The sequence below is a fragment of the Solea senegalensis genome, linkage group LG7, assembly GCF_019176455.1.
Source record: "Solea senegalensis isolate Sse05_10M linkage group LG7, IFAPA_SoseM_1, whole genome shotgun sequence".
NCBI lineage: Eukaryota > Metazoa > Chordata > Actinopteri > Pleuronectiformes > Soleidae > Solea > Solea senegalensis.
Genome location: NC_058027.1, coordinates 15,408,632 through 15,524,213, shown reverse-complemented (window position 1 = coordinate 15,524,213; position 115,582 = coordinate 15,408,632). Strand labels below are relative to the sequence as shown.

The 115,582-nt window shown below is 39.3% G+C and overlaps 2 protein-coding genes and 1 long non-coding RNA gene across 5 annotated transcripts; all 3 read right to left on the bottom strand.

Annotated features, from left to right (window-relative positions):
• Positions 1–205: 205 nt before the first annotated feature.
• Positions 206–10,237, bottom strand: skor1a (SKI family transcriptional corepressor 1a). 2 transcript variants are annotated; one of them, XM_044030154.1, is made up of 8 exons: positions 9,946–10,237; positions 7,025–8,864; positions 6,416–6,491; positions 6,219–6,308; positions 5,989–6,051; positions 5,067–5,141; positions 4,534–4,608; positions 206–1,236 (listed from the first exon to the last, which is right to left on the bottom strand). In XM_044030154.1, exons 2-8 carry the CDS (start codon positions 8,852–8,854, stop codon positions 1,139–1,141), a joined length of 2,307 nt encoding a protein of 768 aa, XP_043886089.1. In that variant the 5' UTR covers positions 8,855–8,864; positions 9,946–10,237; the 3' UTR covers positions 206–1,138. The 2 variants fall into 2 exon arrangements, with proteins under 2 accessions (XP_043886089.1, XP_043886090.1); XM_044030155.1 differs by having other exon boundaries at positions 206–1,233.
• A 9,601-nt stretch (positions 10,238–19,838) lies between these two features.
• Positions 19,839–83,201, bottom strand: map2k5 (mitogen-activated protein kinase kinase 5). 2 transcript variants are annotated; one of them, XR_006360757.1, is made up of 23 exons: positions 82,773–83,201; positions 81,866–81,914; positions 81,421–81,488; positions 75,605–75,674; positions 74,759–74,799; positions 73,360–73,427; positions 73,205–73,253; positions 70,624–70,688; positions 61,183–61,222; positions 61,002–61,070; positions 60,188–60,269; positions 59,150–59,211; positions 56,830–56,878; positions 56,645–56,718; positions 55,274–55,324; positions 55,074–55,145; positions 53,010–53,039; positions 48,443–48,469; positions 48,030–48,062; positions 41,956–42,017; positions 40,178–40,223; positions 24,850–25,031; positions 19,839–24,025 (listed from the first exon to the last, which is right to left on the bottom strand). XR_006360757.1 is itself a non-coding variant. In XM_044030156.1 (22 exons), the coding sequence occupies exons 1-22, from the start codon at positions 82,902–82,904 to the stop codon at positions 24,921–24,923; spliced, it is 1,350 nt and encodes a 449-aa protein (XP_043886091.1). In that variant the 5' UTR covers positions 82,905–83,201; the 3' UTR covers positions 24,557–24,920. The 2 variants fall into 2 exon arrangements, 1 of the variants encoding a protein (XP_043886091.1); XM_044030156.1 differs by lacking the exon at positions 19,839–24,025 and having other exon boundaries at positions 24,557–25,031.
• A 4,064-nt stretch (positions 83,202–87,265) lies between these two features.
• On the bottom strand, positions 87,266–104,446 carry LOC122772710. The gene is made up of 3 exons (XR_006360806.1): positions 104,402–104,446; positions 96,174–96,315; positions 87,266–87,935 (listed from the first exon to the last, which is right to left on the bottom strand). It is a non-coding gene; the product is annotated as an uncharacterized LOC122772710 (long non-coding RNA).
• Positions 104,447–115,582: the final 11,136 nt, after the last annotated feature.

Sequence of the window (115,582 nt, the reverse complement as noted above, 5' to 3'; positions counted from 1 at the left end):
CAGACTGGAAATAACAATAATAAGAAAAATGATTAAGGATATAAAGCAGAGAAAAGTAGATTCACGTTTTATTAATATTGACATGGGTACATACATACAAATGAAAGGATGTGTAGACTGTGTCAGAAACCAGATTATTGTTGTTGTTTTTTTATTTAAGTACTCTTTGTTTTTGTTTTTGTTTAAATTACAAACCAAACCAGAGGAGGGGGGGAAAAAATGCAGCAGTGTGAACGTTAGTTTACATGTATTTTATACAGAAGTCAAAAAAGACCATCAGATGATAAGAAAAAGTTTTGGTTTCTTGTTTTTAAGTTTTTAGTTTCAGAAGCACGCGATGGTAGAAAAAACCCTGAAACGGAGAAAGTCATGGGGATGGGATCTGAACTCAAACGCTGTAAACTGTACACGATAACTACAAATGTCTCACTTTTCTTTTTCTTTCTTTTTTAAACCGTCAACTCACTTTAAAATGTTCCGCAAAACCTGAACGGGCGCTAAGTGCTCACAATCGTGTGGATCCGAGAGTTTGGTGTTAGGACGACGACGACGACGACGACGGCCATTGGTCAAAAAAAAAATGTTGCCCATTTAAAGTGCAGTGTTTACAAATAACCTTAAACCATAATAATTCCTCGGACACAGACACAGTGTAAAAACACAAGGTCAGAAAATAAAAGAGAAAGGTAAATAATGAGATACATTTTTTTTCTTTCTTTTTTTAAATGATACAAGCCATTGCACATTGTCACGTGAGATATATATATATCTATATATATCTATGTATATGTATATAGTGATGTTTTTCTTCTTCCATTCAGAGACTCCTTGGTTTGCAGCGTTTGCAGCGTCAGATCATGACATGAACTGTTTTTAGGGGAAATCCCAGGTCTTTCACTCAAGAGTTCAGGAATCTTCTCTCCCGAGCTTTTTCAGTGCTAAGAAAACCTCGAGTGTGTGTGTCTGTACAGCAGGTTTCGGTTGGTGAGAGGTGAGAGGTGAACACATGAGAGTTCTCAAAGGTGGGGGACCTGTGTGTGTTTGTGTTTTCAGTGTGTGTACGTGTTTCTCTGGGAGGGGTCAGGTCAGGTCAGGTCAGGACAGGTGAGGTCAGGAGCAGCAGACGCGTGCCGGGACGCTACGGCGGCAGCAGCGGCGGTTTGAAGGTGCAGCCTCCGGTGCACTGGCGCGGCGTGAGCATCTTGCAGGAGAAATGGTGAAGGGCGTCGTGAGCTTCTGGGGAGGAACGAGTCCACCAGTGAGGACATGCAGGCATGAATTTAGACCACACTTTGACACAAATGATGGTTGAATGAATCTGTCTCTTAAATGGAGACAAAACAGCCGACATGTGCACACTTCATGTGTCTGTTTGACTGTTTCTATGGCGGGACTAAAGCTGCAGTGAGTAACTTTTCATGGATTTGTTGTTGTTGTTGATGGTGTTATTCTGCGTCTGAGTAGAAACAATGGGACATTATTTGTTTGCTGCGTCCTTTATCTGAAGACAGTCTCTGTCAAGCAAAACTATCAGACCTGAGTGAAGGAACCAGGGATCTGAATTCCCATATATACCTCCAGATTTGTGATTTGACTCGTGCCGCGTTGAGGTTTTACAGAAACGGAGGTTCACTGTCGTCTGCAATGACGTTTTTTTCACAACACGGTTTGGTAAGTTTTCCATGACTATAGCACCTCCTCAAAGTAGGCAGAGTCAGCATAGCGCGGCTGCATGAAACCTTTTACACGCGACACAAAAGCACACAACCTCGTGACTTGTAAAGCAGTTGTTTTTGGTGTAACTGAATCATTAGAATCAGTTGATTAAAAAGGTTAGTTCAGTTCTTCCTGCATGACCGGAGCACAGACTGTCACTAAACACACTAGACTCCTCTGTTAAATATTGAGATTTTAGACATTTACTTTGCTAAATGTTGGAGATGAACGCATGTTTTCAGGATTTTTAAAGTTTTTTTAACTGATCTACAGTTCGGTTTGATTCCTCGCGCTCATGACTCTTACCCAGCACTCCGCCCACATTAAGGAGGTACTATAGTAATGGAAAACCAAACCAAACCAGAAAATATATATGTCCACATCTGCTGTGACATGAGTATGAATAAATGACGTTAATTTCACTACAGAAGAGACTCTAAATGAGCTCAACAAAGGGAAATACTACATAAACACATATTGGAAACTGGGAGCAGCTATAATTGTGCAGAAGTCATGAAATAGATTGTTTTTTTAGTTCATAAAACGAGCCAAGGAAAAGAAAAGCAGCTTCTGAAACTTTTAGTGGACTTTTAGTTTCTTTTCTTTTTTCACTAACGTCGCTTTCGCCTGCGTCTGCCTTGACATAAAACGAGTCACTTCCTGTGTGCAGCGCAGGGAATGTCACCGGGCGACACGAGAACGAAACACGAAGAGAGAGAGAGAGAGAGAGAGAGAGAGAGACGTGTGAAGCTGATGAATCATCTTTGAGTGAATGTGTCATGTGACAATGTTTTTTTTTTTTACGGTCACATTCAAGAGTTACAGACTACAGCTTTAATGTAGTTGAAGAAGAAACTGTTTTACTGAAGTCTACGATACTCAAGCATGATGAACGTCAGTTACCTGATCGAGTTGATGAACAGTTAGTCATTTCGTAAGTGACAACAGCAATTTACATTTTTTTGCTTTAGTTTCTTTTACAGCAAATCCAACATGTTTGCGTTCAGAGTGTCATCTCGAGCCTTTTCTTTTATATATTATTACTTATGACATAATAATATTCATTTGCCATTGTTGTTTATCATCTATGATTAAATAAAATGGACTTGCCTGTAAAAAGAACCAGGGCCACAAAATGGTGGATGAATGACTGGTTACATAGTTTTGACAAATTAAATGAGTGTATACACTTTGCTCAGTTTGTCGGTCCAGCGACTGCAGCTCTGACTCTTCCTCAGTCCAAACAGTGTCACATGACTTCAATGTAAATGGAGTGGAACAAAGTCCAACACTTATTCTAATGAAATATGATTTAACTCAACTGATTTTCCATCCACAACATTTTCAAATTTGGCAAATCCAGATAAAGAACCCCCTGCAGACTGCAGAGGTGACGTCAGTGAAGCCTCAGCCACATGCTCCTTGTACATCTTGATTCATTTGCCATTTATTTCCTTGATATCTTTAATTTAACTTTAACTTCAGCAAGTTTGAAAATGCTGATCATGTTGTGATGTGGGAACAAGGACATTTTGTTAAATCTTTATTTTTTTTTCCCCTATAGAATATATTTAATTCCCTCCCTGTCGTGGTCTCTTTAAAGTAAACGTGAACCGTGATGCGGGAGAAACGAATAAACGATTACTAATCGATTACTAAATGAATCATCAACTATTTAGACAGACGATTCGTGAAGATGATTTGTAAAGGATTTTCAACCAGTTTCTCTAATTTCTCAGCTTCTTTAATGTGAATATTTTCCGAAAACATTCAAACTGAATCATTCTCAGGTTTGAGAATTTTGTTTTTTGACATTTTATGGACTAAACGATTAATCGAATAATCGAGGAAATACAGAATAACTGTTTGCAGCAGCTCGAGTGAACCTGAAAATGTTGCTTTTGCTTACGTGGACCCACCCTTTAATGGAGTCTTTACTGGAATTAGTCACATGATATGTAAAATCATGTGTATATATATATATACATAAAAACATGTATATATACACACACACATATATATATATAAAAAAAGTAAGTAGCACTTGCATATTTCGATTTTTCTAAGGCATGTATGCATGTTTCCTTTTTGGACCATGATCAGATAAAATGACCTTTCAGCTTCTCTCTCTTGGTCCAACTCGCTGCACAAAGTGTCTATCAAAAAATAAAAAATATATAAATAAAAATAAATTAAAAAAGGAATAAAGAAAGAGGTGAGCTGCTTGTTTCTGTAGCATGTGAAGCGAGGGAGTGTAATGTATGCCGTTTGCCCCCTATGGTATTTAGAGTGACCCCTGTGTGTACTTGAACCCTGTATTTAAACAAGTGTAACATTAAACCAATCCTTTAACGGGTGGCATTAGTTGCTGTCTACTGCATGTAACTGATACAGCACTAACATAATGGTCCGTCTATTCAATTTTCCAGAGCATGATTTAGAAGAAAATAACCTTTGCATACAAAACAATGTGGTTTCAGTTTCACCTTTTGAAATGTAATAATTGAAAATTTTTGCTCAACTGCACGAGGAAGAATAAAAAAGGAGAAAGGGGAGGGGGGGGAGTTTACAGGAAAAAGGCCCGGACAGAAAATTATCAATATTTCAATATGCAAGTGTCACTTTTCCTTTCACTTTGCCTTTAAAAAGCATGTTCTGCTCACATTGATTTAGAAAGCCTGTGGTTGGGTTTGTTTGTTTTTTGTTTCTTCCTTTTTTTTTGTTTTTGTTCACTTAAACTTAAAAGAGCATTGATTTTTTTCTTTCTGTTCTTTTTTAACTACAGTCAAAATCTACAGAGTTTAGAGCGACACCAACCTCGGACAATCTGCAGCTGCTGGACCATTTCCTCTCTGTAGGACAGCTCACGCTTCATTTGATCCTGGAAATTATCTGAAATAAATAAATAAATAAATAAAAAACACATTAGAGGCAAACTCACCCACATTTAAACACATGGCAGTGGATTTTAAAGGACAAAAATAGCGACTGTGTGTGTGATTTTTGACTCTCAAAAACCCCCAAATGTACTATTTTATTGTGTTTTCTCGTTATCTGTTGTTATTCCCATTTCAATGGGGTTATTCCACAATTATCTAGTGTGTCTGTAATCTGACAACATGACAAATTATTATTATTAATCTATGAGTTATTTGGTTTCATAAAATGTCCACAAAGCAAAATGATTCTTTATTTGTTATATGGAGCAAAGACGGAAGAAAATATTCACATCCAAGAAGCTGAAAAATCACATTAGCTGATGATCAAAAATGGGTGGAGACTAATTTTTGGTAATGAACTGATGAATCAGTGCAGCCCTCTCATTTCATTAGTGTTCCATTCAATCTTACCTTTTAAATGCTGAAATTCCCTCTCCAGCTTTTTCCTCAGCTCCACTTGCTCCACAAGCTGCTTCTGTAATTCCTCTGCAAAGCAAAACAAATATACAAATAAATGATATTATTCATCCTGAAACACTAACACGCATCATCATCATCACCAAGGAGCAGCAGCAAAAAACACCAACGAAATAATACATTTAATTCCATTTATGATGTGTTTTGATTTTCTGTATGTAAAGCCACTTCAGGTACACGCACACACACACACACACACACATATATATATATATATACATAAACACAGACACACACACACACTATATAGTCATATATATATATATATATATATATATATATATATATATATATATATATATATATATAATCTCGATACACAACCGTTCCACTGCTCTCCTTTTGCGCGCTGCCACAGTATAATTGCCATGCACTGCCTGGAGCTGGAGACGATAATAATGGAGTCCCGGGGTTTTTCCAAGCGTTGTAAAATAATTAGCTGCCGTGCCTCGGGGTTATGGCTCTGTTCCTTAAAATATTAATAGCCTCTAAACGATTTCCTCTTACAATAATAAGTCAAAACCCCCACGTCTCGTGATTAAGTGGTTTAACAACTATGGAAAACACTTCCGGGCCCATGCACAAAAAAATGTAAATTCACGTTTTTGGGGGGTGCAAATCGTCCAAAAATGTGTGTATTTAAAATGAATATAATGCAGTAAAATTCGAGGTTTGTACATTTTTAAAATGAATTTATATTTAATTAAATTATATGGATATCGGTCTCATTTCAGCCCAACATTAATGAATTAATGACAACGAAAAAAGGGGGAATAACCTCTTCAGATAAGTATATATTTTTGCCATCATTTTCTCTCCTTTATTACTCTTTTGATGTTGAGGAACAGCCTCTTACCTTTAGCCATGTTTTCCAGGTCTCTTTCATGCACACTGATGTCGATGCGTAAAGCTCCATCCGCTGCGCACACACACAAATGACAATAATTACACCCACAATTAAGGCGAGTGTGTGTGTGTGTCTCTCTCTCTCTGTCATACATGAAGGAGGCTACAGGAGGCAGAGAGGCTAGATTTTAAATTAATGACACAAAACAACATCAAAAAAAAGAGTAATTAATTAAAGACCTTGTCTGTCCTTATTCTGCTCCTGATAAACTGCTGCTGCTGATGATGATGATGACGATGATGAGCGTTGACTCTGCATCTCATGACCACCTGATCACATATATACATATATATATATACAAAAATCTTCTGTTAAGAACAACAACATCAAAGCTCCTTTTTTAACAAAAACAATAATAATAAAGCGTAATAATTACCGTTGGATCTGCTGGGGCTGCTCGAGCGCGTGGAGCCGAAGGGCGAAGGCTCCTTGTCCCTTTCATGCGCGTACACCTGCGAAATGAGTCACACAATCGCGTTTAATAACAATAACGCGCACCAATTATGTGTCATTTAACCCGCGGATCTTCACATAATATATAATTGGGGGGCCTGGGACGTTTCAGGGGAGTCTGAGACTCAATGGAAACCACTAATGTGGCGAATGAATAAATAAATAAATCAGGATAAAGCAGAGAGAGGCTTAATTGAAAAAAGTGCAGATACATTAGTACAAATGAGAGTGGACTCCAGTGATTTTTTATTTTTATTTGATCTCAGTCTTGCCCAATAGCACTTCAGCAGGATAGTTAAATAACACCGTCTTTAACACGATAGGTCATTCCGATTAAGACAAATAAAATATGTCCATTTATTATATCTTTATAATTATATATATATATTTTTTTTAATAGTTATTATTCCTCTTCGCTTGTTCTTGATTACATTGTCATGTAAAAACTCTTGATCATATTCTCTCTCCACCACTGCGACAATCAAACTTCTCCCCACGGGGATCATTTCACTTTCATTTAATCTAATCTTACTTCATGAAGAGGGGAGCCATTACGCATCTGTCTGTCCTCGTCTGATGACCCGGAGTGCGCGCTGTGCTCCGGTGATGCTGCTGCTGATGCTGCTGCTGATGCTGCTGCTGATGCTGCTGATGCTGCGGGGCTGGAGGCACCAGGCTCCTGCTGCTTCTCCTCAGCACCTGCACAGACCCGGTCCGGCACAGGAGAGTCACGGTGCTCCACTCCAGGTGAGATCCGGATGGGCTCGTCATCGTCGTCCTGCCCTCGGTTGGATTCCACGTCCACGTCCGGGTCGTCGTCTTCGTCCACTACGCTGTCCCTGTCCGGTGATATGGATCTGTAACTGGAGCTCTCGCTGATAAAATCCGGGGACAGATAACCAGGGCGCACGCTGTAAGTGTCCCGGCTGCCGTAGAGTTTGGCGATGGACTCTGCGTCTTTGACCACTGGCCTGAAGGCTGAAATGTAGCTGATTTTCCTCGGGGAGGTCTCGTCCCCGGATTTGTCCTCGTCGTTCCTGGTGGAGGAGGACTGGGAGCTGGAGCAGCGCTCCCCGCTGTCCTGCTGCTGAAGGTGCGGGTGGTGGTGGTGGTGGTTATGCGGGTGGTGCGGGGTGTCTTTGGGTGTGTTTGCGCCCCGGTCGCTTTGGTCTGACAGGTCGAGCTCGCCCTGGCGGACGCCCGGCAGCTCGGCGGGAGGTTTAGGTGGAGAGCCCGGATAGGGCGGCGTGGGGAGGCCCGCGGGCGTGGGCCAGAACATGGGGAACGCGGGGTAGAGGGCGTCTTTAGCGCCGGGCCAGAACATCCCTGACACGGTGGTTTTGTTGGCATCCGGGACACCGTCGCTCTTTTTCTGACACAGTCCATAGCTGGGGAAGCCAAACGGGTGATGGGGAAACAGAGGCGGGGGGATTTTCTGGAGCATGCCAAAGCTCTTACTGGGCACCGGGATGACCGGGTAGCTGCGCGCGCTGCTCGCCAAAGTCAGATTGTTATTCCCTTGATCCTCGTCGCAGCGTAAAGTTTTGCGGGGAATCTCAGGGGACGAGGTTCGCGCCAGACTGGACTGTGCGGCCTGTGATTTCATCGACGAGGACATTCCTGAGCCGCTCATGGGCAGAGTCCTCTTTCTGCTCCCCCCGTTGAACATGGCCTTTACATCCTCCCACGCGTGGATAATGTCATCAGACGGCGTTTTCTCCGTCAGTCTCAAGTGGCGTCTCCACGAGTTAAAGTTGGCCGCGTCCGGCTGCAGGTACTTGGACTCCGGGGTGCGGTGCGAGTGGAAAATGAACTTATTTGGGGAGAAGTACATGCTGCAGAAGGTGCACTTGATGCACTTGGCTCTGGAGCTGTTGTAGCGCGCGGGTATGAAGCTGCCTCGGCTGCCCCACGCGCACTCATGAGACACGTCAAATGCGAAATTCTCGGGCAGCTTTGGAGGGACGTGCGCGCCCAGGAAGGACTTGCAGAGTCTCTCGGCCTCGCGTTTGGTGATCATGCCGCAGCGCCTGGAGGAGATGGGCATGGCCCCAGCGCGCCGCAGCAGCTCCAGCTGGACGGGGGTGCACTGCACGCAGGTGATGCCCAGAGCCACGCGCCGATTGTGGATCTCGTTGTAGCTGTAGTTTTTCAGCAGGGTGTTGGAAATCTGCGCCAGGCAGAGTCTCTCCTTCCCGTCTATGACCAGAGACACGATGGGGACCCCGTACAAGGACGTCTCGCCCACTTGGTTCGGCTTGAGGGAGCGTGGATCTGGGAAGCTCTGCGCGTCCTGCTTTGAACTCGGGGAAGAGCTGACGTCTCGTCCCGCGTCTCGAAGCTGTCCGGGCATCGACTCCATCCCTGGAAGCCTGTGAGCAAAATAAATCAAGGCCCACAGAAACTGTGAATTATTTAATTAAGAAAAATTAAAAGTGACACTACATTTTTTCATATATTAAAATGCAAGTAAATAAATCGATATTTAACAAACTGTGATGCTTAAAAATAGGCAGATTGAGAAAACATTCGTTTCATAAATCCTGGTAAATATGAAAAATACAAAATACTCGCACATTGCTATTATAATATTATTACTATTATATACTGTATAATAAATGTTATAAATAAGTAATTAATTTTCGTTCATCATTTACATAGAAAATTATGTTAAATGTCCCCAGAGGGTTCTCAGTTACATATATAATAGTATATCTTTTTAAATAATAATAATAACAATAAAAATATTAATGTTTGTGAAAACTAATTAAATGTAACTAACTTTTGCAGCAGGTTTTCTTTTACTCAGAAGTTAAAACGAGTCCGTGTTAATTATTCCTCGTTTATGCTTTAATCCCTCGGCCTCTCCAGTAGTTTATTCCCTGAGTTACTTCTCTCTTCTTCTCTTCTTCTCTGCTCCTCCTCCTCCTCCTCCTTCTCCCCTTATCTCTACAATCAGCTCAGCATTTACGGCTGGAAGACTCCTTAAGAGTCGGAATAAGATCCTTACACGCGGATAAGGACAGAGTGGAAACGCAGCCCAATGCGCTTAGCAGAGAGGAAAAGAACAACATAAGCTGCTTTCCTGATAATTACACAGATCCAGGCGCGCGCGCGTCTTCTCTTCGCGTTGTTAATAAAAGACTAGCCCTATATATAATTAAAGCTTCTGCGGCAGATTAGCCTCAGCCAGTCGCGGGGAATGAGGTTGAAGCAGGTCGATGTCACATTCACCTGCACCTGTTTACTTTTTTTTTTTTTTGCCTTCAGGGCCGCTGACATGCACATTAAACAGCCCGCGGCCCTTAATTTACCCTCCTACATCACTAATACCAGCAATTTTAGTGCGATGGTGAGACATTTTGTGACAGTTTGAAAGAGTTAAAAAAAAATAAAAATAAAAGGGTGAAATAAAGTGATTAATACAGATAAAAAAGAGCAGCAGGAACATACCTTCTCTTGGGGGAAAAACAGACGACACACTCAGTCCAGTGGGATTTCTGTGGTGCGGAAAATAATGAATAATGTGGATATAAAGCGCTGGATGTGGATGTGGATTCAGGGCCCGGTGAGTCCAGCAGAGATGAGCAAAGACGAGGAGGTGTTGAAAAACTCTGACCTGCTGCCGCTGCTGCTGCTACTGATGATGCTGCTGATGCTGGAGTCTTTATCTCAGTTTATTTCAGAGCAGGAGGCGGCAGCAGCGCGCAGGACCTCCATCCTGTCAGAGCCCGAGGAGGTGAGTGGCGTGTAGACACCGAGCACATGGTACAACTCTCTCTCTCTCTCCCTCTCTCTTTCTCCCCCTCTCCCTCTCCCTCTCTCTCTTTCACACACACTAACACATGCACACACACAGCTAGTCTTCTCAGGACAATTGCACAGCCCAAACAAAGCCTGATGACTAACCTCAACCAAATCCTCAATTCAAATTTTAAGTCTCAACCAATTCATTTAAAAATGAGCTTCTGCCTCAGTAGAACCAGGTTTTGGTCTAGACGAGGTCTTCTGGTCCTGACAAGGTCAGTATTTATGCCCCAGAAAAGGTTATAAAAAGGAAACAAATACAAGGACACGGTGCCAGATGTAAAAAATAAAGATAAATAAAATCTAAATATAATAAAATAAAAATGGTTAGACTTTTATTGCTAGCACATTTTGACTAAATCACATGAGAAAATGAAGTATGTACGCAAAAACACACACAGTGTAAATGTACTTTTACGCATCCTTTACGCACAAACACGCGTAAATGACTCATCACCAGAGATGACCGCAGACATTAGTGAAGTCATAACAGACAGGACACTAACTGTGACCCTGTCAGTGACGACGGACCATACAGGAGACAACCCCCAGTCCTGATGACCCCATACACACACTGGGGTCCACGCGCTCTCCATATCCCATCACGCGCAGACCAGAATGTGTGTGTGTGTGTGTGTATATTAAGGAGCGGATATAGTGACAAACAGAGGCAACAAGACTGAGACTGACAAAAGGCCCGAGCTCATTTATCAAGTTACATGACCATCTGTTATGGGCTCTCTCTCACACACACACACACACACACACACACACAGTCACACGCGCACACGCACACACACAGAGTCACACGCGCACACGCACACAAATCAATCCGAGGTCGCTGCTGCAGCGAGAACACGAGTTATCAGAGGGGAAGAAAGACATGCAGGAGAAAAACAATAACAACAACAATAACAATAATAAATAAAAAAAAGACGCTTTTTGATTGTGAGTGAAATAAATCCGAAGCGTTTGTTATTAGTTGTATTGGTCTTTTTTCTCTCTGTCTGCTCAGGCGCTTTGTGATGATTCAAATGTAGTGAATATGGGATGAGCTGATGGTGATGCCTCAGGCCACACACACACACACGCACGCGCGCACACTCTGTCACACTGTGTTTTTGTCTGTAGCTGTTACAGCACTTTAAAACTTAATTTAATTTAACTCGGTTTGATTTGAATTATGTGCAATTGATTAACATTATTATTATTGTTGTTCAATACTGTACATTGATTAAGTCAATGAAGACAGTTGGCTGCCTTAAATACATTTATTTATGACTGATAATCTAAATAGTTTAATCCAGTTATGAATAAAATAAACCTGCAGTGGGTGTTTTTTATTCAAATGTTTGTATTTATGGTGGAAATGTTGATTAAAACTAAATTGTTGGTAATGATTTCAGAATGTTTATGAAATAAAACAGAAGATTTCTTCACTCCTCATGGCCGGATTAACATCATAGAGGGTCATGGGTTTCCTGTGGGCCCCCACCAACTGACTCTACAGTTTGGAATTATTTTTGACATGGCAGAAATGAAAAATAAAATGTTTTCCATGAGCCAAAGAACAAGACTTTTATATCATGTTTTTACAGTAGCCCACAATAGACAAACTTAACATATTTTCCATCTCACTGTTAGTTGAGACTAAAAGTAAAAATAAAAATGTATCTGTTTTATAGTATTATAATTTCTAAAAATACTAATAATTCCCTGTACTTATGTGCAATAATGACACACTGCTGCTAAACACCCCAGTATAATTTACCAGGTACTAGTGAGATTGTAGTGAATGAGTGAAAGTGTGTGTTTTATTATTTATCAGTTTTTAGATTCAGGCACAGCACGGCAACTGTTGCTGTATTTTATGTACAATGACAATAAAGCCTTTCTATTCTATTCTGTTATATTTACGCAAAATCTGCTCATCATTGTCATCACAATGCCACCTAGTGGTCGACAAAATTATGACGGGGAAGAGGTCACCTTGTAAAAATTGGGTTTTATTTTACAGCAGCGGTTGTTAACATTTATTCCTAGTAAATCATTTTCAATATCGATTAAATTTAACTGGGACGTTTCTCCAAAGACAGACAGACAGACAGACAGACAGATAGCTTGCCACTTTATTAGATACACCAGTTCAACTGCTTATCTACTCACAAGACATGATCTAAATGGCCTGCTGATGTCCAAAGTGAGCGGAAGTGACTTTCAGTGGGACAAAGTAGTTAGTGTCAGACAGGCTGGTTTGATTATTTCAGAAACTGCTTTTTACATACATCATCTCAAGAGTTTTACAGAGAATGGTCTGAAAAAGAGAAACTATCCACGAAGGGTTATAGCTTTGAAAAGCCTGAGGTCAGATGACAATGACCTGACAAGTTAAAAAAAAAAGAAAAGAAAAAGAGGCTAGAGGACACAGAGGCAAGTGTAACTCAAATCAACACATGTTAGAACAAGTGTGTGCAGCAGCAGAAGAAGAAGAAGAAGAAGAAGAAGAAGAAGAAGAAGAAGAAGAAGGGCTTCTGGTGCCTCTCCTGTCACTTCATGAGGTGTCATGTGTACCTAATAAAGTGACTGGTGAATGTATCTATACTGTATAAAAACAGAGAGTTATGCTCCAAACAGACTGATCTACCTGTGTTGTACTGTTTCACACAGTTTGTCCTGAGTAAAGTGACAGATAAACGGACACATGACGTGAGTGTGTATTTAAGAGTGTGTAGGAAGCGTGTGAGCTGATGTGTGTATACAGATTGTGTGACGTGTGTTACATAAAGTGTGCATCTAAGTGTGTGAGCTGAATGTGAGACGATGAGTGTGTGTATATGTTTGTGTGTGTAGCAGTGTGTTTGGGTAGTGTGTGAAGCTGTGTGTTTGTGTATGAAGCAGTATATATATGTGTGTGTGTGTGTGTTTGTGTATGAAGCAGCATATATATGTGTGTGTGTGTGTGCCTCCTGAGCTCATCAGTGTTTTTTTGTTTTTCTTTTTGTTTAGTTTTTTTCTTTTTAAACACTGTGTAATATTGATGCTGAACCTGATCCTCGGCTCATCCTCTCTTCTTTCACCATAAACAGTTCTCCCCCGCAGCTCCCGCCAATAATTACAATTTTATACTGTAATTATTCGTCTCTTTTTAATTATTTAGACCGCCGACCTGAATGCAGCCATTGTCGCTCCTTATTCCGGGGGAAACGTGAGCTGACGTTGTGCGCATCAGCAGCGACGAGGTTTTTAATTAGACGTTTCAGCGGTAATTTTAGGCGAGCTCTTTATTATTACTGTTGGAGACAAATTACCCGCGGCCTCATTGATATGCGCGCGATTGTTTAAACAAACCTTTAAACTGAAATATTCATGCGCTGCAGGTTTAAAACTTTAGGAGTCCCAGCTCTGCAGTTGAACCAGGACCTGCTGGATTATTTAGCAGCGGTGGACAAGAGAGGTTAACGTTTAATAAGCGTTTGATTTACATTTCATATTTTTACCGTAAATGACTGGAGATTGTTGCGCACAAAAACATTTGATTATATAGCAAATAAATCAGCTCACAAAACACACTCTATTCTTAATCTCCTCCTCTTTTTCCCCCCATATTTCTTATTTTTTTTAAATCCAAACTGCAGTCTCTGTGGATACTTCGGCACGTGTTTAATTGACCTTGTATGGATTTTCCTCAGAATTACTTTAAAAATAAATGTCTGAAATGTGATTTAGGGAGAAGAATATGCGATTGATTACATAATGTTATATTAAAGTCGTCAAAAATATCAGAAACCATGTTAGACCAGCCCTGCATACACTCACCTGCCACTTTATTAGGTACACCTGTTCAACTATTTGTTTAAGCAGGCATCTATAGTCACCACACATATTAGTAAAGTTGTTTTTATTAGGTTTATTCTACATTTTATCTTTTATTTGTTCATTTTTAACTGCTTAATATGCTGTATAGGTCCAAGTTGGTTTGTATGATTGCCTTTACAAACAACAACTACATTGTTGTTGTTGTTGTTTCATAAACACGTGTGCTTGTTATTTTCCATAAATGCTGTAGAGTGAAAAAAAGAGACCGGAACAGGTTTAATAACAGCAGCAACGGAGGCCAAATGTTTTATAATTAACAGTTGTATCAGCACCACATAAAACCATGACCCTTATAAATCCCATTTTAGAGACCAATCAATCCTCCTCTTGGACTAAAGCGCTTATTGATCCCTCCCTCTCTCTCTCTCTCTTTAACGCTTTCTCAGTATCTTTCTTTTTTCACGTGTAAAGAGCATTTTGATTGCACTTTTTTATTGGAAGAAAAATTCCGCCGAGAGGAAAAGCGATGGCTGGAAAATTAAACGGTGACATTTTAATTACAGGACAGTGATAAGAGGACAGTGGACAGGGCTGGACACTCATTGTGTGCGTGTCCCGCCTCCTGATGCGCTAATCAAGTCGGGACAACAACAAAAAACAAAGGGTCATGGGCCGATACAAAAGAGGAGACGCTGCAGCTCAGCGCGGAGTTTGGCTGCGTGTGCGTGGATCGTGTCCCCGCGCGCGCGCGCGCTGCCAGAAATGAAGACGCATCTCCAAACAATGCGCGGTCAATATCCGGGAGGGAGGCCCGCCAGATGAGATCATGGAGCTGCACAATTCTCATTCCAGACATATTATCGCTATAGGTCACACCGAGCACCGCCATACATCATCTGACGCTGCCGTTTACATGTCACGGTAAACGTTTGTGGCACCGCAACAGCACCTGTGCTGCAAGGGCAGGGGCGTTTCAGTGCGTTTTAGGGCCCTAGACATTGAAACAAGGCTACATTCACATGTATCTGTTTTTGTCAGACTCCAACTGAAACACACTGAACACCTATGTTTCAACTCAAATACACAGGTGATGTTAGGGTTAGGGCAAAAAAGGATAGGGTTGGAACGAGGGTGTTTCTGCATGGATTTTGCATGTTATCCCCGTGTGTGTGGGTTTCCTCCGGGTTCTCCGGGTTCCTCCCACTGTCCAAAAACCTGCAATATGGGGATTAGGTAAATTGGTCACTCTAAATTGACCGTAGGTGTGAATGTGACAGTGAATGGCTGAATGGTTGTTTGTTTCTATATGTGTCCCTGCCATGGACTGGCCAACTGTCCAGGGCGTACCAAAGTTCAATCCACTTCACACCACTTGCATCTGTGTAGTAGTTGCTTCCCATGGATGTAAAGGTAACCGAGGCTAACTGTGTCCGACTAAGACAAAAAATACAGAACTAAACGTCAGGTTCGCGTTTGGTTTGGACAGAAAAAAGCGTCCCAAGCCCAAACTCTAGTTCTTTTTACATGAGAAGTCAAAATGATGGGAATGATCTCACCTCCGAGAATAAAACCACAAACTCAAACATATCTGCTGCAAACGCTCCGCCTCTAATCAACTACACAAATGCAGAATTACAAGCATGAGCTGCATTTTGACTCCGAGTGATTGTTGTATAATATATCGGTGGCGTGGGGTGAAGGTAACGCTCACTCAAAAGATCATTGAGCTTGAGCCATCGTTCACTTACGATCAGAGGGGAATTAATAATCATAAAATATCCAAGTGTGGACAAGCTTTGGAGTCACACTTGTTCTTGTTAGGCGTGTTTGAGACGCCTTTAAAAACGGTGGATAATTCACACTCATAGACAAACTACTGTGCTTTTATGCCAGTGTCAGGGTCTTCCAATGACTTTATGCTGGATACAATTTCTGAAATAATGGGGCCGTCAATAGATGTATAGCTGGCATTCCAACAGAATCCTGTATAAATAACATCAGCGAGGTTTTTGACTGCGGAACAAGGTCGGAGCGACACAATAAAGCTGTGAAGGCTTCACATCTGCATAGAGAGAGGACATGGGTAAATATTAATTTGTTTAATGTCATTTAAATTCAATGGCTCAGGGTGAATGCAGTGTCCCTCCATCTTTTGGACACTTTAATTTAATGTTATACAATAACCTTTTTTCCCTTTTGTCCCTCATTCACAGTCGTTCCTTTATATCGCACAGCTAACTTCTGTTCTGAGGTGGGAATATTACAAACATCTCTTAATTGAACTTAACTTTATAAACATCTCTGTTAACATTTACATCTTTTATGGGAGGAGATGAAAAGATCAATATTGCCATTATTCAGCATTGAGCTAAAGTCAGTGCTGTCTTTGTGATGAGGTACAATTTCAGGAGGGATTCATACGCCAGGTCAAAGTTAAGGCCAATCTGTGAATGCTTCTTTCCTCTAATAGATATTTTTTTCATTCCCGTGGCAATAAAGCTCTGATAGCTGAACCAGGGTAACGCCCCCCTGGCAGCATGTATACTACACTGTTCACCTGACCACAGAGCAGTGGTCCTCAAACCTTTTATACCAACCTGAGAAAACACTTTAAATTACAGAAAATTACAGAAATCATCCTTCTCTTCCTCACATATACTTCACACACTGGTGCAGTGAAATTTGATTAAGATGGAGCCAGAGATAAGGTGATAAGGTGATTATTATTTAATTAGGGCCTGAGCATGATGCCAGGGGTGGAAACTTTGAATTTGAATTTTGGTGATTTGTACACTTTGTAAATGCACAAACTCCTGGCCGTGGCCACGGTAACCATCGGACGGTTGGTGAATTCCAACCATTCGAAACTAAAAACTAGGCACAATTTTTTTGGGAAACCATGAAGCACCTGTATCAACAATATGATACATAGACCGTATACTGTTTAAGAAAAGGACTCAAGTTATAAAGTGAAGCAGAGGAAGTATGATTGAAGTCGCAGTTAGCCACCAGGGTGCGACTCCACTGGCTTCTTTTGAAAGGAAGTCTAAAGAAAAAGGAAACTTGCAAATATTTTCGCTAACCCAATGGAATATGTTGTCGATTTTGTAAAAAATTTTAACTCTGTGCTTACAAAACTGCCACTGCACCGGTCAGACCTCAAAGCCTCTTGAGAAAATCTCGAAAGACCCTCGAGAAACAAGACTTTGTTTTCCATTTCTTACACATGGTCTACGGTCAAATATCTTTCTAAATTACGTTTATTTTTGCAAATCTCTGAACACAAATAGTCAATCGTTTAAAACACTCTGTGTTCACACAGAAACACTTACCTTCAAAATGATGTGACACCAGTTAGCCTCACGGATGTTGGCACATGTGGACACCTAGTTGGAAAAAACACACTTAAATCATTAGTCAGAGGCCTGAAGTGACGTGTGTGTAGTATTTCTGTTTTTGTGTCTATGGATGAAGTACTTGTCCACACCTGTTAATAGAGCAGAGATTATAGTGCTGTGTTGGTGCAATAGTCAGGCGTCCCGATACCTGTGTCCATACAGTTATATATATACACACACATGTAGTGTTGTAGGACAGTAAATGTCATTTTGGGACACAAGAACAAGAGAACCTATATCCACACGTGTCTAAATGTTTGGGTAGAACTGTCGTATATAAGGTCTTGTTCTTCTTCAGAAGCTGCTGCAGAGAGGGATTTTGTGCACATTTTATTTTTTAAATAACTGCAAGTTGCCGTTAGCTTTGAGCTTACAACGGTGTTAAGATGTCAGTGTTTTACACTAGCACCTCTAGTAAACTCAACTTGACTTAAGAATGCACTTATCGATTAGGAAGTAACTCAGTGTAAGGGGCTGGGAAGCGTTCCAAAATGTGCAGGCTTATTTAGGCTCGCTGCTATTAGAGTATAGAGTATAGAGTATACAGAGAACCTGTGGAGAAAAGAAAACGTACGTCCTTGATGCTGTAAGAGAGGAAAAAAGAAAAAGCAACACGGTTTTCTTACTGGACTGTGTTTGTGTACTTTAAATTACTCTCCAAAAGCTAAGGCACAAATCATTAACTACGAACAAGGCTGACGTTAATCAAAGGTTGACTGAGATTAATTATGAAATGCAAATTATCGGTGACCTAATGACAGCAAGGTGTTTACAGGTTTGAGTCATTCTACAGCGACGCATACAAATGTTTAGCTATTAATAAAAAGGCGCTACGAGCCGTGGTCATGCATAGACGCTGACCCCAGTCTTATTATTATACTTTTAATGAAAACATCAAGCTGCTCATTCAGAGGAGAAAAAGCTAAAACTAATGCAGACGAACACAAAACAGACCGTCATGAAAGGTTATAATGAAAACTGTTTTATAGAGGTGTTGATTTAACAGTACAGTGGTTTTAGAGGCTGCAGTTAGTGATGATGTTGATACTGATACTGGGCGTGGTTTGAATGAATGAGAGGGTGTAGGACCTGCAAAACTGCAGCTGGACTCTTCTGCCTTTAAAGACCACCTTTTAGCCCCCCCTGCAAGAAAATGTCAAAAAGAGTGAAGATGCAGTATGGATAGAGTAGTTATTGCAAAAGACACATGGATCAGATATTGAAATGAAGCACAAATACTGTGCTGGACATTACATTGACGCAAACTTACCAAGAAGTCAGCGGTCTTTAGTCGCTCAGTTCACAACAGGAATCCATCCACTCGCTTTGGGAAATTTGCAGATTTAAATGAACAGAGTTCCGACACCTAGGATGACATCAAATTCAAAGGATTTTCCAGGACCAGTTTCCTCCAATACCTTGTCCTTGGGATCTTGGTCAAAGTCAGTCTTTGTCATTTTCTTTGGCGAGACAGAGATCTTGGGATTATCATTTCCCTGGCATCACGTCGTCATTTGCTCTCTCTTGCTTCACTTGACTCGCTCATAGTTCTGCAAAGAATCTCACGTCAACGGCGGAGAGAGAGGGACAGTGGACAGTGTCCACAACACCGCTAGTAATTATGACTCGACATCAAGCAATGCAGGGCGCTTGGAACAGTAGGTGGCGTCGTAACAAACATGAGAGACTTTTACCTAAATATCAACTTCCATCTAGCTCAGAATGTCTATTTAGCGTGATTTTCTTGAAGTTTTTCTTTTAAATTCAGACTTTCAGTATTTCAAAGACCCGTGGTGGGAACCCTGAATTAAGAATGAGTCACACTTTCTAATGTATCATACTCATAATGAATTAATAACATGCTGATGTGTCTTTGATACAGTCACAAGGTCCCAATTTGATTCAGTTCTATTGTATAGATAGTTATGAAGGAGATTTTGACAAAACTAATAACACAGTGTTACTCTACAATACAATATCAGTGATAGATCAAACTCAAGTGTTGAAAAAAAAAAACTATTTTTTTTTTAATAAACAAACAAAATCTCAAAAGTACCCAAATGACTTTTAAATGCATTTTATTTTATTTTATTTGTGTGGGTTGGAGTAAGTGCCAACACAGACAATTACAGTAAAGGCCATAATGAGCCAGTATCATCACAGCACTAATATTTCTGCTGAGACTAAATGCTTTGGAGGGTTATGCAGGAACAAACAGGAACAGTGAGAGAGAGAGAGAGAGAGAGAGAGAGAGAGAGAGAGCTGTCAGAAATAAAAAAAAAATGATAAAAATAATAAAAAAAAGATTTTGTACAGTAACAGCTGTTCAGAAACATGAAATACTCTTTTAATTGTGGTTTAATTTTACATTTTAGCAAGTGGCCACATGGCACACACACACGTTATTCTACACGTTTAATTGCTTTAACTTGACTGCATTTGCATTAGTTACATTTACGACCAATTTCATATCAGGCAGCTGTCTCAGATGCACTAACAGTATGATAGAATATTACTTACCCACTGTGAGAATTAGAGGAGTATAATTAAAATATAAAATACAGAGTATATACAGTATGTATATATATATATTGTGCATCTATTGGAAAAACCACACTGATATTTTTTCACAAATGCAGGAATCTTCAAATTTGGAAGATTATTAATGATCAGCGTTATATTAAAGGACCAGTGTGGAGGATTTTGAGTAAATGTCAGAGGCAAAAACAGAGCAGATGAAGACATTGTTTCACCAGTTTCTAATGACAATCAGAGCAGAAGCTGATAAATACCCAGGAATGAATGCAGATTAACACACTCCCACTGGTGAAAAACCCGTTTTAACTCAGGATTAAATTACTTTTTGTCCAGTAGGAATGTGATACAAGTAAAAGAAGTGTGATTTTTTTTATAGATCACGACTATTATGATTCAATTTCAAAGTTTGATAAATTCATGTCTTAATCTTAACCTAAGATTATGCACATTATTTCAGAAAAGCATGCTTATTTGGTGACTGTGAAACCCAACTGTGAGTCCTGACACAGTCTCTGTGAATGACTGATATAACGCTTCTGTATTTTCAGGTAATTATTAGGTAAGTATTCAATTTCTACACACTGGGCCCTGACATCTTGCTTCCTAAAACTTCATACAAAAAACCCTATGCCTCATAAACCCCAACAAGTGTAAACCTCACAAACTGAAACACGACAGCTGTGACATAAGAGCCAAATGTCACGCATGTGGAAAAGTATTCAATTAAAAAAAAAAGAACTAATGAGGTGGTCTGATGTAGACGAGGACAAAATGAGAGGCACACAACATTGTAACCTGATAAACTCCTCTGACCCGTGCGGACAGAAACCGCCGGATCAATGTGTTCACACTGCTGATAAACAAGCAAAACAAGACGGGTGACACAGGCTGTGCTAACTTAAAAATGCTTTATCAACTAGTCAATATTATATAACATTTTGGTTTGACATTTACTAGCTTCTATCAAAACCTTCAAATGCATCTTGTGATGTAATTGTTTCTATTGTTTTGTTTTAAAGACATTTATGGAACCAACATTTTCCCCACACAACCCACTGTTGCACAAAAATATCCTTCATCTACTGTGACTGCATACGATCAGCGGGTTAAAAAACATCCCGAAACTGCCACAGGACAGATGGCGTAAGATGAGGAGACAGTCTCCAATGTGTCCTGTGGATGGACTAAACTCATGCAGCTGGGAAATGTGTCCACGTGTGCTCAAATCACCTCTGAATGAAGCTACTGTAATCCATGTGCTCGATCTTTTTTCCTGCTCAGTTTGTGGCTGTTTGTTTCAACAAGACGTCAAGCTTTGTATGAAAATAGACTGCATGCGTTGAGGAAACACTGGCGACAAATGTGGCTCCACCCCTGCCCTTACTGTACATTTTTACTCTGGTTATTTTAATATTATTGCTAATGGAAAGGCAGATAAATATGTACCATACTGTACAAAACTGAACCGTTCCACTCGATGGAAACACAGCTTTTATGTCTTTCATAAAGTCCCCATTTCAAAGTGAAGCAAAAGAACAATATTGGATCATTACCGAATGGTGCAAATTATAACGACAGACTGGAAAACTGACTTAAATGGTGACGGTGGTGTCCATTAGCACTGCAGGCACAAGCCAGGTTTGTTGGTTTTTCCACTGTGGGAAGGAGATTTAAGTTTTGTGAGTGGGTACATACATTGTATGCAAGTGTAGAGCTGCAATTAACGATTATTTTCATCATCTGTCAATTACTTTTCCGATTAATCAAGTGTTTGTTTGGTCCATAAAATGTCCAAAAAGGGTGAAAAATGTTGGTTGGTGTTTCACAAACCAGAAAATGTCTTGTTTTGTCCACAAACCATGATTTCTTTGTTATATGGAACAAAGAAAACAGAAAATATTCACATTTAAGAAGCTGAAAAATCAGAAAACTTGTTCAATTTATTAAAAAAATAACATTAAAGTATCACAATAACATTAAAATAGTTGACAACTAATCATCGATTAATAATCGATGAATTTAATAATGGTTGCAGCCCTAAAGAAGTGTGCAACTCCATGATAGTCAGAGATTCAGAACACTAGAATCAAGCCTCTCCTGCCTTCACCCTGGAAATAAGCTATTAAACTATTAAATGTTCCAAAAATAATGATGACCTGTTAGCTTAGGACATGTACAATGAACAGAAACCTCAACAGGTTATTAATGACTTAATGGAGCGGATGTTTGAGTGATTTACAGTTAAAGCCCAGAAATGGAACTCTGTTTTCACAACAACATATGATACAACCACATCGGACCAGGTAATAAAATAAAATAGTGCTGCTGCTGAGGCTAATGCACCGCCGTTACACTCGCTTTCAGCACTGCTCACAATGAACACGGCTCCACTGTAGGCTTTGTTTACTGTGCCTTTGTGGAAGTAATGGGATTTAATTGCACTTAAGCACAACACATTTCACCAGCTGCACGTAAACACCAGGTCAGATCAATTCATTTTATTCACTTCAACCATTATGTTTCCCTCAGTCGTGACAAATCCATATAATTCACCATTTGGCCTGTCACTGATCTTTGGTGTTATTTGCACTGCATTTGTTTTACCTCAGCAGTGATCTCACTGAGAGCAATCCAATAATATAAAACGGCTCTGCATTGTACAGAGAGTAAAGGATTATCTGGGGACGATGTGGATAAAACAGTAATTTAAACTGAGAAAAATGGTGTTTCATAAAGAGAGGGAGAGTTATGGTTCCTGTTATGATTCCATCTGTCTGTAGTTTCTCTTATTCTTAATGGATAAAAAAACAAACAGCTGCTGAACAAAAGTGGAGAACTGCTTCAGCAGATTTCCTCTCCAACAGTTCAGCCAGCTGCGTTCAATGTCAGGCATGAGTGTGCAAATGGAAATAAAAGTTCAAAAATAAAGAAACCCTGCTTCCTCCAGATGAGTGTTGACAACACATAATAAAGTGTTGATGTTTCAGTAATGTTGCAGTGCTGCTTAAAGGTACAGTGTGGAAAATCCTGCAACATTTAGTGGTAAAGATGCAAGCGGAAAATCCCTCACCCTTCCCCTTCAAGTGTGTTTGAGAACCTATGTAGACTTTAATTACCATGACAACTCAAAAGAAATTTAGTAGTTTAGTCCATTGTGGGCTACTGTAAAACATTACGGTCCAAAATGGCTGTCTCTGTAGAGCCGACCCTGCTTCTGATATAAATATAAAAGGCTCATTCTTGGGTTAATGAAAAACAACAATTCATACAATCAGATAACGGCACTCTTTCTACCAAATTCATATAATTTAACCTGAATTTTATACACTGGACCTTTAACAGGATGAAAAGGCTTTGGAATAAACACATTGTCTTTAGCCTCAAAAATCTATTCAAATGTGGTGCTTGTTTTAAATTCACCAAACTAAAACTTACAAATCAGTGTCCACTCCCAACACCAAGAAAGTGGAGCACATACCTTCGGCCCTTAAATCACCGTTTGGCCCTTCTGTGAGTCAAACGATAAGACTGTAAAAACCCACTACTCGTCTATAAAACACTAAATGGTCTTGGGCTTAAACACAGCTCTGATGTATTTGTAAGATACGGTGCATCCGGACGCTTCGGGTCATCGGAGAACAGCTTTTACTCCCTGAATCAAAACTAAGCAAAGCGAAGCAGCTTTTAGCATCCATGCTCTGCAGCTTCTTGAAAAACTAAAAATCACCTAAAACTGGTTCAATAAAGGCTTGATGGTAAAGTATCCAGATTTTCTTTTGGGTGTTATTGATCATTAATTCCACAATAACCTTTCAGGATACTGTAAATGAAATGATCTGAGAGAGAAAGACATTTCAGCTCTGGTTACAGTCTCACAGCTTCATCTTCGTCTATTCCCATCACACCTGCTCTTCATACAACTGCATTTTGGCAACAACACCTTCCTTCAGGGCAAAGAAACCTAGAAAAGGAATCTGTCAAAAAGACAATTGGTCAATAAAGTAAATTAAATTGGTGTCAATCAGAACGTTTACATGCACAGTTTAATTGAGCTAAGGCCATAGTCCGACTAAGACAGGCAATCGGACAACTCCATAGGTGAAGCTGTATTACACTAGTGTGCATTGTTTCCTGTTGACCTTTACGTCACAGTGAATGATGATCCAAATTAGATCGACTCTTGTGGTTGTCATGTTGATGATGCAACTGCCGTATGGTTTTCGGCAACAATACTGAAGTTTATACGTCGTCTCCTATTGTTTTATTTTGAATGTTGTCTTAATTATAATGTCTCTTTAAAGCACTTTTTGAGTTAAAGGCGGGGTCCAAAAGTACAGGCACAACATAGTTTTGCTTACATCAGTGGAAAACCACGCACACAGGGGCATTTACTCACAGGCAAAAAACTTAACAATCACTCGAGGGCTGTCAACAGTAAAGCACAAGACGGTGATGAGAGGCGCCATCCTTAAAAAGCAGAACACAACTGTGCCAGTGTATCGCGGTGCTTTTAAGTCATTTATTGTCACTGGTCCAGTAAAGGAGGACAGTTTGTCTCCATTCGTCAGACTGTGATGCTCCCAAAACACACACGGATAAAGCTGCAGCTGGCGACATGAAGAGAGCTCAGATCTCTGTGCACTCATCAGACACAGAGACTCACATTCACTTCATTTTCAGGGCACACGAGTGCCTTTAAATACAGACTTACTCGCGTAAAAGTAACACATTTTACAGATGTTTGTTTCGTTTTGTCCATGTACATGAAGCCACACTTGTACAGTGCATATGGACGTACTTGATCCTGAAGACTTTGATTAGTGTCCAAGGCTTAGGATCGAAAGTCCAGGTCCATCGTGGGGACTCCCGTCAGACGCGCCCTTGAGCCTGCTGAGACCGTCTGTCCTCCAAGCAGCGACAAACCCACATCGACACGACCTCCGTGTTGCCATCGTTGTACTGCGTGATGAAGGGATGATCCTGAAAGAGAGAAAAGTGACACTTGAATCATTCTTGTTTAGAAAACACGACGGTGAGTCAGTCTGACATCAAAGTAATACAGTACATACCTTTGCAGCTAAATCAGTCCTTACAGATTTCATTTGAAGCGCAAACTTGTTCCTCACTGTTCCTCACACATAAGTATCAGTTAACACATCATTTTACAGGAAATTACTAGCTACACTTTTAATTAATCTTTTAAAAAAAGCTATTTGGTTGATTTAAAAAAAGAAATTGCACAAATGATGTGCAAATGTAAATGATGTATTATATGAGGTAAAACAGCATGAAGTGAGAGTAATAGGGCTGTTTAACAAACAATTACTGCAAACTAAGACCAAAATATCACTGTGTTAGTCAAAGGAGTCAAATTACGGGACATTGTCAATAATGGAATGATAATTTCCCTCATTTTGAATCTTCTTCCTCGTCTCCTAATTTGTTTTAATAACACTAATGAATATAATAACCAAAGTGCATGAAAAGCTGGAAATTGACTGTTTAACATTAAGCTAAGGGCTCCAAAAGTGTACACTTCCTCCCCATTTGACACAGAATATCGTTGTTGTTATAATTGCTTTTCAGTTTTAATTTTTACCTAATATTTTTCTTTTTGTTTTTAGTTGAAATAGAACATTTAAATTTTAAATTCACTGCTATCATAGAATATTTTTCAACCAGACAGAGTGAAACCAAGGCTATCATACAAGTAATAATTAATCATTTTCTACACAACACAATCACACCATTGTACCTGTGTATCAGGAACTTCATCTAACTAACCGAAAACAAATGAGACTGCTTCTGTGATTTAACAATTTTTTCCCTAACCAAAATTAAAAAAATTTCTTACTAAAATAAGAAATCGATTTCAAAATTCATCATATCCTCAATGAAAACTACATTTTGAATGAAATTAACTTCATGGCAAATCACAATTTACATTTATTTAATCTGATTTTTGTTCCGCAGTTGTGTGATGTTGAGATTTTGTATTAAAACTGCACATTCTGGAACAAACACATAACCGAACGTCATACATGACCTTCAGAATAACTGTCATCTTTTGAAAACAACAAAAAGAACGGAAATCGCCGTAAAACACAAGTAATGAGCCTCCTCGTAAAAAAAAAACAGAGAAAAGTATATTTTAACAGCTATCACACATTTTTTATTCTTATTCTGCAATATTATTTTATTATCAAACAGATTGACGCGCCAAACGTTATCACACTGCGATGAGGAGTATGCTGTTGAGTTTCTACTTGTATAATTATTCTGAAGAAATAATAATAAAATACAAATAACCCTAAGTGGAACAGTCTTAAATATTAATGGCCGACAGATTTTGTTTTAAATGCAAAACGTTTAACTAATGGCTTGTCAGGGCATTTAAGATAAATAACGTTGGAATTTAACGATCTAAATGAGTCATAACAGGTTGTAAAACAAGCTTTGCGATAAAAGGAAACAGTGGCACCAACAAACTGTCTCTGTCACTCATTTTAAAGTGACGAGAAAAATGTGGTTTCGTATACAGCAAAAACTGTCTTAATCTTGACTGGTTTTTCGTGAATGTTGTCTGGCTCGGGTCGGACCCGGTTTGGTGCGACGGCGGTAAACGACGACATCGTGGCTGTTTGTCGCAACGCGACGCCAAGCTTTGTGAGCTGGGTAGCGTGCCAAAAATGGAACGGTTGGGGCCAGTTAATTTAATACTGAACTGTCCCACTTGGTGGAAACACGGCCGTAGTTTCTTCCTCCTGGATGTAACGATAACTTCTGTTGATTAAAGACGACAACCACCATGACAATCAGAGTTTGCTTCAGCTTACTTTAACTCTACCGGGTCTAGTTTGGTCAATATTCTCTCAGGTTAGAACAGAAGAATGTGGCCCGATCCATACCCCAGTGTCTGAGCAGTTACACACTAGTCACTGCGGCTTTATATCACAGTAGTATGCAATGTTATTGGTGAGGGCTGCGATGAAATAAAGAAAACAAGTGTATTTCCAGCCGACTGATCGTCAAAGTAGTTAAATTAAAATCAGTGGAGCTATGGTAGGAGGCAGTACTCGTAGACATAGTACAGCGCCAGCCTAAGAGGAAGTGACACTATTTGATGTCGCAGCACGTCACTGCTGCTCTTAAAGGGCCACAGCATATGTTTATCCACCACTGCAGTGGTCACTGTTTTCTGTCTGTTTGAGGTGACGTCTTGTACGATAGCGTGGTAGCTTGTCTTGTCGTGGTCCCGTTCATTTCAATTTATCATGACAAAATGCACTGTGTCATTGAGAGTTATTTGTAGAAACGCCTAAAAGAAATCCTCAACAGAAGTAACATCATAGTTGTCATATTTTCCACATGTCCTCTAACATATATCGTATGTGAAGAGGAGAATCTCTTTAAAATGCTGGCCGTGTTCACTTGTTAACTGCGGCGCAGCTTAAACAGAGATGTCACATGTGATGTCTCAATGACAGCGGCTCCAATCACCAGCTTCATCTGATCGGCTTTTACAGAGCAGAGCCTGGGGTCACAGAGGTCACAGAAGGGGAGGCAGAGGTGAGAGGGGAGGAAGCGCTAAAGCAGGCAAGTCCACGGAGTCCGACCACGATTTTTATTTGTCCTGTCGAGGTGTCCAATTAGACAAACAAGCCTGCAGCTGGCCGGTTTAAATGAAGTTGTCAACACTGATTTCAACTAAATCAGTCCTTAACAACAAGCGACTGTCACTGTTGTACACCGTTAACAGGAGCTCACTTCTAAGTAAAAACATCAGTCACAACGGAGGGATCTGTGGACAAAGACACTTCCTCTGTGATTCAAGGTCACAAGTTTAACTTGACCAATAAATTGTGTGGGCTGAAACAGAATAAAGGCCAGTGTCAGTCGATGTATCAAAAGTGTTTTAAATGTACTATATGTTATATAGAGGTAAATAACCAGCATCAGATGAATACTATTTAATGAATCTTTAAATACAGGGAAAATATTTATCTATTTACTTATTTAAGTCAACATGTTTGTTCTCTGAAACTAAAAGTGACATTTTTCCATTAATGACCTACTTCTACCTAATGTATTTATTACTTACCTTAGCATATCTTTTATTTCAATTGTTGTTTTTATTTGTCTGTGCAGCAACTTGGTCAACTGAGGTTGTTTTTAAATGTGCTATAGAAATACAATGTACGTAGAGATCGGAATCGACCCTAGAAAAACTCTTGTATGCATCAGTCAATAAGCAACCTACAGTTTAAATAGACAGGGACATTTCAGCTTTGCTAGGTTGCTCAGACAGTCAGGCCACTAACTTTGGTTCAGACTGAAAAAAAATCTTACATCAGATTTGTAGAAAATGTGGTTCTCCACTTAAAAAAATAAAGTCTGTTTGTTATGACTGAATATGGAACTAATGATTTCATGTTCACATCCATGTTATGGAGCGACCAAGAAACACACAGAAAACAGCCCAGTTCAGCATTTTTGCCTTATTTAATCACATTTTTGTTGTAGAGAAGGACAATGTGTGTGTGCAGGTTAAAGAAACTCCTAAACAATGAATCCAACTGGGAGAAGCTGATCTCCATCTTCTGTTATTGTTCTGATTGAGTGTAGCACCAAATGGGCAAAAATGTTTGTTCCAACATGACACAAACATATTTTCTTATGACTTTGCTGTGCTTTGCAAGGCTGTAGTGTGTGTGTGTGTGTCTTATGGGTATGAAAACACCATCTCACTACAACATTAGCAAGTCTGTAGTTTGAATCGTGTTTGACGCAGAAAGTGACTCCAAGGTGAGCAGTACTGTTGTCAGCTGTTTCTCCTGGGGTCAGACAATGTTAAATACCCGGCAGCAACACCCAAACTGGTGCAGACAATGTAAGATTAGCAGCAAAGTAGGACAGACTTGGTACTGACGGTCCACTTTTCTCCCCCCGAGACTCTTCCTGCCTATTTGTAGTTTGCACAGGAAAATATCTTAAAGTGAAGATGAAATAATATAATATAATAAATAAATATTAATCTTTAAGCTTTTGTAGAACCCCAGTTTGGTTAGTTGGGTAAAGAGCACATGACAGGAAGTTGTTTTGTACTTATTGAGTCTCTTTGCTTGTTGATGTTACTGCTGATCATAAACACGGAGTCACCACAATTGTGTAGTTTGTATGTATTTTAAAAGGGGAAAATGGTAACACTTTGCTCTAATCCTGCACAAACTGTAGAGACAGTGAAGGACTGGGGGGGAGTCCCATCAATCCTGTTGTCCTTCTAATGGGCAGCTGGGGTTAACACAGTCTGAGGTTAATTACTCTCATATCAGTGCAGGCGTGTGTGTGTGTGTGTGTATGTGTAGTGTGTCAGTATGCGATGGGTGGAGTGGACGCTCCTGGGCACCCCTACGTGCTGAACACCCATCTCATCAATCATTCTCGCTTGCCTCAGTAGAGAGGGAGTGATACAGAATTAAAGGAGGAAGTCCTGAGTGATGTTTTTAAAATTCAGCTCTCCACCTCTGCTCCAGAAATTAACCCCGACAGGCCGGACACATCTGCGGGAATTTGACCTGGATGAAGGTGTCTTGGTGTGTCTCGTCATAACACACTCAAACACACACACACACACAGCAGATAGACAAACATAAAGGCCCTAAAACACTGTGTTAGTATGAAGCAGTGTCCCATTTGCTGGATATAATTTACAACTTCATGACAGAATACATTCCCAAACTTTTGATATGTAGACCCACTTTTTAAAGAGCAAGTCTGGTCGCTTTTTCTCTACATAGCTCCCCCTACAGTTTACATGTACATCTTTTCTACGACTCCAGCGTAAACATCCATCGTCGACCACTTCATCCTCACTGTTTTTAAAAACTCCCCGCCAACCGTCCCCCTCCCTGTGTTTTTCAATTCTCGCCATTTGGAAAAAAAAAGCTGGTCCGGTGTTTACGCATGCGTGTCTCCTCGCTCGTTTCCCATTTCTCGCTTTTTCCGCTGGATCACTACATTGTTTACCATATGTTTGTTTACAGGTACAGCACATGAAAAACACATCGACCTTTCTATTTAGCCTCTAACATACAGGAAAAACCAGATCTGTGTCTGCAATTATGATTGTGAAACAGTTTGAAAGGTGGAAAGCGATTCATCTAAATCTATAAGCCAACACGGATTTAAAAAATGAGTCAAATTTAGTTCATACAGTGATCAGAAAAGCAGCATTTAAGCATCTATGACTCAGTGACTATTGGGTAAACTTCATTTGTCAGTCCAATGAATATATTTTTCACAAAGTCCAAGTGAAAAATAAAAACTTAAAAAAATTAATCTCTTTTCAGGGATTCGGTTGGAAAAAAAGATATATTTAAACCCTTTGACCTGTAGTGTATGAGAGCTGAGCATTTGTCTAACATATAAAAGCTAACTTCACAAATATAAACACACATTTATTTTGTGTCACAGTCGCAGAGTTTTTCTTGCTTTTCTAAATTGTTATGTTTCCCATTAACCTTTGAGTTTCATCTTCCAAAGAAATGGATTCATTAATTCACTGACAAACACAATCACAGAATAATTAATTTCCCCACAAATTAAATGAAGTGTGAAACATGTAAGTGAGGAGTAATAACTACCGAGCGTGTAACTACTTGTTGGGTCACTTTAGGTGTTCTGACTTTCTGCTGCAGTGGTGTGTTTATGTGCGCGTGTGCGGATGAAGGTGTGACGGGGGACGGACCCATTTAAAAGTTACATTAATCACCGTCTGGCCACATCAAAATGGGATAATCACCTGCAACGGCTTTGCTCGAACAGAATCAGCCTGAACCCTGGGGAAATTCCTACCTAACTCTGTAATTGTTGGAAGCCTTTGAAGGCTCTGTTTAATCTAAGATTAATTTATGCAATTTTAAATAACACTATGTATGATTAATACCCTCAGAAGAAATTAAAAGCAGTTTGAAGCAATTATAACGTGAGACTGGTCATCACCTCATTAGAATGATGTCGGAGGGAAACACGGTGTGTGTGTCAAAGTGTGTGTGAGAGAAAGAGACAGAGAAAAGGGTGAAGAGGTAGATAGAATAACTAGGGCTTTACAGATTTGCATGCTAATCACTGGCTCCCACTGGAAACACCGACTGCTGCAGTGTTTCCGAGTGGATACTTGAGTTGATATTAGGGCTGCAACTAATGATTATAGATTAATCTGTTGATTATTTTCTCTATTAATGAATGAGTTGTATGGTCCCTGTCAAAAAATGTGTGTTATTCGTGTTTCCCCGAACCAACGTCCAGAGAGGAAACTACTGTTTTTAGCTCACAGGGACACAGGAACTGCTGGGTCTACTGCTGTCTTGTTTTAATAAGTTTGAATCACATAAATAAATCCAAAAGAAGAATTGCAATCACCAACGTCATATAATAACAAAACTGAACTTACAAAAAGAAGCAGAAGTGACACAGAGCTAACAGTGTGGCATTAACTCACTCAACCACACTTGAACCACAAAAAAGAACTTTAGGGAAACCAAGGCTGTCTCACACAGTGTGTTTTAAGAACTTTAAGTGCTTATTGTTCCTGGTCATCATCACTATTACTAAGTCTTTTTTTTACTAAAGACTACTAAGCAATTCTGTCTTCTGCTATCATTCAAATGTATGTGAGTGAACAGGGATGCTGCAGTACAGTATGCAGTCTCACACAGTGTGAATGGGGGACATGTCAAGAGAGACCCATGGGTGCAATGCTAAAACATTTGGCAGCAGAAGTGTTGACAGAAAAGTTTAGACAACAGGAAGCCAAAAAAAAAGCTGCAAGCACATCACAACACAACACAAAGTAGTACAACAAGTGTACTGACCTGTCACAATGCTCATGTGACTTAACTGATGTGGTGTCACATGACGATTTACATGCATGCAATTGATCTGCATTTCCTGAACCTCTAGTGCTGTAAAGGCTGTGAAAATCTGTCCCAGGTAAAATACGCCGTCAAAACCATTTGACAACTGGTCGTGACATCAATCATGAGAATCTGAACATCCCATTTGTAGCCTCACGGCAAGTGATTTGACTGGCACCATGCTGAGGGTTTGCAACAACAAAGTCAGATGTCTCCTGCAACCAGGCACCTATTGGACAATACCAGCTGTCAATCACACTGGTGTCCACTCATACGTGCAAGTGCTTTATCATCTATTTTCCCCAAAATGTGAACATAATTTACAAATCGTGTTCTAAGAGCTGAGTCACTGAGTCACGAGAGATAAGAGCAACCCAATAAACAGTGTAATTGGAGGGTGAGTGGTTACTATGATGACAAGGTTCATTATTAACCAGTCAACAAACATCCACTTACTGGAGGTTTGGTGCTATACATGGTCAAATCTGTGTGTGCGTGTGTGTCGGACCTTTGTCTGGCATAAACACTGACCAGTAGTCCTCATGGAGCCCACAACCTGGTCCTAATGAGGCAGAACTTAATTTCTGAGGAACTGGTTAAGTTAAGGGCGAAGATTTGAATTAAGGTTGGGAACACTTGCTGTCTTATTTAAGTCAGTGCAGTGTCCTTAGAAGACTAGCTACACAAGCCCCTGTCTGTGTGTGTATGAAAAAGTGAAAGATTTTAGGGAGAGCCACAGACAGGAGGGGTTCTTTTGTGAAAGACCGAGGGACTCATCTGGTGTCTCCAGGGTTGGGGTGGGGGTGGGGGGGGTTTGTGCTGTCTGTGTGTGTGTGTATGAATAGAAAGGCAGAATAGAAGGCCTGCATTGACAAGGGTGCTAAAAGGCTGTTTGAAGGCTGCTGGCTGGGGAGCGAGGGATGATGAGGGAGAAGAGGGGGGAGAAATGAAACGTCCATCAAATCACAATCAAAGACTATAAGGCTGTGGAGGGTCATCATGCTTGTTCTTCTCCCACACGCTCAAATTAACACATGAAACCAGGAGCTGAATTTGGTCCGCTAATGAACAAATATGAGGCTCAAAGTAACAACATTTTCTGTCCTTTTTTAAAAAAACCTGCTACATAATAAAGATAGTGCACACAGAGCAGGTTTTGTATTGATGGAAAAGAGAGAAGAGTAAGACAGCCTGGTTAGAACCAAAAACAAGAAACCTCAGACAGGATGGGTCATCACCAAATACCTGCAGCCTTCGTCCTGGGAGCAGGCCAATGGAAAGTCTCCTCAACTGACCAACGTCATTAGCTTATGATGACAGGATAGGGTGTCCCCAATGAAAGATGCATTAGTATAAGGAGAGAAAAAACACACACTCACTTTCCTCTCTGATGGCTCATCATGCCACCCTTTACAAAAAGAAGGCACTTAAGAAGAAATGGGAGGAAAGGCTCTCTTTACCGAGACGCTTTGCGACTGAAACAGATGGAGCTCGGTTAGAGATTCCTTCTTGATTAATTAGTGTCCAACAAACTGACAAACGGATTATGAGTCACGGTGTAAACCATCCGCGCTCAGATCAACTCTGCGCTTCCACTGGTGCTGAGGCTTTTTGGTGACGTGTCACATTTCAAGCCTCTGATATACTTGTCACATTCTGCACACTGCAATAAACCCACAGCTTGAGCAACTGGCAAGTATTTAAAGGTCCAGTGTGTTTTTTTTCCATTAGGGAGAAATAACAATTTCTTTTTAGTTCACAATTTCCTGAGAATGAGCCCCTTATGTTTACATCTTCTCTATGTCGAGGCTGCCATGCTGGCTCACCATGTTTTTCATGAGCAAACTATAACCTTTTGATATTTGATAACTGACAGCTAACACAACTAATTTTAGCCTTAAGTTATTAACTCCTACACAGCTGGAAAGGCAGGGTGGGCAGTGTGAGATGAAGGATATTCAGCTTTAACATGCAATGCATGGATGTTGCCAAATCCCACACACAAACTTGATATTGGAAAAATAATCGGATTTTTATCTCAGAAATTCATCGACATGGCCAGTGTTTTTGCACCAGGGAGGTTGTTCTTATCAAGTTTTGTGCTTGTCCTTTCTGTGATGAATAAGGGGATCGACCAAGTACGCCCCCATTCAATTTTGGTAAGAATCTACACACTGATGATGTCACAAACATTTATCAAATTTTCAAGAAATCCTATCTCTTATAATGGACAAAATGGCAATTTAAATTTAACATGGAGAGTTTCATTTACCAAGTTCAGATACATATGGGTTAGGGTTAGGGATCTCAGCAACTCTCTTAAGAGATCAGGATAAATGTTGTCATGCTTAAGTAAAATGGGATTAGCTACAAGCAGGTTAAGTGCTATACAGCTCCAGACAATCTTCTAAAATCCATGTACTGGTATGTAAAAACACAGGCGACACACCAGCTCTTCAGTAGAGATCACGACCATAGTTGTACTATGGGACCTTATTTTCACCATTACTTTTTGGATAGACACTTTACTGCAGTTATTTTCTCAATATTGCACTGTTTCTTATAAAACAAAATGTGCCACTGATGGAAGTGAAATAGTTGACTGCAAAGACTGTTAACAATGCGCCTTCTGAAATATAGAAAATGGCCTTACCAAAATTATGTACACAGTTACACTTTAAAATTCTCCTGAGTGTGATCGTAGGCTCTTTAACAACACTGCCTTTATGGTGGTTAATTTGGGTTTAATTAATTAGCGTGTTTTATTGAGCAACTTAAAAGTTTTCCAGTGGCAACAAATTCAGGCCATCCTGCCACCGGACAGCAACCAAGCTATATTCAGCAGAGGCTGGCAAAATCAATCAATTAATAATCGACTATTGAAATGATAGCCAACTATGTTCCCCAGTTCTTGAGTCTCAGTTTATGTTTTTTTTCCCTCTTTTCCTCAATATCTTTTGTTTGTAGGCACCAAACAACTAAATACTTGCTCCAGAAAATGGTAGACAGATGAACCAAAAGTGACAGCAATCATTAGAACACAATAAAACATCAAAATACATTTTCTCTCTCCTTTTATTCATGCTGTTTAAAAGTAGGTAAAAACAATGAGTGCCAACTTTTGATAAATAATCAAAGCAGGTACAAATATTAGTAACTTATTATTATTATTACTACTTATCAGTAATATTGCAGTTAGTCTTTGTTGTGTGTAAAATGTCCTTGTTCTTTTTTAATCACACTCACTCAGCTTTTTCAGGGTTTTAGCTTCAACAATTTGGCACCGTCTCATCTTAATAGAAAAATGAATAAACTTACTTTGTCTAGGTTTAAAATGTTGCTTTTTAAATAACACTTGTTGCACTTAATCTGATGGAAAAAAAAACAGGTAAATATGAGTCGATTACTCCACTTAACTCTGCGCTATCGTGAAAGTGGAACTACTGCGTAAAAAAAAAAACAAAGTAATACAGTATGTCTCCTCTTTTTTTAGACCAGAACAACGCTTCTGCAAGCTGACATCAGCACATTTTCGTCAGCGCCTCGTCTCTTAGTCATGGGGAAAAAAAGGTAGTTAAGGAGCATATTTACTCAAGAGTTTTTGTGAACGAAATAAACACTAGTTGTTACAGACTGCGTCAAGCTTCAGGGACAGAGCCCATCAAGAGCAGGCGTGCAATCAAACAACAGCCTTTTAAAGAACATCTAATAGGCTAAAATCCCAATGACAATAACAACTTCAATAAAAGCTACACCAGTGATTAGAGAAACCACATGCTGAAACCCGATGAGCATGCTAGAGCTACGAGCTGAGTTTGTATGGTCATAAAACAACATTATTTGCTCAGTGTGTACACTCGTGTGTGATTTCTCGCATTACCTAGCAGGAGAAATGAGTTGCACAAATAAAAACTGAGAGCAAATGGTGGCACTTTCTGTACAGCTGAAGAGGAGGAAAGGGGAGCTGTGCCTAGGTGCATTAACATACAGATAGAATAGGTAAAGAGTTTTAATGTACTCAGGAGGCTGGGGGAATGGGGGGGAGAGGGGAATAAGGAGGAGGAGAGAGAAAGACAATCAGCAGGCTGGTGCCACAGAGGCAGGCATCCATGACCTTATATTTCAGTTCATTGGGGGCAGAGGGAGAAATGGAAGGCCTACAGGAGGACAAAAATATAGGCAAGACATAGAGGAGAAGACATAGAACTGTTAAAATATGACAAAGAGCACAGAGATCACAATAAATATGAAAAAAAAGAAATTGGGACAAAGTAGGAATAAGGAATATCGAAGACAGTGCTGAATATGTCACCACGAGAGTTACGATGACCTGCAGCATTTAAATGTAGATGGAATGAGCAGCAGTGACTGGTTAAAAGAAAGGACGCTGTGTGAAAAAAAAAAAAAAGATATGACAAACTTCAATCAATAAAAGAGAAATTTCTAAAGAGAAAAAAAATTATTTGACAGCGTAAAAAAAGTGCCTTTTCATTGTAAATGATGGGTTGTAATGTAGATATAGTATACAAGCATACGTGAAGACAGTCGTTCAGCTGTGTAATGCTCTGTAAAAAGCCCCTCTATAGTTTCCATATCGCTATGTCTGCTCATAATTTAAACACACCTGTGGTGAGGTTCTGCGTGGGAGTGGCGTACCACGCTTTCATACCTAATGCCACATTCATCTCCATTCCAATTTATTTTCCTAATATACGTAGTTGACACATAAATCTGCACAATGGAAAATATACCGGCTCCAACTAGATAACCGCTTAACATCACACACACAGGTGTATGCCAATATTTAGGTCATGGAAAGTATGAAATGGCCTTAAAATGTGGAGACAACAGACGCTGGAGCTCATTCTTGAGGCTTCCATTTTCTAAATACTGTCTGATTAAATGTGGTAGCTGTTTGGTGTAACCCTTGTTTTAGCATTATTTTAATTCTGAAATAAGCATTTTTTTTGAGAACTCACAAGATCACACAGCAAAAAAGAGCTTGTGGTTCAAGCTCATCAAGTGTTATTATATTCTTATTTACAGTACGAGTGCAAAAGTAGTCAAGACAATGTGAAAGTGGAATATAATGTATTTATATGTTCTGCGTTCAGCCAAACTAATGGTTTGTACACACAGGAGGGCATGACAAATTCTCCTGCATCTACTTGCATTTAAACTATTCATGTTGCCAGTGGGATTAAGGTCTTCCTGATGAGGTTTAAGCTGCAGGAATCCTACTGACCCAGAGCAGTGTGTGCCTGGCTGTATAGTACATACTTATTTATGCTAATATTACATTTGGTGGATATACTGTATGTTTAACTGTTGAAAGTGTATTTTGTGTTTTATCCTGCTTCTTTTGTCACACCAATGACGTTTTGACAAGTTTTATTGACTGAAGCATTGCTTCTCTATGGATGAAATAATGTTTCCTATCCAGTATATGTCTGAAGCTAGTTTTTGTTTAAACCTCAAGATGATGATGTTTTCAAATGTCATGTTTTGGCCACAAAATTATTAATGTTAATGATTTATTTGTTACAAGACGCAGAACATACTCACATTTAAAAAGTGAGATAAATTGTCTTAATTATTTTAGGAAAACACAAATGTAGTCATGGACAAATCATTGATTATCTGATTATCTAACACCTGCAGTGTGTACAGACTTTAAGATAAGGAAGAAAGACTAACACATACACAGATATTAATGGTTGGAGTCAAAAGTGCTGTTCAGTGCAAACAATGGGGAGTTGTGTTCAAATAAAGGTGAAAAAGTCACATTAAACACAACCATCTGAACTGATAGTCCTGAGGCCATGCCCTTAAGGGAATTACTTCTGTCTGGGGGCGAGAATTCACAATGAATGGCTCGACAACATTTCCTCCTTTCTGGTGTGAGACTGAGAACATACAATGTGTTAGCAGCTCTGCATTTACACCCTCCAGCCCTCCATCCCCACGACACAAACCTTCACCCGTCCCCCTCTTTCTCTCTGCGGACCCAACTGTCGCTGTCCTTGGTGCTGACACGGAAACCAAAGCATGTCACAACTCTTAAAAGGCAGTTTGTGCAAACTGCTGTGACCCCACTGTGCTAATGCTAGAACAATAAAAACTGCAAAAATCATCAAATCCACATGGGAAAATCTGGGTAGTCCTGACAGGAAGAGCTGGAAGTTCAACAAAAAAAACCTCAACTGTACTGCGAGAATAACTGATTTTGCGACATTACAATCATGGTCAAAAAGAAGAACAAAAAGTCACTTAATACTGTTGTGGACCTGTAATCTGTTCCAGAACTTTTTGTTAGCTGCAGGGAAGTGAGACCCATGCCTGCCCATCATCCTCTGTGCTAAATATGCTGCCTCTACAGATACAGTTTAGTGAAAAGCTCTGAAAAGAGAAGAAGATTTTGAAAGGAAGCTAAAAAACACTATTGTCAGCTTCTTCTCAGTGACAAAAGCTTAACGTCTTTGTAAAGTGATACAAATATCCCTTCTTGTCGGTGAAGATTCTCAGTCATCCAGGTCATAATCTTCTTCAGTAGTTAGCTGTGGGCGACTAAAGAACTAAAGAAGCCTCTTGGATGAGAGGTGAAATGCATTCAACTCAACACAAGCAAGTCCAGTCGCCCACAGCCTACTACTGAAGAAAAATATCACTTCTGACTTTTGTCACCCACAGGATAATGGTGTTAGTAACCAAATTACTAAATTTGGGTGATTAAATAAAACATTAAATGTTTAAAAATTATGTTGTACCGCCGTTGCTGGGATAAGAGTCCATGAACGTTGTGGTCGGTCAGTGTTTTTACAAAGGGACTTCACCAACTACACAGAGCTATATTACTATTATAATTGTTATCACAAGATAATAACAAATATTTTACTGTGAAAACCATCACAATATTGCAATAAATGTCATGTTGTGGAGTTGTTACCCTCTCCCTATAAAAACAAATCCCTCGCCTTTGTTCATTTCATGAGCCACATAAACCCGTCACAGTACCAAACACACTCCTTGACCCAGTGTTAAATTAACATATCATGTATGTAATTTGATCCTCTTACATTAAGTAATACATATACTGAGAATGGCTTGTTCTGTTTGTTTTTGGCCTTAAACTGAAAGCTATGTTCAACATTTGTAGAGTTCAAAGCCACTGTTTTATATAAATTGCTTTGGCATTTTGAATGGGATACTGTTCGGGATGAATTGGTTGAAAAAAGTGGTACATTTCTTACAGAAAAAAACAAATGAACTACTTGAATGCTTCAAGGGCCTGCTACTATTTAAGAAAGAAATGAAAACATATGTCCTTCCGACACTTTGGGAATTTATGTCTTCCTTATCCTCGTATCTGTAGAGGGAACTTAAAAGCTCTTAAAAGAACTTAATAGCCCCTTACCTAAAACCAGGTCTTAACCACCCACCCCTTCCCCCACAAAAAGCCCTTTAAAGATGTAAGGACCAGCTAAAATTTCCTCACTTTGCCAAAATGTCCTCACTCCGTATGGTTTGTACACACACACACACACACACACACACACACACACACACACACACACACACACACACGTTTGCACCATATTGAGTTCCATTCATCTGAGCAGTGTAAACACAGCATTATTCCCACAGTTCAAATCTTAGCCCTAAACTATGATCAGATTTTTAGTCTCCATAAAGACTACTGGTCCTGAAAAAGTCAGTGTTCATACCTGAAAAGATCTTAAAGATGCAAGAAAAACAAGCACACGCACACAAACTCTCTTACCTTTTGTCCTAGTCAAAATTTCATTATGTTATAAAATTAGAATCATTTGATCCTTGTGCAACAGTGAGGCCTGGTTCATTTTGTTTGGCTCAAATGTGGTGAATAAAAATAATTAATGCTGAAGTAGGTCTTAATTCTACCTCAAGGTTTCTGGATGACCTCACTCCGACATCTTTGATTGGTAGCAAGAAGTTCATGCTGATGTTTTTCACACATCAGTATAAACTTTGAGGGTCCTTGACTTACAATACCTCAATAATTGCTAAAGAAAAAAAAACCCACAACTGTATATTTCAAAAGTGAAAGAGATTATAAAACTATGCTTAATTGAATTTCTGTCAGAATGCAAGGATATGATCACCTCCAGTACACAGTAATTCAAAAGTTTGTTATCCGTGGAATAGTTTAGAGGAGGGTTTGGTTTAACTTACCATGAGGTTATTAGGGGCAGGCCTCTCTTTGGGTTGCCGCCGCATACTGAAAATAAAAATGAGACATGTAGTTTGAATCCAGCCACTATTCAGATTCAGAAAAGACGTCTATGTTCTTTCATTTGAACAGCTTTAATACTTGGAAAACCTGAAACAAATGATTAGTTCCACACAAATAGAAAGTGGCTTCAAAACAATACAGTGCATTCATTTATGAATGAAAAAAGAGGACAAGATGGAGGCAGATGATGCTGAAAGAAGACTTTCTATTTGTAAGTTCGTACTGAAACTTAGAGAGTTTGCACATTGGTACAGTGGATTTATAATGTGTGTTTTTGTGAGTGTCCTCTGCTGTGTGCATGTTTATACAAGAGACAGGCATTTAGTAAATAGTGTAATTTCTTCAGCCAAACATATTTTTAAGTACATTAGACGTGGTAGGAATTCTCCACTGCACATCTCCAGCAATTGACAGCCAGTGTGAGTAATGCTCGTTTTACAGTGATTTGAGCCAAGAAGACAACTGACAAGATGCATTCAAAGACCCTTGTAAATGTAACCACTGCGGGGTCCACAGCATGTTGAGCTTAGAGAAGCAGATTTAAGATGCAACAAGAAACCTCTTCAATTTAATCCCAACTGCAAACAGTCAAAGTCAAAATGCTTGCTACTGCTGCCATCTAAGTTGTTGTATTAACTGATCTTCAATAATCAAATTTTCATGCCAGTCCCTGGTGTACACTCAATTATTTAAATAAGTGACTTTGGCGACTTTGAGAATTTGTCTGCTGTTAGTCATCTAACTGCTAACGTATTTCAAATTATAAGTCATGGCTATGGGAAAACACACAGTAGTGCTTAGTACCAAAACCGGACAGGGCACCTGCACCTCAGTCTGTTTTGAGAAATAGGTGTCCTGTTTAAGTAAATAAAGCACGCACACGCACGCAGTGTAACTGTAAAGGTTGTGGGAGGCTAATGAATCAGAGGCAAATCCAGGGTAAACATTGTTTTTGTCTTGTTGCATTAGATAAAATCAATCATTCCCAGTGTTTATTCAATATCAACAGCACTGCATGTCGGGGCAGAAACCCTCCACCCACAATACAGTACCACAAACAGGCAAATGCACTTTGCAATCCCATTGTAAACCTTTAGACCTTTGATTCAGCTACAATAATTTGGCTCACAGATTAATGTGAAATGCAGCTTGTGGCCTTTGTAATTGCTCAGTGTGGCTCAGATGGTTGACTGTGGCAAACATATTAAGCTAGTACAAAGTACAATTGCAGACAAATGCACCATACAACCAGTAACCACTAAACCCAGATAAAACTCCATTTAAAACTAGGAGGCTTTAATTAAAATAATATAGGCATCTGTTGTTTCAAAGTCAGAGCTAATTAGACGGTGACCGGGGCTGTCACTCCAAAAATCAAGTTTGAACAAATTTATAATATATCTATAACCTGTAATTTGTTTGAATAAACACCCCCCTCATGCGCAGCTATTGCCACTCCCCTAAAACAACATAGAGCACTCAGTAAAGTATGATGAAATAAACCAAAGCAGGGCGTTGCTTGCTATCTGCAGAGAGAGGAGTCTCCCTAATATACTGTGGGCTTGCATCTCCAAGATGCTGTCGCTGCTGCTAAGAGGGTACTACTTAAATATGAGCAGGGTACATTTCAAGCAGGTACTTACAGTTCATTACATCCTGCATTCGATACACAATGAATTTAAAATAGAACGTGACAGCCCTGAAACACTTGACTCACCACTGAGTGATGAAGTGAACAAACTTTTCACTGAACTGGTCCACAGGCAGAACTGGAGGATCCTGTAAAGAGGAATAAAACAAATTCAATAATTACAATTTAAATGTCAAATGATATTAACCTGGTTTATTGTCATGTATGTCTATTGGCGGGAATTACAAAACAAATGTATTTACAGCTGCAACAATTAATCAATTACTAAATTAGTCACGATTTTGATAATTTACTAATCAATCTGAGTGTTGTTTTTTATTATTAAAGCAAACACTAATTTTTCAACTCCATAAATTTAAATATCTTCCAGTTTTCTTTGTTTGATATAAGAGAGAAAACAGAAAAACTGAATAATTTTGGGTTAAAATAATGAACTAATTATGAAAATAATCATTTGTTACAGCCATGAATGTATAATATCCCCAACAGGTTCAGTGAACAACACACATATCTGCTTAGTGTTGCATTTACTTGCATGTCTGGTTGTTCATTGTAATCTAAAATTAATTAATTACATACATTTATGCACATAAACAGGCTTTATGCCTGAGTGCAAGAGACATTTGTGGCTGGAGGCACTTTTCTGCTTTCAATTCCTCAGTGAAAAGGTCAAAGATCAAGGTCACTGAGACCTCCCAATACACACTGTGAGCTGCAAGTAAAGAAATCACATGCTGATGAAAAAGGTCACACAAAATGTCTAACAAAATAAAATTTAATAAATTGATAAAATTCTATATCAATCAAAATACTTTTCTGGACACAGTTCAACACCATAGTTATAATAAGCTATAATTACCAATGACGAAACATTGAGTCAAATATTTGGGACTGAGGTTGACGTTCAACAGTTAAAATCAACCAGGTTTTGTGTGTGTGTGTGTGTGTGTGTGCGTATGTATGTGTGCGTCAGGCTCACTACATCTCGCCAATTGAGCGTCTATGAACCATGTCATGTAGAACAGCTGTGCCAGACTAACCCTCACCTCATCGCTCCACCCATTTCCCTACTCCCTCCCACTACTGCTTTCCCTGCCTTTCACTGATATTACAACAAGTGCCAACATTAAACACTTTTAGTTTTATTATCTGTCTTTGTTTCAGTGTCGACAAACAACGCTGCGGCAAATTGGAAATGGAAATAAATAAATTCAATGAACACATTTCTCTAAAGAGAGACACTTTTAACTCAATACATTAATACCATAATACCATAGCTTCCACTGGTGGTACTTGGAGGAACATCAGAAATAATGTTCTACAGAGTATGTGATTGGAGTGGAGCTGAAAAATTTTGACCAGCCAGCTTGGAAAACTACAAAAATTATAATAAATAAAATAATAATTACTATTGTCACCTTATCTCTTGCTCCATCTTAATCTAATTTTACTATATGATGAGAGAGCAAATCATCCCATTGGGAATAAATCTGCCTCCTGTGAAAAGTCAGTAGTCGACATTGCTTGGCCTATTTACCACTGTGCTTCAAAGTTGGCGATAATGGTATTACTTCAAGAGCTCAATATTTTCTCAGCTGAAAAACGCTAGAGAAACTCTGCCCTAAACTATAGGCTCATTCTTTAATAATGAGAAAAACTAGTGTTAAGTAAAACAACAACTTTTGGATTACATGCGTCAATTCCTGTTCTGTGCCAACAGAGAATGGTTTCAGATTTCTGGCGGTGCGTTCATTGCTGATCCGCGTCAGTCTAGGATTCCACACTTGGGGAAATTGATCCCACATTTTAGTTCACAAGGATTTCGCCCCAATTGTATGTTCTTGTATTCTTCCGTGACAGGCAGCTTGACGTCTTGAAAGCAAGGCACCAAGCAACACGCCTGTGAGTGAACCATAGTGGATTAGAAGATTGAGTCTTGTGAGACAGAACCACTGGCAGCCAATGGTGTGTCCATGGTGTGACAGTAATAATAATAATAAGTTCCTTTTCCCAGAATGGATTTTTTTGAGATGGCCAAGATGTTTTCACTCCTCTCCCGACTGGCTTTAGCAACTGTGATAGATGGTGACAGACAGATGGTTCATCCAATCACCTGCCAAGTAGTTTTCGAAAGCGCCTGCCCTTTCCCAAACACTTTCCAAACAAAGCCTTCACAGATGGTTCGGTGTAACAAACCATCTGGTGCGTCAGGTCACATTTTCCCACATATAACACTGATCGCTGCAATGTAAAGTGCTGCATTATGACAAAACGGCATGTGCACAAGACCTAGATGTTTACATCAGATACAAGAGGTGCAATGTGAAAAGGTCAGAGGTGGACCGGTAGTCTGGCAGCTGGTGCAGATTTTAAAACATGCACATCATTGACATCCAATTACACAAATGTATGTACAGTATATAAAACAATGATATTAAAAAAAAAGAAACTACTCAAAACTACTCAGACATGAAGAAAAACCATAAAACCCGAGTCCACAACCAAGCATTTATTCAAATTCAGGGAATTAAACCTCTTTACATCTGAAACCCCGCTGTGCCATTAAAAACACCTCTGGGCAGTGTTCGCCATTCCTTAATGCTCTGATCGGCAGGCTCCCGCAAAGCATGATGCATGAACCCATTTAAATTAACAAAGGAATGGGTTCCTTCTAATCTCACCACCCTGCATAGTGCTGCGGTCGCTTGGATGAGCAATATATCAGAGCACATGTACATACACGAGCACGCGTGCACAAACAAATGCCCTGGAGCACTGCACACCACCACCACAAGCCTGAGTACACACTTTGTTTAGACGGAGAGTGCCACATAATCTGCAACTGCTGTGCTATGATGTTTACACACACACAGTTGTGAAGATCACGCAAAATGTCCTCAAAATGATGGTTTTTGAACCAAAATGTACAGACGTAACCATATGAAGATATGTGCAGGTTCACGCAGCTGTCCTTTAAAGGACTCTCCATTCATTTGGACAGCATAAACAAAGCATTGTCCCTAATGTTTAAGCCTCACCTTCACCTAACCACAATTAAAATCTTAACCCTAAACATAACCAGTTCTTTAGAAATGAGGTAACACACATATACACGTACAGTTTGTGCAAAGTCTTGATGACACAGCTAATTTGTGATGTGCAGGCTAAATCTGATGCACAATCTCTCACTGCACTTTTCAACACATATTTGTGTGCACACGCAGCGTTCTGCAGACACAAACACACACATTTATGCATGTATTCATGTCTCCAGCTGAGAGGAACACCGCTGCAGCTTTGATGTGGCAGCAGGCGACGGCACAAAAGACAAGCAGGCTGATGAAAGTGGCTCGTCCAGGTGAATTATTCCGCCGGTTGTCAACTTGCTCCTCTATGATACCAAAGACCCACTACGAGGGTACAAGGGTACGGGTAAATATACATGTCATTGCCATGAAGCAATTATTAGGCAAAATTAGATCAGTAATTACAGGCTTGAAAATAAAGTGGGAGATCTTTATTAGTGGAGCCACTTGCTATTCAACAAATAGAGGAGAGAGGCACATTAATGAGTGTGGAGAGCAGACAGACGGTAGAAACAGCTGCAGAGAACTTCTCGTTCAAAACGTGTATCTCTCACTCTCACACACACTGTCTGTAAATATTTAATGTATACACTGTTTTTACAGCCTTGTCAGTCAACATGTGATAATTCCCTGCCGTACACTTGTTGCTTACACACAAAATAAATGAACCTAATAGGCTCCATGTTTGTAAAGGTAAAACAGACAGTGTGACAGAACTGTCGCACAAATTATACTTTATGTGTGTGTGTGGATATGCACGTGAGCACATTGCAACACTGAGTGGCTCCTTGTGTTCGTGCTTCAGAAGCTTCCTGTCAACCAACGCTGCCCTATGTTATAAAATGAGCAGTACTTTTGGTGCTTTTTTACCATTTGGGGATATGGCAACTTACAAAAGCCTACAAAGCTGACTCAAGATGCTTCTCCCTAGCATCACCAAGGTCTCCAGGTTTTGTTCCCCTGAAACCAGATTCGGCATGATTCTGAGCTGTCCTTGTATAAAAGCAGTGTCTATGACTGCAACTTTAGAAATCCAAAACAACCAGAGAAGGCTACGTTTTCCAGTCTCCCACTGCCGGGTGTTGGTGAACCAGTGTCCACTGCAGCCTCAGATCTCCGTAACAGGCTCAAAGGAGTGAAACATGATGTGGCCTTCTACTGTTATAGCTCATCCCACTCAAGGTCTAATGTGTTGTTCATTCTGAGATGCTTCTCGGTTCACGGTTAAGTTGTAAAGAAATCTTTCATCTGGGACATTTTATTAAAAGAGAACTTGGACTCCTCTAAACCTCCACCATTCAGCGGAGGTTCACTCAGTTCTGTGTGAATATTTTGTGCAATTTTTTGAAATATTCAAACCAGCCCAGCTGACATGCACAAAAAGTCACTAAGATCCCATTGCGATGTTTGATGTGAACATTAACTGAAGCTGCTGACCTTCATCTGTAGGATTTTATGCTTTGCACTCTTGCCACATGGTTGCACGGTAAGCAGTAGTACAGGTATTTCAAATAAAGTGCTCGACGAGTATATAGGCTATGGCTCAGTCCTCAACCTTTCCATTCGCTCTGAGCACTTCATCCTCCCACCTCGCACTCATCCTCTTGTCTTACTCGGAAGCGTCACATTAGCTCAGACAGTGAGGTGGTGCTGGCTTGTCGGGGACAAAAGAGTGTTCCCTTGCCTCAAGGGGAGACGGCAAAGGGCGCAGGAAAAATAGTTTGAGTGATGCCTCTGTCTGGCTGACTAATGAACAGTTCAGTCCAGGTCAATCCATTACAACCAAAAGCATTTAATTATTAATTACGGCCAATCTGTGGGCAGTTGACAAGTGACATTGTATGTTTAATGTGAGATATGGCCACTGATGGGGCAGCTGGTTCAGACTAGAAACGTGTTGTTGCATTTTTTTTTGCTCTTAGTTTATGTCAGCAAATAGCTGATGCAAAAAGGGAGGGAGGGGGAGCAGAGGAATGGTGTGATTTATGTCAATGTGAAAGTACACATACAGATAATAATAACAATAATAATAATGATAATGAAAAAATGCATCCAAATATAAGGAAATAGAAAACCGTGAGACTCTGGATGGGTGAAATTGCAAAGTTGTTTTCAAATGTTAAACTGGGTGTTTTGAGATCAGATGTTACTTATGCAAAGAACAGAAGACAGGAAAAAGTAAGCAGGGAGACGGCTCCATAATGAAAACTATAGAAATGCTTTGAATGTACCGAGTTGGACTTACTTAAAGACTTTAAACTCACTATTTGCATTCATTACAACTGTGGTCATTTGTGGCCTATGTGTTGATTTGTATGCTTCCGTCTATTTGTGTTGTATGTATTAATTTGTACTATTTTATTGACTAATTCTGAAAGGGAAATTGCCCTTTCGAGACAATAAAGTTTTATCTGACCTTACACTTCCCCGCCAATGTGACTGATCAGTGTCACTACATTATGACTCGTATTTCGCAGAACTGTGGCCGATGACAAACTTAAATTAAATGGCCAACAAACGTGTTGACAGTAGGATAATAGTGAGCTGTGGTAAAAAGACATAACCGTGCACTAAACACTTAAAAGGGCATTTTGTATTCTTTAGCTCGACAGATATTGTGATGTACTATAATACGGTAATCTCGCAATATATTGATTATCACAAAATCAATGTTTTACAACATTAACGTTAATGGTGGCAATGCATGGTGAGTTACTGTGTGATCGCCGCTGCTCTGCGTATGAAAGACATGCACCGGGTACCGCCATTGTGGTAGTCCCTGCTGAACCAAATTTGCCTGCTTCGGTGCTGGCTTTGTAATGTAGACTTTCACGGCGGTGCTTTGTGTGTGTGGGTCTCCCATGACAGGTCCAACCTCTACAGTAATGTGTGTGTGCATATGTGTATTGCCGGAGGCAGTTGCATAGGGTGAAGGGTTGAGTGAATGGGGAGCAAAGCCGCCTGACTGGTTTGCTTCATTAGGAAACAAAATATAAGCTTTCCGGGCCATTAGGACTGACTTTAGATGCAAAAGCACATAAGATGACGACTCACCTCATCAACGATGCATTGCAGTAACTGGAGAGGCTGGAAGAAGAGCGACAAGGGGAGATTAAAAAAGAAAAATACACACACACACACACAAAAACAAGCAGACCTACATGAAATTTCTTGGCAATGAGGAAAATCAAGAGGGATAAAAAAAAAAAAAGTATCTACTTAGATTAATCAAATGCGGTGAGCTCAGGCAAAGCCATCCTTCATCTCCTGAATGTTTTTATTATTCCATAATGGCACCTAATGTAATACCAGCAGTTTAAGCATGATCTAATATTTCATTGCTGAAATGCAATTTGAGTGTTTTTCTTTTTTTTCGTCCTTGAATGAGAGAGCCAACCATGAGTAACTGACTATAGTGTGGGAGTCCTGTATTATCTCTGCTCCCGTCTTAATGCAGTCAAACTCACCATTAAAGATCCTTGGTTTTTCTGAATCTGTAGGGCAAAACAGAGAAGGGGAAGAAGAGATGAGGCAATATGTAATTAGTGCGTCATAATCAAGACGACACACTTGGACACGTTATGATCTGAGGAGAAAATTATAGCTTTTCTGTTGACTATTTGTGAGCGTGCATTAGCATCATTTACATAATGAAAACACACAATTTTAATGGCCTTCCACCCATTTGTGGAGAATGGCGTGAAAGATCCACTAATGCTAATTTTCAGAGTGGCACTTTCCTGCCTTCCAGGTCACCAAGATGTGCGAGGATGTAGAGTCACTGTTACAGATAATGTGAGTAAGAATTGTAATGAGGACGCCTAGTGTGTCTCTTATAAACTGTAGATGCAGCAGTGACAATAGGCACGACATGGTGAGGTGCATCAACGTGATGATGATCTGGTTTAAACTATCATATGATCTGACATTCAATTCTAAAATTTAAAAAATCTAGAAATAACAACGCATATACCCATATTCACTCCTTGACTTTTTCTTTTCTGGCAGTAACTCAGCTGCATTGTTCGACTAATAAAATAAAACTTTTCACCACTGTTGCTTCCTGTTTATTGTTAATAGAAAAAAACAACTACAACGGAGGGAATTAGCCTCCTGCTGACACCTTCACGCACATGGCTAGTGCACTTGAATGTCACATGACAAACATTCTCAGGTGTATTAGTATGGACGCTGATGCAGCGTTGAAATGCTGCCGTCAGGACACGGATCGTTTTTTATCTGAATATGTTGTTCTCAAATGAAAATGTAGTAGAAGCCTTCATTTTTGCAGGTCTGCACTCACCAAGTTACCTCCAAGTGTAACTTCATCATATGCACTAAATGATACAAGGCCTGAAACTTAAATGGCTCAGCTAAATGTCTAATAATGTTTGGTAAATAAATTGCTCATTTCTCCGCGTCTTTTGACAGTGCATTAGAGCACTTATTGATTCACTCAATTAAATACAGGTTTTCACTCTCGGTAAATACCAAGAGACTCCTAAACTGCCTCTATATCCAGTTTTGCCTGATTCAGACACATTAAAGGCAACTATGGAAAACTAATTTGTTCAGAAATAATTACTAGGACAAAATTGCGTGCTGCTCCAGGGGTTGAAATTGGATAGTGGGAGACTAACTTATTCAAGCATAATTGAGCACTTATTCTTCTTGTACTAGGTAGCTTGACCACAAAAAAAGAGAAATGGTTGATAATTCCTCCTTATCTTTCCCTCTTTACAGTTTCTCATCAATGTGGGCTGATTATATGGCAGACATTTCATTATGTGTTTGTCCTGGGGGTAAACATTGTTTAATATTGCCATTAAACAAACATAAGACCTTCAAATAAGACATTACTTTTTCAGATTTTCTTCTGATACTTGACTTAAAAAGAACAAACACTTTTTTTGGATGACGCTGTGTTTAGTGCTGAGGGTTTCTTTGCATTTAGTCTGTAAAAGATGGTGTGTGAGAGAGAGAATGTGTAGTTGTGTATAATGACAATGGCCTCTGAACTAAAGAGCCTCTTTTTTGATATTTTAATATGTCAGAGTGGGCACACGATCCATTGTCAATGTAAAATAATTCAGTTTCCTCTCAAAAGAAACTCAATAAACACTTGTAAAAGATCAGTCAGATGGTTCTTTCTTTAAAGATTTAAAAGATTTGCCTTCAAGGGCAAGGAATCACAAAACTTACAAAAAAGCATTTTGATCAAAATTGCAAGTTTCAACAAGCATGTTTTTGTTCAGAGCAGGGACAGTCCCACTCTGGCACCATGATAATAAAGAGGGAAAATTGATGAGGTTCTTGTCCTTGTCCTTAGATTGTTAGGTCAATGAACAACTAGTGTAAGAAAAAGACTGCTCAAAATCATCCTGTGCCTACAGCTCTTTTTTAATCTCCCTAAAAACCGGCAGAAGATTCAATGCGGCTTTTCAATGCTGCTTTGTTAAGATTGTCTCCTATCTATATAATATATATGAAATAAACATAAAAATTATCAGGGAGAAACAGTTATTTGAATATGATCTGAAGACAATAAATAGTGACAGATGTGGTGCGACGATATGTCTGAGAATGATGGGTCAGTGTTTTCTGGTTGACGGGAATTCTAAAAGAGTGAACCACAGAAGTAATACCATACTGTTGGGTTTCCATTTCATACAGGGGGGGAGCAATAATGATATATGATGGATGCAGCGTTGAGTAATGGAAGTTTCTCAAACATGCTCACAAAAAACTGACGTCTGTTTTCATCTAGAGATTCGCTCAAATTTGGGAAAATAGGACAAACTGGAGGGAAATAAAAATCAACCATAGAGCAACAAAAAAGGACAACAAATCAATCAGGAGCAACAGCGCTGGCGGCTGTATACACATCACATCAGGTCTGGTGTCTTCAAAGACTTTCAGAGCGCGCTGCAAAAAAAAAACTCCATTAACTCCTGACAAAGAATACAAATGAATCCCGACATGTGGTGGAGTGGAATTAAAGAGACCATCTCTAATCATGACAAACATGAGGTGGTGACTCTTCTGCGTGCACACACACACACGCACACTATGCACACACAAAACAATGAACGGGAGATGATGCATCAACTGAACATTATCTGCAAATTAAAGTCCTTGCAAGCACACGTGCTTTTCACAGAATTTAAAGGGTGAACAAAAGCATAGCATTGCTCAGGGTCTGGGTTTCTAGAATTGCAACTCATGAAAAACCCCAAAGCCAAACGCAACTTTATCATCATGAATCATCCGCTAGTCTACGGCGGAAAGTCGGAAGCCACTGATTCTCCTCCAATCTCTCTTCCAGCTTCTCCAACTTCTCCCTCAGTCTGCAGGAACATGTTCTCTGTGAAGTGTAGCAGGGGGTTTCACACAGACAGCTGTGCCAGCGTCTGCAAAAATGACAACTAAGGCCCGAGGACTTTGGCTGGCTGCGCCTGACGAGCTGGATCCGAGCACTGTCGACTCGACACACCACTCTGCTACAGCCTGCAGGTGAACTGTCTTCAGTGCCATATGGAGTTATGGGAAAATTAACAGTATGATGAGTAAAGCTGTCTAAACTAAAAACAGGGAAAACAGTTCTTCTAATATTTTGGCCATCCAATTTATATCCCATATCACATTTATGTACAATAAAGGACTGAATAAAGGCGGGAAAAAAATCCATGCCCTGGGTTGCGAACATGCCTTTATTCCACTTAAACTTTGCTCATCTTCGTAGCATAATGACTGATGATTAACACAAGGAATAATCAAAGAGCTCGATCATCTGTCTCACAGATGGCAGCTTACCATGGAAGCATGCAAACAGGCGGAGCTGACCAACTTGGGGTAAATGTCTAATATCGATTTTTCTGAGACAGAAATGCAAAAAGGCTTAGTTCAGTAGTTACTTTAAAATGTGATAGCACACATCACCATCAAATCATAACTACTCTACTACTCTCATATAAGGATGAGAACACTTAAAGATATGAACTGTTTAAAACAATAACCAGGCATTAAATCAAAGTTCTATGAGATGTGATAGAGAACCTCAATACAGTGACGTTATCAGATACAACTGAAAATAACGTCTAAAACACAAATGGCCTACGAGGGAAAAAAGGTCAGGCTCACAAACAGCCCTGCTCAACATTTTAGTAAATTGGTTCCCTATTTGCGGGAAGAATAACCGACGCACTGAAAGTTAGCCAACACTTAAGTAATTCCAGAGCACAGTGCTTACATCACACACCGCTTCTGTAATCAACCACAACAGAGATTCATTTGACAGAGGGAGCAGAGTTGAGTAAATTAACACTTGCAGACAGATTTCACAGAAAACAATCACATGTTTCAATATGCAGTTTCCTTGATCACAACATATAAACTCAGAAATGACCGCTAATGTCCACGGGTGATGTGATTAAGTAAGGATTTAAAACTATATGTTTTGTGTAATTAGGGTTTTAATTGGTAACATCGTTTACAGCATAGCATCATAGGTAGCATCATTTTTAAGAAAGATCTTTAGAACCAAATTGTCATTCAATGACGTCTTCCTCTTCACATTTCGTGAAGGCTGGTGACCAGCAGGTGACCTGAGGTAACCACATCCAGATTGAATTTGCACAGATAAGGATTGGGCAGATAAACCCATCTTAAAAGGGCTAATTAAGACTTGATAGGATTGGGAAGTCACTTCTGTGGTCAGCAATTACATTTGAGCAGGATTTGAGGTTAAGTATATGAACCCCTACCATTTATATAGTACATTTCCAGTATTTTAGCACTAAACACTTATTTAGAAACTATTACAATGTCTGAATATTTTCAACAAAATGTAAAACTTTTACAGAACCCCATCATATACAGATGCAGGGAATATAAAAGAAATAAATGAAAAAACATTGGTTCCAGTGAGCTTGTGACTGTCATGTGGAGGATAAAACAAATTTTAGTTGGAGAACATAAATGAATGAATTAATAAATAAGGCTATAATACAATACAAGAACATTAAAATAACTCACCTGTGGATAGGGGAACATGTCCAGTGCCAACTATGTGGAAGAGAAAAGCAGTGAGATTAACAATAATGTCAGTCCAGGGCATATGGAGACATTAATCTGTGCTAACAGCCATAAACTTATTATTATTATTATTAACAAATTAATGTTTAATTTAATTGATTTCCTGACAATATAATTTCAGATTTGAGTCTGGTTGAGTAAATGCTTCACAAAAGCGACATTGGAATGGAAACCAAGGTTCGGACTAAAATCCAGGTCAGGTTCGGTCACATCAACTAATATAATGTTGTATAATAAGTAAAAAGAGTGACAACAACTCGAAACTGATAAGTGATAGACCTGGCGTTTCTATTTAGATGCAAAGTTTGCTATTTACAACAACAGAAGACAACTGAATACAACACCCTGAAACACAATGGTTGGATTATGATAATAGTTATCGGCAGTTACAGTTCAATAACAGTGAATTAAGAAAAACTGACAGTCGTTAATAGTGAGTCTGAAATTTTATTACTCAAAATGCTTGTGATAACTGCTAAAATATGTGACTTGTATGTATCTGTGTAAATAAAGGCTAACAACAACCTGTGTGACAGTCACATACGCTTCAGTCTTTCTGTTGTGATTCTGTTGTGTATGACCCCGCCTTTTACCCTATGTCAGCTAGGATTGGCTAGGATTGACACAGACCCTCATGTGGAGGATAAAGTGGTAGAAGATGAGTAAGCGAGCATGTCCGGTTATTCATAAGAAATGAGACAGAAAAGAAAACCATGCCTCGCCAGCGCTTGTATTTGACTGATATAAAAACCTCACGCTGCTAAAGCCTCCGACTTGTGCAGAATTAGAGACTTTCAGTCTTTGAGGTGAGCTCAGTGCCCACCTGCTGACAACACAAGCTCATCAAACAACATCAGCTATTAGTTAATAACCCCCCCATGATTACCACCTGCAGAGAACAAAATAGAGGGATGAGGAGAAAGAGGAGGGCAGGACTGTGGGATAGATGTATGTAATATGTTCATGTTTGTTGCTTTTGGCTGGGGTAGTTGAGTGACAGCTCTCCCTGACATTTAGTAAATCACTTGGGATGGACATTTTTCACCTCGGTCAAGGGCAGCTTATTGGCAACATTAAGTTATTAAAACGTCAAAAACGCTCACAGTCTTCCCTTGAACACAAATAGACCAACTTGTAGGCTAAAGATCAATCCACATCGAGTGGAAGACATTTCATTTAGCTTAATGCACGCATTCACAGCTAGAAATAAAGGGAATGGGGCTGGGGCGTTCACTCTAATAAAACTCCATCTCTATCACACGGAGATGGTGTCAATAATTTTGACTTGGCCCCCTTTTGTGTGAAGTCATCCATTATTGTTATAATTATAATGATATAACATTATTGACAAACAAAAACGAGGCCAGAGCCCACATCATCTGTTATAGTGTGCAGGGAGCGCTGTGGACAGAAACAGATGGAGAATCAATAGTGTCAGTGGGAGGACAAGAGACCAGGGGAGTCTAATAGTGAAATTAAAATGTTATTCGAAAGCACAGGGTGTCAGTCAAGCATTCAATCAACAAGAGAAGGAGAGATGAAGAGAGATATTGACACACACACACACACCCACACACACAAATAATATGGACACACAGCCAGTCTGAGGACATACAAGCCTGATACCAAAGTGTGTAATTACAAATAATTCAAATGGACCATTTTACAAGAATTAAGCCTACATTCATATTAGAGTTGCATCTAATGAAAATACACATTTAAGAACCGAAAAAATTATACATTTTCTCACTGATTAGTCATTGTAGCCTGAGTTCAAATTACCAGCCATATTTAGCATCACCAAAATGCAGTTTTCCCACTCTGTCTCAAAAACTAGAGTTGTAGTAGTGCTCCCAAAATGCTGTTTCTGTGTGGATAAAACACTGATAAGATACAGCCTGGTAATTTCAGCCTGGTTATGTGTACGCAGCCAATAGCAACAACCAGTGTGAAGACATACACGGTGAACATTTTGGTTTCAAACTGCTACTGCTACTGTCGTACCTCCATGAAAGAGATTCCCACACTCCACACATCTGCATGGATACCATACTGTTCTCCAGATATCCTCTCTGGCTGTGGAGCAAAGGGGAAAAAAAACAAGAACAACCATCAGAAACTCTGGCAGTAGAGAAGGAATGAGTTATCACACGGGTCAAATTAAAACGGTCTGGCATGAGATTGACATTTAAGGCGTTTCTTACCGCCATATATGCGTTAGTTCCCACGTAGGTTTTGGCAATGGAATTCACCAACTGCAAATAGATTAATAGAATGAGCCAATAATTATGCCGCACATATATATAGAGATCAACTTTAAAGACTCAGTGTCGTGTGTAAGAGAATAAAAAAACGTGGGAGCTGGACCTAATTTACATTATCTAAATTTATTGACATGTCAGGTTGATATTTTGGGCTGCTCCCAACCCTCGCACAAGGGAACAGGAGTAAGACAAGGAGACATTAGTCTTTGTGTGTGTGTGTGTGTGTGTGAGAGGGAGAGTGTGTACACAATGGTACATGCCATCAATGACAGGACTGTGATAATGAGAGTCTGCTCCCTTATGGCTGCTTTTTTTCCAGCATGCCCTACAGAGTGTGCGTGAGAGAGAGAGAGAGAGAGAGAGGGAGGGAGAGTGTTTACGTGTGAAACAGAGATAAAAGAGATAAACACAAAAGCAGAGTTTAACAGCATGAGCGAGTCAGTGTTGCAAGTGTTACACATGCAGGGTGTAAAATTCACCTTGGAGCTTCTGTGGAAGTGGAGGTAAAAAATGAATAACGATGTGGGGTGGGGGACCGGGGGTTGGGGGGTGTGTGTGTGTGTTGAAAAGAAGAGAGTCCTCGAGGTTGATGTTTTTGGGGAACGCTGAAGGTCTGTCCCTGATGATTACATTACAAACACACGATCCTAACCCCCACACCCACCCACCCACACACACTGACTGAACTATTGTCTGTCATCAACGCTGTCCCCACATGCACTGAATACATATCAATGAGGCTTTAGTGTGTGTGTGTGTGTGTGTGTGTGTGTGGGTCATAATTATAACAAGTGATTTTTTTTGGAGCCTGCAGAACAATGGAGGTGGGTGGGGAGTTAATGTGATAGGAAGACCCTTGGGATGGTGCTCATGTTTGGAGTAGAGAATGAATGCAGTGATTGACAGATTGACCATATGCAGACACACACACACAAACACACACACTCTGTGTGTGTGTGTGGTTTGCGCAGGCTTATGCAGCTATTCTTCTCAGGACACCACACTTACTTCCATGTATTTGAACAACCTAAACAAAGCTTAACCAAGCCTTAATAACCATAACCACAGTCCAAATCTTAAACAAGCTCCTTCAGAAATTAGGTTCTGCCTCATTAGGACCAGGGTTTGGTTCGGTGTGAGGACTACTGGTTGTGACATGGTCAGTGTTTATGCCAGAAAAGGTCCCAAAGAGTTAACAAATACAAGTACACAGACACACCAGTCACGTGTGGAGAAGCAGCTACTGACAATTGTTTCTCTTCTTCTCCCTTTCATATTCTGCCATTTTCTCTCACAAACAAATCAGTTTACCTGTGTGCTGACACCAAAGTCACAGAGCTTGACTTGTCCTCGGGTGTTCACCAGCATATTGGAAGGCTTGACATCTGTGGAGACAAACTGCTTAAAAGAACTGCAGCATCAGCACTCTGTGTCTCAACTTTATCAACTCTGTCTTTTCTTTTTTTATTAACAAGCCTGTGCAACATCTTACTCACCTCTGTGAAGTATCTTAAGGCTCCACAGATACGTCAGGCCTTTGACTACCTGCGCACACAGGGGACAGGGAAAAAACCCCCATTAATTTTCATGGATGAATACTTAATTAACTTGGTTAATGATTGTTTGATTGTCCCCAAATTCATGTGTTTCAGCATTAGTTATGCTGCAGCTGTGAATATAAACAGCCAACTCAAATTGAACTGTCCTGAAAGAGCTACTTTGATAACTGATTCTGAGTTTTGTCTGCCTTTGGTGTTGGCACAGTTTCTAAATTCTGAGAAAAGAACACACTCACAATTTTACCAATATAGTGTACACCTGTAGGAGACAATAGGTCTGGTAACAACTCCAATACACATGTTGCTGAGGCAATTAAGCTCCTCGGGGGCAAAAGGGATAGATATGCTGACATGTTAAAAGCTTTGAATACTGCTGCACTGTCACAGTTCACGTGTCAAATTTATTGTATTGTTGTTGTGATCAGGTTGGCAGTCAGGACTGGGGCTGCGTGTTTCACACAGGAGGGCCAGTGAGTGAGTGAGTGAGTGAGTGAGTGAGTGAGTGAGTGAGTGAGTGACACCGAGGAGAAAAGATTTGGGGCTGTTTATGTGCAGCATCTAAAAATGCTGGGAAAAACATAAAGTTTTCAACCAAGGAGCACATAGGGATGTGCCTCTGTCACTTCTGTCCTCACGAAGCAACCGAATCCTTGAAACTGCAGCAGTGTCACTGAATCAATTAATGAATTAAGCTAAGACATAAAAATCAAAACAATTGATTTCCAGTGTAATTTGTCCCTCACTGCAGCTTTGCTGTTTGACACATTTGTGGACAAAAATAGGAAACAAAAATGTCTGGGTGGGAGGTTCAAAACAGCTCCTTTGGTCTGAGTATCAAAAGAAAATGTGTGGTTATTCTCATCTAGGTACAATTCTGACTGACCCAGAACCTCAACATTGATTTGGCAGAGATATTTTTTTTTATGGCGATGCCCTTCCTGTCGCAGTCCTCCCACTTATCCAGGCTTGGCACTGGCACAAGGAGTACACTCGATGTGCCCCCTCTGTGGCTGGGGTCAATTTAATGTCCAATTAACAATGAGCGAGGGAGTCTGGATACCTTGCTGAGCCCGTGACCTGGTGGGGACTCGAGCAGGTCACAAGCCAAGTTCTCTTTCCACTTGGCTATGGGCTGCTCCGTTTGTGAAAATAATGAATTTGTGAGAACAATAGACGCTGCACATGAACAGCCACTGTTTTCCTTCACTATGTGCTAAGTCACGTGCCTTAATCATAATATAAAGCCACCATATCACAACTTGTCATGAGCTAATGAGCTAATAAGTTTAAATAATAAGTTTTTTCAAAAGGGAATTGGGTTTCACCAAAAATGAAACTTGTCTGTACTTTTACTTGTATCTCGTTGCATCTCGACCATGGACTCTTCCCAAGTGTGGTGCCCTACAATTTTTAAACGCTAATTATCTCTGCACAAAGAATCCCTCGACTTTGGACATGTCCTTTTACTCAATCAAGCCAGATGAAAAACAGAACTTGCTCAAAGTAATGAAATTCAGCTATCCATTTAGAGGCGTGATAAAAGGATCCTAAAATTGACTACAGTTTAAGGCTGACGCCTCTCAGCATCTGAGATAAAATTAAGAAAGCACAAAAGCTCTGTGAAGTCTTGCTGCCTCAAAAGGTGTGAGTGCAACAACTGGCGTGTGCAGCTTCACTCACTCACCCTCTTGGGTGGTTATCCTTCGGTGATAATTAACAACTGTGACAGTGGAAAGGAGGGAAAGCTGTGAATTAAAATTAACACAAACTAAATAGCTGCCATTGCTTGATTACGGACAAAGTTAAAGGGGGGAGACAGACAAGAGAAGGTGAAGACAGGAGACGGATAATGAGTGTGGAGAAGAGGACACGTATTTATCAACTTCAAGGCCACTTCTATCAAAATGTTAGTCTTAACTGAGTAGACAAGGGCGGAGAGAGGAAGAGAGAGGAGGATAAAGGGAACACACTGACTTTGTCCGTCATTTCAGCCAACAGAGGGTAATTGAAAATTTCACACTTGAGGTTCTTTTTTCTTTTATTTCATTAATAAAATAAATGTTTTTTTTTCTCCTCAGACCCGTTTTTCTTCAGACGAGTTTTGTATCCAACAAATAAGATGACACATTGAAAACTGGACCTTCAAAATCCAATAAACAGATTTAAATAAATATTCTTATCCAGAAGACACCACTTGATTAAAAGGGTTTTTTTTAACTCAGTAATCAAACCACCTAAGTGTTTCATTAAAACTTACTGAAACTGCGATCCTTCCCAGAACATGCTCTGGTATCCTTTTGAACACGTCCAGAGAACCACCTGCAAATAACACATTGATCAATAAGACAGTGATATGGTGTGACACATTGTGCAAAGCACAATTCAGGTGCAGGTGGCAGGTGGCAAACACCACACGTCACACAACTAATGGCATGCACCACTTTGTTGCTCAAACTGGCACCACCCGCAATACTTAAAATTATGATTATTTTTTACTGCTGTGACAGATATTCACCAACGAGTCACATCACATGATCCAGTTACTGTTAGAAGAAACCAAGTATTCAACTGAAAAAATGTTTAACAAAACCCATGACCCACTTTTTAAGGTCCATTATTAGGGGTGGGAATACCAGGGTACACCCCTCTCCATTGTTTTGGTCTTGTCATCAATAATTGTAAACTTTAAACCCTCCTACCCTAAACCACTTTAAATGGTCGCTTTTGTGCACATTTTTACACAATATATCACCTATAAAGTAAAATTTAAATATGAAAACTACAGAGAAGACCTGACATTTACTTGCTATTAATATTAAAGATGGTTTTGAACATACAGATTCAAGGTATGTTTCAAAACATTCCTACAAGATTTTGTTACCAAGAAATGAGTACAATTGACAAAGTTTCATAGTCAGAATGAGCTCAGAGGTTGGCCAGACCTTGCCAACAAATGTGTGATATGTGGGAATTGCTGCGTTAACACACACTTAGACAAACACAGACACATATAAAAAAAATAAACAGTCTCCCACATCATACCAGTCTATGCACACACACACATACACATGCACTTAAGTCAAGTCAAGTCATTTATCACACCCTTGTAGCTTTTAGCACACAGGCATGCTAAGCAGCTTACAGGTATAAGACATGCTGCTGATCTGCAGAAGTGTAAATGGACACACAGCGGAGGGACAGAGGACAGTTCCCCAAAGTCTCCCATACACCGATGTGGTTAGCTAAGAAAAACGAAAACATATGATCTACTGGCTTAAGCTACAGAGGAACTTGCCGTCCATGAATTCGGTGCATATGGATATCCTGTTCTCAACGAAAAAGGCACCAAAGAAAGTGATGATGTAGGGTGAATCACACTGCAATCAAAAGAACAGACAGCGTCATAACGAAAGCACAAATAATTGGTTTATATATACAATTTCCATTCTAGGTTTGAGCAAAAAAGATTTCAGCAACAACTTTAACATCACAGCACTCAGAAAAGGTGGTACTATGAGACCCTGCACATGAGGCAGATGTATTGAAGCATTTTGGGGCAAAGGACACTCTCATCATGCATTTATAAAGGGGCTTATTACCCCAAAGTAAATGCCCTGGGGTGATGCCATGGTTCTTGCCAAGTGGCAACACTTGCATAAAAAGAAACGTCACCACGTTCAGTTTAAGTCTCCACGTAAAATGTCCATGACAGAGCTCGGGGCTTAACATCAAAGGATATTCACTGTGATTGAAGATGAATGCGATAATATCTATAGTCATGGCGAGAAAAACAAAAGAGGGTTTTCCAAGGTGCATGGTGACATTGGTCCAAAAACCAGTCTAATAACCTTCGGTAACTTGTTTTTTACTTTTGCGATTGCGATTCTTGTTTTACTGTACACAAAACCTTTGCTGTAGCCTACGATTAAACAGCAAAGTTAATGTTGTCAGGTCGATTTTAGGTATATTTTATTTTGGAATAAACTTAAAAGACTGTTAAAATCCCACGTTTTTAGGTGCAAACGGGTGCATCAAAAACCACTTGAGAAAGACATTTAGTGTGTTTAGTGTGATAATAACATTTAGAGGAGAAATTAATCAATACCAACCTTGTAGAGAATTTCTAATTCTGACATAATCTGCTTCTGTAGTTCCACAGTGATATCCAGTGGAATGACCTGAAAGTAAATATGCGAAACAGGGGGAAATGGTACAGAATGAGTAAATGCCACACAGTCACATTCTACTAATGCTCTGATGATGTATCATGAAAATGGAAGAAGCTCTCACCTTGACAGCTAAAACCCTCTTCCCATGAACATGGTACGCTCTAGAGGGGAAAATAGAGTTTCTTTATTGTATTTTATCTTTAAATCAGGATTAGTATTGTTTCAAAAAAGGAAGGCATCTGATCTGTCACTTTAATGACAATGTCACCAAACACATTTACAGTCATATACATAGAACTATCTGCAGTGACAAGAACAAGACGTCCAGCAAAAGGTTTGCTGGACGTCTCAAAAGAGATTGCCACAGATTAAATCCACACACCAACCTTGATCAAGTGTCATCAAAAAAACATGAAAAAGTTTTGATCTGATTCACACTTTTCCCTGTTCACAGTACTTTGTATGAAGATAACTGAATAAGTGAATAACTGAAACAAACTGCCCTGTAACCTATGATATCTCTGATTAGAATGATGCTACACTATACACCAGTGGTCACCAACATGGTGCCCACAGGCACCTGGCTGCCTGCAGCCAGCCAACAAGGCGCCCACAGGTCAGTTCTAAAAATAGCAATGACAAAAGTGATGTAGCTGTATGTGAACTGAGCCACAGACAGGAAACATGATGAATAAAAAAAAACAAAAAAACCAACAGTATAAAGCTGCTGTAGACCTGGCTTGTTAATGACGGGTGATTATTGAGATCGATCAATGAACATATTTTCAGTTTAGTCTCATGTGCATCGACACCAAGGTTTGCACCTCGCGGCAGCAAACACACACCTCTGTGTCTGTTGAGTGATTTTGAAATGACATTTTTTCTGAACAAATGTAAATTAATGCTGCATTATAAATTAATCGTCAACTATTTTGATAATCGACTTGAGTTGTTTTTTTTAATAATTAAAACAGGTTTTCTCATTTTTTTTCAGCTTTAATGTGAATCTTTTCTGGTTTATTTGCTCCATTTAACAAATAAATCATTAAAAGTGGTTAAATTTGGTTTGTGGGTAAAACAAGACATCATGATGAAGAGATTTGGAAAACATTTTCAGACATTTTATGGACCAAACAACTAATCGATTAATGAAAATATTATTTAGTGGCAGCCCTAATGCAAATTTCAAATAATAAACACATACACTTTTCAAATGACAAGGTCGGTTGTGTATGCCTTTCAGAACGTAAAACATAGTCTTCCAGTCTTTCAACTGGAAGGTCAAGAGTTTGATTCCCGACTGTGCTACTCTACTATAGATGCACTGCAAAAATAAAGTGTAAAGCAGCTTTGAGTGGTCATCAAGACTGAAAAAGCACAAAATACAGATCTTTTACCATTTAAAAAACATATACATCAACATAGTAGCACTGTGTATTATTCTCTATAAACTTTAAGTAGTTCTGAGGCTCAAAAACATTGGTGACCCTGGTGGATGTACACTGTCTGCATTTTTCAATACAGTGCATCAAGCTACACAGAAAATGTTTCTTGTTACAGCCACAAGATGCATAAACATGGAAGGAAAGCATTTGTTAACCAGTCAGACAAAGTAATGCAGACAAATGCAGGTACCAGCAGTGCACCACCAATCTACTGTCTCAAATTGTGGTCAAGAATGAATAACCTTAGGGCAGAAAAAACACATACAAATATCTTCCAGGAAGTACAGTATAACTTGACAAGTGTAATGCCAGAACTGGTAAAAACTGTGTAGCCACAGAAGACAACTGGGTCACAAAAACAGTAGAGTCGTCTAAATCGTCATCCCCCTGTGTCTCTTAAAAGATCAGAGGTCATTATCCAAAACCAGATCCAGTCAACCCTGGCACTAGTTGTTCCAGACAGCGTTTTGAATTGCAAGCAGCCACAGACCGTCCCCGTAATGATTTAATTATCAAACTCCTTAATGCCAAACATCGGCTTTAGTTACAGCCCGTGAAGGTTAGTTTACGGCACCAGTGACAATACCGCAGGACCTCTCAACATACAATCCTCAAGGACAAATACTGTCCAACAGCTGTCAGGTGACGGAGATGAGGTGGGAGCAGTGCACGTCACACTGGATGGGTAGCTTGCGAGCAGGCTTAGTAAACGTGATACCTGGCTACTCACCTGTCAGTGGGTCTTCCAGAGAAAATGTGTACTGTATGGTGCAAGATGTGATTAATGTGTCTTAGATTAAGACACGATTAGAGTATCATCTTGCTCTAAACCCAGACACCTCTAAACTGGCAGAGGCCTTTAATTAATGACACCTATTAGTGCCATGGCAGGTATTACCCACAGTTAGAACAAACACTGACTGTAGCTACACCTGAATACAAAATATGGAATACATGAACAACAGCTTTTTCAGAGAAAAATCGTAGGGCATTAACTTTTCAAGCTGTGCACAAAAATCCACAGTAATTATACATGTAACTATCTATTCATTTTAATTTTGTTGGAAAAGTATTAATAAATGTTTGCATAATTTCTACTAATAAACCCTCCTAAATGTTATGGATTGGACCAAAATCCTCCACAGATGTCACAGAAGTGGACACTTTGCCCCTCCTACGTTCCTTTTGTCTAAAAGTCATCTTTTCTTCTCTTATTTCTCTTTGCACTTTAAGGCTGATGGCCTTGTTTCCACTCTGATGTCTCGGTCTTCCTCTAAGCTACAATCAATATCAGTTAAGCATGACTGCTTCTTCTTAATTAAGATGATGTTAATTGCGGCAAGATCACAGGAGTAGACATGTTAAATACTGACGGGGCACGTTGGTGTGTAAGGCAGTCGAAATAAGAGATTAAACCAAGTCTTCACTACACTTAACAACTTCTAGTACATCACCAGCCTGTGGCTGAACACATCTAACTGGTATGTAATCACATTAGTAACTAGGGCTGAATGATTTGGGTAAAATATCCCAAAATAAAGAAGAAGTTCTCAGATTATTCAGCTTTTTAAGTGTGAATATTTTCTGGATTCCTAAAACTGAATCATTTTGGTTTTGTTTGAGAACGTCATTATTTCCAGGTTCAACAACATCTTCTGACATCTTACAGACCAAACAAGACCAAACTATAATTGTTAGTTGCACCCCAATATACATGTGACTTGAGTTGGGATATAAATTGTTAAGTCAAGCTTAAAATAAGAAGACACCACACAAGATCCCATTAAAATATTAATTATTTTTATAGTGCAATTATTAAATTGGCATATAACATAGAACAAAAATAGAAGGATTAAATTGCAGCTTTTGAATTTTGTAATTCATTCATTTTATCAAAATTTGGCTTTCAATGGCATTGTAGATCACCTATAATGCTCACAATGATTTTCCTTTTACCATTTCATCCATAACTCACCCATCAGTTATTTTTTTATATGATAATAATAACAATAATAACAATTGTTAAGCCAAACAAAGAGTCACAAAGTTTAAACAAACGTGTATCAAAGGGCGGTATGTTATGGAGCTGGAGACATGGTGTGACTACTGCTTGGCTAAAGCTTTATTCGCAGACTGTCCTTGACCACCTCAGGGCAGAGCATCCCTGTATGAGTTACAGTGACAGGCTTATGACAGCAGGAGACACGGGGACAAGGTTACATATCCCGACCCACCCCCCAACACACACACCACTTCCCCCCAATCTGACCCCAGTAAATGTGCCCCATTGCCTGGATCTTATTTACACTCCAGCTCGCTCTGTAATAAAAGCTTCATCATGCAGTATTCATAGGGCCTCTCTCTGTGTCTCTGAAGTTGGAGCTGTGGGTTAGACAGACTGGCCTCCTGGATCAGGGCTAACGTGGTACGTTTACAATGCCACATGGATGATGACCTGCCTCTCTCTCTCTCCCTCTCTCTCTCTCCACAAACATGACTGTATTTGGTTCCCATACCAATACGGGCAGATAAATACCTAAAAATAGACATTCGCAGACTGACATGCATGGACACTAAAAATCCATCCACATAAAAATTTAAGCGGAATAATTTTGACAACAATACAACTGCTATTCGTTTTTCTGAAGTCTTTGAAAGGGAAGATGGCAGACGGCTTTGGAATATTAATTTTACGTTAATTTAGAATTGTATCATGTTCAATTAGTTTCATTATTATTTCAATACATGCAACATGGCAACACTTCTAGTAATCTAGTGTAGACATTTCAGTGTCATCACTTAAACTTTAACTCTCAAAATCTACATTGTTGATTTCTGTTTCTAACGCATTATGTGTTTACATCAATTTAAACAAAACCGATTATTGAAGTAGAGCACAACTGTGTCACACCAACCTCCAGTGGAAACTTCACTCTAATAATAATTTCATATGAAATTAATTTCATAATCATTTGGCTTGAGGGTAGTACACCAACCACTAAATGTGTATTTTGAAGATTTTGAAAATTAACTTTTGGTTGTGGTTTCTTCAGGCTCTGAAACTACTATTATTAAGCCAAAGATATACTCAAATTAAATAACTCAAATTTACTGTGCATATAAAAGACAAACGACCTACTATTTGTCCTTTGAGGTGTTGTAATACAGGAAAAAACAGCAGCAAAAAGGAACTTAAATTTTGCATTTAGTCAGGTCGTATTCAGTGCAACTTTCCTGTATTAGGACATTATGTCACGCTTTTTTGCTGATTATGCCAAACTGTCTCTATATAGGCAGCACGGTGACAGAGAGGTTAGCACTGGTGCCTCACAGCAAGAACGTTTCCAGTTTGAACCTCAGTTTGACTGGGTTGTAAGTTCTCTGTAGGTTTTCTCAGAGTGTTATTCAGAGTGAGGTTAAGCTAACTGAATAAAACGTTTCCAAGGTCAAATTCAAGCACATCTCAGTTAGCCATATATTGGATATATTGTGAAATAATTTCTACTTCAAGCATTTCCAAGTACTTTATCCAAATTCTTTCAAACCCTGACAGACACAACATTAAAATTGTCCAAGGATTTCAAGCACCTACAAACCCTGGTATGTTGGTCCGTTGATAGGCTGGGTGACCTGTTCAAAGTGAATCCTGCCTCTCATCCAGTGTCAGCTAGAATTGGTTTCAGGTCCCCCCCATGACCCTCAAAGGATAAGCAGTACAGATAACGGATGGGTGGATGTCTCTGACTACCATTCTCTGTGATCTTTACAACCTGAACATTTACTGAAAAAAACAAGTGCATCAGTCTCTAAGGATAAGCCTGGTAATGACCTAAACATCATAACCCCCGGGAAGGCAGGATATACTGCAGCAATGTAGTATAATGCTGCATTCAAGGAGTCATCATTGAAGCCATTCATCTTTGTATGATTTATATTGACTGTTTTGATACGAGTTATGAGTTGCATTTATCCAGTTGTGCACATATTCACATAATGCTAATGCACATAAACCACTTCTCTACCCGTACATCCCAATCACACACTGACAGCACAGCCAGCAGGTGCAATTTGAGGTTCAGTGTCTTGCCCAAGGACAGGAGCGGCCCGAGGATCGAACTGCCAACCGATTAGTGGACGACCCTTTCTGCCTCCTGATCCACACATTTGCATTTAGAGTACAATTCCTCTCAAAATCAAAGCTGATTTATGTGTCTCAAACTACGACAGCAACTTAACTAAGAAGGCTGAACAAACAGAAATCAAATCAAACTGTATTTAATATGCACTGTGATGCCAGGTGCACTCTGCAATCCCATTAAGCTGTTTCTAGATACAATCTGAAAACATCTGTATTCAAGATACTAAACACCAATTAACCAAATAGGTTTGGCCCTTCAACATACAGACCAATCAATGATGTACAAAAACAGAATCAATGGAGAAAATGGGCTGAGACTACAGGAACGACAACGGGTGTCTAAGTAGATGTCACCAGTCACAGTCAGGCCAGTGTGCTTGTTTTAATTGCTCTGCTGGAACCATGAGTCACAAAAATAGCCTTTGTGTCCTTGTTATTGTATTTATAAGCCACAGTCAGTTAGATTGGTGGACAAGATGGACCTCTGAGAGAGTGTGTAATAAAAAACAAAGGCCGACAGTGATGGATGGCTAGGTCAGCATGTGGCTACGGAGAGCTGAGGTGTTGGTAACATCCAATTGAGTCTAAATGGCTCTGGGTCATAAATGGGCTAAGAGGTTAAAAGGTGGGGAGCTTTTGGTAGTGCTTTTTAAACGTGATAAGCCTAATATAAGCTGGACCAAAGGGTAGAGGCCGAGGAGGAAAGAGAATTGATTTCTAAACACACAAGAAACCTGTGTCCATGTCATTGGTGCAAAGAATAGACCAATAGTCATTTATCTAAAGAGAAAAAGGCACATTTTCAGACCAACGTAAAGCAGAATATATATAATATAATATCAAAAATACTAATTTTCTTTGGCATATATATGCATTATTCAAGGTATTATGATTTGATAATGCATCAATGATACCGAAAACTTGCATCCCACTCATTTTCCAGCCATTTTCACTCATAGTTCTTTAAGTTGCCTGAGTGACAAAATGGAGAACAAATAATCTCAATGGAAGGTGCTCAGTTTTTTGTGCAAGATGGTGACTTCAGTAACCTTGACGATGTCTTCTCTCTGCTTGGCACATTCATTGTGTGCTACAAGCATTAACTGATGCAAAAATGATGTGACACATGCCAAACAAAGCAGGTCAGTAACAGCTTCCAACCTGAATGACTATCTCACGGTTAGTGATGACTGCCCTAACGGACCTTCTGTGATGCTGCCTTGATCCAAGATCTCTGCATTTACGTTGGTGTGTGTAGATTGTAAAAGAACCAATAACTAACAAAGACCCTATGTTAGTGCACAATGTAGTGATGAGCACTGATACAAAATAAAAAATAAAACAAAACATGAAGCCAAACTGCTCTCTGTTACACCACAGTAAGGCAGCAATGTGTTTTCTTTCTCCACAGAGAACAACTTACTTTAAAATTGTAAAAGTAAGAGGTAATTACATAAGGGGTGAATATTCAGTTATTGATTTGGTAATAAAAAGTTGTTCAGTTAAGGTAACGAAACTGAACAGTATTAATGAATTATTATGAATGTTAACGATATGTGGTGTATATTTTACCAAATGATGGCAACTGCATGTGTTTGAAGAACTGATTGAAATGTATTCAATAATACATTTACCAGGGTCATTGAATGCACCCCGTTATCTTTCTACTTTCTACTCTTCCTCAAGGCTCACAGCTCCACACACTGAGAACCCCACATTTACCCTCTTACTCTGGACTTAATAGTTTTTCTGAAGTGGAGAACTTCTCTCTGACAAAGTTAAGTCTGAAGAACAAACTGTCATATGGGTTTGTCTGGGGCACTGACGTTTTTGTATGACCCTCATTAAGACCACAGTGAAGTCAGTTGAAGATAGCACATGCAGCTGTGGGACGGGGTGTGTACATGGGTGTATGTGTAACTAGCAAACAGCATTTATCTGAAATGCCAATCCCTAAATTATACTTGTAACACATTCTTTTGTGACCTTTGCTTTTGTGTCTATACAAAAATTAAACACAAAAGTCAGACTGGATAAATCTTTTGATTCATCATACCGGCACTGCCACAGTCTTTGTCCTAAAATATTTTAATTTACTTTTGGCATAATATATATTTAAAGAAAGTGTGAATAGGGGACATAAATTAACAAAAGTTGACTCCTGAAAAATCCATCTAAAGTGAATACACCACAACACAGAGGTCAGTGAGTCACCATTCTTTAACAAGCTGACTAACAACCTGTCAATAACATATCAAAGGCGATGTCAAGGGAAGAGCATCATTCAAAATGTGGAGTTTCTCCTGACTGTGACAAAATAATTAAAATGAAAGAAACAGGGAGGCAATTAACAGTTACTGATGAAAATTCCTTAGAGCTAATGTCAAGGGCACCCACACAATCAACACAAATTTTGAATACAAATTAACAATTTAAAAGTTCCTCTAGCTTTAATGACTAGTTTTGTTAAAAACAGACAGAAAGGCCTGAACACTAGATTCTATTACACCTTTTCTGATTAATGTAGTAGTTTGCAAGCAAAGGCTCCACTGCAGGTTGTGGTACTTTTTCCTGCAGTACTTCTTGTACTTTTACTGCAACCAATAATGTATTGGTTTATTATTCATATGTAGTAAATGTATATGTTTATTTATTTATTTTATTTGGGAGCTCTTTCACATTTCAAAAATGACATGTATAAGACACACACATATCAAAAGAAATAATATATTGATTCAATGTTATTTTTATTTGAAATCAATCAGGTCCTTTTCTTTAAAAATGTGCAAATTGAACATGCACATGAAAACATGTCAGCTTTTTGTCTAATAGTCCATCAATGGTCCTGTTTCAATACATGTGACCTTGTGTGGAGAACCTTCTAGGTGTTAAAACACCATCACAAAACATGCTTATAATAAAAGTGTGGTGACTGATTACCTGAACATGCAGCTTTGAATTTATACTTGCTTTTTTTCCCTTTCATAATGTTAAGTCTGAATAATATGTTTCCGAATGAAACTATCTGTAATATCAACGTACCATAAACAACCAGGTTTATTTTCTTCCCGTCTCCTTTCAACCATGAAAATTTCAGCACCAAAGCATATGGATTTTCTGTTGGGCTAAATTGACTGAGAAAATGTTGGGCTTGCAATATTGGCCTTCCCCAGTGCAGTGTAACCATTTCTAGTGCCAAACTGATCAGCAGCGTTATCCTTCAAAAACTATGAGGGATTGGCTCTTAATAAAAATATCTCAAAGTCATATAACAGAAAAAAAAAAAAATAGGTAGTTGGAACAGAAGGGATGGAAATAAAAAAGAGACAGTCTTGTGTATTTGCTGAGCAGAAAATTTACCGAGTTTGCTGGGGACAGTGTGAGTCAAACCACTGTCAACTCGAGGTTAGCCTGAGCAGTGATCAATACTTCAATCTCAATAAAAGGGCTCAATAGCTCAGGATTGATGGGACGAAGGGAAGTAAAGGTGCAGAAAAGAGAGATAAAAGGAGCAACACAAATGCCAACCTTGTCATAATGTTAGCAGGGCAGTAATGCATTTGTCTGGCCTGGGAGGATGGAGCTCCTCCACTGTGGCAGGTAATGTGCTATACCATACACCGATTAAGTCAATTGCTGTCATACTTTACAGTCCCAGATCAATATCAAATATGTTTGCAACCTTCAAAGCAGAATAAATAAATGACGGAACAGACACAAACTAGCCTTATAGATATCATGCCAAAAACACAGAGAGATAAATGGCCAGATGGCGGAGGAGAGGGAGAGAGGGAGTGAGGTGAGGAAGGGAGAACTCTTCTTAAAAAACCCTCCTGCAAAGTGATGTGTCTTATTTTGTCATAAAACCAAAGCAGAAAATTCAACTAAAATATGAGAAGTTACACTCATCGGTTTAAAACAGTACACTGAGACAGCTGCTCTTACTATCTGTTACTAGTATGCCGAGACAAACACTTACTTGTAAACTGTGCCTCCATTTCCATGGCCGAGCTGCTCTTGGTAGTGGATATCTAAGGCATTTATCTGCAGAGTGACAAACACACACATATACAATAATGTTTTTAAGATGTTATAACACGACATTTAACCAGTGGATATGTAACTACAGAGAGTGAGCGAGGGAGAGAGAGTGAAAGAGAGACTGTGGTGGTGGGGGGGGGTCTACATTGTCACAGGAGGCGATAAACAAGACAAGCATTCAGGTCACATCAAGTTCAGCAACACATGGAGAGAAAAGAGAGGGAAAGAGGGAGGAGAAGAGAAGATCAATACAACATTTGCTGTCCACTTTATAAAGGGACATCGTGCTTGGGGGAGTGGGGGGAAATGATGGATGTAGAGTTTAATGACAATTTGTTTACTGTTGCCATTCCACTCTACTTTGATAAAAAAAAATAAAAATAAAAACATGTCAGAGGAAGACGGGAAAAAATTCACCAGAGCTAACGTGGCTAAAATGAGCAAAAGTTTCCTCCTCTCGCACACTTTGATATAACCAGGAGTGGTGGAGAGGAGTAACAAGGAGAGATGAGAAGCAATTCTGTATTTAGGATATAGTGCCATGGTTCTCAAACTGTGGAACGTGTGCCACCAGTGGTACGCAAGCTTCCTCTGGTGAATCAGAAATACTGTTGTACTGTTCATACCAGGGGATGTGATCAGAGTGGAGCTGAGGACGTGCGCAGAAAATTAAACAAACACTAAATGAAACAATAATAATGATCTCTCCTGTCCATCTTAATCCAACTTCAATTTAGCAGTGTGTGAAGTATATGTGAGGAAGAGGAGGATGAAGAAAGAGCAAATGATCTTATTTGGGAATAAATCTGCCTGCAGTGAAAAGTCTGTTGCTGACTTTGCTCAGCCTATTTACACCACTGTATTTTAAGGTTGGTGAGAATGGTGTTACTCAATATTTTCTCAGGTGGTACTTGGCATAAATGGTGTGAAATCCACTGATATAGTGCACAGTTTATCATACATCAAATTCATTTGTTGCATTTCAGTCTTCAGTTACAAGACAGCAGCTGAAAAACATAATCACATAACATATTTGTTTCACATTTAAAAGAATTCCTTCCTTTAAAAAAGTGCAAATTAATTTATAAAAATGTATTCATTTATAAAAACATAATAAAAAAAGGGAGTCATTTGCAATTTAAACTACACTACTGGAAATAACTTTGTGTGAGCACAGATTTACCATTTGCTGCTATGAAATATCAGTGCGGGGTTGTGACAGTCAGACATCATAACCTGCAAATGAGCTCAACACAAATGCAGGTTCACTCCCAACCCACAGCTACTGATGTGATAACAAGGCGAGAGGATGGAGGTAAAGAGAATGAGAAGAGATAGATGAAGGAATGGAGGAGAAGGACGAGAACAGCTCTATTAGTTCACTGTGTTACAGCAGAAACCTGAGAGGCCACCGGTTTAATTGACTCCCTGACATGGTAGCCAGTGTGTGTATGTGTGCATGTGTGCGTGTGGGGAGAGAGTTATTTTATGAGAGAGAGAAAGAGAGAGATGACTGTCTCACACGTTATCCTAGCAACCCACTGACCCCCACTGAAGAGAATATAACCTGATACATGCCCACAGTTGGCATTAGAAGAGGTCAGAGATGGAGCCAAGAACCACTGAGAGTGTCAAGTCTGGTTTATACTTGCACAAGATTGCATGTGCCAGAAATCACCACAGCCTATGTGTGTGTTGTATGCAAAAGTTGGTCGCACACCTCCAAATGTTTGTAACTAAGGGTTATTTTGTACACAATGGATAAGGACTCAAACTAATAATGAATTAATATGATCAATGAACAATTCTTTTGTGGATTAATCACATATTTGTTTGGTCTCAAACCTCCAATTAATGTTGTTGTACAAGTGTCTTAATTTGTCCACAAACTAAAAAACCTTTACAATTTGTTTTGAGCAAGAATTTGAAAATTCACATTTAAAAAGCCACAAAAATCTGAGAACTTTAATTTGTATAAAGAAAAAAAAAAAAATCAATTAGCAAACAATTCATCAAGTAGGAGTGGCCATTTTTAAGCAGCTGTACAAAACCACAGAGACTGTGGTGTAATAAGCAAAGTCACAAAGGTAACCTGACAGACATTTCCCATATCTATTTTAGTAATTCAATGTTTGTATTCAATGTATTAGATGTAGGTGCGTGAAAACAAAACCTAAAATGTTATTTGTTTTTATTTTTAATGGTTAATTCATTTTTATGAAGCATCATTAAATACAATTACTTTGATTTTATCTACAGCTGCACTGTGACAGCACATTAATACTGTCCACAAATCTTGCATCAGTGGTATCTGACAGGAGAAATATGCAATATGTTACCTATAATAATGACTGTCACCTCGCAGTTTGGAGCTTAAATGCCTATGTGCCTGTGTGTGCAGCCTGTGTGTACGGTGAGTACCATCTGCAGTACAAAGAAGGCTTAATGAGTTGAGTGGAAAACTGGTGCAAAATCAGACGTTGAGAGACGGCAATTGTCAAATCAAAATATGGTCTCACCTGCCCATTGGACAAGATCCTCTTCAGCTCAGCGGATGATTTTTTTAAACTGCAGGACAGAACGTAACTTCACCGACACATATATCATATTTAAACAAACAGGTAAAGTTTATTCGAGGTAGTTTAACATACTCCTCACAGCCAAGCAAGCTCACCTGTTGTTTGTCATGGAGTCCGGGACAGTATGAGTGCAGTCATTGGCTGGGTTAGGTCTTGTATTAACCTGAAGATGTGCAAATACACAAAACACACACACCCTTATTGGTCAAGGCCAAAAGACAGATAGACAGACAGACATATGGTCAGACCCCCTGATGAACAAGAACAAAACAAAGACTCTCAGTTCAGCTGGGAGCTTAATTGGCTTTCTTATTGAGAGAAAGAATGAAGAAAGAAAGAAAGCGGTGTCCAGGTAGAGGTGGGGAAAGGATGATTTTACATGGACAGAACAGAACTGAGTCTCAACATTACTGTGATGGGCAAAACCATTTCTAAAAGGCAGGAGAAAAATAAAGAAAAGGCATTAAAACAGTCACATCTCAATGGGGATAATTTTCTTATCTTATTCATCAGCATCTATGTTTACTCTAAAGACTGTGCTCAACCTAGATAATGAACAAAAGAAGTGACAAGCCTGTAAAGGCAAAACTAAAAATAACTAATTTAATTGAGGTCAAAAGGCCGACACGTTGGGTCTACTAAAGCACAGGGATTCTCTCTTTAATTAGTGCCCAGGAAGACCTAATTTAAACAGTGCGCACGACTCTCCTTAGCCAATTACTTTTATATTAAAACAGGGGGAAAGAGGGGAAAGATTACCAAAGGACTAAAGGTTTTAAGGAAATATCACCACCTCAAAAAAGACCCATAACCTTAAAGAAAGAAAAAAAAACACTGACACAGATGAGTAGTTGTTACAAAAGCTCCTCAGAGGATACATTAAATAAAACACATTATTGGGGTTTGGGTGAGGTAATTTTATTATTGAAATGGAGATGGATATTACATGAATAATCTGAAGACGCGGAGGCGGTGTCAAGTCATTTAACCCATGGTAATTAGCAATGAGTTTCAATAGCAACATATGCCTAACATTAAACAGGGAGGTCTGTGCAAGGCCATTTGTAAATGGCAGAGGAGGCTTGTAATGACAATTTCATGGTTGAACAATGACATCTTCTTACTGCCAGACTAAGGTTTTTGCTCCAGCCTGAGCTGATGTTCTTTCCTATCATATGGAATGAGAGGATCATAATACTCTGGAGGGGAATTGGGATTTTTTTCAGCACAACACCTTGCTCTTAAATGACTGCCCCGGCATAAAAATACATGGAGGAGAGGGATGATCGCAGCAGCAGCCACAGCCAGCCGTCGACATACATAAACATGGACGAGGGGAGCAAGAGAATGAGTGAAAGAAAAGGAGAGCCTTGACTTCAATTGACATTTCAATAAGTGGAACACAGCATTACCAATCCATTTGCCTCAACTTCCCTCCCTCCCCTTCCCTTGTTCTCTGTGTAAGGCAGCTGAAACAATTATTGAGATACGTACCTTCAGGCCATGTATGTTCCGGATCCCTGGAGTCTTGCCGGCTGAAACAGTAATTGACTAGATTGTAGAACACATCACTGGACCATTTACAAATGTGCTGAAAAGGAATCAGTTCTTTATAAAGAAGAAGGGAAAGGAAAAAAAGATGAAATGAAATGAGGGTGACTCTGAAATTAGGTGTTGAAGAGAGTGATTGAGATGTTGGGCTCTTGAGACAGTAGGTGGTAGGTAAGAGAGGGAGGAAAACCAGAATCAGAGTTCAGAGGGGGAAAAAAAGGAGAGAGAAAGACAGAGAGAAGGGAAAAAGAACGGTGGATGGAAAGAGAAAGACCGAGCCAGACATTGACTAAAACAGACAACAAAATGTTTCATCACTTTGCTCTTGGGGCCTGTTAGTGATTATGTATGACTGGTGAGAAAACTATATGAATATATGAAAGACTGAAAAAATTCCCTCAGTGAAAACCATCTGAGAAAGAGGCCGCGCAATGTCAGTGACGTGTGCAAAGCCTGGGCTGAACACAGGCTTGCAGTTACAATGTCCTTGGAGCAAAAGAATTGTGGACTTTGAAATGACTGTCAACACAATACCAGACGAGCCAGTGAATTTTAATGTTGTCCAGAGGCTGCATTGTTATTTGCAGCCACCAAACGCTCCCATTTTCTAATTGTTTGAGTACAAGTGATTTACCCAAATTTCAGTGTAACAGTTTTCGCCTGGGAAAAATCTGAATAATTATTTATATTTAAATTCTGCTTGTAATTATTGTATACAAATTAATTGCAAACATGTATTAGGCCTTTCGGCATTTCCAGCCTGTGATAAAGTGTCGTGTCACTTTTTACCTCTTGGAAAAATCTGGAGAGGGTCTGGCAGCAGTCCATTCATGCGTTGTTCATTCATTGTGTTGTAGTACTAAAGGAGAAAAGACAGTTACATAATATAAAGAGTTGAGAGCATGTTGGTTTGAAGGGATTATTCCGTACGGAAACTCTTGTTTCACAAATAAAGCATCACTTAAAGCTGCAATGCATAACTTTATTCTGCCTTTGTTTGATCTTTGTGAACAGAAACGCACAGTGATATTTGTATGCCGTGTCCTTCATCTGAACACAGGCTCTGTCAAGCTGTACTATTACACCTGACTGAGGGAGTGCCTGTGTGTATACAACAGTAGTGCAGTGGCAGATGGGACAAAGAAGTGGCAGCCTCTGAATTACCAGATTTTTTGAGCAGTAAAAGTTTTTTATTTAAACAAAGAAAGAACAATCAAATATGCCTTTTTTAGGGGGTATTTTTTGGGTATGCAATGTCATCATCTTCAATGGCATACACATTATCATTTTCTTCCATGTTTTTCAGCCACTTATAATATAATTTTTATTTCTGTGTGACAGTTTAAGGTATTTTTCCTACATCCAATGTAACAAATGAGTAGCCAAACACTATTCCAGTTATTTTATAGATCTCAGTAGAACTTTCTTTTGAAACTTCTTGGGGGGCAATTCCCCATGTTTTCAATCATACTCCAACTTTTGCATTGCCAGCGCAATGTTGTGGTTGCCTCCGTCTGTAATCGTTTGGTCAATAAAATGTCACAAAAGGTCGAAAAATGTTGATCAGCGTTTACCAAACCTGGAAATGATGATGTTCTCAAATGTCTCATTTTGTCCACAAACCAAAATTATTCAGTTTTAATGATTTCTTTGTTATATGGAGCAAAGAAACCAGAAAATATTAATTAATTGAGAAATTGTCTAAGCCCTACTTAAAGTAAAACAAAATGTAACCATGCAACACAATATCTAAAAACTGCGTTTCTGCGAGAGTCATGTGGAGCTCATAGACTTAATCAACATGGTTTTAATTTTTTTTTTAAAAATCTAAATAAGTGTAAACCAAATTAAAAGCCCAAACCAAAATAACAGCAGATTGAACAAAGCTGTTGTCATGTTGCGCCGCACTTGCACACAAAAGTGTCTAATTAAATGACGTCAGAATTCCATATCCACAGCGTTCCCAAAAAATGTGGCATGCTGTGCTGAAATCTGTTGCCGATGAGGACCAATGCCCTGTGGGCTTGTTCTGAAGGAGTGTAGCATTAACCCTTTTCTCCTGCAGGTCAACAGCTCACCAAACACTCACATCCTACAGGACACACACATACACACACACACACACACACAGGAGCCTCTCAGACACTTGCCAAGGCAATGCAATAATTGATGTTTCAGTTAACCAAACCATCTGTTAAAGTGTGAGTGTGTGCATGTGTGTGTAACGTTTACCGTGTACCCTCCCCCCCCTTTTTTTTTTAAGCTTCAAACTGACAAAAAGTCAAATCTAGATGTTTCCCAAGACACACTTAAGGAGATGTATATTATGTAGTCCACATGTACATGTGTTCAAAGTGTTTCATTTACAATCAACTATGAACTACCAAGTCATCACGCAAATATGTAAATTTGCTCTATCATGGTGGGAGAAGGAGGGGAGGGAGGGAGGAAGGGAGGACGATGGGCCCAGCTTGGATGGGAATGGATCAGAATGGCTACCCAAGTGGCACAGCTGTTATTAAAAGGCCTATTTATCACTGTCAGATCCCTCCTCGCTCCTAGCCCTCTGCTTTCGCCCTCCAGCATTCTCACTAGGCCACATCTGAACAATGGGCCCAATACCAAAAAAAAAAAGAAAAAGTGTTGTGTGTGTTTGGCGGGGGGCGGGGGGGGTTTCACGTACCTTTAATTTTCCGCTCAGCTAGCTTATTGATTAAGGCTGCAATTACAACCTAATCTGTAGTAGGTGTGTTATTAAAAGACATTCTCCATTGTTGGCCAATAACTAAACAGTGTCCGATCCCAAATACCATCGCTCAGCCTAAAGGGACAAGTGGGAGAGTGAGAGCAGAGTGCGGGCCTCATCATCATTAGCAGACTGAGGGGAAATGGAAGAATGGCAGAATTAGAGGCACTACCTCCAGGAGGAGGAAGTGAGTGAGGAACAGATGAGGTCACATGTTTTTTTAGCACCTGACACTGGCCAGTCTTTAACTTTGAACAGTGGCGTCTGTCTTTCAAGGTGTCGAACAATGATTAGAGATGCCTCGAAGACCAGTGGGTCTCGCAGGAACATGTAGCAATCAATGTTCTCAGCGGCACTTTTCACGACAAATGTCCTCTGCAGACTGATGTTAATTAAGTGCTGAATTTAAGCATTAATTTTGCTCTAGCAATGAGTAGTGTGAAATTTCCAGTCGGCAATGTTAAAGCAAGGATCTTGAATATATAAAAAAAAAAAACACTGTGTGGTGACTCATTAAGTATTTAAAAGTCTGGTAATGACTAATATTTTAAGTAATTATCACAAATGCAGAAACACACTCAGACACAAACCAACAATGGGAGACTCTAATGAATTAGCCCACCTTTTTACCCAACATGGTGGCTGCCCTTAATTCCTATTCATTTCACATAATAGCTGTCTGTTCACCTGGAATTAATAACAACGAGAGAAATTCAGCAAAACTCTCCATGGAGGCCAAATGGCAAATGCAGCAAACAATTCCAAAAGAAGGGGAAAAAAAATTCCAGCGAGTACAAATGCAAATGACTGCTGAGAAGCATAACCCTTGCATAATGCATTTAAAATACTCGGTTAGTGTAAATTATACTTTAGCAAGCCCAGTATTTTCCAGGTGATCAGCAGCTTTTTGTACATGTGGCCGTCCCATGAGAAGTAGAAAAACCATTACAGGGCTCCAAGATTTGTTTACCAAAAATTCCTTGTAGAGATGGTCTCTGAAATCTGTGGACGAAGCAGTGGAGTGTTGTGTACAGACTAAATATTTGTGCTGGCTGGATTTGGCCAGGGTCAGCCATTTTAGATTATAAAGAAAATGACAGCATATGTTTTTTTGTAGTGTGGTCTGATTAATACTAGGGAAGGCATAATACCACATCAAATTTGAGTATCTGCCGATATCGATATCAGTCTGGCAGTCATCTTAGACCGTTCAAACCATGAATCCACCTGTGTAACAAATATTCTTCTCTTATAAAGCAGAGATAAAGAGCCAATAACATGACTCAGCTAAAATGCTATTGCTGATTTCTATTTACATTTATACAGTCTGTGCATAATGAATGATGCCATATATAGGATATTTGGATTGTATCTGAATTTTTATCTGTCCGGTATCCAAAACTACTGATTTTGACCAGTATTGGACCAATACTAATACTGAGTATCGTATTGGTTCCTCCCTAATTAATACACGTATATACTATATTCTAAGTATCAATTACTAAGAGCAATGCGGGCTTGACAACATGTTGAGATGCTAGCAGCTAATTAGATGCATTCAAGAAGCATAGAATGACACTTCACTTTGATTATCCATAAATTGTGGGGGGGGGGTTCGACTTAAATGTGAATATTGTATGGTTTATTATAATTGTTTGGGTTCAAATAACAAAGAAATCATTAAAATTGAATAACTTGGTTTGTGGACAAAACAAGACATCCGAGAACGCTGTTTGAGAAACACCAATCAACATTGTTCAACATTTTCAGACATTTTACGGACCAAACAGGTACACAATGAATCACTAGTTAGCCATTAGTTGCAGCCATAATAACAAGACACTGCCATAATGGTCACTTTATTTACACTAGCTTCAATTATGCAAATTATAGTACTATAGTACAATCGTAACCGTCTGTAGCAGCAAGATTCAACTTCTAACAGAAGTTTGCTAAATAAATTATGATGACATTTAAGCAAGCAATACACAAAATAGTGGTGGTCCAACCATAACACCCAGGACAGGACATTACTAATTCACAATAGTGTGATTTTTCGAGGACACACAAAATACAAAAAAAATCATAACAGACCTCGAAACCTTTGAGTGAAATTTGTGAATAATAAAACAGGGTAAGGTCAGTGCTTTCTCCATCCTTGTTTCACAACCCTCAGCAGCAAAACAGCTGTCTCTTTTGGCTTAATCACCCTGCTACCATGTGCTACTTAATGATTAAAAAGCAACCATAAGTGAATGCATGATAAAAATGGACAAAAAAAACAATGACTGTAAATTGTGCCCATGGCTCTAGAGGCATCATTGTGAGCTGATGGGGGGTAAAAGACATCCACAGATGAAAGTAGATTTTGAACAATTCTGCAGCCCAGGGGGGGCCGCTCTTTAATGAGGCAAAACTTTAAGTACTGAATAATAAATAATAAAAATTGACAGCTCATTTAGCTTTCAGTGTACCTCGTAGAGAAAACCATTACATGCCATTACTCTTACTGTCCATGGCATGAACAGTAAGTATATGAAAGTGTACTGCACGAGGTTGGGGAGCGGGGTTGATCACGGAAGCATGTGTGTTTGTGTGAGTTTTACTGAAAACTGCCCAAATAAGCTGATATTTGCCACAGGTAAAATACAACTAGGGTTGTTTTATCCAGTTCCTCAGGTCGACTGAAAACTCAGAGGACTGAAAAGCTAACCATAAACTTCAACAGTTACCTTTCAATATAACAATGAAACCAAAATTGCTGCATTGGGTCAGGAAAATGTCAGAAAAAATAGGGTGCTCATGCTCTCAAGGATGAGAGCAAATGTCTATTCAAAAGTCAAAGCAATGTCTGTCCATTCAATCTTAAGAAAAAAATTAATAAGGAATACTATAAGTGGCAGTCCAAAGGAAAGCCATCTGTAGAAAAATCTATAAATCCTTTATTGATTCATTTATATCTTTAGGGTTAAAAACCAATGCATCTGAATAGTCATAAGTGTGACCTGATGACATGTTCAACTCTCAAGACATCAATGAAAAGGGATTGTAGATTTTTCCACTTTTGAGTGCAACCTCCTTTTACAAACTGCCTCACTTCAAAATTATATTTTATTGACTTTCTTTTGAAAGGTTGAAAATGTAGTCACTATTGTGAATTGTGAATAGTATCTGTCAATTATGTTTGGTCTAATTTGTTGGTTAAAAAACGACCAGGACGCTGGCTGTTTTTGTTACTATAGAAAAAACATGCATATTTAAATTGGTTGAATAGACAACAAAGATTTTCTTTGGTTGACCACAGCCCAAAATGCAACTCAGTGTGATTTAATAGTCTCAGAATTATTTATAGGTTGCCAAGGTTCAGATCAATGTCAGTGAAGATGTGGAAAAAAAACCCTACCTTGCCATGAGAATTATATTTTTTTACATTGTTGCTCCAACCCATTACAGCAAGTGCTTTTCCTTTGTTGAAAGTTTGAGTTTTACGTGTCAAGGTTTTAAAAAGTCCAGTGAAGCAGGAGGTGAGAGAACGTTTCATTGTGTTGCACAAAGGAAAACTTTAAGCGTTCTCTACTATAGATGTTTTTTTCAGTCGAGCTGCACCAAGTATAGTGGAAAAGGGCCATATCTGAACAATAATATTATACTATTCTCCTCAAATTTTGATTTTGATTGAAACAAAACACAACTGAGTTTAAAAAAAAATGGATAACAGAGTAGGGACAGAAAGGGCAACAGTGCACCGTTGGTCCTCAATGTGAAAAATTCAAGAATAACCCCCATGAAAACTCACAGAACACAAAAATACAACTAAACGATATAGGTTTATGGCTATGGACCTACAGTATATACTCACATATGACAACATGGCCTTGAGCTCTTCATCACTTCTTACAGTGATTCTGTCTCCAACCTCATCTTCATCTAAACAAACAAACAAACAAACAAACAAATATAGCATGTTAAATTTAGGTTAGAATGCTTTTCATTAGATTGCATTACTGTACAATATTTATGGTATGACAAACAAGCACTGCCATGAAGGGGGTGTTTTGAAAAGCCTGTGTATTTTCAAAACATTTCTGTCTGTAAAATTCAAACTGAATAATTATGATTTTAGGACAAAACAAGGCATTTTACATTTTATGGATCATACAAATAATCAATTAATAGAGAAAATGCAGAAGACAGATTAGCTGATGATAAAAATAATCTTTAGTTGCAGTCCTAGTTTGTTATGAAACTGCAGAGCTGTAAAGTGTACACAGGCTTTTATCGCCATGTGTTAAACAGACACTTACATTCAAAGGCAGTGACAGTGGCTTCAGGCATGACATCTCTGATGGCGACCTGAAATGTTTGACAGAGTGAGTTCTAAGTATAACAGGGACAAAGAATGTAAAGAGTTACAAGAGATCAAAATTAACCTTGGTTGTAGTTCAGGCTACATCCAACAACAGATTTTAAATTTGAGAGTCAAAATCCTTGACTCTCAAATCCAAAATGTCTCTTTACAACTGTTATTTAAGTTTAAAAGTCTACATTTTAAACACACACAAAAATTTTTTTAACTATTCACTCCATTTGAACATCAAAACAGCATTCAGCCCACGGCTATAGCTGCACTATGCTAGCACCAGAGAACAGTGATTTATCAATATTTGTGTGAAACTAACTTTGTTTTATTGTTCCCAGGTCTGTAGTTTTACATTAACCTCAGTGGTTATAGGTAGTTCTTAATGTTATATTTGAGTCTATTCTCATACAATAATGTGTTATTTTTCTAAAATTATTTTTCAGTTTTGAGAAATTGAGGGACACTTTCTGTAAATGTGTTTTAACCTATTTAAATTAATTTAAATGACCTGGGAACCACTGAGCGTCTAGTTTGGTCAGTAGGTTAAGTAAAAAAAAAAAACTTTCTGAGAAAAATATATTGAAATAATAACAATAATATGTAAGCTTGCATTTATATAATTTCAAAATAAATGTGTTTCTTTTGATGTGGAACGATAAATAGTTCACAATATAAACGCATTTATAAAGCAAAATTAATATTTTAAGTCAAAACATACATACAGAAATAACACATTATAACGTGATATTAAAAGGTGAGCCACATGTTTAAAAACATTTTTGGGGAAAGTGAAGACTTTTGACATGAAGTTGGATACAGAGGGACAGTTAATAGCAGCTGTGCAGACTTACCAGCAAATCATTAAAGTTAAGAAGAGACGGACAGTCCACGGACGAGTCCATGTCCCCCGACGGCGTCTTTATACGGATCACTATTGCCTCGGTGTCCATTACGAAGATGTTATTCAAGTCCAATACGAGCATTAAGAGCCGATATCGAGAGACATAAAGTCACCTGTCTGTGGTCTCTGCTAGCTAAACTAGCTAATTTCCTGCAGTTTCCTAACGACAGCTGTTAGCATCCTGCTCACTCCAGACACAGAGTGAAATGACGTGAAAGTTTGAAAATGTTAACGACTCAACATAACCTCCCGAAAGGTTATGATTTAGCTGTAAAACGTTGTCCTCGTACTAACAAAGGCTACGTTTGAGTGTTATCTGGGATATTTAGCCATGTAGCTGGTTCTGAGGAAACCACAACTACAGCGTTTCCGCATCAACATCCGCTCAGAGCTTTTCAAAATAGAAGCCCGGGACACAGTTAATCTGTCAACTGAAACGATCTCCACAGATTAATACTGTGGTTTTTTTTTAATATGTTAATTGAATTAGAAACATATCTGACATATGTTGAAAGTTGTCCAGTTGTTACAACAATAATAATAATAATGATGATGATGATGATCTTTATTCATATTACAAATACAAATAAATATAAGTATCAGGACATAGGATAAATAAAAAAGTAATAAAATAATAAAAACACTGAAGACATGGCTCTCAAACTGTGGTAATGTGTACCACCAATGGTCCGCGGGCTTCATCAGATGGGACTGGTGATACTGTTCTACAGTATCTACCAGTGTGAGTGATCGTAGTGGAGCTGAGGAATTTTGACCTTAGTGCTTGGAAAATAACAAAAAATTTATATAATTTATTAAATAATAATAATTACGCTCACCTTATATCCGGCTCCATCTTAATCTAATTTCACTATACCAGTGTGTGAAGTTTATGTGAGGAAGAGGAGGATGATGAGAGAGCAAATTATCTTATTGGCAATAAATCTGCTTCCTGTGAAAAGTCCGTAGCTGACTTTGCTGGGCCTATTTACACCACTTTATTTTAAAATTGGTGATAAAGGTACCTCAAGAGCTCAACATTTTCTCACATGATACATGATATAAAAAGTCTGAGACACCGCTGCACGCATGAGCAAGACCTGCCATATAAATATTAAAAGCAAGAGTCAGGTAAAGCCAGGAAATGCAGAACAATAAAATATGTTTACATTATGATTTAAAGGTTAAAGAGAAGGCTGAGGTTGAACTATGACCACAATGTTTCCTCAAGGTATTAATAACTTACAACAACCCATACAACAATGAAGTGTTAATCTGTGTACAAAGCAGCACTTAACATTGATTGATTTTGACAGTATAGGCTTATGAACTGTGTGTAGCTGTTAGTTGTGGCTATGGATGATTTATATTGATACTGATTTATTTATTTTCAACACATACTCAATATTAAATTAACATAGAAAAGCACATGCATTTTGCCGATGAATTTTAATTTATAAATGCATTTATTTATCTATTTACCTATCTAGTTTGCTTTTTTTTTCTTCTTAACACTGGAAATGTGTTACTACTTCCAAAACTCCTGAACAGTTGCTAGAACATATTTGCATATGATTTAGTAGTTCATATATAAAGAAACCTAAATCTAGAATTTCAGTGGCAGTGTGTTCATCTGCTTCGTTTACAATATTAAAAAAATGTCTTGGTTTCACAAATTTTTCTTGATTTTGTTTCACTGTAATTTTTATTATTATTATTATTATTATTGTTGTTGTTTAATGATTACCTCTGTCAAGGTTATGTTTTCAGCTGCATTTGTTTCATCTGTCTATCGGTGAGCAGCACAACTCCAACAGTAAAGAATATATTTGGGTGAAAGTTATGCCACAGAAGAATCTAATTATTCTAAAAAATAATAAATAATTGTCTAAATATTATAAATTATAATCATTAGATCTGGCCTCGGCAGATGATTGCACTCTATAAGTGCTTTCATTAGTGATATAATGTGAATATATTGTGAGAATTGGACTGTAAATAAAGTGATTTGAAATATTTAAAATAGAAGGATTTTGTTAGTTATAATGAATGTGCTTTGAACTAATCAATGTATGATTGAAGGTTTCTGCAAATAAAGGCACATAATACATTAGATTACTGCATGAACATGCCTTTTATACTGAATTGCAATTACTTAACGTTTTACTTTAAATTGCTTTTGCTAAACATGGCATTGGTGTGAGATTAGGTTTGATAGAGTGAGAGTAAAACATTTTTCTTACAGCACACGATAGCTTTCAGAGGGAGAATAAATATTATTTGAAAACATGACCTTAAATTTGAACAGATGTGACCTCAGCGTATCTTTCTAAATGTTAAATCAAAATTTGGATGTTGTATGAGTAGTCTTCATTTACACAAAGACACAGAGCTGTGGAGATATAAACTGACAAGGCCTCTCCTCTGCAGTGGCAACCCACCAAAGGAAGAATCATTATTTTATTTTTTTTAAGTATGAAGTAAAGAGAGGCGTGCGACCATGTCCTTTTAAGCATTCAAATAAATCCCAATCATTCATTGAAATGTTTTTGGAATATAATAGAAAGTAAAACAAAAGCACATTTTAAATACTTTAAATAGTTGTTGATTACAGCCATATGATTGAGGAGGCACATCAGTATTTCTGTCCACTCACCAAAGAACTACAAGATATTGATCCTTGGGCAAAGTATAGCCTCTTTTTCTGTTCACTTAGAGACACTTGCATGCAAAGCTGGTCTACCTACCTACCTACCTATTTAGCTACCCACCTACCTACTCCTCCACCTACTTACCTAATTAGGACATACCTATGGCTAATAGGAAAGGAATTGGGCTTGTAACTGGAGGGTAGCCACTTCAAATTACGGGACGGGTCAATCGCTGGGGAGCCAAGAGGCCAAGCAAGGCACCCAATCCACGTTGCTCCCCAGGTGATGCGCCCTGCTGCTGCTCCCGCCTTGTGAGTGTTAAATCCTGAACGGCTCAGTAGGTTGACTATTTAGCCTAGCTACCGAAGCACCTACCGACTGGACAGTCTACCTAGCTATCTACAGTATGGTGGCTATATAGGTAGGTAGCTAGAAAGCTACCTAAATAGGTAGGTATGTAGCTACTGCTCTACCTACTTTCCTAGCCATATATCCACCCACCTACCTCCCTAGCTAGGACCTGCCTATGGGCTGCCCATGGCTAATAGGAAAGGAATTGTAACCAGTGGGTCGCCACTGCAATCTGCAAGAGCCGGGGTGCCCCTGGGCAAGGCACCCAATTCCCATTGCTCACCAGGTGCAAAAAGGTTCTGCTCCTTGCTGCAGCTTGTGAGTGTTAAATCCTGAACGGCTAAGTAGGTGGGCTATTTAGCCTAGCTACCTAACCACCAACCTACTGGACAGTCTACCTTGCGACCTAGCTATGGTGGCTATATTGGTAGGTAGTGATACCTAGATAGGTAGGTAGATGTAGGTATGTAGCTATCTACCTGACTGCCCACATGTCTACGCGTTTACCAACCTACCAACCTATATGCTGTATCTTGCAGAGGTTATACACTCTGTGACCAATTTATTATGTACACAGGGCTAAAGTGTCAGTCATGGCACCTGAGTGCTGTCTTCTGCTGCTGCAGCCCATCTGTTTCAAGTCTTGTGTGTTACTTATCCTGGTGGTAATGAGAGGTTGCTGAGCAGTTTGAACTTCTGATGTGATGGTTGTCTTGACCATGTCGACATGCCTAAGTGCATTGAGTTACTGCCATGTGATTGGCTAATTAGATATTTGTCTTAACAAGCAGTTGGACGGGTGTGCCTAATAAAGTGGCCGGTGAGTGTGAATTCATTCCATAGACTTGCAACTGAAGTGATCACATCATTTACATGTGTACGAGCAGCTGGGTTAAAGACTCATTGATTTCCATGTGATGCCTGGAATTATTACTTTGCCTAATTGTTACAGGAGAGTAAAGAGGGGAAACAAAGCCGGGCTATCAAATGATCTGATTAATGCTTCCAGCAGCACTGCCCTCTGATGAAATACAGGGGATCTATATGGCACTTTGTCAAACACACTCTCCCAGGACTTGACGTTAGGTCCTTCTGCTTTAGGGGCAACTAGGATGAAGCCCAGTCAGCAATCCACATTATCAGAAATCAAAGCCCTGACTTAGCTGGGAGGAGAAAGTAGAAAAGGAAGGCCAGCATTCACTGTCTGGTAATTAAAAGCCATTTTATCAGACCTCCCCTCTTGCCCTGTACCTCTTTCCTTGCTATTGACAAGCTGCTTAGCAGGGAGTGAGCTCAGTTTGACTCTAAATATATGAGGCACACTTATTTAACTTTCTAAACAAAGAGAGGAAGGCAAGTAAACAAGACAGCAACATAATAGTCTGACACGGTTGCCCAATATTTACTGTGGGTTTGTTTTTGTGTTTTATGTTCAACTGTAGAATGTTTTTGTTTTGCCTGATGATGATGATGATTATTATTTAATTAGTCTACGTCAAATATATTGCTTGGCTTGTGTTTATTGATTAATGACCCCAAAGTCACTACGTCGGCTGTCAGTGTAATGCTGATATAGAAGATCTTCAAACACTATTTGTCTGCTGGTTAGGAATTGATCACTCGTCCACATATTGACTGTTGCTTTGTAGCTTTCTATTTACAATACTCTTTAACATTAATGTGATTATTTAAAGCAAAACATGTGGAGCTTGTGGTTCGAGGCCTTATTTACCTTGATAGAACCAGCACTACGGAGGATATCACTGGCTCTGGTCTCACAAATGAGCTGGACCTGCTGTGAGTTCAGCAAAGAAAAAAGAAATCCCACCATCTGTCCAGTGCCACATCCCAACTCAGGTATCCAGATGCAAACCCTCCAGCTGAAATAGAGATGTATCTCCTCAGCCTTGAAGCCTGAAGCCGGTTGTTTATAGACGCTGCCAGAGTTGCTGCTCAGATCGATACCATCCCTCTCCGATGGGCCTTCAACATGCAGACTCCAGATTGAGGTCAGGATATTTAGAGGGTTATGGCACTTCAGCAGATACGACTTGCCGGAGAGGCTGCGATCATTCGTTACACCTTCCTTTAAAGTTCATCTCCAAGTTGACCTGTGATGAAGCACAGGGAGTTTGTGAGTCACTGGTCTGAGAGTTATGACAAAATGCACCAATATATGGACAAGCGGGTGGAAGGAAATGGATTGTGTGACTACCTCTCAGCTCTCAGAGCAGCACGCTCCCCCCTGCACTTCCTACTGTCTCAGATTCACCTCTGAGGCCCCCTTTATGGCTGCATGTTGTTTCTGTTGTTTCTAATAAAGAGGAAATATTGGTACCTCTCTGACCTGCTTATAGAGGCCATAGAAAAATTTATGGGGTGTGTCTCTTCCACAGAGGCTGTTTTGAACGGAGCCCGCCATAAATAATCCATCACCAGTTCAACACGGCTCTTTTAGCTCTTCTTTCATGCCGTGGTCAAGTGACGGTATTGAAAACAAAATATGACAACGTGTTCTTTTTTCTAACCACAGAAATGAAAGAAATGACATTAAAAAAAATGTTTTAATTCATAAATTTCACATTTGTGTTAATTTTTTTAATCATGACTGACACTATTTGTCGTCTCAGCACTCAGACAGACTTTCACAATACACGACAGATAAATGACACTGTAAAATAACACTAAAAATCCACTTGAGACGTAGATATTGGCTGTGGAATTCAAAATGTTCAAGGGCTGCAATTAAGAATTATCTTCATAATTGAATAATGTGACGATTGTTTTCTCAGTTATTAATGTATTAGTTGTTTGGTCCATAAAATGTTGAAAAATGTTGATCGGTGTTTCCCAAACCTTGAAATGATGATGTTCTTAATGTCTTGTTTTGTCCACAAACCAAACAATAACAAAAAATAATTCTGTTTTTAATGATATCTTTGTTAAATGGAGCAAAGAGAAAATATTCTCATTTGAGAGTGAGGAAAGAGTTCCTACAGACAAAACAGAGCGTCCATAACTTTGCACTTTGTGTACAGACAGATTCTGTCCACTCTCTCAGAGGACACCAGTGCAGGAGAGTATATAATACTCAAAATGAAAAGGGAGCTGCACAGAACAGCATCGTCCTGTTTTTAGATAGCTCTAGCAGTGGAGTAATGAAATGTCACGTGATGCATTCAGCAGTCGACTATTACGGACTTTGAAGATAGCATCAAGTACGCTTGCAAAGTTATGGACTCTCTGATTTGTCTGTAGGAACCCTCTCCTCACTATCATCCAAGTGAAATGTTGTTTTGAGGCTTGCAGTGGTTTTAAACTTGTTATTATCTGAAAATAGACCTACTGTAGAATGTCTGTAACTCCAGATTTCACCTTCAAATACAAAATTCACCTATCTGTACAGTACACATTTCCCCCTAACTTTCTCTGTTACTTGTTTACCAAGTAAAATCAGAAGAAGAAAAGGAGATGCTTTCTAGTCTAGAGCAACGTGGGGGTCAAGTGTCTTGCCCAAGGACACATATAGATTAGTGGAGCTGGGAATTGAACCCACAGTCTTCCAGTTGAAACACAAATCACTCTACTACTAATACTTTTTTTTAATACTTTTACTTCCAAAAACTTAAGTACATTTTATGTCAGAAATTGACATTTGATACTTAAGTACAGCACATGTCAGATATTTTAGTTTTAGAGTTTTAGTCAAGCAATATTGTAAAAAGTGACTTAAACTCCTACCAAAATCAAAGATACTTGTGCTTTTACTCAAGTATCCCTTTTATGTACCCTTCCTTGGAAAATATGAACATTCAAATTGATGTTTAAATGAATATGCAGTTATTAATTTAACAGTAAATCAATGACGTACAATCGGTGAACTGCCACCAAAACAAAGCGGTGGCGATGACAGATTCCTGGCTAATTTATGTCAATAAACATTAAGTAAAACATTTAGGGAGAGAACAACAACAACAACACTGTAACTGTATATACTGTACGTGTGAATGCATATGTGAGTGACTGCGGCTAAGATGAGTGACCCCTCTCTAACCACACATTGCTTTGGTGCCGAGTGTCAGGTGGCCTGTTTGTCAGCTGAAATATTCATCAAACAGATCAACGGAAAGTCTGGCTTGCTTTTCAACTGACAACTGCATGTCAATAATTGATAGAGAATGAGGTAATGACTGACTGGGTGTTTTGAGGAGGCGGGGGTCCTTCTCTTTCTGTAAGCGATGCCGCTGACCTTTGGTGTGTGAAAGAGCACATCATGGTCAGTGCTCACATGTCATATATAGCCCGACACAATTACCTGAACAGTGAAAGTAATAACGCAGGGGAATAATGAAAGAATAAATAAAAGACTATCTAATTGGAAAGTTGTGGTTGGTGTGAGTTCCTGCGTCAGATGAGATTCTCCAGTCTGTCAACACACTCAAATCTTTATCCGCCAGCCTGTTGTGTATGACCTTCTGTTCGCAACAACAACTAGTGGCTGAACAGCGTTTTTTTTTGTTGTTTTTTTATGCTTCCAATTCCTTCTGCAGCACCTGCAGAGTGTTTAAGTTTTACCTTCATTTTACCGGTCAAGTCATGGACTGTATTAACAACACATCTGTTGTAACATTTACTTAGAGCAGTGGTTCTCGACCGTTTTATCGCCTGAGAAAATTTCGATCTCTCGAAGTTACACTATTTTCGCCAAGGTTGAACAAAGTCAGCTATGGACTTTCACAGTCAGATTTATTCCTAATAAGATAAGTACTCCACACACTGGTATAGCAGAATTTAATTAAGACGAAGTGAGAGATAAGGTGACAATAATTATCATTATTTCATTAGTTATAATTTTTTGTTGTATTGTTTAATTTCTACACGGTAGAACAGTATTTCTGATTTTCCTCCATCAGTACCATCAGAGGAAGCTTGTGTACCACTGGTGGTACAGGTACCACAGTTTGAGAACCATGGATTTAGGGTAAATATGTGTCCAGCAACGAATATAATATCATAGTACAACTCAAATCCTAGCTGTACTTATATTATTTATTATTTATATTATTATTGTTATAATGTACAAATGAAAATTAAATCGAATTCATTGTTTTTGGAACATACACAATCATACATAGTATTTATGTAGTGATATGCTTCTGTATAAAGTATAAGTCAGTCATCATCTACCGCTTTATCCTCCACCAGAGGGTCGCGGGGGGTGCTGTGCCAATCTCAGCTACATCGGGCGATAGGCGGGGTACACCCTGGACAGTTCGCCAGTCCATCGCAGGGCCACACACACAGATAGAGACAAACAGATAGAGGTGGTGTAGTGCTAACCACTACGCCACCGTGTGACCCTTATAAAGTATAAGTAATATTGGTAATAATAATGCAAATGCCATGCTTTTGTGTATGTAATTCCAAGTCAGAAAGCATCTAACATCAAATATGAGCTATACTGAGCTTGAACTATGTGCCTGTATTTCAACATCCCATTATGACAGAAAAGGACACATTTTTCTTTTTATTAGCTCCGTAAGTGTACACTGAACATAGCTATTAAAAGCTAACACTTAATATATAAAAAAAAACACTTACAATATTACTGTCATTTCTATGTAGGAAATTCAGCTCTGCCATGACATTTCCTGGCAAAAGTATGAATAACAATGCAATTTATATTATCACGCCGCTGAAGCTGGATATCAGGTGTGGCGTTTTTCCGTGCTATGAAATCCGAGTATTGCTCATGTGGTTTGAGAAAATAATAGCTGCGCAAAACGATACACACGACGACTCCATTTGCCAATAATCTACAGTTGGAATATGTAAGGAGGCCATTTCCGAGTGTCAGTAAAGTTTCTGAAGTGACAAATCAAATTAATATAACCTTGGACAGTGTAGACGTCGTGTTCTGAGATTAGGTGTCTCACTGGAAAAATGATGACAGACCACGTAATTGGTTAATTAACAATTAGCCACAGTGTCAGTGGAGAGTGAGGTATTTCTGAAACTTTATATCTGACTGGTAAAACTGGTAAGGTGCCAATTGGCTAATTCTGAAGATACATTAAGAAGAAATCTAAAGAGAATGTATTTTATTTGGATGTGTTGCTCTATTTTTTCCCCTTCTACAGCATTTACTTTCACAACAAAAGTGAATAACTGTTTTGAGTGTCACCTCTGCAGTCACAAAATCTCAAGCAAAGTCATCCTTGCAAGAAGCAAGTCAAGTCGAGTCCACGCTTTAAATCAAGCAAGTAACAAGTCAAGTCATATGAAGATTGAAGATGAAGATTATTTCCACATTTAAATATGCTAAAAAGACTTTAGTTTAGTTCAGGGGCTACATACAGCACAATTTGATCTCAAGTGGGCCGGACCAGTAATAATAATAGCACAATAACCTATAAACAACAAGAACATTTAACGATCTTTTAACAAAACATATTATGAACAACCTGAAATTTCTTGAGAAAGATAAGTGCAAATTCAACAATACTATGCCCGAGTTTAACATTTACACACTTGCTTTACAACTTACAGATCTAGAAAGGCACAAAACATTGAGTCACAGGTATCTGGAACTGAAAATGTAGTATTTAGAATTTTATTTTTATCCGTAACAGAAACAATGTATTACTTATACAATGTACAGACTTCATGGTGCCACACAACTGAATAGTTCATTTAAAAAGTTCGCTCGGTTGCCAGGTTTGAACGCAAGGCCACAAAAGCAGACACCCAGTGTTTAGCCCTGTTTTTTTTTAACTAATTGTAACCTAATATAAATTTTCTATAAGCCAGGACATTTCGAGTTATTTTACCAGTGTTGGTCAAGCAAATCTCAAGTACTCAAATTGAATTAAGTTTATTTTTTAGGAAGAATGTTCTTTATTATCATAAAATCTCAGGAGGACAAAACCACACTGCGATCATAGAACAGCTGGACATAAGGATCATCTATCCTTCTATCCATTTGCTGCTGATACAAAACTATTCCCAAATGAAAATAGCATTATACAAATCAAAAAGAATTCAACAATTTTGAGGCATTTCAACTCATGGCAATAAGACTCAACAAGTCTGGCCTTGAGCGACACAATGGGGCGACAAAGAACTGTGAATGCCCGTTTCTTATTATTACCAAAAGTACTAAGGTTTACTTCAATGTCCAAAGTGGCATTTAGTGAGAGTTTAATAACCTCATATGTTTTCTAAGACAGTGAGTACTACAGATGATCAAGGATTTGTCCAACATTAGATTTTTACAGGGAAATACGTGTGTATTATCCGCCTCCACTTTAGCTATCATTGTCAGGTTAAAGCTCTCTGTGTATGTGTGTGTGCGTGTGTGTGTGTGTGTGTGTCCACGCTGCCTCATTGTGGGACATAACAAAGCCCTGGAAATACAACCTCCGGGGTCTTACCTGGATGTGGCAGCCCCCACTTTTTCATTAAAAACTGCAATCGTGCAGCTGAGGCTCTGTTACGCCACAATGTGACAGAACTATACAAGGGCAAACATATGCGACCTGGGCCCAACCTTCAAATATGCCCAAATAGATATATATATTTTTTCTCCTATCTATTTTACAACAACTTTGAATGCAGATGAATGCAGGCCATTTTCAATGAATGTGTGTTTTCGCTTTGTTGCCGTCGCTTGTTGAATTTTGAAATGCCTGCATACTGAATTGGGTATAAAAATTAACAAGCCCGTCTATTGAGATGCATGAGAGAGGATGTCCAGGATTTAATTTTGACCCTCTTGAAAGTCCATGCCTATTAAGATTATAATAACACTTTGAGGGGAAAGAGTCCATTGCTTCTATTTTTATATTTTCTTGTAAAGTTCTGTGTTTTGAAATGGCCTCCATGTTTTTTTTTCCTGTGGCACATGTTGTAAAATCGGAATAGTCCATTCCCCGGACTATCATTATGATTTTTGCCGGGCATGTGAGACCAACAGAGGCATTGGAGTGAGGTAATTGAAGTATCCACGACCAAACCTGCTCCGGTGAGATGTGAGAGCATAGTCGCAATGTAATTACAGGTCATAAGTTGACCACCTCAGGACCACAGCAGGCGCAGGGAGAGCCGAGCCTGTCAAGCACTCTGACGAACACACACACATTCTTGTACAGCATTCTTAGTGAGGACACTCATAGATATACGGCTGAAGGATTTTGAATAAATATCTGATTGCGATTATTTTGACAGGAGTTGCGATATGATTTGTGATGTCTGAGGGAATCATTATTCTCATTTTCATTGGAAAAACATGTTTAAAAGTGACAACTGTGTGATATTTGAGCAGATCTATGAGAGACAAAGATGTTCTTTTCAGTCTGTAGAATAAGATGTGTAAAAATTGCAGTAGGCTGTATCGCAATTTCGCTAAAATTAATTGTTCAGCCCTAATTCCCTAGCCCTTTGCCCAAACCATCCTAACCTCAACTATCACCACTAAATGCCTATCCCCTAACTCTCCAAGTCTTAACCCTGAAATAGCCCTTATATGAGGTGTCAGAGCATGTGAGCACCAGCCAAACTGTCACAAAATGTCCTCACATAGGTTTTCAAGTACACACACGTGTTTGTAGTGAGGACACTCACAAACAAGATGCCTTCCCTAGCCCCTCACCCTAAACTTAACCATCACAACTAAATGCCTAACCCTTACCTTAACCCTACATCCAACTCTTAACCCTCAAAAAGCCCTTTTAAGGGGTGACAGAACGTGAGGACCGGCCAAATTGTCCTCACCCCCTATGGTTTATAGCAAGGGACTCAATCTCAAATAACCCGGGGGCCACTGAGTGTCTACAGTCTGGTCAGTAGGTCAAGTGGAAACAAGTTCAGTCGGGGTGGGCGATATGAGTTGAAAATGATATCACACTATTCTTTAATATTTGTGGCAGTATTTCACAAAATGACACAAAATGAATCTATTACTTCAAAAACACATAGAATAAACTCATTATAACCTGATATTAAGGGGATGGGCCGCAATCAATTTCATCTGATTGATAGGTTTCTTGGTCCTTACAAACATACCCATACAAGAACACTTTAAAACACTTAAATGAGGGCATGAGGACAGTTGGAGACACAAGGGAAAGGGCGAAATGAAGGCAGATGATCCGCTGTGGCTGGTTAACCCAAACCTTAACCATAACCAGTTTATGCCTATCCCTAACCTTAATCTAACCACAATTCAAATCCTTGAACTTAATCAGTTCTTTTTCATTAGGACCAGGTTTTGGTCTCCATGAGTACTACACACAATTAAGCTTCACAATCATGTGTCATGTCCACACTGAATGTATTTGCCAAAATCATACTTGATCATAGCTGAACATCTCACTGACATAGTCTGTCCATATAATACTACCCCCCGGTGGAAAAATATGGAACTACTGCAGCAGTACGGGGACTGAAATACTGTTCAAATCAAAGGGCAGATGTTGTTTAATACTGTGGGTTTTCTCTGGGTTTGACGGTTTCCTCGCACAATCCAAAAACATGCAGAGGTTAACTGGACTTGCTAAATTGACTGTAAATGTGTGAGAGAGTGGTGGTTTGTCTCCGTGTGTTGGCCCTGCGATGGACTGGTGACCTGTCCACGGTGCACCCGGTCAACTGGGATTCACTCCTGCTCCCTGTAACCCTCATGTGGAGGATAAAGCGGTAGACAATGAATGAATGAATTAATGCTGTTAAATAGACTCTTAAATCTAAAGAATTTAAAGTGGTGCATCAATAAAATGCTTTAATATTCAGATAAATCTGATTTAATGAATGAATTCATGACATTTAACGATATTTTGATTGAACACAATCAGAATACGGTCTGCAGTAACACATGTGACATTCAAAAAAGGCCACACACGGTTATAATTGACTGAAAATCTGTAGATAACTGGAGAAATTGGCATCTCCTTGATACTGATTCGTGAATGATACTTTTTTCAATATCAATTTTAAATTAAAATTAATGTGGTTGCCCCTCGGTTTGTGTGCAAAAATGATTGCCCAAATATAGATGATTTATTCTCCTGCAGTCATGAGTTTAAAATAAACAATGCAGTAAAATGAATTTGACAAAGAACAAGACAGTCAAAAACTACCTGTCTCTCCCCATTCAGCAACAAAATATTCCAGGAAACACCTGAGCTACATCACCTTTATATATATATATATATATATATATATATATATATATATATATATATTTTATATACATATATATATATGTATACGGCACCTTTAAAATTAAGTAATTTAAACATGTGTGAAGAGGAGAATATCTGCATTTTAGTTGCTTTGGAAACATCCTTTACCTGGCGTAGTGGTGGAACGGATGAGTGAGTGAGTGCGGCGTAGAATCCCCTCCCCCCCACTTCAGCTGAGTCATTTGTTATCACCTCGTGGCTCCAATGCGCTGTGCAATTGTCCGAGATCCCGCGAGGTCAGGGGTCGAGCCTTTAAAAGGGAATTACTTCACTGACACAATAAGAGATGACACTTTATTTGACGTCTTACCACCACTTTGCTCCCCGTCCTACATCCAACCCCAGCCCCGAGTCCTAACTGCTCCCCAGGGTGCACTTGTGCATGTGTGTGTGTGTTAAATGGTGAGTGCATCTGTGTGTGTGTGTGTCATTTTGTCATCACATTTTTTTTAATGTTTTCCAATATAAAGTTAATAAAGAAAGGGTGACTTAATTGTAATGATAAAATAAATAGGAAATAATAGGAATTAATACTTCAAAACAAGGATCTGAAATTGTGTGTTGGTGTATTTATTTTACTTAAGATGCTGTATTCTGTGGCGCGTGCGTGTGTGTGTGTGTGTGTTTACAATAATACTGTCAGGTGTATTTAGAAAGAATAGACTGCAAATGTTCATGAGGATCCAAACATTACAGTCCTGGGGCTTTTGTTTGTGTGTATTTGTATTTGTGTGTCTTTGTCAGTGTGTGTGAAAGAGAGAGAGACAGAGAAAGAGAGAGAGAGAATAAGTGAGTGATTTTGATTGACAACAGACATGCGTGTCACACCCAGGGGGACTGGAAGAGGCCATACACAGTCTGGCAGGTCATTATCAGTGTGTCACATGGCAGCGTGACGGCTACTTCCTCTGAGACACAACACACACACACACACCAACCCCTTCCCTGAGTCATTGAGGAATGCCTATCCAAGCCAATCAATTGGGCGATCAATTGGGGACCAACTGGCAATCCCCTGCAATCAATACACCCCCTTGTTGCATGGCTCCAGAAATGCCACAATGACTGTGGCACTTAATTAAGTTGTTAATTGCTGTGTTAAGCTTTCTCAGGTAGCCTCCCTAGATGGTAATTGAGAGTGGCTGGACAATTCGGCTATCGGCAGCACTTTGCTAAATTTAATCACAAATCCAAGTAATGGTAAAAGCTGTAATACAGCGAGCCAAACATCGGTGACATGTCTGTTTACAGGGAGGAGAGATAGTGCAGGCTATTACCACCGGACTTGTGGAGAGAAGAGACATAAAACACAAATCTGCAGCTTATTTATGGCACGGTTTGGACATATGTGTGTGTGTGTGCAGTCATGTCAGCCTGACACAGAGCCTATAAGGTTAAAAGTTTCTCAGAAATCCGAATCTAACCTTTATTATCCCTCTCCTCGGTTATTGTGGATGATTTGATGAAACCATGGTCGTTATTGTTTTTTTAACTATGGCTATACTGAGCTCACATTCAACCACTGCACTGATTTTGTTGCGTACAATAACAGAGATGTTATCCTGAATCCTCAATATTATATGATGAAATTCTCTATTATTTTCTTGATTAATTGACTAGTTGACTGGTCCGTAATCATTGTTTCCCAAACCTCTGATCTCTTTGTTATACGGAGCAAAGAAAACATAAAATATTCACATTTAAAAACAGTCAAGTAACTAAAAATTTGGGAGCATATCACGACGTAATCATCATTTTGATAATTGCTGGAAAACAGACACCACCATAAGTGAGATTAATGTTTTATTCACTAATCACTCTTCATTCAGATATTTAATTACATCATCAGAAACGTTCTGCAGTATTTGAATGCCTTTGTGATGAAATTAAAGCAGCTGTCAGCAAAAGTCTTTGTTGAAATATACATCCATCTTTATTTGAAACGATCATCACCATCCATCCATTCTAACACACTAATATATACTATAATATCATGTGACCACTGAGGTGCACTGGGCATGCATGTGTTGGTGTCAACAGGAAGTTGTTACTTCCTAAGGGGGAACAACATTGCTGGAAAGAAAGGATTCTTGTTTACATACTGCCAATGAGGTGAAATTGAAATCAAATGTTAAGTAATGCCAAGTTCCACTTGTCGTCAAATGCCACGGAAACTTGGAGCAACCTCACTTCTCACTTCAACTCACTTCAACTTAAACTCAAACTAAATTAAATTTTTGACCATAGACATGTTGCTACGCCAGAGATACGTCTGTGTTTCTGTCTTATCAATTGGAACGCAGTGAACAGGGGTGACTCGCAGTTCCGATTTGAGACGTAATAACGTATGTTATTACCGTGATATTATCTTCTTATTACCACACTACACTATTATCAGTGTTATTACCAAGGCATTACTGGGTGATTAAGATAAGGAACAAAATGGTATTTCATAATAACGTACAAAATGTTACCATAGTATTACCATGTTGTTGTTGTGGTTGCCAACAGCTTGTAAGTTGCGCACACGCTCCATCATTGTCATTTCTGTGTGTGGTGTCCTGCAGAGTTAAGTTACATGAGAAGGTTTCTCATGAATCCTTACTGTCAAATAACAGATGCCGAAGTTCCATCTAAGGAAAAAGAGGTTTACGAGGACAAAATCAGGACTAAGGGTGCTTGATGCTCCGCTGTCTTATTGCTCTTCTGTTGATACTTATCGAGTTTGAAATTAAAACAGCAGGTCCTTCATTTCAAAACTTTCTCCCAAAAACGTTTTGTGTGTTTGTTACCAAATGGGTCTAATTTAACAAAATATTCATGTTCTGTGATAAAATCAAACACTCAACCTCCCATATAGCTGTGGCTTTATTCCCCGCTCCTCGTGGTGCTCGGTCTATGGGGGGTGATTACCAGCGCTGCCTCCACTTAGGGTGGGGTTACAGAGGATTCAGTCCACTGCTGGCTGGCACTTTTATTGTGTTATTAGCACACTTCCCAGCGTCTGGGTGTTAACACGCCTTTTGTAGCCTAATCTCATTACTTTCAACACTCAAATGGAATTCAGATGGAATCTCCATTTTAAGAAACGGCTCCAAACACAGCAGGTGTCAACATTCTTATTCCTGCTTTGCTGGGAGATTGGAAACAGCTCAGGCAGGAGCCAAAAGCGTATCAAATCATCATTACAAAATAGGAGGAGCTTTTACCTCGGCACACACGGTGCAAAGGTTTTTTTTGCCGCCGCACATCCACTTTTCTGGCTTCCAGAGAGGTGGGAAAGTGCTACACAGCTCTCTGGAGATTTGGTGAGAAGTGTTGGGGTGTAGTGGAGCAGCAAAAGTGTAAAAGATGCAGCGAGACAATGAGAAACAAGCACTGCTGCTCTAGGCTCTGTGAACAGGCTTGCCATTGATTAAAACAGCAAGGTGTGCAATAAAGCGCAAGGCAAAGTGTTGCCTTCCATATGGACCCCGAACCCTAAGGCTGTGGCCACCAATTGGGCCTTTCTGTCTGCTGCTGTTCCCCCTTTTCTCCTCTCTGCATCCCCTTCTCTCTCCCTCGGTCCCCAGATGGTAAAAATAATTTTCCAGCCCTCTGTCGCTCTCTCTGCTGCTGCTACTGCTGCTGCTGCCCGACACTCTGCAACCACAAAAGGCCCTGGCCGTGATTCAACCGTTTACTCCAGTAATTAACAGCACCCATACCACAACAATTACAGTCACTAGGCTACAACAGTCCAAACACACACATTCACACAAACCAACACACACACACACACACACACTGTTAACAGTGTCACAGTGTGAATTAGAAGAGGCAGAAACTGCAGAAAATAAAATGAAAATAGTAATAACAAAAAGGTGAGAACAACATGCTGGCACTACAGCAATGATTACCTCATAATTAGACAAGACAAAGCTCTCCCCCTATCTAGTGGCAAAAAACGGTAATTACTACCGTGACAGAAAATCAAAGGCTACTTTGTAAGCAGCAGGAAAAATTAACATTTCAGGCCCTGAAGCTGTATGTCCTGATTAGAAACGTATTAAATCAATGCATTGCTAACTGCTGGGCATAAATACGTCCCCTCCTGAAGGGGCTGTAATTGCGAGAGCAAAAAAAAAAAAAAGAAGTGGGTTTCAATTTCACAAGGATGTGGCATTAAGTGTAATGGCAGTATTATGTGGCAAATGTGCTCTCCCTTTGTTATCAGATGATGCACTTAAAGGAGTGCAGTGTTTCTGGTTGGAGCGAGGATCAAAGCACGTTTTACATAAATTACAGACAGATGTAAATGAGTTATATAGCTAACTCCCGGCTCAGCTTGTGTGTTGTGTTGACCTCTGTTAAATAAACTAATGAACTCGACTAAACTAATAATGCGTTGGAGAGTCCTACTCCAACATGGCTCCTACAATGATGCATCGAAGCAACATTTGTCGTAAACACAAAAGGATCACCTCACTGTACTATACTGTACTGTACTTCCAAGAGTAACTGGATGCTCTGATATGAAATTAAATGTAGTCTTTGTGCCTACAGGAGGTCTGGTAAGTAACATCACGCAGTCCCGCCATACAACACTCTGAAATGCTTCCAAAATCAAGTTGCTTGCTTCGCCAGATAGCTCCTGGAAATCACAAATGCCGCCCTTCACTCACTGGCACGCTGTCGCTCTCTGTTTTCTGGCTGCAGCGATAAGCTAGCAGCATGTTTTCAATACAACTGTAGGTTGCATAATGACTTTGTAGTTTCCACCAATTTCCTCCCAGCTATTCTTGATCCTTTGTTTGTCACTGTGCTCTGGACAGGTAACTCCACAACATCTCGAAGAGACACTCTTTGAAACTTTACTCCACTTTTAATAGCTTCCTCTTTGTCATTTTCCTGTCTGATTGGACTACTGACTCTATACTACCTATCCTCATGATTTCCAGGTGGTATTGCTCTGTTGCATCCGTCATCGTAAGCTCCCCTGTGAGGTGCACAATTATGGACTAAATTAATGCAAAGTATGGATGAAAGGCTCCATCCGTCTCCGTCTTTTGTGTGGAATATAAATGGGCCTTTAGACGTATGTGCCAGAAAGGCATACTTGGAAATAATGTCATGCAGCTCAACTCTTTGCCGGTTGTATACGTAAAAAGTGAAGATGGTGGATAGCTGTTGTTCCCCCCGGCATGACAAAACAGTCAAGTGCAAGGAAACGAAAGAACATTTTACTGGATCATCCGAGATCCATAGAGACTGCAGAGTTACATCGCTGCCATAAAACAGGCTCAAATCGAGCATAGAAGATGGAGCAATGGGAATCCACAGGCAACTGATTCTGCTTGTGTAGTGATCACTTCATACCAGTTACAGAATCTAACGCTAATTAAATGGAGCAGCACTGTGCAAAAGTCTCAGGGCACCATCGGCTTTGTTGTTTTTATGTCTGTCAAATGCTGTGAACACTGGCATTTGGATTGGAATGATGTGCCTGAAAATTGTACTTATATATATTAGCAAATTGTCAATTGAGCTCATACAACATGTGTATGTAATGCTCAAGCATGTCTTGAATAAACCTGGTATAATTTGACCCTTTTTCAAAAAAAAAATACATGTGTTCCAATAAAAAGAGATTGAAATATAATTATAGTGTATGGTCATTATCCACCTGTTCTCATCCCAAGAGTGTCATATACTGCCTCGCACAAGGAACCCTTTCACGTTTGAAAGAGAAACACTGGGCACTCCAATGTAAACCCAGTGGCGGCACAATTTGATGCTCAGAGCAGAGCAGTGGTAAAATAAAAGTGTCAGACTATGAGGTAATGGGTTATGAACCATGGTAGGACTGAGGTTAAGGTTAGGGCCTACTTCAAGGTCGCTGCGGTCCATGGATCAGCTCCTCTTAGCTGTCCCATGTACACATCCAACAACCAGGGATGACCAAGCATTTTCAGCTGTCACTCCCAAACTGTGGAATGAGCTCCTGCTCCATGTTAGAATGGCCTGCATTTGATCTGTTTATCTGGTTAAAACTCACCTTAAAACAAATGTTTAAACTGGATTGGGTGGAAGAAAGGAAGACAATTATATTTTTGGGGTTCTCTAGAAACCGTTCACCTTTTGAGTGTATTTACACTGTGGGAAACTGAGCGGCCTTGGCGGAGGTTTTGTGCTTTCAGAGAGCTGTTTTGTAGTTTTTCTACGTGAGTGACATTGTAAATAAGAATTTACTCTCAGGTTGAATAAAAAAAGGAAATTAATTATGTGCCCCCTGTCACCTACAAACAATGTGCAGGACACTGCTGTTGAACAGCTCATTACTGTACTTAAAAGCAACATAAAGCCACTTTTGTTTGAGTAATTTCACAAACTGTGTCTGTAAAACAAAAAGTCAGCTTCACATCACTAGAGTTTGCTGCAATTCACTGCAGGCATTTCACCTTGTTTAATTTCCATACCTGGATCATGGACGTGTGACTCATCAAAAACCTCATGGGCTGTGACCCTCCAAGCTTCTGCTCCCGTTTAAACTGACAAAAGCTACTATAGTAGATGGAACCAGCTGATCCCCAGCATCTTTAACATGCCCACAAAAGGCTCCTTGGGAATACAACTAATTATACCACATCTGTATTTATTTGATCCGCGTGGAATTCTCCCTTCTGTCACCAGTGCCGAGCTACGCCAGCTTGGACTAACAGTGATTTATCTAAGTGACACTTCTGGCACGGTTTCACATCAAAGCAGCGCCAAAATCAATAGAGGAACATGGGGAAGATGGGAAGGAGGAACATTTTTCCCCTCAGCAAAACTGTCATGCATAAAATCCACCAGCATAAATAAAGCACGCCTGTGCTCGCAGGTTTGCTGAATCAGGCTGGAAATAAGAAACAAGCTGTTTGTTAATGGTAGTTTAAAGAAAGACTTTTACAACTGCAGCATATTTTGGGAACTCGAGTTCACAGCACTCACTGTGAAACACCGGCTCTGATGAGGAGGACGGGCCAACGTCATCCAAGAGCAGTTTCTAGTGACCTCTGTTGTTTACTGAGTGAACTGCAATTAACTCACCCAGTCACTGATAAGGCCCTGGGAGACAGTGCAGCGTAACAAGGAATTTAACTACACAAAACACATAATACACTCCTGATGGTAGCTCCTGGTGACTGCTTTATATACACACATCTATCCAGACATTGTATAGTGACTGCAGCCAATCCCAAAGCTGGAGTACAGCCTGGACAGATGAAATGGGTCATCATTTTAAACATCCCAAGCCAAAAATCTGTTATTTTCAGCGCCTGCAGTATATGGGACATGTTATACTCAAATCAAATCGTAAGAGTTCATATTCAATCAAAAAAAACCCTCTAAAAAGTCACGTGTTTTATTGACTTATCAGTCTGACGGAAAAGGCGCGAGGCAGCAGTAAAGAGGTATTAATATATCAGTTAATTGAAACAACTGCAGCTCAGAGTTCGTAAACAAGCTTGGAATCGAAATCACTGATTTAATCTTCAGACTGAAACTGATCATGAGACCAAAGATTACGACTCCTTTGTAAGAGAGAAACATCTGACTCAAGTATATCACAGGACACTCACTGTGGTACCTCTCATCCACCCAAAGATATGTAATAATCCATCTCTGATCATTTACAAAAAACATTCCCCAAAACCTAAGAGTCTTTATCCCAAATATTCCGAGCATTATTTTATTTCACCCCTCTGTCTGATCATGACTATAGTAGCAGGACATAGTCGAGCCTCTGTTCTAAGGTAGGAGGAGGAGACACCAGTGCCCCCTTGAGGAAAAGAGGGGATGCAAATCTGTCGTTTCTTACAATGACCTTTCTTCACAGGTCACTGAGGCAGACACGGAATAAAGTTGTTGGTAATTTTGTAAAAAAAAAGCAAGAGAGAGAAAGAAACACAAGTACTAGGGGAAAGTCAGTGTGTGTTTGTATTTGTTGACTCTTTAGGCCCTGACATATAAACACTGACCTTGTCAGGACCAAAACCTGGTCCTAATGTGGCAGAACCTAATTTCCGAGGAACTGGTTATGTTTAGGTCTAAGATTTTAGGTTGTGGTTAGGTTAAGATCAAGGTTAGTAAAGGTTATGGTTAGGGATAATGTCAATGCAGTGTCCTAAGAAGAATAGCTGGGTAAACCTGTGTGTGCTTGTGTGTGTGTGTTCCTGCACTCATGCATTTCATCCTTTGACCCCCTTGTGTTTATCGTAAAACCCCTTGGAGAGTCAACTGCTCTGTGGCAGTTTGTTAAAAGATAAACACGTTGAGAGAAAAAAAAAAGCAAAAAGTCATGTCCGACTCACTCGATGAGTTACTGTCTCCCCGGTGAGCCTCAGGTGTTGAGAAACATCTCAGCATGAAGCGGTGCAGCCTCCCTGTGGAAAACAAACAAACAAACTGAACAATATGTATTTTCACAACCTCAGAGCTCAGAGGTGACGGCGGCTGCTCCCGGGCAAAGCGTTCACATAACTATATAGTTAATTTAAAACAAATTTATACCATAGTGTTGATTATTTAAACACAAACTGGAAAAAACAAGACTCTAACTTCTTAATTATTCTTGTTCACACTGCATTTCCCAAGCACACAGTCGCCTTAAGTGCAAATAAAGCCTCCCATCTGTTTGTAATTACAACTACATAATTTCAGTCATTGTGGCTAATCATTTTGACTGCACATTCGATTAAAACTAGTGCGGCAATGGTGCAACTTTGGGTGTTAAACCTCTTGAGGTTCATACAGATGTGAGGAGAACATATAACAGACAAATATCTGGCAACACAACAGAGACTTAACATGTGTAAAAGATTGCGTAAGCCAACTGGCTAAATACCACATTCTTTATCGCCCATTCTCGGCGAGCACGTAACATTGCACTAGAATTTCCTCCGAGCTTGCGCGGTGCTTTTTATTCGCCTAATCCTCAAATTAAATGATGTTTGACGCAAGAAATTTTAAACCGCATGTCATCAAGTGTGTGCTCTCATCACGTCTTATTTCCCTGTGGTGTCCACGGAATAGGACGAGCAGTCTGCGTGGCGGGCTACTCCAATAAAAGGAGTTGAGGAACGTCATGTAACATCACTTTACTGCGTCTCTATGTAAGCTAACGACATTATGAACCCCGGGGCAATGGTGAAAGCTAATGATGGGAGGATGATGGCAACACAATGTTGCCACAGAAGCCAATTTCCAGTGGCTTGCCAGATGTTAAAAATCTAAATGTGCATCGATCGGTGACGTGATGGCCCGTAGAGATTGCTTCATTTGCCCAAACAGAAAATTAGGTTTAACTACACCTCACTTCAGTTTTAACAGGATCCGAGCAAAGCACAACTTATATGATTTCAATTAATTACATGTATAAAAACATGTAATCTCAATTTATTCAGTTGCCCTGCAAACATGATAGATAATTAACACACATACACACATTCTCGCGGAGCATTCTTAGTGAGGACACTCATGGGACATAATGCATTTCCAAGGCCCTTACCGTTAACCATCACAACCAAATGCCTAACCCTTAATCTTACCCTAACCTTAAAACCAGGTCTTAAAGGGCCATTTAAAGCTGTCAGGACAGGACAAAATGTCCTCACTCCCTTTGGTTTATACATTTTTTTTGGTCTTCACGAAGATACAGATACATCACTGACCTAATGCATTCACTAGCCCCTTACGCTAACCTTAACCATCACAACTAAGTGCCTAAGCTTAACCCTTACCCTAACTTAAACCCTATTCTAACCCTAACCCAAAAACTAAGTCTTAACCCCTGAAAAGGCCATTTAAAGTTGTGGGGCCCAGACAAAATGTCCATAAAAAGATGGGCTTTTACATTTTTTTGGACCTCACAAAGACATACAGTATATGTATACAAGTACACACACACTCACACGCAGAGGCAGAAGGAGGGAAAGCTCTAATTCCAAAACAGACTAGAGTGAAATGCTGTCGGCAATGTATCAGTGAAAATAAAGTTGACTGCGGTGCTGATTAATCAGTTCATGGATCCACAATTTTGAGTAATAGTTTACATTTCAAAGTATGTATGTATGTTGATTCTGGGCAGGGGTTTGGGGAATAATGTGGAAATAATAATAATATTACTAATGTATTTTTTCTATGTTTTTGGGACATAGAATGACAATGCAAAAGCTTTTACACGGACTACAGATCTACATATAAGAACATTTATGATGCTGGAGAGAGAGAGAGAGAGAGAGAGAGAGAGAGAGATGACACACAAGGCTTCTCTGCTACTCTGCATCACTGGACGTTGTGTATTGCTATTGTCTGGTGGAGAATAACCTGTGCCAGGTCAGCTGACATGTTGCTGTGAGGGAAAACATGATGACACACTTTCATATCATTCTTTATCAACACATCTAAAAAAAACAACAGCCTCTATGACAATCTTTGAAAAGTAATCATTTACATTTAGCGTCTTGTACTTGACTCCGGACCAGACTGACGACAGCAGCTCGAGTTAAAACTGTCAAACGGCAACACAAAAGATGACAAGTGAGCGACAGGGCCTCGCCCCACTGAACACAAAACAAGCAATTAACCGAACAATCACCTTATAATCATGAATCGACCGTGAAGCTAGCTGGTTCCCGCTTTGCTGGTAGCGATCGTCCCCGCTTTGGCAGTGGAGCGTTTTGGAGGGAAAACACGGAACATCTGGTGGAGGAGACATGTGCTGGCACGACACGATGGGAGAACAAGTGCCTCAGAGCTTCATTATGTCCCAGCTGTTGGGCTAGCTGTTGCCCTCAGCAAAAAAAAAAAACAAACCTCGGTAGGATGATGTTCCTGGCAAGCAAACTGCAGATTATTTCGAGGTCCGTTTTGTGGTGTTCTGTTGTGAGACGTCCACACGAGCCGTCAGTGACTGTGTATGTTCAGTGTGAGCTGAACTGTGTGATTAAAAGGGTTGAGTAGTTGTACGTATGTATCGCTGGTGGATATTGGGCCTATAGATGGGAGCAGGGGCGTCAGACAACCTTCTGGGGCCATCTTCTTCTCCACATGAGGAGCACTGGTGACAAACCCAGCTGACATAGGGTGAGACCTACTTAAATGCTCTTATAAAGGCTTATGTTACTCCTGGACTACTCCGTTCATCAAGAGATTATTGTTTGACGCTGCCAACACCTCGCACAAGACAATCCAGACTCTTCATGTGTCATTCCATGCTGGTGGAATGAGCTACTCAGCTCTACCAGTCCCTCTCAATCTTCAAGAAGATCTTGAAAACCCAGCTATTCCATGAGCATCTTCTGTCCTAGCAATCTCCTTCTGCACTTGGATCCACTTCTGCATGCCCACTTCTATGTAGCTTATTCCTCTTTTGTAAGTCGCTTTGGATAAAAGCGTTTGCTAAATGCTTAAATGTTACACCCTGGACAGGTCGCCAGTCCATGACAGGGCCACATAGAGACAAACGGTCAAATTAGAGTGTCCAATTTACCCTAATCCCCAAATCTGCATGTATGTCTCTATGTATTTAGCAAATTTTTACTCTTACTTAAAATAATAAAACACAATAAAGGCTTTAAAGAGTCCCACCCCAACTGTGGTGTCAGTGCAGCCAATGACTGAACTTCAGGGTGTTCTTAAAAAATTGTTGATGCTGTGAAATAATGTCATCAACTGGTTTTGGGGGGCCCCCTCTGAGCTTGAGGTCCCGGGTACATCCTCACTTTACCTTCCCTGTTACAAAGACCCTGGCTGTCAACTTGACCCTTAATCTCATCGGGTGTGTTTTCATCAGCCTGCTATTAGGCACATAAAAAACGTGAATAGAAATACAATATGAAAACATTTATTAAAATACTGAATATAAGTTTTTTACGCTTGACTAAAGTGGAAAATTCTGCACATCAGTGAAAGGTAAATGGGGAAAAAAGTGCCATGGAAACAGAGTCCGTGATTGCAATAGAATTATGTCAAAATGCTGGATGAGAAGAGGTGTGTGTGTGTGTGTGTTCCTTGATTTAGTGCAAAAAGCAAGTATTTTTGCAGTTACAGGGCTGTATCCATTCTGAGACACACACACACACACACACACACACACGCTGTGTGGAAGAAGTAAATAAAGCAGAGGGAGCTGCATGCTGACCACCAACACATCCACTCAATTATTTAAGTGTGGGACTTAAGTTGAGCTACAGTTCTTGGGTGTCAATTCACATGGTGAAAACAAAACCAGCATTGCTGTCACAGCTGGTAAACACACGACTATTAGCCTCCTTCTTTTACCTCACGGGGCCTCAAAGACAGAGATACTGAGGTCACGAGTCAAGATTTAAAGTGGAACTTTATCTCTACAAAGCTCCCCCTATAGTTGCGGGGTAGATATTTTTTTACAACACCGCCGTAAACATCCATTCATAATCTACCAATTTTATCCTCACTGATGTTTATTAAGTGAGACAGTCATTTCCTCTTCTTCACTGCCTCTGACATTGTTTTTTTCTGCTTCTTTTTTAACCAGCTCTGCCACGACGATTGTCTAAAATAACTCTATCACTGCACAACAAGACATTTAACCATCACAATGACTCTGAAGCTGTTAAATTAGGGTAAAAATCCTTCATAGTGCTTTGTCCTGATCTCTCGTTAGTGCTAAAAAGCTTGGAAATCGTTATCTCTTCAGAGAAGTCCGTTAAAATCGACACAACCTTGTCCTCAGGTTGTTTAATAACAAATAATGTAGACATGTCTCATCATGGGCCTATGAATGGATCATGGGAGACTTTTTAATAGCAGGGTGGGCTGGAGTAAGACACGCCTGTAAGTCGCCTGTCAAACTGCAGAATAGCAGTTTAAGAGTAAGAATAAGAGATCTGAAACTTTGCGTGGATGTGTCACTTCCTGTGTGTGTGTGTGTGTGTGGGGGGCATGAGATCTAAACACCACTATACTGAGAAACAGTGAGAGCCGATATTCTTCATCAGTATCCTGTGAACTCCTTTGACAATAGTTTGTTTGTTTATTTAAAAGTTACATACTTCAGTTATAAGTAGTGGTTTTAAACGCAGTGCAGAATCCATTTAAGTTCATCGGCTGTGACCTGCCTTGTCTCTCATCTCAAACTTTTCCCTTTTCCTACTTTGTTTCCTATCAGGTGGTGTACAGTCAGCAGCAGCGGCGGTTGCGGCAGCGGTGGTGGTGGTGGTGGAGGTGATCACTTTCTCTCAGGTTGGACAGCTTGTTCAAGTCGAATGCTATTAGTTCTGGGTCAGAGCCTGGGTTTTCTCTACACCCCAACAACACCTTTTCACCAGGCAGGGATTCCAGCCACCATTAATCAGAGTGGTGACAGCCCATGGATGTCAGTAAATATGTTTCCTCACTGTTTCTTTTCCCTGCTCCTTTTTCCTCAGCACCCCCCACACTCTCTCTCTACTGCTCCTACAATTGTTCTTTCCTTCTGCTCCTCTGAGTTTAATGTTGACCTGTTCTTGCCTTAATCTTATATAACGATTTAACTTTGGAAGCTTAAGGTAAATCGTTGTGGATTTCTTGGTTTAGGTGGAAAAAGAAAATGAGAACATATTGACAATAAAATAGAAAGAAAAAAAGGCTTCTCGGGTCAAAATTAAACTCTTTTGCTTGCTAGTCCAACAACAAACTTCCCCATTTTTCAACATTTTATGGACGAAACAATTGTCAAAATTGGTTGTTTTTGTTTACATTTTTACGTGTTTCAGTTTCAGTTTCATTATGTTTGTGTCAAGTTTTTTTGTGAGTTTTATTTTTGTGAATTTACTGTGTTTTCCTCTTTTCAGCTTGCTTTCCGGTTCTGGTTATCGGTTTCCTGTTTCACAGATTTCTCGATGTTTCACAACCCCCTTTAATTCGGCTCACCTGTGTCATGTTAAACACTCACCTGTTCGGTCGCTTCTCAGACTCAAGTAAAGATGATGAATTAGCGGCTGAATTTCAACAAAGTTCGTCAGAAGAATCCGCAAAATGCGTTAAATTCATCAAGTCATTTTGTAGGCGTGTATTTTGTGAATCCTCAACGGAACGGTATAAATACCCACAATCCTTTGCGCCCGCATTTAAAAAAAAACTTTATTGAAAAGTATTTGGAGTGTAAATAATACAAAAAATAAAAAGCTACTGAGACAACGGATAAAATTGACGGACATTTTTGAGAATTTTTCATTTGTGTTTATTTATTAATTAGACATCCAAAATCAACATACAAACAATAAAAACATTTATGTACATGTAATATTTTCCAAGACAGTAACTGAGTGTATACTATGCTGTAAAACAGATTAATGTTTATTGTTACTAAAACTACATTTATTTATAAGTGTGTAAGAATTTGTGTGTAAATGAAAAAAAAACTGTCAGTGTTGCGACGACACAGGTTTGCTCTTTTGGCATTTCTAAGCATTAACACAGTTAATTAACAACTTTTGGATTCTATGTTTCTGTCACAAAACTTTATTTTTTGTAGTATTTGCCTCAATAACATTAAATATCAGCTTTTAAAGTGCAGGTAACTCAGTTTAAACAATCAGAATATGAAGTATACAGGAGAATTCACTGATTTCACCAACCTATTGAACGTCATTATTATATAAGGCTAGAGCAGTGGTCAGCAACTGGTGGCCTGCATTATTATCCAGCCCGGTATATGAATTCAAAAAATCTGATTTAAGATAAACAAATATTATAAAAAAATTTGTTTGATTTATTCTGAAAATAGATAAAGTGAGTCAAAGCAATATTAAGACATGAGTAACAGCCTGTAGCAATTTCAAGTCACTATTTAATGGACTGGAAAAGCTCTTAAATTTGGCATATATTAATAGCTTAGATTAGAAGAAAAAAAAGTTTTGCCTGATGAAAATATGATGTTTTGGCCCTGTATTCAATTTCTTCTAACAAAGTATCTAACAAACATCCACTCTATCAATTGTCTTTCTTTACAACATTCCATGCATGCTTGTGTTTACACCAAACATAAGGAGCTTATGAATGTTGTCAGAACAAAACGTCTCCTCCGTGGAGACGCTGTGACAGTTTCCTCTCGTGGACGTGCGGCACAGCTGACAGGAGAGGATGAGTGTTGGCTGAGGTGTATGTATGTGTGTTTTTGTGAGACATGCTGGCTTAAGGCCAACAGCAGCCAGTTGTAGAAGTGTCCGTCCGTGTTGTTTGTCCAGACGCAGCTGTGACGTTTGTCCAGACGCAGCTGTAACGTTTGTCCAGACGCAGATGTAACATTTGTCCAGGCGTAGCTGTAACGTTTGTCCAGACGCAGGTGTAACATTTGTCCAGACACAGATGTAACGTTTGTCCAGCAGCTGTAACGTTTGTGATGTAACATTTGTCCAACAACGTAGCTGTAACATTTGTCCAGACGCAGCTGTAACGCGTTTGTCCAGACGCAGATGTAACATTTGTCCAGAGCGGCTGTTATTTGTCCAGGTGTAACATTTGTCCAGACACAGCTGTAACGTTTGTCCAGACGCAGGTGTAACGCTTGTCCAGACGCAGGTGTAACATTTGTCCGAACACAGCTGTAACGCTTGTCCAGACGCAGATGTAACGTTTGTCCAGACGCAGCTGTAACATTTGTCAGACACAGCTGTAAACATTTGTCCAGACACAGCTGTAACGTTTGTCCACAGAAGCGTTGTCCAGGCGCAGCTGTAACTGTCCAGATCGCGCGCAGTACGCCGTTTGTCCAGGTGTACTTGTCAGCGCTGTAACATTTGTCCAGCGCAGCTGTAACGTTTGTCCAGGCGCCAGATGTACGTCTGTCCAGGCGCAGCTGTGTGTAACGTTGTCCAGACGCAGACGTTGTCCAGACGTTTGTCCAGACGCAGATGTAACATTTGTCCAGAAGCAGATGTAACATTTGTCCAGACGCAGATGTAACGTCTGTCCAGACGCAGATGTAACGTTTGTCCAGATCCAGCTGTAACATAGAAAGCCGTAGCTGCTCAGTCACGTTGGCGGCGACTGAAAATGCAGCAGTCTGCGCTTGTTTTCCCCCCTCACCTAGTAACCGGTGACAGACATTCCTCAGAAAAATAGCTCACACCAGAGCCAGAGAAGTAGCATCGCATTCCAGTTGTCGTCGGAAGACGGAATTTACAAGTTGAAGAAACACGCCCCCAAAGTTGGATGACCAACTTTGAAAGTGTCTTATGATTCCGAGATGGCTGCCACCACTATTTTTACTGTTAAATGCCCTTCTGTCATATTTGTTTTACAGTAAATCAGTTGTACACACAACACTGTTCAGTTATTATTCAGCTTCCCAGTTTCTGTGTGCAAAATACTGCATAGTTTATCAACTGGTTTTTGCTAACAATGGCAAACGCTGCAATTAAGCACTCAGTTGCAGCAATTTCTGTCTTAAACACAGTACTGTTACATTTTTTTTTATCCGTACACATGGTGCTAAACTACCATGTATACAATAAATACCATGTAGAGTGTTGCTAGCAACCGATATTGCTAAGAATGGCTAACAACGGCTATCTCGGGATTGTGTCCATGTTTATTGACTCCTCAAGTGGAATACTAATGAATTGAAGTGACGTCACTCCCAGTTCAGACTTCCTGAATAAATGGAGACGCACCATGAATAGAGATGAACAAATTATTATTTCTGACAGTTTACAGGATAATTATAGGCCTCATAAAAGTTCAAATTAGCCTTAAAATCTTAAAATTGGAAGACACAAACAATGGTCAGAAGGGCCAGGTCTGGACCAAAATCTGGCCAGTTATCCGTTAGTGTGGACACTTAAAGAACACTGTATAATTTAAAAAATAACTGCTTCGTCCGTCACTGGAAGAGAGAGAAGATGTGACAAAAAAAAGAAGATAAAGAGAGACAGAGTGAGAGAAAATTCCCAGGCACAAACGGTGACCTTTGCAAAGATGGATTTGTTTACCAACACATGCATCCTGCTGTCAACAGCTGCTCCACAGTGACCTTCACGTGGAGACGCCGTCGACGCCGCTCATCTGTTCATGTTTACGTCCACGTGTCGACACTAAGCCGTGTCAATTCAACACTCGTAGCTCATTCAATCACTATTAGCTGTAATCATGTGGACTCAAAGCTGCTCAAGGTAACAGGCGTGTGGTGATAATTCCTCCCTTTCATTGGCGAGCGATACATGCAGGAAGCTCTATTGTTATCGTCCTTTTCTCTCCGATAATGCCGATATTTGTGCAGTCACTGAATCTTTATCCTGATAGTATATTCTATTATGTGGGGACTGTATATATTATCGTTAATGTTGTCCCATGAAATAGTACATTATTACTGCTTATATGAAGCACTTGTCTGCGTTTGAGATTTGCATTTCAAATAAATTCACTGTGCTTTGATTTGCATTACAAAATCAGATATTATATGTCACTGTAAACGCGCCATGGTGACACTTTTAGCAGAAAGTACGTTTTCTGAGATGTTGCCGATGTTGATCAGAATCAGATCAAATGTTTAGGCTTTTAATTAAAATAAAACATGGGACATGAATGAGAGTAATTCTAAAATGAGGGCTGATATTGACAATATTTGTATCTAAATAATCTGTGACTGTATGTGAGTGCATAGCAGTAAGTTTATGTGCATTTATTAAATATCCTGCTTTTATTGTATGTGCTGTACAAACCGAACAGTAAACAAAGTTTGTTTCAAGCCACATAGAGTTGTGATGAAATGAGGGTTTAATAAAAAATAATGGCATGGACAAATATAAAATCTCTATTTTTATTCTTTGTTTTTGATTATAAAGGGTAGACATTAAACGCCTTTACCTTTTAATGCTATAAAATACATTTTTTTGGTTCTGTTCTCTTCTGTTTTATTGTGAATTTAATGGTTTTGACTCATTGTAAATTCCTCGCAGACTGAAATGAGCTGGACTGAACATAAACATGTGACAGTGTGGGTCAATTAAATAACAGCTTCACTCAAAAACAGAAGCATATTACAAACAATAAAAAAAACGTACAAATCCCTTTATTCTGTTCAATGTCCCTTAAACATTTACTTATTTGAGTTAGACTGTTTAAATGAAGAAATTAGTCCCCACTTGTTCTATTTTTTCCTTCAAAAACAACTCATACAATCATGTGAGTGTACACTTAAATTTCTGCCAAATTAAAAATAATTTCACCCAAACTTTTACATCAGAAATAGCTATAATTGATTAAAATGAATCTTAATCAAGAAATAATAATGTTCTTCACTATTTTTTTTTCTGTTTTTTTTTTTAATGTAAAACAGTACATTTGAAATTAAAAACATTTAAGCATTAAAAATATATCGGTGAAAGAGCTTCTTAATAATGGTGTACGAGCCATGTTTTGCTGTACTCCTTTTTACCAGCAGGTGGCAGCCTTGAGCTGAAACAAACTGATAACAGGGACTCACACTTACTTTTCCCTGAGAAGGAACATTTCAATATACACAATATCTGTTTAAGAATATGTTTAAAACCTTTAAGAAACATTCACTAAAAATTTTTTTAGAAACTGACTTTGCCAGAAAGTTATAATAGTTATAATAACCAGGGACGGCCCAAGCCTTTATGGGACCTGAAGCAAGTTGATTTGAAATGAACTGTTCCAGGTATTACTTTTTCTTTTACACTATATGGTTGTAAATTCACAAAGGTGGCCTAATAGTCATCTGCACTTTCAGTGATACTAAACTTGAATAATAATAAAAAACAGACATTAAAGTTGATCTAACCAAGTACCACTTTAAATTCACTGTGTTCAATCACATTGTAATACTGTTTAAGTGTAATTGAGCTCCCCCTTGTGGTTATTAATATACCAGCAGTTACACCTGCACATTAAGCAGATTATCATTTTCTTTTTAAACGACCAAATGAGTGTATATTTGATCACTATAAGAGTTGGATGTTGTAAAACAATTTTTCTGACTTTTTCTTTTATATGAGAACCTATTTCAACACATTTAGCTTGAGAAGACTGTTTTGTCTTTGTTTTGACGTCATGACAATGACAACTGATTATTGAAATTGTTGTTAGCTACACTCTAGTCCTTGCCCTTAGAAAAAAGTGCTTTTAAATTGTGTCCATGGTTTTTATTTGACATGTAAATCTGGGGCTCTTGACCTGGGGGCCACAGAGCGTCCAGTTTGATCAGTTTAAGTGAGGAAAAAGTCAAAATAAAAGCATTTCTCTTGATATAGAATGATTAATAGTTCACACATAAACATATTTATGATGCTAAATTGAATATTTTAATTTAAAAAAACATACAGAAATAAGTCATTAAAACTTGATATTAAAAGGCGGGCCACGTGACATTTATTGGGGGACTCTGCTCTGAATAGAACTACATAAAACAAGTTCTTCATTGAGCTTTGATTTAATGTGTGTGCACAAACACAATCAAATATTTATGATTTCCACGTGTTTGACTCTGCAGCAAAGCAAACCACAGC

What these genes read in the sequence shown, in the direction of transcription:
- skor1a (XM_044030154.1), bottom strand. Translation starts at nt 8,854, where the DNA reads ATGGAGTCGATGCCCGGACAGCTTCGAGACGCGGGACGAGACGTCAGC. An exon ending in ATGGCTCCCCTCTTCATGAA is followed by an intron (nt 6,492 to 7,024) that starts GTAAGATTAGAT and finishes CTCATTTCGCAG; the next exon opens with GTGTACGCGCATGAAAGGGA. An exon ending in GGAATTTCAGCATTTAAAAG is followed by an intron (nt 4,609 to 5,066) that starts GTAAGATTGAAT and finishes TATTTATTTCAG; the next exon opens with ATAATTTCCAGGATCAAATG.
- map2k5 (XM_044030156.1), bottom strand. Translation starts at nt 82,904, where the DNA reads ATGCTCGTATTGGACTTGAATAACATCTTCGTAATGGACACCGAGGCA. An exon ending in AGAGGGTTTTAGCTGTCAAG is followed by an intron (nt 61,071 to 61,182) that starts GTGAGAGCTTCT and finishes ATTTACTTTCAG; the next exon opens with GTCATTCCACTGGATATCAC. An exon ending in AAAACCAAGGATCTTTAATG is followed by an intron (nt 48,063 to 48,442) that starts GTGAGTTTGACT and finishes CTCTTCTTCCAG; the next exon opens with CCTCTCCAGTTACTGCAATG.